The sequence below is a fragment of the Hibiscus syriacus genome, unplaced genomic scaffold (genome assembly GCF_006381635.1).
Source record: "Hibiscus syriacus cultivar Baekdansim isolate YM2019G1 unplaced genomic scaffold, ASM638163v2 tig00113004_pilon, whole genome shotgun sequence".
Taxonomy (NCBI): domain Eukaryota; kingdom Viridiplantae; phylum Streptophyta; class Magnoliopsida; order Malvales; family Malvaceae; genus Hibiscus; species Hibiscus syriacus.
Window position 1 is genome coordinate 5,624 of NW_024063436.1, and position 131,192 is coordinate 136,815.

The 131,192-nt window shown below is 35.3% G+C and overlaps 8 protein-coding genes and 4 pseudogenes across 12 annotated transcripts; 4 read left to right on the top strand and 8 right to left on the bottom strand.

Annotated features, from left to right (window-relative positions):
- Nucleotides 1–12,604: 12,604 nt before the first annotated feature.
- On the top strand, nt 12,605–15,588 carry LOC120185204 (F-box/kelch-repeat protein At1g26930-like). 2 transcript variants are annotated; one of them, XM_039189496.1, is made up of 2 exons: nt 12,605–12,962; nt 13,453–15,588. In XM_039189496.1, exon 2 carries the CDS (start codon nt 13,586–13,588, stop codon nt 15,353–15,355), a length of 1,770 nt encoding a protein of 589 aa, XP_039045427.1. In that variant the 5' UTR covers nt 12,605–12,962; nt 13,453–13,585; the 3' UTR covers nt 15,356–15,588. The 2 variants fall into 2 exon arrangements, with proteins under 2 accessions (XP_039045427.1, XP_039045426.1); XM_039189495.1 differs by having other exon boundaries at nt 13,517–15,588.
- An 8,633-nt stretch (nt 15,589–24,221) lies between these two features.
- Nucleotides 24,222–26,920, bottom strand: LOC120185202 (annotated as a pseudogene).
- Nucleotides 26,921–35,174: 8,254 nt separating this feature from the next.
- Nucleotides 35,175–36,691, bottom strand: LOC120185205 (annotated as a pseudogene).
- A 10,246-nt stretch (nt 36,692–46,937) lies between these two features.
- On the bottom strand, nt 46,938–53,649 carry LOC120185211 (probable ran guanine nucleotide release factor). Its single transcript, XM_039189503.1, has 4 exons — nt 53,554–53,649; nt 47,394–47,441; nt 47,237–47,313; nt 46,938–47,133 (listed from the first exon to the last, which is right to left on the bottom strand). The coding sequence occupies exons 1-4, from the start codon at nt 53,647–53,649 to the stop codon at nt 46,986–46,988; spliced, it is 369 nt and encodes a 122-aa protein (XP_039045434.1). The 3' UTR covers nt 46,938–46,985.
- A 3,281-nt stretch (nt 53,650–56,930) lies between these two features.
- Nucleotides 56,931–60,456, top strand: LOC120185207 (cullin-3A-like). Its single transcript, XM_039189498.1, has 2 exons — nt 56,931–57,212; nt 58,296–60,456. Exons 1-2 carry the CDS (start codon nt 57,052–57,054, stop codon nt 60,331–60,333), a joined length of 2,199 nt encoding a protein of 732 aa, XP_039045429.1. The 5' UTR covers nt 56,931–57,051; the 3' UTR covers nt 60,334–60,456.
- A 1,175-nt stretch (nt 60,457–61,631) lies between these two features.
- Nucleotides 61,632–63,961, top strand: LOC120185210 (origin of replication complex subunit 6-like). 3 transcript variants are annotated; one of them, XM_039189499.1, is made up of 10 exons: nt 61,632–61,820; nt 61,923–61,969; nt 62,056–62,163; nt 62,254–62,334; nt 62,578–62,689; nt 62,771–62,833; nt 62,927–63,014; nt 63,129–63,199; nt 63,601–63,694; nt 63,787–63,961. In XM_039189499.1, the coding sequence occupies exons 1-10, from the start codon at nt 61,701–61,703 to the stop codon at nt 63,864–63,866; spliced, it is 864 nt and encodes a 287-aa protein (XP_039045430.1). In that variant the 5' UTR covers nt 61,632–61,700; the 3' UTR covers nt 63,867–63,961. The 3 variants fall into 3 exon arrangements, with proteins under 3 accessions (XP_039045430.1, XP_039045433.1, XP_039045431.1); XM_039189502.1 differs by having other exon boundaries at nt 62,617–62,689; XM_039189500.1 differs by having other exon boundaries at nt 63,129–63,188; nt 63,599–63,694; nt 63,787–63,960.
- Nucleotides 63,962–64,416: 455 nt separating this feature from the next.
- On the bottom strand, nt 64,417–65,959 carry LOC120185209 (annotated as a pseudogene).
- A 293-nt stretch (nt 65,960–66,252) lies between these two features.
- LOC120185201 (probable methyltransferase PMT2) lies at nt 66,253–68,377 on the bottom strand. The gene is made up of 4 exons (XM_039189492.1): nt 68,059–68,377; nt 67,282–67,825; nt 66,951–67,028; nt 66,253–66,756 (listed from the first exon to the last, which is right to left on the bottom strand). Exons 2-4 carry the CDS (start codon nt 67,362–67,364, stop codon nt 66,558–66,560), a joined length of 360 nt encoding a protein of 119 aa, XP_039045423.1. The 5' UTR covers nt 67,365–67,825; nt 68,059–68,377; the 3' UTR covers nt 66,253–66,557.
- Nucleotides 68,378–77,190: 8,813 nt separating this feature from the next.
- On the top strand, nt 77,191–78,494 carry LOC120185206 (protein FEZ-like). Its single transcript, XM_039189497.1, has 3 exons — nt 77,191–77,371; nt 77,475–77,776; nt 77,862–78,494. Exons 1-3 carry the CDS (start codon nt 77,191–77,193, stop codon nt 78,492–78,494), a joined length of 1,116 nt encoding a protein of 371 aa, XP_039045428.1.
- A 3,178-nt stretch (nt 78,495–81,672) lies between these two features.
- On the bottom strand, nt 81,673–85,325 carry LOC120185212 (annotated as a pseudogene).
- A 14,673-nt stretch (nt 85,326–99,998) lies between these two features.
- LOC120185213 lies at nt 99,999–100,427 on the bottom strand. The gene has a single exon (XM_039189504.1). It carries the CDS (start codon nt 100,425–100,427, stop codon nt 99,999–100,001), a length of 429 nt encoding a protein of 142 aa, XP_039045435.1.
- A 4,862-nt stretch (nt 100,428–105,289) lies between these two features.
- LOC120185203 (single-stranded DNA-binding protein WHY1, chloroplastic-like) lies at nt 105,290–115,307 on the bottom strand. 2 transcript variants are annotated; one of them, XM_039189493.1, is made up of 7 exons: nt 115,008–115,307; nt 114,834–114,931; nt 114,630–114,722; nt 114,239–114,333; nt 106,367–106,440; nt 105,918–106,006; nt 105,290–105,562 (listed from the first exon to the last, which is right to left on the bottom strand). In XM_039189493.1, the coding sequence occupies exons 1-7, from the start codon at nt 115,258–115,260 to the stop codon at nt 105,443–105,445; spliced, it is 822 nt and encodes a 273-aa protein (XP_039045424.1). In that variant the 5' UTR covers nt 115,261–115,307; the 3' UTR covers nt 105,290–105,442. The 2 variants fall into 2 exon arrangements, with proteins under 2 accessions (XP_039045424.1, XP_039045425.1); XM_039189494.1 differs by having other exon boundaries at nt 114,834–114,928; nt 115,008–115,306.
- Between the last annotated feature and the right edge of the window lie 15,885 nt (nt 115,308–131,192).

Here is a 131,192-nt window from a genome sequence, read left to right on the forward strand (position 1 = left end):
GCGAAGCCAGGGTGTTTCACTGACATATGCAAGCTCAATGATGATATCTATTTGTTGCTGATCGGTCTTGGTGGGGCGTATTATTAGGGGTCGAAGACAATGGCTATTTCGATGGAGGGGTAAGTCTTATATTTTTCTTATATTTTAATTTGATTATTTTTTGTAAATTTATGTAAGTTACTAATATATGTCTTTTTTTGTAAAACAGCATATCGATGCGTGGTGTCACGTCTTATAATAATTAGGAAACTTAAGGAAAATAAAAGAAATACACGATATACAATTATGCCGACGTCTTTTAACGCCGTTCACTTGAAGAATCAACGAGATGATCATTTGCGTTGGGCAATGGACAAGCTAAACTTTATCCTGCATGGTGGGAGGTCGATAAGGTTAGTGTTTATTTTAGATTGAGTTTAAAGGTATTCATAAATAAGTGCGCAAATGAATGAATTGTTACTTATGATTGCAGGTGTTTATCCCTGTTTTGGAACGTAACCATTGGCTTCTCGTCGAGCTTCAGATCCCATCCCTTAAGGCAATAGTATATGACAGCATGATAAATTACATATCATTGGCTGATTTAAGAGATATTATTAAGGGATGGAGCTCTTATTTGGCTAAATTCTTGGATGCGATAAATTATTGGACTCGTTCTGGAAACAAGAAGCCAAAGAAGCTCAATATTACAGTTAGCAGAGACGAGACCGCACCACAACAAATGAAAGGACCCAGAGGGGATTGTGGTCCTCTCGTATGCTTGGCGTTGGACCGTTTGATCACAGGAAGTATAAGTATCTACCTCCCACCGATATAGATAGAGCTGCAGTAGGCTTGTGGTTTCGACATTATATGGCTAGATCGATATATACGAGACGCTGCCTACCTGCATCCGCGTTATAAAAATGTCCATAAACAATTGGTATGTTTATAGGCTTGTGGTTTGAAAATGTTTGGTTAAGTACCTAGAATCAATAATTTGTTGTTTGTAGGTTTTAGATGTGTAGAAAGTGTTGTTTGAGCAAATGTTTGGTTTATGCAGGTTAATCTCAGAAGTGAGCTGCGTGAAAATGATGTATGGCTGCAAAAGTTGATTCAATAGTAGAAGTGTTATTTTCTCTAATAATTATTGCTTATTTTTTGATTGTTTAATTGATTTGTAAAAGGTGATTTGTAAAAGTTGATTTGTTTAATTGATGTTAACATAATTCTTATTTGTGCTTGTTTAATTGATTGAAATGTAATGGTTGATTTTGTTGATTTCAATCTGCATTATGTTGAAGGCAAAAAGTACTATCGCAATGCGAAATGAAAATCGCAACGCGAAATAAAAATCGCAACGAGAGAATCGCAACGCGAAATTAAATTTGCGTTGCGATTTTCATTTCGCATTGCGATTCCCTCGTTGAGATTTTCATTTCGCATTGCGAAATTAGCGTTGCGATTTTCATTTCGCATTGCGATTCTCTCATTGCGATTTTTATTTCGCATTGCGATAGTAATTTCCGCGTTGCGATAGACATTAAGATGATTGCCTATTAAGTGATAACAACTGAACATATCATAGCAATTTTCAAACTCAAGTTACTAATACATGCCTAACTGAAAATGTTAAAAGTTCACACATAAAATCTACATAATACAACGTTTGCATTTAAAAATCACCTAAGTTAACAGTCCCAAAAGGTGAAGCCAGTTGTGATTGGGATTTTAAAGATGATTGCGATTTTGATTGCCTTTTTCTTGACACCATATGAGCTGTAGATTTTGATGATGATCCATATTTTGGTAGAGGAAAAGATGATTGTGATGGCACTGGTGATCCACATGTCAACCTTGTATGACCACTTTCCTTGCATCGACTACATGTCGATCTCTTCTTCTCTTCACCCTTAGACGGTATACGATCGTGACTTTTTGGTCGGCCAGGTAGCCTTCTGTCCATGGCTGGTGGCAAAACTGTTTGTAAGTCATCTGGTATGTCCCACTCAGAAGGATATGAAATAGGGTAGACAATCTCGGCATAAGTCTATCGATATACTTCTGTAGTGTAGCAATCCATAGCGTATGTGCTTGAATCATCTTGGTTTAGATGAAGAGCAATTTTTATAACATGGCCACACGGATAACCAGATGTTTGCCATTTCATACAACTACACGTCCTTGCATTTAGATCGACAAGCCCATTTAAGTTATTATCCAGTACTTCAAACAAAGTGTTTGAACATGGTTCAACTCTCCTTGACGTTGACTTCACAACACGTTTCGTTATCTTTTTTTTCAGTCCATGGTGTAACACGATGTTCCAATGTTCCTGTAAATTTAAATAAATAATACTTAGTAAAATATATGATAAGTTACGAATTCAAAGAAATAATACATGCATGGTTTCTTTTCTTATAGTACCACTGTTGAATAGAGGCTCGAAAAAACTCCATTAACATAGTAATGGGTAATTTTCGGGAATGACGACTTAAAGCGTTAATTGATTCTGCACTATTAGACGTCATGAAACCATATCTTGCTCCAAGTTGATGTACTCTTAACCATCTTTCAAACCCGACATCTTCTAGTGTTTGAGCACACTGAGGCAAAACACGTCTTAAACAGTTTATATGCTTATTGAAATCCACTTCCCGATAAGCCTTTACAGCCTTCCAGTATGTCCATTTATGCTTTTTTATACCAGCATACCTTGATTTTAGATTTCTATACAAATGAACACCACAAAGTCCATGAAAAGCATCTGGGAAACACCTTTTAACAGCGTTGTCAATTGAGTTTGCCCTATCGGATATGATTGTCAGATTGCTAATAGGACCTATGCAATCCCTAAGATGCCCCATAAACCATGTCCATGAATCAGAGGTTTCAGATTTGCCAATCCCGTAAGCTATTGGCAATATCCCATTGTTAGCATCCATAGCTACTGCTAATAAGTTTACTCCAAGGTATCGACCTTTCAAATGTGCTCCGTCAACTATAATAACTGGGCGCATGCAAGTAATAAACGAACGAATCTACAAAATAATATACACAAGAAATATAATCATTTAAATGTGAAATGCATGTAACTAACAGAAATGAGTCAACAGAATTATATTGATTTACTAACCGCAGCACCAATGGCGATAAACAGCAACTCAAAGCGTCCATCTTTATCTGTTTTGATATGAGTTACCGACCCAGGATTTTTCAGCTTTAAATTGTGACAATAAGCCGGCAGTTGGGCAAACGATGCTTCTAGCGACCCCCTCAACAATTCCAAGGCATAACATTTGGCTCTCCAAGCTGAGAATATGATATACTAATCTTGAACCGAGCATTCATGTCAGTCATAATTTCATGTCCCCGATATACCCTGCCATTCAAAAACATTAACTCAGCCAGAAAACCACCCAACACCTTTTTGTTTGCCTGTCTATGGTGAGGAAAAACTTGGGTTCTTGAACATGTATGTTTATCAATAAAAGTCCTAACTTGAAACATTGCGCAATCTTTTATCCTTTTTGCAATCATACACCACGTACAGTTTTTGTCAATCGTACACCTTGTTTCGAAACGATCTTTGCTTGATTTGTTAACTTTTAGTTGATAGCCATCTTCCACACATTTCGTATACAAAGCTATCTTCAAGTCTTCCTTTGTATCAAAACAATCATCTTTCTTGATACGAATAACTTTTGTGTAACAATTAACTGCTTTCTTTGCCAACTCTTCTTTCGGTAGCTGAAGTAATTCTGGCATATTCCAGTTATACTCCCATGGCATTTTCTTTTCTTCGGGGACTTTTTCTTCTTCTTTTTCTTCTTCAGGATTATATGAATTACAAAATGGATGTTCAACATGTTCATTCACAGTCGTAACTTCCTCCTCATTATCATCAACAACATCTTCCTCGGCAACGGGTGTTTCATCATCAAAATTCGGGTATTGACCAATATCAAAATCATTACACGCAGGGTCTGTTTCTTCTTCTGAAACATCATCAAAATCCGTGTATTGACCAATATCAAAGTCCGGGTATTGACCAAGATCAAATTTCGAATACTGACTAGTACTCACAATTTTTTCTCTTGGCTCATCATCGTCTAATTGGTCAATACGAAAACCGGAATTTGGTGCTGAAAGTTGATTTGGATTTGGATTAGAGAAAAGCTGTGGGTTTTGAGACCCACTTAGTTGATTACTACCCGCTACTGACCCAACAATACTACTTCTAGGTTCAACAACATACAATGTAACATCATCACTTGAAACATTAATGTAAGCAATGAATCATTCAACATCTTCATTGTCGGTTAACAAATAAACTTTACCATTTCTCTGATAAGATAGCCTAAATCCACTTAGGGGCTCTAAATTCAATTTCTTTGAAACACGTAACATTAGGAGTAACCAAAAAGAGGATTAACATGCATAAACTTTTAACAATTATTGAATTCTAGGTACTTAACCAAACATTTTCAAACCAAAAGGAGTATATATGTTAACAAAACTTGCATTATGTGTATTTTATGTGTGCACTTTTAACATTTTCAGTTAGGCATGTATTAGTAACTTGAGTTTGAACATTGCTATGATCTGTTCAGTTGTTATCTCTTATTAGACATTCATTTGACTATCGCAACGCGAAAATGGCTATCGCAACGCGAAAATGGCAATGCAAAATGAAAATCGCATTGCGATTTTCTCGTTGCAATTTTCATTTCGCATTGCGATTTTCATTTCGCATTGCGATTTTCTCGTTGCGATAGCCATTTTCGCGTTGCGATAGTCTGTTTTGCCTTCAACATAAAGCAGATTGAAAATCAACAAATCAACTATTACATTTCAACACAAATTATGTACACATCAATTAAACAAATCAACATTTACAAATCATCTTTTACAAATCAATTAAACAATCAAAAAATAATAATAATTCTTATTTCTTCATCAATTATTGAATCAATGAATCAACAACTTTGTGACCCCGTACATCCATTTCACGCAGCTCACTTAAGGATTAACCTGCAGAAACCAAACATTTGCTCAAACAAGACTTCCTACACATCTAAAACCTACAAACAGCAAATTATGAATTCTAGGTACTTAACCAAACATTTTCAAACCAAAAGGAGTATATGTTAACAAAACTTGCATTTGACTTACCAATTAACAATGGACACTTTCATAACGCGGATGCAGGTAGGCAGCGTCTCGAATATATTGCTCTAGCCATATAATGCCGAAACCACAAGCCTACTGCAGCTCTATCTCTATCGGTGGGAGGTAAAAACTCTGTGCTTCCCGTCGTCAAACGCGCCAAGCAAAGGCATACGAGAGGACCACAATCCCCTCTGGCTCCCGGCGATTGTTGTGGCGCGGTCTCATCTCTGACAACTGTGACATTGAACTTCTTTGGCTTCTTGTGTCCAGAATGACTCCAATACTTAATCCCATCCAAGAATTTAGCCAAATGAGAGCTCCATCCCTTGAAAATATCTCTCAAATCAGACAGTGATATGTAATTGATCATGCTGTCATACACTATTATCTTCAGGGATGGGAGCTGAAGTTGGACGAGAAGCCAGTGACGACGTTCCAAAACAGGGATAAACACCTGCGATCATAAGTAATAATTCATTATTTGCGCACTTATTTATGAACACCTTTAAAAAATTTAAAAAATAAACACTAACCTTATCGACCTCCCACCATGCAAGATAAAGTTTAGCTTGTCCATTGCCCAACAAAAATGATTCATCCCGTTGATTCTTCAAGTGAACTGTGTGAAAAGCCGTCGACATTATTGTATATAGCGAATTTTTTTTATTTTTCCTAAGCTTCCTTATTATTAGTAGACGTGACACCCACGCATCGATATGTTGTTTTACAAAAAAATACATATATTAGAGAATTACATTAATTTTTAAACAAATTAATCAAAATCATATATAAGACAAATATAAGACTTACCTCCCCATCCAAATAGCCACTGTCTTCAACCCCTAATAGCACACCCCACCAAGACCGATCAAGCAACAAAAACATTTCATCGTTGAGTTTGCTGATGTCAGTGTAACACCCTTGGCTCCGCTCATGTAGATAAAAATCAACTACGGTCTTAGCCCAAAGGGTATTATCCACAATTGTTTCCGGTAGTTGTCTCCTCTCCACTTCAGATACCGGAAGGGTACTAGCCGGTAACTCATACAAGAGCCAACTCTCATCCATCATGTCCGGAACCGGTGGGGGTTTCTCAATACTTCGATATATTACCCCATGTGAATCGGGCTCTGGAATGGTGGGAGGGACCTCTTCAACGATGACAGTGGCCTATTGAACGGTGGGGGGGGGAATCTTGAGGGAGAATATGGGCATCTTGAACGATTAGAGGGGACTCTTGAGGGATGACCGGTGAGTCGGGCTTCTTCTTGCGGAGTCTTCGCACCATTGGAGTGAACGTAGACGTAATAGCACGTCCACGCCGTCTGATGCGTGAACTCCGTCGTGCAAGAAAAACCCGACGTAAAGCATCCACCTTATCGAGCCACTAAAAAAATTAATACATAAATCAGTAAATAAACAGACATGATATTAAACAAAGACAAATATGTTTCAAACTAGCATTGTATTCACCCAAGTCATTATTCTATCATAGTTCACAAAATGCTCAGATAACATTCCAGAAGTAAGCACTTATATAAATATTTAAAAGGACAACATATATAAACATTCCAGAAGAAGAATAGTTTACTTTCGCAACACGAAACTTAAAATCGCAACGCGAAAATGACTATCGCAACGCGGAAATGGCTATCGCAATGCGAAATGAAAATCGCAACGACAAAATCGCAACGCGAAATGAAATCGCAACGACAAAATCGCAATGCGAAACACAAATCGCATTGCGATTTTCATTTCGCGTTGCGATTTTGTCGTTGCGATTTCATTTCGCATTGCGATTTTGTCGTTGCGATTTTCATTTCGCATTGCGATAGCCATTTCCGCGTTGCGATAGTCATTTTCGTGTTGCGAAAGTAAACTATTCTTCTTCTGCAAATTAAAACTTGAATGGATTGCATTACTTCAACCAAAAGACAAAAACAAAACCAAAAACACGAGTATGAAAAATCTTAAACTTACCTCGTTGCGTAGAGTATGAACCTCATTCTGCAACGATGCTACCATCTCACGTAGAGCGGCTACCTCACCGCGTAATGTAGACACCTCAACACGCCATGCACCATCGTCTTTGCGTAAAGTACCGACCTCCTCACGTAAGGCATTGACCTCATCACGTAACTTCCCTAACTCATCCCGTTGAGGTGGAGGTGGAGAACAGGGAGATAAACGTCGTGGCATCTTTGCCGGTCGCCTATCTTGCGGTAATGGTGGAGAAGAGGCTCGATGATGTGACATAATAGGTGATGGCTGTCGTTGTGGAGGTGTATAGCCGGGTCAATCAGATGATGGCTCTGGGTGAGGTGATAGCTCTGGGAGAGGTGATGGCTCCCGAAGTGGAGGCTGCTCATCAACCGTTCCATCAAAAAAACGCTTACTAGCTTGCCACCAATCAGTGGCAAGCTCAGCTTCCGTGGGTGTCAGCCTCTGTAGAGGAGTGTTGGCCTCCTAACAATGTAAAAGCTCAAACAAAGTTAAACGTGTACTAGTAATAACTTGTTTATAAACATATGGTAGTATTTATGTTAACTTACATTATTTATTGTCGTATACCGTAGTAAATCTTCCCATTGCAAGGTCCGTTTCCTCTTCCATGAAATAGCCCTGGGAATATCATTTGAAGTTTTTATTGCATATGTCTTCATGGCGGGAAAGGCCTCAAATATCCAAATCTACAAACAATATAATAACAAACATTAGTAATTGTTAAATAATTACTTATAATTTTGGAAACATCATATAAAATTCTTACCTTAAAGGCCCAAATAAAGCCTGTCAAAGTGTATTTGGAACCATCGCCATGCAAACTTTTTCGATCATCCAAGGCAGACGATAACTTATTCTATGTAGCTTTCCATAAATACGAGCCCCACGGAAACAGGTTCCACGTATTTAGGTCTTCTACCAATTTGATTAGATCATTTGGAATAGGTTGTCTGGCCTCTCTGCCTAAAAAGCCGGCATGCAAAAGAATTAGAAGGCATACTCGGACAACGTCGACGTCATCCATCCGAGTAAAACCGTCTTTATTATTCAACAATCTTGTCAGGTCTTCTACGTGTAGACTCGGCCTCTCCAGCTCAGGAAAAACCCGGGATAGCCATGATGGGCGGGTAATGTGTCTAGTGTACCGACCTACATCATCGTGTCCGAAGCGTAGACCGGTGATTAAGCAAAACTCCTCCCGCCCAAAACACGTATACGCCGGTGGAAAATCAAACCATATCTCTTCATCACGACGTTGTATAGTCTCTGGTAGATCGCTAGTCATGGTTTGAAGAAACAGGTGTGTCAACATCGTATCTCCACCGGGATGTTGTACTTTCAGCCATGGCCCGAAGCATGTATCCTCAAACATTTTTCTTTGTGCAGGTGAAAGCTTCGACACAATTGTTTTGGCCAGGCTGACTTTATTTCTCAAGGTCAATTGAGCCAAATAAAAGTTCTACAAAAACAATAAACATACTAAATTAGATATACCAAAAACTACACTGTGAAGATATACCAAAAACAATAATAAACAAAGAGTAGTAGTTTATTCTTCAAACTTAAATTTGCAACACTGTGAATTTCGTATTTGTCTTTGTTTTTGGTTGAAGTAATGCAATTCATTCAAGTTTCAATTTGCAGAAGAAGAATAGTTTCTGAAAATGAAAATCGCAACACGAAAATGACTATCGCAACGCGAATTTGACTATCGCAACGAGAGAATCGCAACGCGAAACTAAAATTGCGTTGCGATTTGCATTTCGCGTTGCGATTCTCGGTTGATTTAATAAGCAATCTAAGTGAAATGGTTAATCTATTATTGAAATTACCAGTAAACTTATCATCAATTTCAATATGAAAAACCTAATAATAATGCAAAAATTTCAAAAAGAAAATAATTAAAAAAACTAACCCTCGTTGGTTGATTTTCCATTTCTGATTGTGAGGGTGGCTCTGAGAGATGGAGATAGACGGATTTCACCGGAGATGGGGACGGATTTCGTCGGAGATGGGTGAGAGAGTGAGAGATGGAGATGGGACTGAGTTGTGATTTTAGGTTTTAGGTTATGAGTTGCGATTACGGGATATACTGTGGACGGTTCAGTGTTCCAATATATTAATATTCGTGTTTGGAATTTAAAAATAAAATATTTGGCCAGGATACTAATGGCGCTTTGAAAATCGCATTGCGATTATGTATTATCACGTTGCGAAAGTCAGTATCGCGTTGCGAAAGTAAGTATCTCGTTGCGATTTTGTATTATCGCATTGCGATAGTCAGTATAGCATTGCGATTTTCCCAATTCGCGTTGCGATTTACTTATTCGTATTGCGATTTTCCCAATTCGCGTTGCGATTTACTTATTCGCATTGCGAATTGGGAAAATCGCAACGACACTGTAGACCATCGCAAAGCGATTTTCAACTATCGCTTTGCGAAAATGCAACGCGAATTTGCGATAATGGAGATCGCGTTGCGAATTAGCGATCACATTGCGATTTTGTTGGTCATTTTGGCAAATCCGGAAAAAATTGGTTAAAATCGTATATTATATGGGATTTTTAGTCACTGAGATTATTTTCTCATAAAAAAAATTGAATCAACATATAATACAATGTAGTTTATTAATAAATATTTGATGCTTTAAATATATCACCCAACGGTATTCTAGAATGAAAAGTTTTTGGTGTTTTTCGTGATTTGCAATTGCTCGTCTAAACACCTTTCTCACCCTCCAATAATGCTTCACATGAGCACGCTCCTTTACACAAGTGATCAACACGTGGCGGAACCTTATAGGACGTAGAGGTTGCCTCAGTTAATGAAAGGAAGGCCGAGGGGATTATTATAAGCTTAGTGCACGCCAGAATCTTTTTAATTTTTATTTTTATTTTTTGTGGGTTTTTTGAGTCATAGTGGAGTTGCTTGCTTTAAGATTTTTTTATATTTCCTTTTAAAATGAACATATATTTTTTAATTATATTATTTATGTGTATTCTACGTAAAACATTTAAACATCATGTTTGCATGTGGCCATGTTTACTAGTGTTTTACTTTCTTATTATTGCTATCAAGTCCTCTTCTTTAAGTTATATGCAGATATCCACCTTTAAAGTATGGGGGTTTCATTTTCCCATACTATATAATAATGTTTTAATATTATACTAATATAATAATCGATTTATTAAAATTTTAGATAATATGAAAAATCTAAATATGGTAAAAATGGTACAAATAATGGAAATATCGATAGATTTAGGGAATGAAAAACCAAAAAAGAGTAATGAATATACTTGAAGGAGAGTAAGCCTATCTATTAGCTATAAAATTATTATGATGGAATTATGAATGTGTATAAGTCGAATGATTATTAAGAATCTTCTCTTCCTACATTTACATTTACATTTACATTTACATTAGTTAATTAATAATTTGAAGCAAAGCAAGTACGTGGAGAATTAAGGTGGAGAAGGATAAGTATGATTCTTAGTCACTATTATAGTGTTTTCTTTATTAAATAACGATTGTTCATAGCGAAGCCGCGCGGAATCAAAACTCCACTAACTAACGGAAGCCGACAACACAGAATTTATACTGGCTAAGCAAGTGCAGATACTCCTTCCCCGTTCCTATACTTCCTAATATTTTCATATTCTTTATCTATCTATCATCCACAATCCGCCCATTTTGACACATTCTCAAATTCATCCTTACACCAATATATAATTGGATATCTATCACTCATCTCATATCTGTCTGTACCTACTTGTACCCGTCTATAAACGTCAATTTGATATAGGAAAAATAACGGTCTTCAATTCTAAAAATATTTATACATTAACATTTGATTAAATTACAAGTCATGTCCTATAAAATCTTAAGATTTACATAATAGTCTCTAAAATTATATCTAAATTCATAATGACATAAAATTTATAAGGTGGATAGTTAGTAGGCGGACAAATACGGGGTGGACATATACGAGCAGGGACAAAACCCCCTCCCACCCAGCCAAAAGTTTGTTTTCTAACCTTTAATTTATATATAAAATTTAAATATTTTATGGGATCATTATGAAATTACCCTCAAATTTTAGAAAATTATATTTTGCCCCTCAAGTTGAAATCCTAACTTCGTCCTTAGATACAGGGCAGATAAAGTCCCAAACCATCAGCTACCCATTAACCACAACATATATGATTTTTTATATCTACACCCGTCCACTATTCACTAAACTTATACTCATCCCATCTTAATTAATTAAAAGGGATACGATGCAAAACCCACAAATCTATACTCGTTTACTGTTAAAGGCGTAGGGTCTTCAAGTTTTACATAAAAAAAGTATTATTTATCGAAGCAAAAAAACATGATAAATTCCATATAATTATATTAAAATCTATAAATCATACTAATTATTCGTCTTTTCTTTTTTCTCACAACATTTCTTCTTAAGTTTTCTATATTCTTTTATCATTACAATAATATAAATATATTGATCGTTGTTTTTTCAATACTTTTTCCTCTTCTCTCTTCATTCTTTGATTCTCCGAATTTTATCATAACTTTTATCGTACTTGTTGTTATATATGTAATTTATGGTTTTATTATGAAATAAATACATGAACTATATTGGGTTTTTTTTTTCTTTTGGTGTTTAATTATTATTATTTTTGTCAAAACATATGTTTAACATTTTATTTTATAATTATTTTCAAGTCATCCGTTAAAATAATTGTTATCTTCCATTAATGAGTCATTGAAGCTTTAATTGTTTTTCTTTTTTACTATATTATTCTTATAGCAAATTTACTTTTTGTTTTCTCATGGTTATATTTGAAATCTTCTCTGATGAATGTTTTTTAGTTAATTCATTGATCTATTTTTACCTTGGATTCTTCTAATTATTTTTTACATTGATAAATATTTACAATTATTAAAGATAGATTATGATTGAATTGTGATAAAACTAATTTATTAATGTGTTTTCACTATTATATCTATCTTATGTTAATGTTACTATCGTTTATTGTTCATCGTCAATAATATTTTTTATTTATGTCTTTAAATTATTTGATTGTGGCTTAATCTTTTTATTTATATGATTTTATTTTATATTTTAATAATCTTAAAGAAATAATCAATTAATGTGATTAATTATAAATTTTTATTATACTTTTATGTAATAAAATTAATTGTTATTTATACAAAAAATGTAAAAAGAAAGTAGGAAACAGAGGAGAGGGAGGGTTTTTATTCCATCACCTCATCATCGTAATCACACTAGTCAACAAGTGTCTCGGCCGGAGCTTACTAGTTAGCGGTTGTTCATTCCCCTATATGGGCCCCACCACCACCACATCGCCGGCGCCCCCGCCCCTCCAGTCCCCTCCTCGGCAGCCCCTTCCCATTCTATCTCTTATATAATTCGACTCCATAAACAAACAGAACGGGAAAATAAATACTTTTGTTAATTAAATAAAAGAAATGAAATGTTTATTTATTTTGTTTGGGGAGAGAGCAAGTTCTAAGAGAGATAAAGGGGAACTCTTATAGATTTTGCTCTCAAAGCCAAAGCCAAAGCTCCCTCGCTCTGATTTGCGGACAAAATCCAAAGGACTAATAAACAGCCTATAGAGAAACAGGAGGAGATAAAAGAGTCAAACGAAAAAACAGCAACAGCAAATCAAATGAACAAGTGAGGAAAGAAAAAGAAAAAGAGTGAGCTAGTGTAGTAATTGTTTGGCAAAAAGAGATTCATTTGAATTCTTTTTTCCTTGCTAATCTTCTCCTTATCCAATCAGTAAGTCCCTCACAACATTAGTATTATTATTCCTGCTTCGTTTTCTTTATCAGTCACTTCTTTGCTTTTGTTGTTTTCATTTTTATGTTTCTATTTTATTTACCGCTTGGTGTTTATCTCCTGATTAATGAGATGAAATTATAAACAGATCTGATTAGATTTTGTTTCTTCTCTTCATTTGAATCTGACTGTTATTATTATTATTTTGTTATTGTTTGTGTTCAATGAAATTCTGAGATCTGGTACCTATTTCTCTTAAGCTGTGTTTGATCGTGAATTCGGTTTTTTCCTGCTTTAACAAAATTTGCATACGTTAATTATTGTTTTTGACTATTTATTTTTTTGCATAACCTAACATAGGTCAGTTTTTAACCTGAATTTGGATGTTTTATTTATTGGATTAAGTTTATGTTTGATTTGTTTTATAATTTAGAAATTTACACTGAAGCTGTTCTTTCTGTTCTCTGTTTCTCCCTGTTTTCTGGAACAGATAAATTCGTTAATCTTGACTGCGTTTATTTCGGCGGGGGTGATGAAACTTTTGGTTGTTACAGTGATTTGAAAATTCCCATTGTTATTTTGGGGATTTTCCTGTCCCAAATCAGGAGGGGGACAAAAGAGTCATGTTGGAGGACCGGTGCTGCGAGTCCTGTTTAGTGTTTGCAAGCTCTTGTCAACAAGGAAGAAAGTGGGCTTACATGTACGATGGGAAGCGCCCACTGGAATTCACTGGTTCAGATGGTGATCGGGAAACCAAGTTGTGTAAGCTCTCTTCTGATGATTCTTCCAGTGACGATAGTTATAATCCCAACACTTCTTCCCCACAAGATTCAGGTGACCTTGTCTTGCCGGATTCGCCTGACCAATCGGATGATGGTAGTAAGAGATCCGATTCTTCCACAGATATGGATTCTTCACTTATCCACCACTGTCCTATTGGTCTAGGCAAACCGGATTTGGACAGCCAATCAGACAATGACAGCCTGTCAGATTTCGTGGTGGAGTCGCTGGAGGAGCAATCTGAGGATGATCACGACGATAATGATGATAATGGCTTCTCTTATTCTCTAGAGGAAGGTGGTCGTCACATACATGCTGGGGGATCTTCATCTGACTTGGATGCATTAGTTCAACCAATTGAGCAGGATAATGATGATAACGGCTTCTTTAATTCTCCAGAGGAGGATGGTCACAGTAGACATGCTGGGGGATCTTCATCTGACTTGGATGCATTAGTTCAACCAATTGGGCAGGATAATGATGATAACGGCTTCTTTAATTCTCCAGAGGAGGATGGTCACAGTAGACATGCTGGGGATTCTTCATCTGGCTCAGACGCATTAATCCAATCAATAGGGCGAGATAACTCCATCAGTTGTCTGATTAAGTGCTCGAGGTCTGATTATGGTTCCATTGCCATGTTGAATTGGAGTTTTCGATCCTTGATCAGGAGTGGAGAGATCTATAAGTTGAGGAGGCAGAACGGCGTTGTTGAGCATTGGGTTTACTTTTCTTGTCACCTCCTTCAATGGGAGGCATTTGATCCTATTAGACATAGGTGGATGCATTTGCCAAGGATGCCTCCCAATGAATGTTTTACCTTTTCAGATAAGGAATCATTGGCTGTGGGAACTGAGTTGCTTGTCTTCGGGAAGGAGGTAACTTCTCAGGTTATATATAGATATAGTATTTTAACAAATTCGTGGACTTCTGGGACCAGTATGAATGCTCCGAGGTGCTTGTTTGGATCAGCTAGTCTTGGAGAGATTGCTATTTTAGCTGGTGGTTGTGATTCTCAGGGTAAGATCCTGAGCTGTGCAGAAATGTACAATTCTGAGACTCAGAAATGGGAGACTTTGCCAAGCATGAATAAGCCAAGGAAGATGTGTAGTGGGGTATTTATGGATAAGAAATTTTATGTGATCGGAGGAATAGGTGGAGTTGGGAATGATCTTCGGGTTCTCACTTGTGGCGAGGAGTATGATTTAGAGACAAAAAAGTGGACTGAAATTCCTAACATGTCTCCTGGAAGGAATGGAGCTGCGGCTGAGATGGCTGCAGCAGCTGTGGCACCTCCTCTGGTTGCAGTAGTTAATAATGAACTGTATGCTGCTGATCATGCTGACATGGAGGTGAGGAAGTATGATAAGGAAGCTAACTCATGGTTGACTATTGGAAGATTGCCTGAAAGGGCAGTTTCAATGAACGGTTGGGGTCTTGCTTTCAGAGCAAGTGGAGATCGCCTTATAGTGATTGGTGGCCCTAGGGCTTTGGGTGAAGGTTTTATTGAGCTCAATTCTTGGGTTCCGAGTGAAGGCCCTCCACAATGGAACTTGCTTGCCAGAAAACAGTTGGGTAACTTTGTGTATAATTGTGCTGTGATGGGGTGCTGAGAGATGGATTTTGGTGGCATCTTGTGCAGTTGAACTCTGTTGCACTGCCACCAGGGTTTTCATGGTTGTTTTTTTTCCTTCAACACAGAACTCCAAATTATACTAGTGGTAATTTCCCCTTCTTTCATTTTTACATCTGTTCCCTTTGGGATGGGAGATGATGAGGAAGAGTTTCAGATAACTCAAGATTCAACAGAACGTTTTATTGATAGGATGTCTTGAGTTTTTATTTCCTTTGCCGCACCTCATTCAAATTTCTTCCATTAAATTGTCTCTTCCCCTGTTTTCAGCAAGAAGAGAACTTGCAAAGGCTGGCATCATGTAGCACAGGAATAGGTTTAACAATTTGAAGTTCCAACACATTGGTAGGTTTCCATTAGAGTTTGCTGAAGTTTTTTAAAGAACACAGAACTAGTCATATGAGTTTCTTCTCCCTTAATTTTCTTGGAATTGTCTTGTGGGAGGAAATAAGTTCTGGAGGTGGTTATCTTAGATGTTGGCTGAAGTACTGATTACATTGATCATTACAATGGATGAACTATATACTCCCAGAATTTTTCTTATTTACAATCTTTGGAATCCTTTATTGTTTTTAGTTTCTTTTATTCAGCTGGATGATGCCAGTTTCTCCACTTGATTGACTTGCCAATTCATACGTTATTCTATTTTCCCCATTTTTTCCCCTTTGTTAGTCTGAAATATTGGTGTCGATTACTGTTTTTACTTTTAATTATGTCAGAAGCATGTAATTTTTAAATTTAGCTATAGATATATATTTTTTCCCACTTTGATAATCTTGATAAATATAATTATATTCATAGAATTAGCACATACCGTAGTATGATTCCTAACCTAACAGAGAACTTGTTCTTCAAATCAACCGAGCAGTTCTGTTTATATATCTCATTTCTTTAGCAATAGAGATCACAGTAGAAGCTAGGCAGATGTTTCTCTGAGGAGGTGGGGGTTCAAAGGAACATTACTTTTAGAAGCTAGTCTTCCCGCAGACAGTAACGTAAATATATTGAATGCAGTATGTGTAGAAAGGACGGAATTGTGGAAACCAAGTCCTTTCTTTAGTAGAGACGCTCGTGGTATCTAACTCTTGGCTTTTGTGTGGTTGATACTAGGTCATTAATTGCTCTGAGTTTCATTCTTCATGTATGACTTTGTATACTGTGTTTAGATTTTTCTTCAAAACCAGGGAACTTAGCGTAGCTATTAAAAAATATGCAACTGAAGGGATTTCTCTTATAGGCATGGAAGGAGGTACTGCATTGATTTTGAATCCTTCTATTTAACAATGAATATGGTGAATCCGGCTCGGATGAGTATTGAGTAGTAAAGAAGAATATGGTGAGCCCATTTATTGTAAAAATGTGTGTGTCTCTATGCTTCAGCTTTTACTTTCTTCTCTCCTTATAGAATCTAAACTAGGCGTTCAGCATCTGAGAGAACTTTCTTTGATTTGATTTACTCAAATAAAGAGTAAATTGCTGCATCTGGTTTGCCTTGGAGTTTCAGTGTTGTTTTTAGTTTCCAGATTCCTGCAATGTTATGGCTCTTTATTGCTCTAGTGAGAGGATGAACTATATGCACATGGCCTGAATTTAAATTAGACTCGTAAGTCCCTAGGATTGTGACGGGAAATTTGAGCTAGAGCTAACCCTGGACCATGTGGGCTGAAATCTTTGATTGTCTCATCTTGATGAAACCATTGGCATCGAGGACTTAGGCCTACCATTATTTGTTTCTGGTAAACCAAGTAAATTTTGCTGTGAATAATATCGGTCGAAAAGAAAGGAAGTTGTGTACTACAGATCTGGTCTGATAAAATATCAATATGAATTTGATTCCAGACAAAATTCTCGTTTTATCGTGCGACAAATATTGCCGACATTTAGCTGCGTATTGTACAGTGTTTACAAAAGTTATTACCACCGCCCTATCTGTTGAAAAGTAAATAAATAAAATCTCCCAATATTCGTCAATGGTTTTACCAAGTCAACTTTAGGCCTTTATTTTCAGAAAGTGAGAGTAATTCAGATTCCCCTTCCCTTATCTTTTATCTTGCAAGAAGAACAACAAAATATAATAGGATAAACTACGAATTTAGTACCTAAACTATCAATCTTGATTTATTTTAGTACCTAAATTATCAATCTTGATTTGTTTTAGTACCTAAACTTTTAATTTTTTTGAAATCATATCTAACATTTAGTTTTCATTTTATTTTAGTATCTGGCGTTAATACGTTTACTACATAAACTATCAGTTTTGGTCCATTCTAGTACCTAAACTTTTAATTTTTTCAAAACTTAACGTTAAATTTTAAACGAGTGTACTAAAATGAAACAAAAACTAAAGTTTTTATCGGTGGGGTACTAAAATGAAACAAAAACTAAACTTTAGGAATGGTTTTGAAAGAACTGAAAGTTTAGGTATTAAAATAGATTAAAATTGATAGTTTAGGTATCAAACTTGTAATTTACCCAATAAAAAATCATTTATCGACCAATTTTAAAGTATTTGATTCTTTGTTAACAAAAGTATATAATATATTAGACAATATGGAGGCAAGGATGGAGTAGTTATTAGGGTTTGAACTTGTGCTTTCATGCTTCACCATCTCTTTTATTTTAGTATATGCGTTACTTCTAAAGGTGTAGAAACGATCTACAACTACTAGTGGTTTCTAAAATCAATAGAGAATCAAAATATACCTCATTTTTCATTTAACTTTTTAAAACTTTTATGTATTAATTTCTGATTTTACTAACCGATCATAATTTTTAAATCATAGATTATTCAAAAACTAACACCAATGTGACATTTCATTGTCACACCGTACTTTATCTCTAAGCTTTTGGCAATTTTGCCGTGTGCTTTGTTCCAAAGCTTCGAAAGAGACACAAATGGTTTCGTTTATCTTTAGTAATAACCATACATGAAAACAATCCATTTTTAATGTAACCTCAATGACGTGTTTAAATTATTTTTCTTGTTTGAATTGATATAATATAGAGAATGATTTTTAATATTTAACCTTTTTCAATATTTTAATAATTTTGGGTGTTTACAAGGTAATATTTGTTCAATTTTTTTTTAATATTGATAATTTGGACCCATAATCTTTAGAGAAAATGTCATATTTAACTATTGAGATCAATTAATAAATTATTGTTTCAGTTTTTTTTTAATATAAAGAGAAAGGTATATGTAAGGTATGGTATTATTTACGATAGAGTGAAAGCCAATCATTGTGGGTGGCACTAGCTCAAACATTGAAGGCAGAAGCTATAAGGAGAAGGGGAAAGATGGATCCATGGAGGACGGTGCTTCTAAATTCTGATTAGGTCGACTAACCACGTGAATGCCACCTTCAGGAGGCCCTTCTCATCATTGTGATTACATGCACATGGGTGTTTATATTATTGTTGTTATTCTTTGGTATTCGGGTTCGAGCACCAAGAATATTAGAGATATGAACATTCAATATTAAATGGTTGAGAGTTTATCTTTGAATAGATACCGATCAAATGATCTCCCCTAGATATGTCTTCGTTTTTTTCCGGTCAAACCAACGGATGTTTAAGAGTTTAAAATAATAACATGGATATTTGGCAAGATGCCTGCATTAAGACAGTGCAGCGTCCACTGCGGTGTGTGTTTTCATTAATTCTTAATAATTGTTTTCTAAGAACCCTAACTATTTATACCACGAGCACGCTGTCATGAAATTAGGGTTTCTTGCCAATTGTTTAAAAGAAAATAAAAATAGAAAAATTGTAGATGGAAATGAGGCAGTCTAATTACGGTTTCTGTCCTTGTCTCTTTTATGTTTAAGCTTTTCCACTTTTCTTTGTGAGGGTACTAGTGTTACATAATTTTCATTTTAAGCCTTTGATCGAACCCTTGGGGACCCCGAAACGTCAATCCAACGGCCTATGATGAAAGGAGACCAACTCATGCAGAGCCAATAGCAATCTTTCATCTCTGTCTTCTGTTATTATAATATTTTATTGGGTAAAGTACACAAATTATCTCATGACCATAGAATATTATTTTGTTAAGTCATTTGAATATTAAAAATTATGAAATGGTTATTTGACTATAGAATGTTATTTTATTAAGTCCATCTATTATTAAAAGTTACAAAATTGTCACCCAACTATTCATTAAGTTCCAAACTCATCCTTTTCCTTTAAAAATTTGATGGTTGTGTAAGTTAGACGTTAACATGATGATTGTCACAACCCTATTTTTTTTAAAAAAAATATAAATTAATTGCCTAATTTGGGGACTAAATTGTAAGTTTTAAAAAATTTATAGCCCGGTTTAGAAGATGTAGGAAGTTCATGGACTTAATCCTGAATTTTTCACATTTTTTTGGTCAGTTAAAAAAATAAAGTTGGTGGCAAGATTTCAAACCCCTGTCCCCAGGATGGCCGCCCATGCCCTAGTCGTTTAGGCTAAGGTACTGTTTCGGATATTTTTATTTAATATAAATGTTATTTGTTAAGTTTAGAAGAGCACCCAAAATCCCCAAATTTTCCAACCCCAATCTCTAGCCACTCCCTGCCGACCCTTCTTGATTCTCCGTCGTCTGATCGTCGGGGTTGTCACTGCCCGACCAGAGTGATCGGCGACCTCCAACGACCAGAACCCATCTAGCCCCTAACCGTCAGATGTCACCGTTTAACGTGAATTGTCGTTCGAATGCTCGTCGGGAAACCAAGCGTCCTCTGTTGTTTTTTTTTTGTAGTTTCGTCACCGTCCAACCATCGGTGAGTCTCACTGCCTGCACCAAGTGAACCAGCTTAAAGTTTCGCTTCTATTGGTACCGATGGCGTTGACTCTACCATCCCCGTCGAGAGGGGTAAGCGAGGAGATGTTTTGGAAGTTCGTGAAAACTATCATCCGGCGTTCTTCATTAGAAAAGGACATCGACAAGCGACTTATTAAGCTTTGTGCTTCAAATCAGGAAAAATTCACGTCGAACCGACGACCATAGCCGCCACATGCGTCGCTCCCTGCGCGTGGGCATCGTCTACCAATCAGGTGGCTATTGATCGGTTAAACCGGTCTGAACCGGTTGGGTCGGTCTGAGCCGAGCCAAGGCATTGACCGTTGACTAGCTATTAACCGTCGTTGGCCGACTGTTAATTTTTTTGGAAACACCTATTCTGATGTTTTTCAACGTCTTGAGTTTGTTTTTTAGGTCTATTTCGCAAATTCGAACTCGATAAGTTGTTTTTCACTGATTAACCTTCATATTTGATATGTTTTTCACAATTAAACTCTGTTTCTGATGTAATTTCTGTTGATCTGTATCCAATATATTATTGGACATTTGATTCAAGTTTGAGAGCGATCAAATAGAGTTTAAATGTTCGATCGATGTAGCTTGAGAATCGAGGTAATACTTTACTAGCCTATGCATGCTTTACGATACATGTTGGTTTTGATAAGTGCATGTAATTAGGGGGCATGTAAGTTGTATCATGTTTTTATATTCGAGTCTGAAACTTATTTTAGTATTGGATATTGCTTAATTCTATTTTTAATATATACATGATTTTTTGAACTTATATTTTATCTATAAATTATTTTACGATTTTAAATTGATTGACAAAAATTTTAAATTTTATAGGATTTTCAGTCTAGGTCGCTCCGGCGACCCTAATGTGACACCCCATATCGGATCGGATCACCTGTATCGGTCTGAGGGCGTTACAATGACTGAAATATAATAGTTGTTTGAGATTTTAGGATCAAATTTAATCATATTACAATCAACATGTTAACATTTAATTAAAAATATCGTCAATTTTTTAACATAAAAATATGACTTTGGAACCTAATAAATTGTCCACGATCATTTTGTAACATAAAAAAAATTGTTTACTTTGATTTTGACCGAAAGTCCAATGTCTTCCCCTCTATTTAAACCCTTTCCACCTTCCATCTCTTTACCCTGTTCTCTTCCACTTCTCCGACTTGTTCCCTCTCTTCATTTGGCTGAAATGGCTGAGCAGGTGCCCTCAAAGCGCCAAAGAGAAGAAACCCAAACCTCAAACGAAGAACAAGTCGATGAAACAAAACGCCACAAGTCGTACAATCACATACTTTCTTTGCTGGAAGCAGAAGAGGATGAACCGAGCTGCCAAGACGTGTCTTCTCTCATCACCAATTTACAACAACACCTCTCTTCGGAATCCGTTTCAGACGCTCCTTGCCAGCCGACAACAGAAGCCGACGGCCAAGAGAGCCCTACGGCGGTGATGACTAACAGCGACTCCATGGTCAGCATAGAAGACTACACGACGGCAACTTCTTCCTACGAGGATTACGAGGACGGTGATAAAGAGCATGTCATTAGGCATTTGCTTGAAGCTTCCGATGACGAGCTGGGGATTCCGAATAGAGATGAAGGTGTTGTCGGCGTTGAGTACGATGAAGGAATCAACAATGGTGGAAATGGCTTTGCATGGTGTGACGAGTTATGGGAGCTTGAAGATGAGACTGCTAATTACTACACTTTGTTGCAATCTCAACTGTTCATGTAGTATTGTGGCGTGAGAAAAATGTTAAGCTGTAACTAATGGTAGGGGTAAAAATTAGAGAAATGGGAAAAGCTGGGGAGTGTGGGGGAAAATATGAAAAATTATTTTGTTATGGTTAATTCATTTTGGAACCCTCCCTCTTCTTTGAAAATATCAGGGCTTTCCCTATGTTCCTTTGTTCATTGTAAAACTAATTTCTTAAAAAAGGGGGGAAGATTACTCATATTTTGTCCGGAGTTCCCTAATTGTTCCTAATTCAGAGGTCGAAATAAAAAAAGATTAGAACTTATAAACCGAAGGATAAGAACAAATTTGGTAACTAAAACTTTTTCTCTCTCTCTTATCTCACTCACTCTAAATTAAATCTTTTCAATATCCTCATTAAACTTAATAAATTAAATTTTTTTCTCACTTAGCCATTTCCTAACTAATAGAGTTATGACGTGATTTTTTTAATTAAATTATAAATTCAATCACTAAATTTTACTCTTTCTCTTATTTCACTAACTATACTTTTAATTATTTTCAATTTAATCAGTTAACTTTATGTATTAAATTTTTTGGTCACTCCTTTGTTAACAGTAAAAAAACCATGTCACAATGTTATTAGTGAGGAAACGAGTGAGTGACAAGAAAAACCTTATGTATTAAGTTAAGTGAGAAAATTAAAAAAAAAATTAAAGTACAATATATGAAATAAGAGAGAAACAAAGTTTAGTTACCACATTTGTATTTTACCCTAAAATTATTCTATTTTACATAAAATAATAATCCAAAAACGTTTAATAATAAAAATACACGTATATCTATCAAAGAACTTTGATCGTGGAACGTTGATATTGATTCCTTTAGTCATTGGATACTTTCATTTTTTTTACTTTATTTCGGGGTAACTTTTTGTTCGTAAATGGTCCACCATATCTTACACGCTAAGCTAGGACGTGGGAGCACGCTCCAAGATTATTTGTAAGTCTATTCACACCATATTTCCCCTCTTATTTTTTATTAAAGAACAGTAATATTTATTTTAAATATTATTAATTATTTGATAATAAATATTCAATTATCCTATTATAATTATTAATGTTCGAATATATAATTTTTAAAAATAACAACGATTCATTTAATTACTAAAATAGAATGATTTGTGCTCTTCTCCCCCTCCTTGACGTAAAAATTCGAAGATCAACACTAATTTACCTCTATATCTAGGGATGAATATTATATATATATATTTATATTGCTTTCATTTAGATATATGGATAATTTAGTCGAAAAAAAAGTAGTAATTAATTATTGGAGCGTGGGTTGGCGTGAAGTATGATGGGTAATGATAACAAAAATGGCCAAGGCTTATACATGTATGCTTGAAAAGTGAATGCCAATTGCCAAAGCAACTTTAGGGACAGGGTGGGACCGATGAGGGTAAATAAAAAAAACGAAAAGGAAGAAGCAACTGTTGATGGGGACCTACCTCTGGCATCAAATAATAATGCATGATGATGGATGCCGTATTGGCATGGGGTGCTCATACGCTCTATCCATATGCTCATCATTTATGGTAATACATGGCGCATCATGATGCTTAAAATCCCTATTTACAAGGATAAAATATTCATTATCAAATGATTAAGAATATTTAGTAAATATACTTAAGAATATTTAGTAAATATACTTCTTACATGTTTTACCAATAAGTGTACAAAAAAGCTAACAAAGTGCTCTAAAGAAAGAGAGTGTCTATTCAAATAATCTTAGGATCCTAAAAAAACAAAAGTTAATAAGGACTGCCCTCATTTCACTTCCTTTTCTACGTTCTTAATACCTACGAATTTAGGACATTGTATCCTTGATAAAAGCTCGTTTTGTTTGTATAACTTGAAAAGCAATTCTATTGGTTTTAGCTGGTAGAATGAGGCCATTAAAATGGCAATGCCGGTCTCCTTCAAAAGCTCTAACTAATGTCCACGAATGATATTGTCTTTCACATAACTTTGCCCCATTTGCATTCCACCACTTTTCTGCATTTTCTTCTGAGAAATGTTTCCGACTGTAGAGAAAGAAACGCACAAAATTATTGAAGGTAGATGAAAGCAACAAATGCCAAAAGCATACTTATTCAAGTGTTGTTACACTAGAGAGCATACCTAAAGCGAACATGCTTGAGAACTTTATTTCCGTTGGGCAGAGGTGACAAAGTTAAGTACAACCCTGCCTCATCTTGTATCATAATCTCTGCCCTTTTACTTTGCCCTTTGGTTCCATTGGATGTGGATACGTTGTTTGCATTGAAATTTACTTCACATGGTACACATCATGTTGGTTGCATTGGCGAACACGTGCTCGACTGTGGTATGTTTAGCAATAGGACCCGCATTATAGAGGAGGCCCTTCTGTCCAGGTGGAAGCATGTCGGTCACTTGCTCCAACTGCATATCAGTATCAGAGAAGAGTAAAGTTAGGGTGTGTGCTTGCACCACAAGAAAAAGAAATCCTCTGCTCATCTCAGAACTCAGCTCGATACTTGATAAATAAACAGTCTCTCTTCAAACAATTTAAATTGTAAGAGCATGAGCAAAGAACTCCAACCTTATCAGTGAGTGACATGATAATTTCCTCTGCTGATTTATATTTTCCAGCTTCAGTTTCTGCTCTTGCAGTCACTTCTTGTAATCGCCTTGATGTCTTTTCAAGCTCAGCTTCGAGTTGCCGTGATTTGCAAGTCAGAGCTTCAACCTGCAAGAAACTTATCATCTCATCCTTCTTATACATTTAGACAACTTAAACAGTAATCGGGAGATAAAAATGAAACAAGTCTCAATGAAAATCCACATCAGCCTTCATTGTTGTAACTGATGAATAAGATTTGAAAAGGTTACCTGTGCCCTTAAATTTATGATCTCTTGGTTGGCATTGTCATTCATTTGTTTTGAATCATCAATAGTTACAGTAGAAGATCGGTTGCTCGACTTTCCTGAAGCAGGAGATGTTGCTCGAGATGTCCTTCTAGAAATTGGTGGTAAACTTTTCCTAGAATCTCCGACTGGATAAATTGGCAGCCTTGGTGTATTAAATCCTCCAAGATGAAAATTTCCAGTTTGAGCTGGGAATATGGTCCGATTTTCGAAGTCTAATTTCAGTTCACTCCTAGAAAGCCGGCTTTCAGCCTGACTACTGGAGCCAAGACTAGACAGTCTGGAGAGTTGTGCATGTGACCTTAGAGCTAAAACTTCTTTATCTATACTCTCATCGAATTTACGAGGAATATTTCCATTTTGGGCCTTAGGAGGCAAGAAGCAGAAAAGGGTTCTCCAGATTTTTTCAATTTAGCAAAACAATCATCACAAACTCTATATGGTTTGTTCATAATTGGAGCCAGTGATGCCTTTAGAGATTTCCTCGTTGTGCATGATTTGCAGAAGATTAGTCCACAATTATAACAGTTGTGACGCTTTCTTATGAAACCAAATGGATTTCGACAACGGAGCACATCGATTGATCTGCACTCGGTACCCATTTATGAAGACTTAGAACTGCAGTAAAGTTGGAACCACAAACTACACTCTTAACTTGCTTATCTTTTAGAAAATCAACTCTTGTTGGTGTCTCTCTATCATCAGTGTTTCCATGTCCCAATTGCCCATTGGTGCCCTTTCCCCATGTATAAACCTCTTTTTTTGAAGTCACGACAGCAACATGATGCGATCCACAAGCAATCTCTTCAACAAATCTACCTGCAATTTTACCTCCAACCCGAGTTGGAACCTTGCCATCAACTGTACGACTTCCCAATTGACCATAAGCCGAACTTCCCATTGTATATACTTGTCCTGAGGTTGAAAGAGTAACTGTGAGATTTTGACCACAGGCAACCTGGCTGATATTGACATCAAATAGAGCATCCACACTTTGGGGGGAAAGTCTAGGTTCTCGATTGCCATGACCGAGTTCACCTTTATCTCCATCCCCCCATGTAAACAACTTTGTTGAAGAAGAGCTATCGGGACATCCATCATCAGATGATTCAGTCACTACAACTGCAGCAGTGTGCCAAGAACCACATGAAACCCTTGTTGTCCGTAATCTGCTCAAAGTTTCCACTTTCCGTAGAACGGTCGTGCTACTACGATCTCCATGGCCTAATGCACCAAAATATCCATCTCCAAATGTGAACAACTCACCTCCAGATGTCAACAGAGCTGTATGCCAAGGTCCACATGATACATAGGAGACATGCATACCATCCATGTCACTTACCCTTCTAGGTATCCAATGACTAACATCACTTCCATGCCCAAGCAAACCGGAACTGTGTGCTCCATCACCCCATGTATAGAGATCCCCCGATACCGTAACAGCGCAAGTGTGATACTCCCCGCATGCTGCAGATTGAAAATTCATGCCACGAAGAGTATCCATGAGTTTAGGTTGGGGAACATCTGCATCTGCACCGTGCCCGAGCCTGCCCCCTGATTCCTCCCCCCAACTAAAAATCTCACCCTGCTTTGTTACTATTACCGCATGGCTACTTCCACAAGCAATACCATGCACATCAAGAACCGTTGTTGATTCCATTGCCTTGGGCAGAAGAGCATCGATCTTTGTATTGAACGAACTCTCAACTTTATCCTCACCACCGCCCAGTATTCCCTCACCAACACCTTGTCCCCATATGAATATATCGACCAAGGCATCGACGTCTTCTTTACAAGAACCATGGCTCAATGAACTTACAGAACTTGATGAACTGACTCTTACTACATCAGCCCCAGAACTTCGATTATTTATGTTTTCTACACAACTGGCTGCTATTAACCCAAACTCAACTAAATCTGGTTTACTGGTGACCTTGATTGAAGCAGCATGTGTAACTATGTCAGCAAATGTCTTTCCTAATCTATTGCCCGGCTCAGAGGGTGCTTGAATTCCTTGTGCATCTCCTCGATCCTGTAATAATGCGAAACAAAGTACGAAAAATAAATCACTTAAAGGCTATCATATTTTTACATAAAACTAAAAATAGACAAGAAATACAACATACAAAATGTGGATTGGGGGGGCTCTTTTTGTTGTGTAATTCAGGACTATCTCCTGATACAGTAGTATCACTCCCTGCTTCGACCCTCCACTTGCGATTGATACCATGAGAAACTAATGCCTTAAGACCAAATAACCAAACTTCGGCTTCTTTTTTATCTTTACATATCTGTAAATGGCCAAGGATGGTAACAAATCAAACATAGAAGAAGCATTTAACACCTCTCAGTCCCATAACAACATTCACTCACCAAATCCAAGGACCTATCATTCAGTATTAATGAAAAAGATTGATACTCCTTTTCAGGCTGAGGATATCGTTGAAAAACCGCCTGCAAACCCAAACATAAAATGTTAAAAGAAATTAGAATGAAAGAATGATGATTAAGAAACAATACAATACTCACAGTGCGCTGTCCAGGAATGATCCTGGAAACATGACTAAGCCTAATATGTTTCTCCTTTCTCCGAGAGTACCATATCAATTTAGATTCATCCTGGAAAAAAGAACTCGTTTTACCACTCAAAATGTGGTTTTAGATTGATTTATTGCAAAAAGTTTGGACCAACAATCGAAAAAACATACATTGGAGAGCTTAAAAGGGCAGAACTTGGGCTTCCCTCGACGTCCATACTTGAGCAAGGACGTTCCTTTCTTTAACGTTGTAATGGCCTGCAAAATTTACCCCATTGAAACAGTGCCATTAATATTTTAAAAAAACGATTGAAAGATGAGAAGAAAAGGAAAGGAACCTGGTTGATATCCCTGTCGACGACACCATTTCTCTGTAAATCAGCCATTCGAGCCTTATTGTTTTCCACTTTTGCTCCATGAACATACCACCACTTCACAAAACTACCATCTATGTATCCTTTTTTACAAACCAAAAGATTTTCCAGCTTCCCTTTGTTTATACAAACGCAGAATTTGATGATTCTAGCTCCAGAAAGCAGATTAAATCCAACACGTTTGTTCCTCATTTCTTCATCTGAAAGGTAGCTTCAATAACCGCAATGCCAATGTGATTTCAGTTGCAATTCCAGAAAGAAGGAAACAAAAAAATTCCATTTTTTTTTCGAATTTCTTTTTTCTAAATAAAGAATGTAAAAAACACAAAGACCGGATTTTAGAACAGTTTTTTCTGTTTGCCTATGAAAAGTTTGGATTTTTGAGTGTCAGAAACTGAATGTATACTCGATACGGGAATTGTTTGTTTTATGGTTGATTCGTTTTCAAGGATTTTTCGTCGTTTGTTAGTTTCCGGCATTACGCGACTTTTGGTTCGTTATGTTACATAAACCATCGCCAGTATTGAGAGCTTTGTTATACCCTTTCTCAACTTAATATTTGATTTTGAAAAAGAAATGGTAAAATACTTTTACCCTGGACTCAATTTATCACTTTGGTCTCTATTATATTTTTGCATTATTTTTGTCATTAAAATTGTTCAATTGCATCATTTCATACCTTATCCCTATTAACCCTACACCCTAAATCTTAAATCATAGCTTAGAGTTCAGCGTTTTAAGTTAAAGACATAGTATAAAATGATGTAATTGAACAATTTTAAGGGCTAAATTGATGCGAAAAATACGATAGGGATGAAAGTAATAAATTGTGTCTACAAGGGCAAAAGTGGCCCTTAAGCCAATAAGAAAATACAGTGAATATCCATAATTTTCATGTTTTTTTTATTAATTTGAGACAAGTATAAGACAATATATGTTTAAATATAGATTTCAACATTTTAACATTGAACACTCATATCCTTAACATCTATGATGCTCAAACCCGGATCTTCAAGGAATAACAACGATTTCTTTACTACGAAGATTACTTGGTTCGTACAAGAACTTTCATGTTTATTTAAGAAAAATTGAAAAAAAAAATAACGATTTATAGCAAGTCTAAATTTTTTAATAAATTATTATACAATAATAATAAATAAAGTCGTCTACAACAACTCACAGCAAATATAAATGATGATCGAAATATAGTAACATTTTACTAAATCCATCATCATCTCGTACCAACTTTTAAAATTTAATTTAATGCAATATAGGAGGATTTACCTAAATTCGTCATTGGATATAAAAGATTTCATAACCAAGTATTTCAAATTTAAAATTGAACAAATTAAGAATGATTAGTGCTTAAATTATGCATTATTTTGTGATTGATTACTCCTTAATTAGTTATTTTAAATTGTTAATTTGGACCTTTTCGTTCATTTTCAATGCAATACAGTAGATTTCAGAAATGTTGTTAAAACTGATGGAATTGTGCAATTTTAGATTTTCTGGAGTAATGACTGATAAGTGGGCATGGCACGTCTGACGTGGCGTCTAGTCCACAATTTTTAGAAGGTACAGTCGCAGCTTAGTAGGAACATGAGACTCAGCCGCATTTTTCAAATTTAAATTAGGATTTATTTTTAATTTTTGGAATTATCTTTCATAATTTTCTTTTAGTTTGAATGTAATCTTTTAGGGCTTTTGTGGACTATAAATACCCATTGGGGTAAGCCTCAATTCATCATTGGGATTATTCAATCATTCTTTAATTCTCTTGTTTCTTTCTTTCTTTAGATTTATAAAAGTTTTTCTTTCGTTTTATTTTACTTTCAAGTTTACTTTATTTTCTTTTAAAATGTTAAGTAATATATTTCTATTATGCTTAGCTAAATTTTCCATAGCCAAGGGATAAAGCGATGACTCAATTCCATTTGTGAGAAATGAAAAACATCTCATACCTTTTCGGGTTAAAATCTCAATTTTTTGGAAACTAGATTGGTGGATCGTCTTTCTTAAAATCAAAACGCTTTGACTTCAAAAATAGATTTTGGCTTAGATAACATTATGGTTTACCGTTGGGATTATAGAATCAATTTATTCGAATTCTCTTGAACACACTTTGCAAATGGTACGATAAGGGAAATCAAGATCGAGTTCAACTTTCATAGAGAAAGCATAGTTCGAGTCGGGTTTTTCCAAGCGCTTTTAAATTGTTTTGAGTTAACAACGATAGTCGAAGTTAATCCTAGCAATGATTGTGATTCCTAAAATATATTTGGGAAAATCAATCACCAAAGAGGAAAATGATCTAAAAGGATTGAACATTACGGACTCAAACTAACATTTAACCGAAGGAAAAATCCTATTCAATGATCGATTGGAATTTGAGGCACACGAAAGCCTGGGGCTAATTTCATCATATTGGTTTTTAATTTTACTTTCTTCAATTCTTCATCTTCCTTTGAATCTTTATTTACTTATTCAATTTCTCAACAAACCTCCCCTTTACTTTACTTGCATTTTTTCGCCTAGATCAAAGATAAAAAAACAATCGTTTCAGCATATTTCTTAGTCCATGTAGATCGACTCTTACTCTCTCTATACTATTATATTTATTTAATTGATATTAAAGCTAAATTTTATTTAACATTAAAACGTGACAAGTTGTTAAGGACGAAAATATATCAAAGAGTTGAAATTTGATATACTCTATAGATTCCGATGACCTAATTAAAATAAAATAAAATTTAATAATTAAAATTAAAATGATTAATGATTAATGAATTTAAAGACATTGGGTGTAATTTACCTTCTTGTAATTTATATATGGAGTAGTAAAAGAGTAATAAAAAACTTGCCTTAGTGTGTTGACATTAACCGGCATTTGTCGATTCTTTAAGTGAGTGTAATCATACTTTTTCCATCCTCAATAGAAGAAAAAAAAACTCACTTTAGAAATTTTTACCTTAAATATCATCAAAGTAACCTCACTAAGTTGAATTAAAATTTATGAGACTCGATCAACAGGTTTGTTTAAGTAGTAAGTAGTTTGATACCGTTTAAGCAATGTTTCGAGTTTGAGTTCTTGTGTATGTAGAAAATCTTTGATGGGAGACTCGCCTACTAAAATAAGTTGTGTGATGCGAGTTGGTCCGAATTAATCAAGACGAAACCTTGTAACCGGAACGTCAACTAAATTTTTTTATGGAACTGGTATTCATATTTGAATATGAATTGTCTAATTAATAGATTTGGTATTGAATAATTATTAATAGTTAAGATAATATTTGAAAATATATAAATATCATTTAATATACCCAAAACAATACGTTAAATAAGTGCTTGTAGATAGAAATTAATTAGCCATGTGTGAGTTTACTTTGATGGTCCTACCACATCCAAACATTTATGGTACCTGATCACATAATTACAGAACAATGACAAACAAATGGCTGTGTAGTTAGGTTATGAATTGTGGCCGTCCTTCTTTGCGACTCCAATTATTGAGTTGTATGATGAGAATATCATGCATGTATAATATTTTAACCATTAAAAATATAATGAATTATTATACTAATATTTTATATAAATTAATTAGTTAATAAATTAAATATTAATAAGTATATTAAAAGTTCAAATAATTTGAATAAATTATTCATCAATTTATCTGATTTAAAATTAAAATAAAACTAAAGAGCAAGTGTGGCGTTGGATAAGTGTGAAACTCATTAGTGGCTAGGGTTATAAATGAGTTGAGTCGAGTTTGAGTAATGTTGAATTTGATTCGAAAAGTTTAAATTTAAGTTTAACTCGATTCGAAAGCTCACGAGTTTAAAATTGTTAAGCTCGACTCAAACTCTAAACCAAAAATTAAAGCAATACATAGATAACTCAACCTTTCAACATTGAATGCCCACACTTCTGACATTTATGGTGCTTGAACCTGAATTCTCAAAAAACAACAACAATTCCTTTATCAATGAGACTATTTCGCCATTAAATTAAGGCTTAAATATACAAAAGGTGCCCAATGTATGCACGTTTTTCCAGTTTAGTGTCTAACATTTTTTTCGTTCTAGTTTGGTGTCTAAAGTTTCATTCTGTTACTCAAAATGGGTCACGCCGTGACGGACCGTTAGTTTTCTCCGTTAAATGACACGTGTTACAATCTGGTAATTTTAAAACTTTATTTAAAATTAAAAAATTATATATTTTTTGAGAAAGAAAGCACAAAATTTTTGAAATAACCCCAAAACTTTGAAAATCTTCATTTCAAGCCCTAACCCGTCCAACCGCCCCTCTTCCAAGCTCATCCGCTCGTCGACGGTGGCTTACCAAACCGGTTAGGTTTTGGTTGGACAGGACCGGCGAGCTAAGTTTTGGTGGCAGTGAGGCGAAAAGGCGGCAGTTTCAGCAACAAATAACAAAAATCGAACAGTGATGAGGGCTTTTTTGTTGGACTTTCAAACGCCACTCCACCATGAACGGAGGCATCTGGAGGCGAGTGGATGACTGGGCTATGACCGATTTGAGACGGCACTTCTACTGGGCTAGGTAGTGATGACTCTCGACGAGCGGTGGGCGAGGTTGGAGGTGGGCGACCGAATGGTTTTCTTGTGATTAAGCTCGACGGTGACCGATTTCGGGTGATCTGAGGGTCAGGTTGAGGTCGTCGGTTACTGTTGAGTTTGGTGGGAGCGGCGATGTACACCACCACAGGTCGGAGAAGGGTGGTTCGGTGACGGGGTTAAAGGTTAATGGGTTGAAATGAAGGTTTTCAAAGTTTTGGGGTTTTTTTTCAAAATTTTGTGTTTTCTTTTTTAAAAAATATATAATTTTATTTTTTTTATTTTAAATAATTTTTTTAAAATTACCAAATTGTGACACGTGTTATTTAACAGAGAAAACTAACGGTTCATCACGGCGTGGCCTATTTTGAGTAACGAAATGAAACGATAGGCACAAAACTGAAACGAAAAAAACAATAGGCACTAAACTAAAAAAAAAGACATACGTTGGGCACCGTATGTATATTTAAGCCTTAAATTAATAAAGTATTATTTAAAAAAAACAATAAAATACTACAAGCTACGTGAAAGTAAAACTTAACTGTTCTTACACAGTACGAACTACGAAGAAGGTACCTGACTACATAATTAAATCAATCACGACTGCCTTACACTGACCTATATGCAACTCAGTTCTTAATTATCAATTAATGCTGCAAAACAAAGCAATATCAGAGCTCTGTATAAATAAATATACAAGGACCAAGATGTTTATTATTTGACCATGTATTGATATCCTAAGAAGTAACCATCAGGTCGTGCGAGTCCTCCAAGAAGAAACCCTACTTGGTTATATAGTTAGAGGAGACACTCTTTTTGAGAATGAGAATCTTCATAGATATGATGCCCAGAAAAAAGGTTTCCCAATTTAGGGAACCTAAAGGAGATAACCATTGTTATAGCTTGCAGCAATTCTAACAACACGAAGAAGAAGACCCAGTTGTTGGGATTTTCCTGTTATGTAGTGTTGCAGTTAAAAGTTTTTCCATCGAAAAATAGAGTTGACCCATACAGCGCAGAATGATGGACAGTTCAAAGATGACTCAATAGATAAATATACAGTGATTCTGATTAGTGCTTAGAATTGATTCTTTTAAATTGTTAATTTCTTTATTTTATGAACTTATCACTGTTCAATTGAGTTATTTTGTTTATTTTATTTTGCAGTGGACAACCTACTGGAATTTACAGTAAAAGTATGAATTCTGCATATATTTTTTTTTATTTTTTTGTTATGGTTAGAGACATTGACACGACGGGAACTGAAGTGATAATATCCGAAAAGCATTGGAAGATTATGAAAACACAATCATTGAACATGATTCTAGAGAGAGAATTTAGGATTTTCAGTTTGTTTAATTAATTTCAAAACATTTGTATTGAAATTATCTTTTAGGATTATTTAGAATTTTTATTTTTTTTCCAATTATCTTAGTTATTTTTAAGATTGCACAAGCCTATAAATATCCTTCATGAGTAAGGCATGAGAGAATCTATCATCTTCTTACTTTTTTTGCATTTTCTATTTTAATTAAAGTCTCCATTTTTACTTTTTTTCTCCAATTCATTTTATTTTACAAACAAATGCTAAGTGTGATAAATAATATCATGCTTAGCTAATTTCCTTTAAGCCGAGAGCTAGTGCAAATCAATTCCATGCATGAGAATTAAACATCGTTTAAATTCCTTCGGGATACATTTTCGTCTTTCCGATTAGATAGTTTGACAATCGACCTTACTATAATTTTAAATGTTTTTTCAAATCAAAAAGAGCTCATTGGTCTGAATATTGTTTAATATACAGTTGGGAGGAATGATCGACATGTGACAATTTGACTTCCTGTGAACACTCTTAGCGACAGTCCGCTAAGGAAAGACGAGATCAAATACGGTTCTTGACGAGATAATTTTTGAGTCGGGCTTTTCCAGATTTAATATGATTGTTTTAACGGCTATAGATGTGGTTAATGCACTCAAAAATCATATTTCGAAGATAGACTTGGGAAGATCAATTACATGAGAGAATGGCAAGTTACAACGGGTTGGGCCTGGTAGACTGTAACCGACATGAATCCCGGATCAAAAATCTATTTCGATGATCGTGGGAATTGAATATCAAGCTAGCTCGAGGCGATTTGTTCAACAAGTGATTTCCAATTTTTATTTTCGTCCATTCTTCAATTTAGTGCTTTTCTTTAATCAATTTTTCTTAGATTGCTTCCTCATTTACTTCATCTCAATCACGCTTACCCCATATTTTTATTTTATTGTTACATCTTACTGGATTAAAATCAACATAAATCGCATCAGAGATTCCAAAATTCCATGTGGATCGATCCTCATTACTATATTGCTTTCAATTCATTTATCTTATTTAATTCTAAATAGGTTTATTATTTTTTACGAGTAAAATGACGCTAGTCAGATACTGGTTGAGCTGAGTGTGTGAGTGGTGGGGACATTAATAATAAACCAGCAAATTACTTCCTTATATGAAGAAGAGGAGGAATGATCCTGTTGTTAGTTAGTGATTGCTTACTGCTTTTACTCACCACTCCACCTGAGAAAAATCTCTCATTCACGTGTGCCCTTCTCTTTATGCAAACCACAAAGCTGTTAAACTGCGATTAATGCACTCAAAACCTCACCATTTTAGTAAGTATTAATCAAAGAGAGAGAGGTATTGATTATGATGAACTAATGAAGAGTTTGTTAAACCTAACCTAATGAAATCTAGTCTCGTTTTCCCTTGAGCCTAAAGATTAACAATGTTAGGTGATGTTGAAAATGTAATTTATTCTCACACCAAAATCGAATAATACATTGTTCATAGCATTCAAAGTCGAGCCTGTGTTGCAAATTGCACATATATGTACTGCTAAAAAAATACTAGAATAAAGCATTATCAAGCCATACACTTTGTGATTTGCTCTAATGCCAAGGCCGAACACTAGCTAGTTGAATCATGCCTGTTTTCCCCGCCGTGGTGTTGATGTGATCCGCTGGCCGGAGACTCGGAAACGTTGGTACCCGGAATCGGTCTATAAGCATTTAGTGAGGCGAGCATGCCTAAATGAGTGTCGGTAACTGAACCAAATTGTTGACCGGGTAGGAGAGCCATTGGAGTAGCGAAATTCATGAAATGTACCCCACTAGACATAGTACCCCTATACATATTAGTATTAGTAGATGACGGAAATGTCCACATGGAATCACCGGCGCTGCTCCCGCCGATGACTTGGTTTCCGGGGTTAGTCACCATCCAAAATGTTGTCGGCATCGGATTATGACTTGCCGGGATTGAACTGGAATTAGATTGTATCAAGTAGTTCCCCATCTGATTTTGTGGCGATTCTTGCTGCTCCGACCTCCTCCTTTTCGGTATACTAGCATCTGCTGTCTCGGCAACGTTGACGCTGGCTTCCCGAATCTCCTGCTTAGCTTGCAAGAAAGCGTTCAAACTAGTGTTACTACTACCAGGAAAGTTCAATGAATCTTCAGACGATAAAGCAACACCCGGAAATATGACTCTCCTTTGTTGCTGAGACGAGTCGTCAAGGACATTCTTTTGATCCCATTCACTTCTCATCCTCAACTGTTGTGTTGTAAAATTTGGATTGAAATACGTGTTCCTCAAGTGGGAAGCTGACATGCTAGAGCCTGAGCTTCTCAGAGAAATATTAAGGGACGTAAAATTAGCAGGGATAGTACCTGTCCCCGTGGCAGCAATAACCGCAGGCTCGGCCTGTTGAAGCAACCACTCGATGGTTTCGCCATCGGACTTGTGACCGAGCTCTCTCGTTAACTGGAAAACCCTAGCGGCACACGTGCGGGCATACGGATGCGGCGGCCTCGGCCTTCGACCTTGGTGTGCCTGTCTTTGGTTGAAGTCCTCTTAGGGGGAGGTTTTTTGGGCGGTTCCGGGGTGGTTTTGGAGCTGGTCTGGGCGTGACCGGGTTGTTGTTGTTGTTGTTGTTGTTCCTTGGTTTCTAGGAGCTGAAGAGGGAAGTTTGACCTGCGGATCCCATTTTCATCCATGATCATGTGTGTGAAAGTGGGATTATACTTTGTTTTTTGCTCTCCTGGTACATGATCTGTAGGTCATGACCCTCAAATCAGTCACTTTGGTGGCCTAGTGGGTCATTTTTCTTTCAAATATGATGTTTGTGAATTTCCTTTAGATGGAAGATGATTGCAGCTGAGTTGTTTTTCTTATCTCTGCAACGACCAAAGAGAGAGATGGAGACGGAGAGGATAAGAGAAGAGAGCAAGCTTTAAGCAACAAATGCAATGAGTGAGAATTATAAGGGTGGGCTATGAAGGAAAAGTCAATGATTTTCTTCTATTTATTTTTTTGGGGTTGGGAAATATTTTATTTCTTTGGGGACCTGTTTGTAATTTTATACAATATCCACCTATTTATGTATGTATGTATTTTGTTTTCATCATGATAACAATAAATAAATAAATAAACCCTAAACATACATAAGTGTATAAATAGATATCCTTTTATTGTGGTTGAACAGAGCCTTGATTCAGACGCCACGTGCGGCGCTCTTTATCATTCATTCTATAAAGACAGTGGTGGCCTGAGCCTCAGGCCAGGCCCCATCCCCTTAACTCACAGTCGCTCTCTTTCCATTATTAAATTTTAAAGATTTTTATATAATCTAATCAAGTGGTTCCCATCCATCCAATTCCAGTCATCATTGCCTTCTACATTTGATCCTTTTTTCATTTAAAAAAAATTGGGTTTTCAAAGCTAATTTCCATTAATTATGTGGACGAAAATGATTAATATTATACTGTGTTGCATGTGAAAAGAAATGGTTTGTGGAGTTAAAAATCCAAGCATGGACGGTATCAGATTTGTCTTCATCTCTCAATGAATTGAATCACAAAGCTCATCAAATCATTGGTTAAATTGCAGCGAATAAAGTTGATTTTCTGAGTTAAAAAAGAAAGTTGATTTCTGAGTCAATACCCAATACTTTTCAGGTCTCCATCTTTGAACATGTGAGCCATACAGTCCGCAAGAGATATGTGTGGTCCTCATATACCCAAAATTTACCTTCCCCCCCCCCCCAATTTGAGTAGGAGTAGGAGAAGAAGCATTTCATAAGATTGATGGTCTAAATCTTCGGACCGAGTGGGATGTCCATGATGAATATGTTGCTGAATAAGGTGAAAGAATACAACCCTTTTCTTCCTATTATGATTTTATTATGAGAAACATGCACCCACCATCCATCCATCCATCAAGCATGAGAGGAGAAGAAAGGATAGCACGTCTAACCCATGTGGGCAAGAGGCCAAAGTGTAGCTTAAAAGGGAACAAAAAACAAAGCACATTGCCAAAAACATAGACGCTTTCAACAACCAACATACCTAACTCTTAGTCTTATCATAACAATCCATTTTCCCCAAGTACTCTCTAATCACCCCTCCTTAAACCTTTTATTTCATTCTTTTACACATTGTCATTTCACCATGCCAATCATTCCTGATATCATGTCAAGCTTGTCCTAACCAACTACTCTTATTAAAATAGTATGTGCACATCCCATACAAATCTTTCTTTTTTCTATTAGATATTACGTACGATAATAGATAGAATCAGAATAAAATTTAAATCATAAAATGCTATCAAACTTTCATTTAAGGAAGTAATTTGGAACTTAGAAAGCATGTCTCTCCAACTAATAATAATGGGATTTGGACCACCACAGCCAGGTACTATTTTATAGTATATGGTAGTTGCATGGACAAAGAAATTATAGTAAAACAAAATAATTACCCACGTCTGTTTAGTCTTGCATACATATATATGCAGGACATATGTGTGTGTTTGTATTTAATACTTATTGAACAATTCTATGGTTAAAATTTAAATTGGAAGCAAATGGTCCCAGAGGTAGCATGTAAATGGAAGCAGGTGTGATTGAAATGGAGGATATCACGTGCCTTGCCATCTTGATGCTGATGGCTTACCCTCCATTTTTGTTTTAATTATTCAACCAAAATTTGTCGGAATGTTCTTCCCTACTTTTTCTCTATTCTCTCTCATTTTACTAGTTATTTTATGATAACCTAGTCCCTTTTCTAATTCTTTAATTAAACACGTATCAACTTACCTTAATGGTCAAAGAGATTATTCGTGTTCTTAGAATTTATGAATTCAAACACCAACAATTCAATGGGGTGATTGAGAGTTCATCCACGAATAGTTGAAAGTATATTGTTATTATCGATGGTTGTGGTCAACTCTCTCAATCTCACTTCTTTCTTTCTTATCATTTTTCTCTTTTTTCTTTCTTTTTAATTTGTTGTTTCTTTTCTTTTATGCTCACTCGTTCTCTTACTCTTTGTAAAAAGCGAATTTTGATTCTGTCTCATATAAGTTTTTATCTTGTTTTCACACAAAGTTCTTTCTCCTGTTGATGGATATTTAATTGTTTTTTCAACATATTTATTTTCATTAAATTTAATGAAATGCAAATGAGACGATTCATTATCTTGTTAAAATAGACTTATCTCAAACATTTTGATTTAATTGATGAATTATCTTCAAAATATTTTAATTACTATTAATTGCTTTGATAATATGAATACTTTCTTATAACTTATAAATGTAAACTTAGATGTTAAAAAATTAATGTCACGAATAAATTTATTTTAATAGTTAAATGAATCATTATTGTTCTTAGAGATAACAGATTTGAGCACATAGAGTGAATGAACGTGAATACTATTTTATAATGACTCTAACTTAATAAAAAAACATCATCAAAATAAGAAAAGAAAAATAGAAGGAATGACAGGTTGGGTTTCACCAAAACCAAAAGTTTAGATAATAACAAAAAAAAAAAAAGAAAGGAGATATTGGGAAAATCCAATGAAAAAGAGAATCCTATCCATGGCTAAGCCGAGTTGAGTTGAGCTGGGTGGGTCGTTTTCTTCTTAGACTTTTCTTCTCTGTTTTTATACTTTTTCCACTTGATTTCTTCTTTCTCACGCACAATTATTGTTATTATTATTATTATTATTATTTTTATTAATATGTGGCAATTATAAGACGATATATGTTCAAAGATAATTCTCAACCTTTAAATAATGAAATCTCATATTTATGGCATCTATGGTGTTATAACCTGAATTCTCAAAGAATAATAATAATTCATTTATCACGAAAATGATTAAATCTTAAATTAAAACATAATAAAAGAATCAAAATTATAATTTGATCTGTATATAAGTAAGTTGTTATGATTTGACCTTTATTCCCCCTGCCTGTTGACCATGACATTTATCCAAATCATCACCACAACATTTCAATCAATTTACTAAAAAGGGAAAACTACACTTGTAGTCTCATACATTTTTAGAATACATTTTGGCCACCCAACTTTTATAATTTATATTAATCATTGAAATTTTATTTTGTTTAACTATATTATTTTATCAAGAGAAAATGGCACTTGGGATTCCATGGCAGCTAACTACGCTGACTGAAATAAAGACAAATAAAAGTTTAATGACTTTACTATAGGTTTTTAAAAGTTAAGTGACAAAAATGTAAGTATCATAAAAGTTCAAGAACTATTAATATAGTTTACACTTTTAAAAATCACATGGAAAAAGAAAAACTTAGGTAAAATTCTTTATAATTAATAGGGTAAACAACAATGGGAATCATTGAACTTTTTAGGATATTTTCATATAGTCATTAAACTTTTAATACTTGCATTACAATTACTAAACTATTAATTCGCTTTCACTATTATCATTGTCGTTAGCGGTTGTTGGTAAATACTAAAGGTTCGAAGGATCCGTTTAATTATAAGATTATCATAATTTGATTTCAAATTGATTTGATAGCTAATGGTGGCAGATAAAAAAAACTTTAGCTTTTCAATTTTATTAGACTGTCACCTTCTTTCGTTGTTGCTTTTGACGTCGTTTGGTTTTTTTTTTAATTCAAAAGATCAGCAAACTACTCCTATTCTTTTTTCTTTATTTCCTTTAGCTCAAACTCATAAAAAACCATTTCAATCTCATTGAATCTCTAGTAAATCATAATCAAAACTAAAAGTTAAAACTTTCATATATGTCATTATTAACCAACCACCAGAGTAGCTTTATAACCAAAATATGTTAATCTTGTAACATCCCAAAATACGGGTTAGTGATTAACTTATAAAACTTCAGAGTTTGGTGATCGAAGTAGGATATTTGAATAGTTTAATGATTTGTTCAGAAATATTTCCTGAAAGTTATTAGTAATTATCAAAAGAATTAAAGGGCAAAATGGTCATTTAGCATGAAAGATATTTCCCCCCAATAATATGAATAAATCACATGGAGGTGGGGGAAAGAGTTATCTGAAAACTCTTTCTTCTTCATTTCTTCTTCTCCCAACTGTGGAAGCTAGGCAAAGGTAAGTGTTTTCTGAGTTGTTGATTATTTGTTAAATTAAAGGTTAGGTTTTGATCATTAGATGATAATTAAGCTTAAGGAAAACTTAAGTTGTCTTATAATCAAAAGATGAAGAAGTTATAAGAGATTAAAGAAAACGAGTTTTTATATGAAATCATGGAAAAGAGTTGATAAGTTGAATTTGAAGTTAAATTTGACTTGTTATCATGATAATTAAGGAATATGAAGTGTTAGAATTGTATTTAGAACATATTGAAACTTGAGTATGATTCTTGAATTACATATGAGGGATAGAATTTTTACGTTATAGATGATTTTCATGGATATAAGTTGGCTTAAGTAATGGTAGTTGAGTTTAATGATATGATAGGGGTTTAAAATAGAAGAATTGAGTGAAGAATTGATGATTTTCGGGCTTAAAGTATAATTTCTGGGCAGAGGGAACCGATACCTATGAAGGGGATTCCCCTTCTTGAACGAAAAATTTCCAGTATGTTCAGGGGGTATTGATTCCCCTGGGGGGGAATCGATTCCCCCTAAAAGAAAAATGAATTTTGGTTCAATAATCTGGCTTAAGTTGTTAACATCAAGGTTAAGGTTTAGGCTTCTGATAGTTGTTTTGAAATGTTATATTTATGTAGATATTGAGCTTAAACAAGTTCTGGAATAATCAAAGGATTAAAATTGATTCAAATCAAACAAGGCTAAGGTGAGTGCAATTTTAATTATACTTATATTATTGAACGAACATTGGCTTGCGATGAGTCAGTAATGGAGTTACTATGGTAAGAAGTGACTCCTAAAATGTTATTTGATTGGTGATTCCTATATGTGCATGAATACATGAAATAAGTATAGGTTATTATATATGTTACATAATATGCATATGTGATATATGCTATGAGACATGACCAATGTGAAATGAGATAAGCTATATGATTATATGAAATGATATATGAATATGCAATACGTGATACATGTGATATGATATGAAATGACATATGAATATTTAATATGTGATACATGGTTACACATACATGTGGTATGTGATAGAAGAGAAAGAACAAGTGATGAGAAATGTATTCATAATAAATGCCCATAGTATATGATACGAGAGTTATAGGTATAGTTGGCATGCCAAGAGTCGAGGGTTACATATGTCTTATAAGACATATGATAGGTCCTACGGGACACAGATTACATCATTCGGGATGACAGGTCCTTCGGGACACAGATGACATCCTTTAGGATGATAGGTCATTCGGTCTCCATCATGTGGCTTGGCTTCGTCGTACTTTGCGACCCATCAGTGTAGTTTAGCGTAATTAATAAACAAAAGTGGTTTAAATATGGGTCGCAAAGTACAACGAAGCCAAGCCACATGATGGAGACCGAACAAGAAAAGGCAGTTAAGTTGAGGTTTAGCCCTTAAGAGGAATTGCACATCCTATTTAGTAGATCAATTGTCTCTTTTTTTTACCCTCTAATTTTAAGGCTTTATCCTGTTTAATGTGGATCAATTTAGGTCGCACATCTGATTTCGGTGTGTGAGTATTCGAACTAGAATTTTGTGCATACACTAGGACTCAAATATGATATCTTATTTAAACGATATCAAGCTGCTTACCTGTAACACCCTTAACTCATATCTGACCCGAATACAAGTCTGAGGTGTCACATTGACTTTTCAAAACCTTGACTCTTATAGAAAATCCCGGGAATTTTTAAAACTTTCATTAAAACGAAATACTTTAATTTACATAAGACCATAAAATACAAAATAGATCAGAGTATTCGTAATTAACACTTATTACATACCAACACTCTATACATAACCAAGTACATACTTTGTCAATTACTTCTGATCTGATCTCTTAGTAGTATTGCTGTCCATGCTACTTCTATTTCCACTTTTCCTGATTCTTGGTACCTACGTGTAAATCACTTACACGCTAAGTCATAGACTTAGTGAGGCAATAAATGAATATGCAACAATAAACTTATGAATGTTCATACTTACAATTGGATCATGACATTTCAATATGCATGTATCTATCGCACGATAACATATAATGCACATACGAAATTTACCTTCTTGTATCACTTTCACTGTAAATCGGTATTTCAATTGCATTGACCATGTATATTATTGAGATTAGAGGTATGTGAGTGCATTGAGGTTGTGCACTAATGCTGTCACCACAGCTCGTATCTATTCCCTCATGGGGCACCGAACCTTAGTTCAGTATTCGTCCCGTAGGACTCCTACATCCCGAAGGACTACGTCCCGAAGGACTACATCCCGAAGGACTACGTCCCGAAGGACTATTATACCCTCGACTCTTGGCATGCCAATTACACCTATAATTCTCATATCGTATACTATGTGCATTATTCTTGTTTTTCATATGTTCATGTACTCATGTCATTTCTCTTGTGATCATGTAGCTCATGTCATTTCTCTTGTGATCATGTAGCTCATGTCACTTCATATCATGTTATCATATCACATGTCATATCACATATCATATCACATGAACGTATATATGTCTTATGCATGTATCACAACAATTATCATGTATGCATGTTCACAACTATTATATTATAAAAATCAACATAGGGATTAGACTTATCATAAGTCTTATTCCATTATAATATACATATAGTATGCACTTACCTTAGCTTTGCTTTGATTCGATTCTAATCCTTTGATCGTTCCGGAATAAGCTTACTTTTAGTATCTACATAATCGCACATGGATCTATATCAGTATTATAACTAATATACTCTAATGATTCACTCTTTAGACTAAGAGAAAAGTCAATTTCATCTTTTAATGAAGGTATGCATCGATGCACTACTGATGCATCGGTGCATAAAAGGTATTCGATGTAGTATTATTGCTGGGATGCATCAATGCACTCCTTATGCATCAAAAATGCACCGATTGCATTCGATGTTTCACTATTAATGGGATGCATCGATGCACTACTTATGCATCGATGCACAAATTGCATTCGATGTCTTTATTTTAAAAGAGTGCATCGATGCACTACCAATGCATCGGTGCACATTCAAACAATTTCTGGGTTTGAACCTTGATGCATCGATGTACTTTGAATGTGCATCGATGCACTCTGCCCATAACCTCTTTTTGAACCCGAAAATCCATTCATTTTGGATTAAATCCTTCATGTTTAATCCCCTTTTTCATTCTTAACTCTAGTACACATCCTTAAACCAATTTATACTCATTTATTTCATCTTAAACCTTAAAATCCTATCCTTCATATGTAATTCAAGAATTACATTAATAAATCAACATGTTTGAATTCCGTTTTTAACACTTCGTATATCTTAACTAGATTGATGACAAGTCAAATATAACTTTCAATTCTAGTTATGAACTCTATTCCAAGATTTTATTTAAGAACTTCAAATCTTAAATCTCTCCTAACTCAATCATCCTTTGATGTTAAGATAACTTAAGCTTTCCTTAAGCTTAGTTATCATCTAATAATCAAAACCCAATATTAAATTTAACAAGAAACTCAATAATCAGAAATCTTACCTTTTCTTTGGTTCACACGTACAAGGAAGAAAGAAGAAGAAGATAACTCTGGAAGGCTTTGGTTCTCTTCTTTTCATTCCACTTGTACTCATATATATCCTTATCCATTCTTTAATTAATTTTTCTTGCAAATAACTCTTTTGCCCTTCTATTCCTTCTTCCTTTCAATTCAATCCTACACAATCATTTACATATAAATCTTTATACTATTCATTCATTCTATTTTAATCACCAAAATCTGAAACTTTCCAATTTAGTCACTAACTCGGTATTGAGGATGTTACATTACCACTTGAACCAACCCGATAGTAAATCAATTTTGTCTTCCATTTTCCATGTTGGCAACTTATTTACCAATTATGATCTCAAGTGTCCATTCAGATAAGAATCATATCATGTATAGTTGTCAAAGTTTAAATATTAGTGACAACAATACTCAAATTTTGAATATAAATTGTAAAACAAATAGGAAAGAAAAAGTCGAAATTAGAGTGATAATAATTTTTTTTCCATATTTAAATCAAAATCGAAACAATAAAAAGAGAGTAAAAAACACAAATGACCCCTCGACTATAGGGTATTGCTTTATTAAGTTCATCGCCTATTAAAAGTTACAAAATAGTTACTCGACTATTCATTATGTTTAAACTCGTCATTTTCCGTTAAAAATGGACGATATTACGAGTCGAACGTTAATTTGTTGACTATGATATGATAAAATTTGATTCTAAAATCTCAAACAACTATCATATCTCAGTCATCATGTTAACATCTGACTTAAACAATCATCAAATTTTTAACGAAAAATGACGAGTCTGAAACATAATGAATAGTTGGGTGACCACTTTGTAACTTTTAATAGTTGAGGGAGTCAACAAAACAACCATCTATAATAAAAAGATAATTTTATAACTTTTAATAAAAAAAATTAATAAAATAATATCTTTTAGTATGATACAATTTATATTTTTTACCCTTAAAAAATCCGATATGTCTGCATGTGTAGATCTCAAACCGATACCATCCGTATAAATTATTTAGAAAACTGTGTTTTTTTTCTACTGTGTGTTACTATATCAATAGGGGGACCCACATTCCAGCTCACGTAGTGAAATGTCATTCTCCAGTCCCTCTGACAAAGTTAGTGGGTGGGCTGACAACGCCACATCACTCTCGACACTCGGGGATCTTCTTAAACTTAATGGATGACGTCATCCACATCAAAGACACACCACGTGGCACCTTCTTCCCTCCAAAATCTTAGGGCTGATGTCAACTAACAAATACTATAGAACATTATAAAAATAAACAATAAGTTGGGTCACATCGTGCATGACTATTCGGCCACTGTTGCTTTTGGGATTTCCGTTATGGTACGGGTGAATGTAATTGCGGGCTACCTAGTTTAGCTTTAGGCCGCACATTCTTGTTAAGCAAAATCTTAAAAAGCCAAATCTCTAATTTTTTAATTTTTTTATTAAATTAAAGTGATTATAAATTAATATATTTTTTTAAATATATCTAATTATTTAATAATGGACACTCAATTATTATATTGCAGTTGTTGATACTTGAACAATAATCTTTTAAGAATAATAACAATTTTTTTAAACAACATTAATGAATCATGATTATATTTAGAGCCCTAAGATAATAATCTATAGTGTATATAGTGATATATCATATCATACAATTATATATGTATACATATTAATAACACATGAATGGACCCACTTAACCTCCAAATTTCAAACTAGGCGACTGTCACGTGACTGACTCAAAAGTTTCGAAACTCACCTATATTCATCAAGGTACTATTAATTATTATCTTTTCCTTGGGGAGCTTTATTCATGTACATTCCAAATAAAAATGTCTTCAAGACGGAGGTTATGCATTCAAAATTGAAATAAAGGCCATCCATTATTACTACGGAGGTTATGCTTTTTATTTGTTAATGTGATACTCTCCTTTTAATTTTTAATACGTTATTCGCTTACATCTGCGGTCGTGTTGATGCTCTCATAAAAACCTTAACGTAGATATATGCGAATAACATATTAAAAATTAAAAGGAGAGTGTCACATAAACAAATAAAAAGCATATCATCAGAACATAGAAAATCATAATGTAAAGACATATATTCTTATTTAAAATTAAAAAAATAAAATAAAAGTAAAGATGGATGGTTATATTATAGCCCTCACTCTATATTTTAAGATATCTGCTATAGTACTTTCATATATATTTAATTCTCTCTCTGTTTTATCAAGTAAAAATAAAAATTATTCATGTCGGGACAGGTTTCTACCCTAAGATTTGAGGCAAAATCGAACAGGGACGGGACAGGTGGAAGCCTTTCATTTGCAAATCAAAATCGGGCCAACCACAAAACCGACTCGCTGTACCCATCCCTAAACGAAATACTTCATTTGAGCTCTTTCAAAATCACTATTGAATGGAAAACCAGCGCACAAAGATCAACACAAATCAATACATGACAAACATGAATAAAGGTTCTAAAAAGATATCACAAAAAGGTACATGGACTAAAACATCGATACCAAAGAATAGCCAAGGCATATAAATATCAAATATTGTTTCAGGAGAAAAAGAAAAGGGACCTATTTACTTGCCGTTGAGTGGCCTTTAGCACATCTCAAACCGTAGGGCCGAAAAGGCCCCAGTCACTTACTTTGAAGTTTGTAACGACTAGCTTAAAGACTTGGACCGTCGGCATGAATCCAGATTGTGCAGCAGGAGTAGGTAATCCTGCACCAACTGCACTAGTGCTTTCGCTCAAAGGACTGCAACCATAATAAGAAATAACAACGGTGTTATACAAAATGATACCCCTTTATTTTCTTATTGAGAAAGAAAGAACGGGTGCAGTGAATCTTTGACACTTACTTTATCAAGATAGGTTCATATGCAGTGATAAGAACATCTGTTCCTACTTCCTTGAGACGTATGTTTGCAAGATAGACCTGCATGGATATTCATTAAGAAATAAGTTATCAATTTAAAAGAACTGAACAAAAACTGAAAACACAAGAAAAGTTGTTACCTTGACAATATTCTGCGCTTCTCTTCCTTGCCGTCCCTTAGAAACAGCCTATGCATAAATAAGAAAATTAACCAAAAAGAAGAGGGGTAGGCTACAATGAAGCATTTGTATGGAACAATTTTCAATATGCTGTTAGACCATTTATGTAAAAAACCATGCTCAGTCCAACTAATAAATGGATTAACAGCACGACTATACACCTTCAGACATTTATTTTTCTACATATAAGCACATCCAAATGTTAATCATTGCTTCCTTAGAGAGAAGGAAGAAACTGAGAGACACGGGAACTAGTATCATATCTAACTTGCGGTTTCCTAACAACACGTCAAGCACAAAGCTAAGCCTAAGCTTCCAAGTTCCATGACCACATCCCAGAAAATTGCGAGAGGAAAATTTAAGAAAGAATTAACCAAGAAACATATTACAGCCTGATAACAATAAAGCAAAACTTTTTGTTATGCATATAAGAGAAATCAAGTCTGATATAGGGGCAGACCAGTCAGACTGAAAAGCTCATGATATAGAAGATAATATTGCAGAAGACGGCTATCGGATAGAGTAAAATCGCAACTAATAATTTGAGAAAATAAAAATGAAGATAAAAAAGACACAAAATTTACGTGAAAAACCCCTAAATAATATAGGGTAAAAACCACGGGCAACGGTAGAAGAATTTTACTATGAGAAAAATAGGAATTACAACCTCTCTCGATCTACCAAGGAGAAAACAATGATAATTCTCTTTTGATAAAAAGGAGAAAACAACTCTCAAGAAACTCTCTAAATTCTCTCCAGTATTGGAAGAAAGCTAGAATGCTTTGGGATGGTTTTGAAGCCAAATGAGATAGGGTATTTATAGCTAAATCTTAAGGACTTAATCTTGTAAATACACTAAAGTTTAATGACTAAAGTTTGTAATTTCACCATATAAAAAATCAACAAAATTGGCTTTTAATAATTTTTTTTTTCAAAGCCACCGGCTGCTTAGCAGCCCATGTAGTTTGATTTTTCAACAATCTCCCACTTGAAGATTTGATTGGAACAATCATATCTTCACACCATTCTTTCTACCTTGTACCATCATGTTGCTTACGTCTCTGACAGGCCACAAGAGGATCGACACCAGGTAAATTTATTAGCGTTGATTGCCTTTTTCATGAAATCCTCTATGTTGTCTTTGGTATGAATTTTCTGCATATCTACTGTTCATTCTTCTACCTTTTCACGAATGAAATGGTACTGAACTCGTATGTTCTTTGTCCTTGAATGAAATGTTGGATTCCTTGCTAGATGCAAGGCGCTTTGACTGTCATAAAACAGAGAGACATACTCTTGATTGTGCCCAAGCTCCTCCAATAGCATATTCAACCAAATTGCTTCTTTACTGGCTTGTGTAGCTGCTACATATTCTGCTTTTGTTGTGGATGTAGCCACAATTGACTGTAATTTTGAAACCCAGCTTACAGCTCCACCAGCAACTTTGAACACATATCATGTAGTAGATTTGCTTTAATCCAAATCCCCTGCATAGTCAGAATCTACATACCCATTAATTAGTAAGTTTGATCTTCCGTAATATAATGCAACATTTGAGGTCCCTTTGATGTATCTCCTGATCCTCTTTACTGTATTTCAATGCTCTTTGCCTGGATTCGCCATGTACCGACTAACCACTCTCACTGCTTGTGCAATGTCTGGTCTTGTGCATATCATAACGAACATCAAACTTCTCACTGCTGATGCATACGGTACTCGAGACATCTCCATCCTCTCTTCTTCACTTCTAGGACTCATACTGGAGGATAATTTGAAGTTAATAGGAAGAGGGGTAGAAATTGTCTTACAATCTTGCATGCTGAATCGTGACAAGATCTTCTTCAAGTAATTCTTTTGTGAAAGCTAAATCTTCCTATTACTTATGTCTCGGTGAATTTGCATCCCTAGAATCTTGCTTGATGATCCCAAGTCCTTCATTTCAAATTCCCTAGCCAGTTGTGCCTTCAATTCTTCAATATGATCTTTGTTGGGTCCTGCAACCAGCATGTTATCCACATACAACAACAATATAACAAAATCGTTATCACCAGACCTCTTGAAATAAGCACAAGGGTCTGCATTAAGTCTGTTGTATCCAAGGCACATAATGAAGGAATCAAATCTCTTATACCAACACCTCGGCGCCTGCTTTAGACCATACAGAGATTTGTTCAACCTGCAAACCAAGTTCTTATTTTCTTTTTCTTCAAAACCTTCAGGCTGGAGCATGTAAATATCTTCTTCAAGATTTCCATGAAGAAAAGCTGTTTTAACAACTGGGTGCTCTAGATGTAAGTTCAATGTTGCACACATTGCCAAAACTACTCGAACTGTTGTTAGTCAAACCACAGGAGAAAATATTTTTATTGAAATCAATACCTTCTTTTTGAGCATATCATTTGACCACCAATCTTGCACGATACCTCTCAACTTGATCGTCACCATTTCGCTTGATTTTGAAGACCCATTTGTTACCAATTGGCTTCATTCCTTGTGGTAGTGGCACAAGGTCCCATGTATTATTTTTATGAAGGGCTTCAATTTCTTATTGAATCGCCATCATCCACAGTGAAGCATCTGAGTTGTTTATTGCCTCCTGGTATGTTGATGGCTCACCGTCATCTATTAAAAGGCAGTATGCAATATTACATTCTATAACATAATCTGAGTGCCAATTGGGACGTCTTCTCACACGATCTGATTGACGAGTTGTTGGAGCTTCAGAACTCTCTGGTTCTTGTTCATCATGTGCTGGTTCTACTTCAGAAGAATCTCCTTGTTCAAACTCTTTTTCTACATGTATCTGAGTAATATCTGACTTTTCAGCGCTATCATCGTCTTATTTTCTTTGTATTTTATCTTCTACAAAGATAACATCTCTACTGATGATCACTTTGCGGCCAGTGGGATCCCACAAGCGATACCCCTTTACTCCATCAGCATACCCTAAGAATTTGCATTTCCTGGATTTTGGATCAAACTTTGAAATTTCTTGGGAGTTGTACATCACGTACACTATACTTCCAAATACATGGAGGTTTGAATAATCAGCTGGTTTTCCAGTCCACATCTCCCATTGGTGTCTTCAGCTCTATTGCAGTTGATGGAGCTCGATTCACCAAATAACAGGCGGTATTAACTACTTCTGCCCAGAATGATTTTTCTAGGCCTGCATCCCTCAACATTGCTCTTGTTCTTTCTAACATGGTTCTGTTCATCCGCTCTGCCACTCCATTTTGTTGAGGAGTGTTTGCCACTGTGAAATGTCTTTTGATGCCTTATTTTCTACAAAAGTCATCAAATTCTTCACTTGTGTATTCCCCTCCATTATCTGTTCTGAAACACTTGATCTTATTTCCATAATCAAGTTCCACCCGCGCTTTGAAGTTTTTGAAAGTTGAAAACACGTCTGACTTCTTCTTAATAGGGTGCACCCAACATCTCCTGGAGTAGTCATCAATAAATGAGACAAAGAACTTTGCTCCGCCTAAGGATGTAACTGGTGCTTGTCATACGTCAGAGTGAACCAATTCTAGAACACTTTTGCCTATAGAATTTGATGTGTTGAATTTCAACCGGTGCTGCTTACTTGTTATGCAATGCTCACACAAAGTAAGTGATACATTCGTTAAGCCTGGAAGTAGCTTTTGCTCCACAAGGACTTTCATTCCGTGTTCTGACATGTGTCCAAGTTTATGATGCCATAGCATTGCAGAATCTGAACTACATGAGGCAACAGAGGCTTCTGCTTCTAACAAAGTCTCCCCCCTTCAGCATGTATAAGTTTGCTGCTATCTTTTTGCCTTTCAGCACCATAAGCGCTCTACGGAACACCTTCATGATTCCTTTCCGTGTTTCAATCTTGCTTGCATTATTATCCAACAATCCGTAGGATAATAAATTTTTCTTCAGGTCTTTCACGTGCCGCACATCTCGAACAACTTTTAATTGTTCCGTCATACATCTTCAATTTGATGGTTCCCACGCCAACGATCTCCAAGGCATGATCATTGCAACTATAGACAGATCCTCCTGAGACAGGTTCATAATGATGGAACCATTCTCTTCTTGAGGTCATGTGATATGTTGCTCCCGAATCAATGAGCCATATATCTACATATCTCTTTCTACCTTCCACGGTGGTTGACGCTTCACAACATAGAGCATCTCCATCATCTGAAGTGTTTGCGGTATTGCCTTGTGGATTGGAGTTTTTATTCAGACTCCAACAATCATTCTTCAAGTGACCCTTCTTTCCACATTTGTAGCACTTTAAATTCTTCTTGCTTCTCGACTTTGATCTACCATGTTTGTGACTGCTGCTTTGGCCACATTCTGTTGATCTCCCTCTCATCGTTGTCATCGTTGTCAACGCTTCTGCTTGTTGCAGATTTACTTGTCTGTCTTCCTTGTTCTTGCGCCGATTTTCTTCTTGTAGAACAGCAGCTGCAACGTCATCGAAGACTAGACTGGTGACATTACTGTTTGTCAAGTTAATGATGAGTTGATCATACGAATCCGGTAGACTTTGAAGTAGAAGTTCAGCACGTTCTTGTTCTCCTATTTTACAGCTTAAGGATGTAAGCTGAGAAAATAAAGTGTTTAGTGTATTTAAGTGCTCCGTCACTGAATTAGATTCTGGCATACGGAGAGTGTACAATTTTCTCTTAAGGAAAATTTTATTGTGCAGCGATGTGGCCTCGTACAGTTTGGTGAGATGATCTCGTATCTCCTTAGTTGTCTTCTTCTCCTCGATGCTTGACAATACTTCAATTGCTAATGCTAGATGAAAGTTTGCCATAGCATTCCCGTCCATTTCGATCCATTTGTTGTCATCTGTGAAATTCACCGGCCTTTCACTGATAGCTGCTAGACAACCGTCTTTCCTCAGGATGGCCTTCATCTTCAATTTCCACAATGAGAAATTTCTCCCATTGAACTTTTCAATATCAAATTTCGTTGCCATAGTTTCTATTTCGGATAGCTCTCACTATTTCACTATCTTGAATAGTTCTCTAGAACCATCAAAGAATGGGTAATACTTTCTTACTTTCTTATGTTGGAGGATCCACCTTTTAGTGGCAACCACAAAGACAATAAGCAGATATTACACACTCATATCTGGCTCTGATACCAATTGTTGCGGAAGACGGCTATCGGATAGAATAAAATCGCAACTAATAATTTGAGAAAATAAAAACGAAGATAAAAGAGACACAAAATTTACGTGAAAAACCCCTAAATAATATAGGGTAAAAACCACGGGCAACGGTAGAATAATTTCACTATGAGAAAAATAGGAATTACAACCTCTCTCGATCTACCAATGAGAAAACAATGATAATTCTCTCTTGATAAAAATGAGAAAAAACTCTCAAGAAACTCTCTAAATTCTCTCTAGTATTGGAAGAAAGCTAGAATGCTTTGGGATGGTTTTGAAGCCAAATGAGATAGGGTATTTATAGCTAAATCTTAAGGACTTAATCTTGTAAATACACTAAAGTTTAATGACTAAAGTTTGTAATTTGACCATATAAAAAATCAACAAAATTGGCTTTTAATAAATTTTTCTTTCAAAGCCACCGGCTGCTTAGCAGCCCATGTGGTTTGATTTTTCAACAGATAAGGACAAGGGCAACTGAGCACTCCGTCCAAAATGTCAGATTCCCCACTTCAAATTTACTCAATCCAAGAAATATTTAACCACCAGTTCTTCGACCTATATTATCTTATCTTACGATCTCAGTTCAGATAGCATTTCATTTCATTTACATAATAGACAATAATCAGCACATGCTAAAAAGAAAACATAATGTTACCAAGTATCAGATATGCTTTTACTTAAAATTGCCTAACTTGAAGAAATCAGCCTAGATTTTAGCTTCTACCCCAGGACAAGCATTCACGTACTTAAAATTGTCTTTCACCAGAAAATACATAAATTGGCATTTTGAATAAGTCATACTAGATGAAATAACAGCACACACAATATAGAATCTGACATCATCTTGCAGAATTTGAAGGTTATTGTACTTGGGATGTAAAATGAGATAATAGAATGCTAAGTGTAAGAAACATCAAGACCAGAACTCTAGGCAAATGCCTTCTAAATGACTCACACTATTTGGCTAACTGCAGTCGTAACAATTGCTGGGATGTTTTTGTAACACAATCCAGGAGCCTCAAGCACTGTTGACTGCTCAAGTAACTGAAACATATAGTAAAGAGGAAATGTTAGGTCTACAGATGTATCAAGTCTCAAACAGTTGCCAAGCAAGAAAATCAAGTAATGTGCGAAAACAATTTTCTGGATGCCTTTAACATCAACTGGTCCTAAATAAATATGAAAACGTACCACGCCAATGCATATAGAACAGTTTCATAGTTATTAAAGAACGAATAAATCTAGTTGTTCCTATTTTAGTAACATCAACAATGGTATAGCCATATAGGCAAAACCAATCATTTTCTTGTGTTGAGTACACTCCATAATCTAAAGAATATAGGAAACTAAAACAAATTGAAAAAGAAACGGTAATTAAAAGTATAATACAGGAAAAACAGACGAGAAAATTCCCAATAATAAGAAGTTTGAGTTGGGATAAGAGACGAAGAGGAAGAGGGATCGGCTATTTTTGCTGTGGAGAATTTTTGTAGGAGGCGCGGGATTTTTGTATGGTGCTTTTATGAAGGAGTGTTCGAGGAGAGCGTTTGAATTACGCCATCTCTGCTTGGGATTTGAGCCAATAATAAGGGTAAAAGAGAGAGTTTAATTCAAACAACGAGCCGGAAGTACAAAAGACGTGGTACTTTGAAATAAACTCGTTAAGCATGCAAGCTCATGATAGGATATTCAAATAACATAAACAAAAGAATTTGATTTGATTAATCATCTGCAATGTTTAATTGTTTTCAGGCAGGTTACACTTCAAATATTTTAATTTTAGTTTTACCATCACCGAATTTAACTTTCTTTCCTATTTTATTCATTATACTTTTAATTTTTTCAATTTACTCATTAAAATTTGTCATTGCTTATGTTTTGGTTACTCTGCCGTTAAATAATTAACGACGTAACGACATGGTAGAAGACAAAAAAACAACGTCGTTTTTTATAACACCTAATTTTCATCCGATCTATTTTTTTCAAGGTACAAACATTTTTATTGAAGCTGATTTTGAAGTCTAGGACATCAATCGATTTGCAACAAATTTTCAAGCAATATTAACGTTTTCAGGGCATGATGTCTTCTTGAGATAGAACCAGCTTTCAGTTAGATTTCTAACACATTTTGAAACGCCTCAATTGGATATCATGAACTCAAGATATGCTTATTTGAACGAAGACAACATGTAAAAAAATTAAATACGAATTTAATACAATAATTTTAATTTATTACGATTTTTTAATTATTTTAGTGATTATTTGTAATCAAATTTATTTTTATAAATTGTATTATTTATTTAAGGAAACTTAGAATCTTTTTATTATGTTAATATTTGTTTAGTTAGTGTATTTAGCACAAATGACAAAATTTTAGAACTATTTTGCTTTTAGGTTTTTTTAGGTGTAGACACTCTTATTTTATAATTTTTTTAAAAGGAGAAAAGGGCCGTCCATTGTATTCGAATAACAAGAGCAACAAAAGTGAGTTTTTTTAAGTTAAATTATTTATTATTATTATTTATTTATGTTTTTATTGTTTCAGTCGACATCTATTTTTTTAATTTATCTGACGAGAGAAAACCGATAAACAAAGAAAAGATCCTTGAATATATTTTCTTAAATCTAACATTTTTAGGTTTCTTAGTGAAAACGGACAATTTTTTTTTACTTTTGTGTTTATTTTAAAATTTTTGTAGTATTACTTTTTATCTTTATAATTGAGACCTGTCGTTTTTTCAATCTCACTTTTTATCTTTATAATTGAGACCCTTAATTTCTTAAATATCACCTTTTACCTTTATAATTGAAGCCTCTAATTTTATCAATATCACATTTTACTTTTATCAATAAGCCCCCTAATTTAAGCAAATTTTTAAGATTTATTAATAAAAATTAAATTAATTATTTAAAATAATAGAATATATTTTTATTCTAGTGCATAATGTTTAATTTCGTTAAAGATCCCAAAATATATGAAATAACTTAGTATATGTATATTGTTAATAAATTTTAATATATTTTTTATAGGTAAAATATTTATTCAAAAATTATAATTATATAAATAAAGATGATTATTTTAATATGACGCGTCGTGAGGACTTCATCGATTTCATCATCATCTCTTCTCGAACAGTATCCAAAACCCAACTGAAGAGAGCGAAGTATTCTTTATCTTTCCCTCAATCTTTCTCGATATATATATTTTTCACCTTTGCATCGTAAACAAATACTAAGGGTCCATTTGTTTTACATAAAACAAATTTCAGAAAATGAATTCCGTAAAATGAATTACATTTCATGGAAAACATTTTGCAGAAATCATTTTACGATGTTTGTAAGATGTGTAAATCATTTTCCACTGGTTGGTAATTTTTTAAAAATTATTTATTATAAACATCAAATACAATGAATAGTATTATGTATTTAAAAAGTAATAATATTATTTTTGAAATATTATATATATAATTTTACAAAATAAAAATATTAAAAATAATATATTTTATTAAAATAAATTTATTATAAATTGTATTTATTTATTTATTAAAATGATAATAATATATTATTAATTATATTAATTATTTATTAACGTAATAATATTATTAAAATATTAAATTTAAATTATTAAAATAAGAATATTATATTATATTATATTTTAAAGAGTATTTATTAAATATTTAACCATTCAATAATATTATTTTTATGAAATTAATAAATAATTTATTATATATTAATAAAATAAAGTATAATATTATATATTATAATAATATAATTATAACAATAAAGTATAATATTATATTATTAAAAGTATCAATAAATATAATTTAATAATTAATATTTTTATTAAAATGATATTAAAATAATAGATTAATATTATATATATAAAATAATAATATTTTGAGTGTTTATGTTTTGAAGTAAAAAATTATTAAAATGATATACGAAAAATCAAATAGTTAGTTGTTTTTCAAAAAATACAAAAAAAATTCAATTAACGAAAAAAATGAATTACATTTACCATCTGTTTTTCGCCAACCAATCACCAAAAAATAAAGAATATATTTTTCAAAAAACTAATTACATAGAAACATACCCTAAATAATTTCCAATTGTAACTATAATTATCTGTTTTCGTTGTTAGGAAAGCATATTAGTTTCATTTGTTTTAGAGCATACTGTTCAAATATGTATCTTTACACAGATTATATTTATGTCAATTATCATTGAAAATAATCTCTTCATTTTCAAACACTAATATGCTAACCTCAGGATACCGTCCGGACGCGAAATTTATCACTCAATAGCTTCTTCTTCTTTTTTCTTTCTTTCCGACGTTTTGTAGATCCTTTTTTTATTGGCCATCTGTTTTTATTGGGGGTTAAATCGGTTTATTTCGGACTGGTTTTCGTTCGGATCAGGTTTGGATTTGAAGTGAAAAAGGAAGGTTGGAAGGAAATGAGTAATCAAAAGAAAAGGAATTTCCAGATAGAAGCGTTCAAGCACCGGGTCGTGGTGGATCCGAAATATGCTGAAAAGACCTGGAAAATTCTCGAACACGCAATCCATGAGATTTACAATCATAATGCTAGCGGCCTCAGTTTTGAAGAGCTTTACAGGTTTCTGTTTCTTTTTGTTTAATTTATGTGATTTAATGTTTCTATTTCGTCAGTTATGATTTGGTGCAGAAGTATAGATGCAATTTTGCTTTTAAGTCGAAAAACATTTCATAGACTTTTTGAAACTGTGAAGAGTTTCTCTTCTGATAGATTATGTTGTATATTGATTTAGGTTACGAAGCTGTTGAAATACATTTTAGAGCTGCCCAAGAAGGTAATCGGCGTCTAGGGATTTAATTAAACTGTTCTAGGTGTTGTTTTAGTTGCTGCCATTTTGGGAACAATTGGATTGCCCATTCTTGGCTGATATTGTCTCTGAAACTCCACCCCGAAAAAAATGATAAGAAAAGAACATGGAGTTTTGAGTAGTGAAAGCAGGATTTTTTTTCAATAGGGATTTAATTAGGTGGGAGAAGCTGAAGAAAAATTCTTTTATGGCTTTTGGTGAAAGCATGAACTGTTTTTTTTAATTATAAATTCACTATTGATATGGAATTTTGAGTAGTAACTGGCTTTCATTGTGGATTTATGCTTCTTCTTTGTTCCCTTGTCTTTGCTAGCAAGCAACTATTGATATGGAGTTTTGAGTAGCAACGCACTCTTCTTTTTTTGTTTTTGTTTTTGTAATCCCCCCCTTTGTTTGCAAGCAAATGACTATTGATATGGAGTTTCAATTGGCGAGTAGCAACTAACTTTCTTTTGTATTATACTTCAAGTGGAAAGTAGCAAATGATTAATACTCTTTGTTTGTTTCCCTTGCATTTGATAGCAAATAAATGATATTTGAACGTTTTGATCGTTTGTTGTTTGCTTTAGAACAATTACATTCAACTTTTAACATGCGTCATGCTAAAATGTTTCGCCAAGCTGTAATTCAACTCTAGTTGAGGGTCAGTTCGGATATTTGCACCTTAATTGCCCGTAGTTATTCACAGAGGAATTTTGCATCTGTGCTAAACTAATGTTATGTGCTAAACAGAAGAGTGAGATCTCTCTTTGGAACCTATTTAAGTGACTTTCACATAAGCTGATTGAATTTTGGATCTTTTCTTTATGATGTTGGCTTTTTTAATATGAATTCAGGAATGCGTACAACATGGTTTTGCACAAATTTGGTGAGAAGCTTTACTCTGGACTTGTTACAACTATGACTGCACACCTCAAAGAAATATCGAAATCTATAGAGGCTGCTCAAGGTGATTTGTTTCTTGAAGAGCTGAACCGGAAATGGAATGACCACAACAAGGCACTGCAAATGATTCGAGACATATTGATGTACATGGACCGGACTTATATTCCAAATTCTCGTAAAACCCCTGTTCATGAGCTGGGACTCAACTTGTGGAGGGATAATATCATACATTCCGGCAAAATACAGTCAAGGCTTCTGAGCATGCTTCTTTCACTAGTGCACAGAGAACGAACTGGTGAAGTTATAGACCGGGGTTTGATGAGGAATATAATCAAGATGCTTATGGATTTGGGTTCATCTGTTTACCAGGAGGATTTTGAGAAGCCATTTCTTGAGGTTTCTGCAGAGTTTTATAAGGTTGAATCTCATAAATTTATTGAGTACTGTGATTGTGGGGATTATCTAAAAAAGTCAGAGATACGTCTAAATGAAGAAATTGAGAGAGTTGCCCACTATTTGGATGTCAAGAGTGAAGCCAAGATAACTAATGTGGTGGAGAAGGAGATGATTGCTAACCACATGACAAGACTGGTCCACATGGAGAACTCTGGCTTGGTAAATATGCTTCTTGATGACAAGTACGAAGATTTGGGTAGAATGTACAATTTATTTAAACGAGTTCCTAACGGTCTCTCAATGATACGAGATGTGATGACTTCTCACCTCAGAGAAACTGGTAAACAACTGGTTACTGATGCAGAAAGTTCGAAAGATCCTGTGGAATTTGTCCAGTGGCTCTTGGATGAAAGGGACAAATATGATAAAATCATTTGTCAAGCATTTAGCAATGTCAAGACATTCCAGAATGCCCTGAACTCCTCTTTTGAGTATTTCATTAATTTGAATTCTCGTTCTCCTGAGTTCATTTCCTTGTTTGTGGATGACAAGCTGCGCAAAGGATTGAAAGGAGTCGGTGAGGAGGACGTGGAGATCATTCTTGACAAAGTTATGATGCTGTTCCGCTACCTGCAGGAGAAGGATGTGTTTGAAAAGTACTACAGACAGCACTTAGCTAAGCGGCTTTTGTCAGGAAAAACTGTATCTGATGATGCAGAGAGAAGTCTGATAGTCAAGCTTAAGACAGAATGTGGATATCAGTTTACTTCAAAATTAGAAGGCATGTTTACAGACATGAAAACCTCCCAGGACACAATGCAAGGGTTTTATGCCAGCCATCCTGAGCCAGCAGAAGGCCCTACCCTAGTTGTTCAGGTTCTAACGACAGGGTATTGGCCCACTCAGCCTACTCTTACTTGCAACCTGCCCAGTGAAATGGCGGCACTGTGTGAGAAGTTTCGGTCATATTATCTCGGAACCCATACTGGTCGGAGGTTGTCTTGGCAAACTAACATGGGGACAGCAGATATAAAAGCCACTTTTGGGAAGGGTCAAAAGCATGAGTTGAATGTTTCAACGTACCAAATGTGTGCATTGATGCTTTTCAACAATGCTGATAGGCTTAGCTACAAGGAGATCGAACAAGCCACTGAGATCCCTGCTTCAGACTTGAAAAGGTGCTTGCAATCGATGGCTTGCGTGAAGGGAAAGAATGTTCTTAGGAAAGAACCTATGAGTAAAGATATTAGTACGGATGATGCATTTTTCGTCAATGATAAGTTCACAAGCAAATTCTACAAAGTGAAGATAGGAACTGTGGTTGCACAAAAGGAATCAGAACCCGAAAAGCTCGAGACGCGACAAAGAGTGGAGGAGGACAGGAAGCCACAGATCGAAGCTGCAATTGTTAGGATTATGAAATCAAGGAGGGCGCTGGATCATAACAATGTCATCGCTGAGGTTACAAAGCAGTTGCAGTCACGGTTTCTAGCGAATCCAACGGAGATCAAGAAACGAATTGAGTCTCTTATCGAGCGGGAATTCTTGGAAAGGGACGGCAACGATAGGAAATTGTTTCGGTATTTAGCCTAAAGATAAGGCTTCAATAGATATGAAATTGTACCCCAGTTGGCAAAGTTGAAATTTGTTTTACATACTGAGCAAGTTCCATTTGTTTGAACTTTGAATGGATATACATCTGTTATTTTTTTTGCTTTTTCCAATTTTATTGCACTGTTGTTTAACCCCTAAGGACAGCCCCATATCCTTAGTAGTGGTGAGCGTTCAATCGAGTCGAGTAAAAAAGTTGAGTTATTCGAGTTGACGAATTCTATTTTATAACTCGGATTTGATTTGATATTTTTTTTCTTCAAGTCGAATCGGTTTTATAAAATTCGTGCCGAGTCAAATTTTCGAGTTTCTATTTAAATTTAATTATAAATATTTATAATATTATAAAATTATTTAATTCTAATATAAATGGTATTTTATAATCATATACAACATATATACATTTTTTTTGTATTTTTTCATATGTGATTTACATATACCATATAAAGTCGAGAGACTCAACTCAAACTTCGACTTAAACTTGAAAATAAATATACAAATTACTAAAAATTTTGAGTTATTCGAGTTGTATTTTATAACTCGATTTGAATTTGATTTTTTTGAGTCTAGTCGATTTATAAAATTACAATTCGAACTCAATTCAAGTTGAGTTGAAAAAAAATCGATTTTTCGAGTCGAGTCGAGTTTTACTCACCCTAATCATTATTACAACCAGCCAACCTTCTATGAGTAAACAAATACTAGAGAAAGAAAACCTTCACTCTTGCCTCCCTTTCTACATAATTAAAGAATCCTAGAGAGAGCTTTAAAATCCAAAAAGTGAAAAGAAAAAAAGAAGAGAAAAAACGCAATTAAAATAAAGTATATTAGGTCATTGAATTATGTTCGAATGATTATCATGGTTACAAATTTCTTGAAAGTTGCAAAATGATTAATAAATTTATTGAATTACTATGAAATAATTATTAAATTATTTTAATATAAATCTTAAAATTTTATTGAATTGTTAAATATATTTATTAAATTTACCAAAATTTTATATTTACTATAACATCCCAATGTTTTCTTTGTAATAGTTTGATAAATAAAATGATATTTTTATAAATTTTGAAAGTTAAACAGTTAAAACAGTCATTTAAGTATAGTCCAGAGACCTTTAATTTACTTTACCCATTAAAATTATATATTGGCGCTGACTGCCCGGCGCGCTCAAATTTTGAAAAAAAAGGCCGCCTGAATTTAACTTCTCCCGCCAACTTTCTACGCCACTTATATTTCTTCCTGCATTCTGTCATTTTTCATAAAAATTTACCAAAGACTTAGTTCTTTGTTTTCTCATAGAATCATAAAAGAATCAAAGAAAATCCAGCAACGGTTTCGGGGCCATTATGGATCTGTCAGATATAGCGAGAAAGCTTGATCTCTCACAACACAAGATGCTAGTCCGAAAAGCGGCGGAACTCCGCCGCCTCTGCGATGTCCAGTTTGATTCCTCCATTATCGGTGTCGTAAGAGCTTCATCCTCTAATCATTTATTACTTTAATCTCACTGAAGTTCAAATCTGAAGTGGTAATCCTTTATTGTCCCCCCCCCTTTTGGTTCTTCGTAGGGAGAGGTTTGTAAAGCTGTAATTTGCTTAGAAATTGCTGCTACGAGGTAAGATGCATTAATTTTTTTTAAATGTATTCTAATTTTCCGGATTAGGGTTTTTTCTCAATGTGTTGTTGTTCTGAAATTTTTAGGTTTGGGGAGGTTCTCTTTGATCGGCAGAAAGCTGTCAAGTTAAGTGGAATGTCAGAAAAAGCTTACAATAGATCTTTCAATTCCTTGCAGAACGGTCTAAATATCAAGTTGGTTTCTCCTACTTTTCCCTTGCATTGTAAAATTGATTATTATTGTACTCAGATTTTGACTAATTTGGGGGAAATTTGGTGACTCAGAACAACACTGGATATTAGAGAATTGGGGATTCAATTTGGATGTGTTAGGCTTATTCCTTTTGTGAAGAAGGGTTTATCTCTGTAAGATCCTTTTCCATTTCATAGATTCTTTGATCTTTAGTTTATAATATTACGTTTCCTGATTACTCATGTGCTTGAAATAATGACTGAATGAGTAAATCACAAAATTAGATGTTCTATGATGTACTCATAATTGCTAGGTTTACAAATTCATGACATTTTTCGTTTGATCATCAGATGAATTCTTATGTTCTTTTACCACTCTTTGACTTGTTTGAGTGACTTAATTAATGTTTATGTCAGCTATAAGGACCGGTTTATGGCATCACTGCCTTCTTCAAGGCAGGCAAGTGCAGACTTCACCAGACCAGTGTTCACTGCTGTGGCATTTTACTTATGTGCAAAAAAACATAAGGTAATGCACATTTAATCATTCTATAAAATGCTTTTATTCCTCTATTCTACTTGTTTTTGACATAAACTCCTTACTTTCCAGCTGAAGATTGACAAGGATAGGTTGATTGAGGTTTGCGGAACCTCTGAATCCGAGTTTTCTTGTGTAAGTAACATGGTTTTTCCCTACATATTACCTATCTATTGTTAATTTGTAAATTTTAGTGCCCTGAGCATTTATTTGGAACTTTCAATACAGGTTTCTACCTCCATGAAAGATCTGTGCCATGATGTTTTTGGAATCTCAAATGAGAAAAAAGATCCCAAGGGAGTGAAAGGAAACAGAGGTAATCGTTCATTTTGACTTGCCTTGTGTATTTGACGTTACCAGTTACAAAACAATTTTAATACCATATGTTGATTTTCAACACAGGGAATAACCTGCTTTGATCTGTCCGCAGAACTGCTAGATGTGTTGCCTGAGAAAAGAAAATTCGATGATGGTGGTTATTTATCTGATGACGAACCAGAGGTAATACTGTGGCATCTATAAAATTAGTTTATTGAGTGTTGGATGAAAGTTGGATTCATTGTTTTCATACATAGATATGCAGCCTAGTGATTTGATTGTGTAAAGATTACCTGACTGTTTAATTGGTTGTGTTGAACAAGTGGTGTGTTATTGTTTCATAATCAATTATGGGGGTTCTGTTGATGCATTCAGGAGATTAAACTCTCCAATATCTAAGCGTTGCGTGGATTGTTCATCTGTGGTCTAGCAAGTCTGATGTTTAACTAAAAAAAACTAGTAGAGATTTGTGATATTGTTCACGAAAACAATAATCAATTATGGGGGTGCTGTTTTTCTATGCATATTCACTTATTTTCTTGTACATCAAGTACTGTAGAACTAACATGAGCAGCCTCTTGCAGATTTCAAGTTACAAGAGGAAAAAGAAAGCGGAGAAAGTTGCTTATGAAGAGTGGAAATCAACTGTTCTATCATCTAACAAGAAGAGCACAAAAGGTAATGAGAAAAAAAGTCCCCATACAAACTCAAAGAAACCCAGCATAACTGATCCTTTTATGCATGCATGTCTTTGTGTGTGTTATCTTCAGCACCTTGCAAGCGGACCACTCAAACCAGTCTAAACTTTCTCAAGGAGGTCTTTGAGACTAAGGAGTTAAAGGCGGTATAGGAGGCATATACGTTGGTCTTGTCTGAGCTCATCCGGTTGATGTTCATAATAGAAATGAAATCTAGAAATGGGTTTAAGTGCCACACCTTACAAATTAGCCGATGCCAATTTTGTATGACATTGAGATATTAATGTTAGACAACGTTTTTAATTCAAGTTTTATGGAAGAAGAAAATAATGTTGGCCTAGCTTATCCTTCATTTAGGAATCATATTTAGTTTGATTTTAAATATAATATAATTATTGAATATTGAAATTTTAAAATAAGTAATTATAATAATTGATATGGGCAGCACAATTTTAAAATCTACTTTGCTTGATTTTGGGTGCTCTAAAATCTCCATTATATATATGGATACATGTATATTACTATATATATTCCAAAAGTGTTCATTCGGCCACTGTCGGTCCATAATGTGAAGCAAAAACGAGGGACCATTGTGTCGTTTTCGTCTTTTTCATTAAATAACCAACCAACATTCCTATTTAAAAAAAATCATACGATATTTTAATCTAATCCACAAACACGTCTATTTCCGAATGGTCCAAGTGAAAACTACAACTTTTATCCCTATATTGTGCAAATAGACATGTAACCAGACATCATTTACATTCCCACAAATCCCAGAAGTCTAACGGAATTGTGTGACCACAAAATAGGTTGCTTTCATCATAATGGTGTTCCATAGTCGTATTCTTTGATCTGTTGCATTTATGTTATGGATCTACCATTGCCCTTCCAATTTATTTCTCCTTGTTATGCACATGGCTGTTATTTCTCCGCTGGTCCCCAGGGGCACAGTGGTGGAGAACGTGAAGGAGGAAGGGGAAGGGGAAGGGGAAGGGGAAGGGAGCGAGTGGTGAGTATCGGCGTAGGTTCAAAAGCAGCAACGAGTTTAGTGTCGGGTGGAAGTGTGGTGAGGGGGATGTACGAGTCCGAGACACGCCTCATTATTGGGTCTAAACTTGGCATTGTGATTGGTTTTATGGGCATCACCAGCTGTGTTTACCGCTTTGGAGGTGTTACACCCCAATAGAACGCTAGAACGCGGCCTCTGGACGTTGATTTTGGTGGGAAACGTTTTAACGGGACTGGATAAACTTGTAGTGGACGGCCTTGGTTCATCGTAGTCAGCCGCACTTGCAGTGACCACACTCCACTCTATACTGCCCTCGCTCGGCGCGTAACAATGATCGGGTTTCCCCGTTACGCTTTCGATCTCGAACAAATCCGAACTCTCATCACTCCCTGTATCGATTTCTTCTACTCTGGGAATTGCACGATCCCATGATAGCATTTTACGACTCCTCTCCGCATTCAAAGACTTGTTTCGTCTCCCAGTCCCGAGCACCGGAGAGCCGAATACCTCCAACGATTTCCTTCCGATTTCATCCACATCTCCTTGTTTAATAGGCCCAACACCCACCGTTGAATCCACGGTGGGGAATGTGAAAAGGTCTTCCTTTGTAGCGGCTGTTGTTTTATTTTGCTTGCCCTGAACTAGAACCTCTCCGTTGGGTCTTTTGAAACTTATTTCACCCACTTCCATATCGATGGAGTTTCTATCGAAACAGTAGCATTTACAGATGGCAAGAGAAGTAAAGAAACTCTTTGCATTTACGGGCTTACTGGGTTTCGGCCGAGGTTTTTGGATATCGAGTAATGGGTTTTGGCTGTTCCAGCTTGATTCTGAACGTATACTTGGAGCTGGAGCTGGAGCTGTTGGCTGTGCAGATGGCTTCATCGGCTCATGATTGACCACTTGATGTTTCGTGCATTCCAACTTGTTTGAATCTTTTTTGGTTGGTATTGGACCATCTATTGCTCCATTGAAGTATTTTTCAGCTCCGAATACTCCGATTTCTCCATCTTCGCCATTGTTTTTCAACAAGGCTGATGTAAATGTAACCATAGCCATGAAGTTGTCGAAATTCAGCTGACAGAAGGCAAAACCTGGGAGTAGGGGAAGTAATGATGAACCATACAAAACAAAGTACAAGTTCCCTCTTAAGACAACCCAAAACACTAAAACCACAAGATTTTTGTGAAACCCAGAGGCTGAATCTGAGGAATAAATTAACTAAAAGGAAGAGGAGAGTTTCTAGGGTTCTTCCAGGCTGTTGGCTTAACAACATTATGTAGGCTTAGAATATATGCAGAGATATGTTTAATTACGTAGGACCACATGCTTGCTAGTGGCTTCACCAAAACTTATTATCATCATTTTACCACATATTTGGAGCTCTGCTGTGTTGAGAACTTTGCCTTTTCTTCTTTTGCAATTAATTACTTGTTAGATCAAATTTGATAAAATTTAGAGTTTGGGTTGAAAGGAGTTTTCTTAAATAGATAACCAACTAAAGAAGAAAAGAACTTGACAACTCATTGACAGACAAGGAATCGTGCATTAACTTCTCGAGCTAACATTTTGTAAATATGACCAAAACGAAAAATATGATGGAACTTTGGATGCATATACGCTTTTAAAGCTGTCTATTCATAATTTAATACAAATGAACCCACAGTGATCGATATCGATCCATAGTTTGTTACCGAAATTGCCTCCCTAAAACCGTGCAGCAAAAATTTTCAGGCAGGAAATTAATCAGATTCATGTGTAACAGAGAGCACAGGTTTCAAAATCTGCTGTATTCGGCCGACTGTGCAGCTGTTGAGTTTCCACCTACAACTCAATATTGCTTAACAGCAACCAATATCATCTCAGGAACCAAAGGGCCATCTTCATGATCAACCATCTGGGTGTCCCACCTCATTCCTGCTGTTATCTTCTTCACTTCAATAAGAACATCTACCTTGTCCAGGAATATAACCACACCTTCTGGCTGCATAATTCGGTCCATCTTCAATAGAATGTCCTCCAGGTTGCATTTGCGAACATCAGATCGAATATATGAACTTCTAATGATAAGACATGGGATGTCAATTGCTCTAACAATAGCGTGCTCTTTACAGGTATTTTGAACTCACTCGAACCTCAATACTAGGTAAAAAAAAGTAAAAGGAATCCACATATATTAAAATGCTCAAAAGTAATGGAAAGCATATTGACTAGGGATACTTACTTGTCCTGGTACAACCTGAAAAGACCATTGGCATGAATGAGATCATATGTCCTCGGGTATGTCGAGAAAGCCTCACACCTGAACCAGAGAGGGCAACAAACCAAGTTCAAGTTATGCCACCATATCAAGTGAACCAGAGTGGTTTTAGGTACAAAAATCCTGGTCTAGTTTCTAATATAGCTTAAATTTCCGTAGCCTAATCGCTCTCGCGTTTCAAAATAGATTAATGGAACGTAACTTCTTTTTACCTCTTTCTGATTACCTGAACTTTTTTAACACTAAAAGACGGTACGAACAAAATTATTTATTCCCAAAGTTCAGTAAGCCTTACCAGTCATGGTAGATGCCAATTAATCCACACTCGTATATGACACCGAGGGTATCTTTCTCTGCTATGGTGGGCATGACATTCATAACCCACAATTTGGAAGAATCAAGGGCAGCAGTCCAAAATATTACGATACCGCCCAGAATCTATAAGCCTATTGATTTTCCTATAAGCATCAACATGCTTCGTCCACTTCTACTTGTCCTCTTGGTATGCCTCAACAGAAACTCCAGGAACAGTTCCACTAGAAATTCTAGGAGGGTGACAGGGTTCGAAAGATTTGGGCTTTTCGGATTCATCAACATTACCGACTTCACCGAAATGGTGGGTTTCGAAGTTCAAGTTCCAGACGATGTTGCAATCTGCACTATGTTTGGTCATTTCTAGAGCTATACTATCTCCTTTACCGAAACCACTTCTTTGCCAAGCTCCCAATATGCAGAAGAAACAACACAATCCGAACACAATGAATATTTGAATCCAACTCCTAGTTCTAGCGTCAGCTGAACTCGGTTTCAGAGCCATTTTCTTTATTTAAAATATTAACCTGCATTTAATTCCCAGATTTTAGATCAAAGTAAAGCAAGAAATCCAAATCCTTGATTTCTAAATATCAAAGACAACGATCAGTGGATTTAACGTTGGCTTTACACAACTAGCTAAGAGCTCATTTGAGTACATTCATTCTTTCTCAAGACAAAAGAAAATCTTTGAATCAGAAATAAAAAAGAAGAAGAAAATAACATCATGATGATTCAAAAGAAATGTCAGATAGCTTACCAATAGCATCAATGGTTCAAGAACTCAAATATGGAAAAACAGAATTGAATATTTTAGTAATGATGTCCGAAGTAGAGGGGATTCTTATAGCGCTGAAAGGAAGGAGACGTGTGAATAAAACACAGAAAATAGAGAAAACCCTAAACTCTCTCCACTATAGTTGGAGAAAAAGAATCACAGATGAAGAAGAAAGACCATCAATATCAGCAGAAAACCAAAATCAAGCACAAAGACGTTGTGCCCTGTACGTGGCTTTATTAATGTGGACTGGACTGCGATAAAAAGCTATCAAGAAATTCGAAAACGCAAGTCTTTCTCCATCTTTTTCTGTCGGTTTTGCACTTCGGTCGATAGATGGGTTTTTAAAATTCAATGCTCCCAAGAGATATTTTACTACTACATTTTTTTTCTGAATAAAAATTAGGTACTGTTATTTCTTAATTTTTAAATTGGTGTTCCTAAATAATTTATTATTACTTTAAATCTTAAAAAAATAGCTTAGGTATGATATAAAATTAAAACCACATCTAAATACAATCTTGAATTTAATAATTTAAATATAAACTATAAACATATTTATATAATAATACCGAATCAACAAAAATACTTGTACATAGTAGATGGATTAAGCTTAACTTGAATTTTTGAATGATGAATAACATTACTTGTGATTTAAACCTTTTTAAATAATGAATAGAATTTGGATCTATAATTATTCCTCCTAGGGATAAGCCAACAAATAGGGGAAGGGGATCCTAGGCAGCAAGACCCCTTTAAACATCATAGCAAAAACACAAAAACATCAAGACCACGCGTTTTTGTATACACACGAGGTGTGCAATGCGCCAATGCGCCAATGCGCATTGGGAGAAGGAGTGGCAGACAGGCGGTGGACAACCCACATCGATGGCCGGAGGATGGTTGATAAAGGCGGTTATTGATGATGATCAGATTAAATCGGTGAGCAGCTCTGTGACCGTACGATGGTAAGTAACTAGAAGATGAGAAAATATCGTGGCAGCAGCAGGTCTATTTCGACAGAGTTCTTCTGACAAGTTATTATAGCACCATGGAACTGCTTTGGTTTTGAGCTTTAACAACTTAAACGTTTCGGACAAATAGTTCAAGGGAAATGGGTTCCCCAACTCTTTTAAGCAACTTTTCCCTTTTGGCTTTGTCCGTTATCGAGAATTGGCCCCCATTACTTTTGAAAGAGTTATAGTGCGGAGGGTGTTGCTTACATGATTACATGATGTTATTGGTCGGCTATGGCCATCTTTATTTATATAGTTTGCAGCCTTTTCTTTTTCTTGCATGTTTTAGACTTCAGATCAGACCAGGGAGCTCATCAGCTTGGATCTAGGTTAAGGAGCATAAGTGTATTTATTTTCTGAATTCATTCCAATACACTGGATTTAGAAAGGAGTTCAAGTGATAATAAATTTAGTTAATATATTATTACGCACTCAAAACTTGATTTTTTTTAATACAAAGGTAGGTGTCATTAACTTCTTATTTGTTCACGATCATCATCTTTCATGAGCATTCTGATTTTATCTGGAACATTTGCATAGAGGCTGATATTCTCTGCGCTCATCCATGCCATGTTTGCTAAGTCATCCACAACCTTGTTATTTTCCCCTGGCACATACTGACACCTCAACTGCCAATCTCGTTGGAGCACAGCGTGAACGTGCGGCACCCATAGGGAACAGCTCCCAGCATCGAACTTACCTTGAAGGACATCTATCGCCTCCTTACTATCAGTTTCGACTACGATCCATCGAATTGCCAAGGTGGTTACGAGCAATGCCTCCACAAATTGTTAATCCCTTCGAGGCCTTTCTCGAGCCATCAGTAGATTTAATGTTTATTTTATTGTAACTACTATTGTGAATCAAATTTAAATGGCGTAAAATTCAATTGTTGTTTAGAATTCTATTTAAATTCAATGGATTTTCATAAATTATTTTATTAAGCTAAAATGATCATAAACTAGTATCTATTCAAATTTCAATCATTTGACAATAACGCTTAGTCATCGTTGCTAAAGTCAGTGATACTCGAATAGAAACTTATAAGAATAACAATAATTCTTTAATCAATTAAATAATTTAATTCGTGCTAACACTATGAAAATTAGAGTTTGAGTTAAAGTAAAATCAAATTATTTAAGCTAATCCTGTTTACATTATTTACGTACTTGAATTTCTGTATCATCCAATGACAAGGAAGATCAAACTTGCTTATATGTGATTTGCTGATGATGTTTGTTCGCAAACTCGAGTTGCTGGAGTTGGACTAGTAGAAGAAAGAAATTCAAATTCTTTTGGGCCCAATTCGAGCTAATGTCTCGTTTAAACCATACCGGTAATCTTATCCTCAACTTCGGGAGAGCTCACACCAGTTTCTCTGCTGTGTTGCTGGAAATCGTATTGAATTGGAGTGGCCACTGGCAAATGCTCAAGCGATGAGAGGTTCAATGGGAGTGGAAAACAGTTTCATTAACTTCACTTGCCTGTGGATTAAGGTGTTTTTTATTTTTATTTTTAAATGGAGATTCTGAAAAGATACTGTCTCTGTTCTGCGAATTCTTTGTAGCCATTGTTTGTTTGATTATCAAGTTTTCCAGGCAGTTGTATTTTGAAAGGATTGTTGGAGACAGCAGCCATAGCCTATACCTTATCTAGGAATTAATATAGAGGAACTTAGTTTGGACGAGAAGGCTGAAATACTGTTTGTGGATCTAAGGTATGTATCATGAGTAGCCTGAACGTTATAAGTTTCTGCCATGTTGTAGGTATATTGTATGAGTTGATTTAGTTACGCTTATATTATTGTTTTTGAACAGTGCACAGATGAAATTGCATTGTAGGGGCTTTTCTTAAGATTTAAAAGTGTTATAGCTTCTTTCCATTTGAAATTGCATCGCCACGTTCTTTTAGCCTTGTAGGTTATATGAGCATTTGCATGAAAGCCTGCTAATCAGCCTTTCTGAACTTTCTCGATGGTAACATTGAAAAACTTATGTTGATGCTAAGTAGAGGTTTAATAAAAATCTAAAGCCAAGCTTGACTGTAATGCTCTGCTCTGAGTGTTGTATCCAGATTTTCAATCTAATATTTTGGTATACTCGTACAGATTTGAAAGAACCTTTCAGTCTATAGAAAGGATGGCTCTTGTATGTGCTTTGCTGCCATGTCCTTGTTTCGTGGTGAGGAATCTCAAAGGGAGGTTAGAAATAATTTCACACTAATAGTTATTAGCAAAGGATAATCAAGTGAATTCCACTTGTGTTTGTTTGATTTTAACTTTTTTGAGAATGAGCTTGCATCTAAGGAATTTACTGTCTTGTTGGAGCTAACATCACAGCAGACAGTAAGAAAGGGGTGTAAGTTACCCAAGTGCATATGTGGTCATTTAAATGTAGATACGGAATAGTATTTGTAGCATGTAACCTATTTAGACCGAAACAAGGCTTGATTGTGTTGCGGAAGACAGCTATCGGATAGAACAAAATCGCAATTGATAATTTGAGAAAATAAAAATGAAGATAAAAGAGACACAAAATTTACGTGGAAAACCCCTAAAAATTTAGGGTAAAAACCACGGTCAACGGTAGAAGAATTTCACTATGAGAAAATAGGAATTACAACATCTCTCGATCTACCAAGGAGAAAACAATGATAATTCTCTCTAGATAAAAAGGAGAAAACAACTCTCAAGAAACTCTCTAAAATCTCTCTAGTATTGGAAGAAAGCTAAAATGCTTTGGGATGATCTTGAAGCTAAATGAGCTAGGGTATTTATAGTTGAAACTTAAAGACTAATCTTATAAATACCCTAAAATCTAGGGACTAAAGTTTGTGATTTTATCACTTTTGTTTTCAACAAAAACTGCTGTAATAATTTTGTTTGACAATTGCACCATAATTTTTCAACAATTTGGCAGCAAACTTTGAATCAAATTCAGCCGCCCCATGCCGCCCCATTTAATGCTTTGACTTTTCAACAATCTCCCACTTGAAGATTTGATTTGAACAATCATATCTTCACACCATTCTTTCTACCTTGTACCTTCATGTTGCTTACGTTTTTGACAGGCCACAGGAGGATCGACACCACATAAATTTATCAGCGTTGATCGCTTTCGTCATGAAATCTGCTACGTTGTCTTTGGTATGGATCTTCTGCATATCTACTGTCCCTTCTTCCACCTTTTCACGAATGAAGTGGTACTGAACTCGTATGTGCTTTGTCCTTGAATGAAATGATGGTTTCCTTGTTAGATGCAAGGCGCTTTGACTGTCACAAAACAGAGAGACATACTCTTGATTGTGCCCAAGCTCCTCCAATAGCATCTTCAACCAAATTGCTTCTTTACTGGCTTGTGTAGCTGTACATATTCTGCTTCTGTTGTGGATGTAGCCACAACTGACTGCAATTTTGAAACCCAGCTTACAGCTCCACCAGCAACTTTGAACACATATCCTGTAGTAGATTTTCTTTTATCCAAATCCCCTATATAGTCAGAATCAACATACCCATTGATAAGTAAGTTTGATCCTCTGTAACATAATGCAACATTTGAGGTCCCTTTGATGTATCTCAGGATCCTCTTTACTGTATTCCAATGCTCTTTGCCTGGATTCGCCATGTACCGACTAACCACTCTCACTGCTTGTGCAATGTCTGGTCTTGTGCATATCATAGCGAACATTAAGCTTCCCACTGCTGATGCATACGGTACTCGAGACATCTCCATCCTCTCTTCTTCACTGCTAGGATTCATACTAGAGGATAATTTGAAGTTAATAGGAAGAGGGGTAGAAATTGGCTTACAATCTTGCATGCTAAATCGTGACAAGATTTTCTTTAAGTAATTCTTTTGTGAAAGCCAAATCTACCTATTACTTCTGTCTCGGTGAATTTTTATCCCTAGAATCTTGTTTGCTGATCCCAAGTCCTTCATTTCAAATTCCCTAGTCAGTTGTGCCTTCAATTCTTCAATATGATCTTTGTTGGGTCCTGCAACCAACATGTCATCCACATACAACAACAATATAACAAAATCGTTATCACCAGACCTCTTGAAATAAGCACAAGGGTCTGCATTAAGTGTGTTGTATCCAAGGAACATAATGAAGGAATCAAATCTCTTATACCAACACCTCGGTGCCTGCTTTAGACCCTACAGAGATTTGTTCAACCTACAAACCAAGTTCTTCTTTTCTTCTTTTTCAAAACCTTCAGGCTGGAGCATATAAATCTCTTCTTCAAGATTTCCATGAAGAAAAATTGTTTTAATATCTAACTGCTCTAGATGTAAGTTTAATGTAGCACACATTGCCAAGACTACTCTAACTGTTGTTAGTCGAACCATAGGAGAAAAAATTTCATTGAAATCAATACCTTCTTTTTGAGCATATCTTTTGACCACCAGTTTTGTACGATACCTCTCCACTTGATTGTCACCATTTCGCTTGATTTTGAAGACTCATTTGTTACCAATTGGCTTCCTTCCTTGTGGTAGTGGCACAAGGTCACATGTGTTATTTTTATGAAGGGCTTCAATTTCTTCTTGTATCGCCATCATCCACAGTGAAGCATCTGAGTTGTTTATTGCCTCCTGGTATGTTGATGGCTCACCGTCCTCTGTTAAAAGGCAATATGCAATATTACCTTCTATAGCATAATCTGAGTGCCAATTGGGACGTCTCTCACACGATCTGATTAACGAGTTGTTGGAGCTTCAGAACTCTCTGGTTCTTGTTCATCATGTGATGGTTCTGCTTCAGAAGAATCTCCTTGTTCAAACTCTTTTTCCACATGTATCTGAGTAGTCTCTGACTTTTCAGCGCTTTCATCGTCTTCTTTTTGTTGAAAGTATTAAAATGGTTTTCAAGTTTGGTAACCAACTTTGAAAAAATGGTTTTCAAAGTTTGGTAAATGTTTCTTTGAAAAATAGTTTTTCAAAGTTTTGTAGATGTTTGTTGAAAAATGATAATGGGATAATCACAATTAATCCCTAGGTTTTAGGGTATTTACAAGATTAAGTCCTTAAGTTTCAACTATAAATACCCTAGCTCATTTAGCTTCAAAGCCATACCAAAAATCATTTCTTTCTCCCAATACTAGAGAGTTTTCTTGTGAGTAGTGAGTGTTTTGTAAACACCTGTAAATTTTCTCTCTTAGTAAAAGATCTGCAGCAGTCCGGAGACGTAAGCATAATTGGCTGAACTTCGTTATCAATTTCGGGTATTATTTTTCCGCTTTTATTTCGCATTCTCACTAATCTGATTATAGGGAAATTACTTGTACTCGGTTTATTTTCTTAACACTAAGACTGTAGCCCCCTTCGTATTGCACTAACAATTTTGAAGGGTGACTGTCCAAGGTGAACTTTAGGGCTTCATTCATATATGTTACCCTATGCAGAAGACTACATAATTTGCCCAAATGTATTTAAGCACACGTTAGTAAAATGTCTTATGATTTTAGAAACCATGATTTGTCCTTTTGTTTATACAGGGAAAGATGCGAAGTCACGTGCTCACCTGCTTCCCACTTGCATGTTTTGGATTCTTTCGTGCACCAGTCATCTACTTCCTTTCGAATCAATCATTTTATAAATTTATTTAAACATTTCAAATTTAAATGATAAAATAATAACCATAAATTTAATTAACTATTTTAACTTAATTTATCGAATACTCGTCATTTCTTGGGTGATTGTAATTAAGGGGTTAATTTTCCACGTAGAAAGAGGCAAAGAAGCTTGGGTTGGAAGAGTCCCAATGTAAAGGAACAGACAAGAAAGTTCCAACCGAGGCCTAGATTTGGGGAGTTTCACTGAGTTTTGGAGTCCCAAATTTGCATTTGATTCACTGAACTCAACCCATTTCCCCACCATTAAATTTATGATGGTGCACGAATCAAGTGGTTTTTGTAGAATTGTTATTATTTCTCAAGGATTTGAGTTCGAGCATTATAAATGTCAGGAGTATAATGCGTGCGCGTCTAATGTTAAATGATTAATAGTTATTTTTGAACAAATACTGTCTTGAATTTACAAAAAAAATCATAATACTAAAACTAACCACGTGGAATCCAATTACTAGACCATTTTTTATTATCAACTACGAGAAAACAAAATCACACTTCAGTTGAGTTTCCTCTTAATTGCAATGGTAGAAGGCAAGAAGATTGATGAATTCTATAGCATTTGGTTTCCCACAGCTCACTAAAACAGAGGAAATTTTTGAGTAATTAAATTTGACTTTCACCCCCGGTTTCATTTAAACTTCCTTCGGCTTGTCTCTAATTAACGTAAACCCAGCTTGTAAGTTGTGCAATGTATCACTGTCCACGTTAAAAAAATAAATATCATTAATATTAACATAAAAATTAATACAATAATAATATTATAATGATAATTAGTTTTATTATAATTCAAACTCAACTGTTTAGAGTGATCAAAAACACCCATCATAAAAAAATAAATATCATTAACGTTAACATAAAAATTAATACAATAATAATAATATAATGATAATTAGTTTTATTATAATTCAAACTCAACTGTTTAGAGTGATCAAAAACACCTATCATAAAAAAATAAATATCATTAATATTAACATAAAAATTAATACAATAATAATGATAATTAGTTTTATTATAATTCAAACTCAACTGTTTAGAGTGATCAAAAACACCATCAATATGAGTGAGTAAATTTAAAGATCCAAATCAAGGTTTAACTAACAAGATATCCAAATAAACACAATCTGAAGCAAGATCAATTTGTGATTAATAATATACTTGAAATATTAAAATTAATAATTAATAAGATTGATTTAAGTGATAAACAACTTGATATCATTTTAAAAAACTTCAAGTTCGAGTCATTATATATAAGTATCAATTGAGAAATTCATTCATAATGTGCAATTCATATATATGGGTTCCGAAAAGTCAAAGGATTTGTTTTTTAGGCGTTTGAAATAAAGGGTATGCAATGCATAGAAGATGGTGAAGTTGGCACTGATATTATAAAGCTGACAAAGTCAGTGGAATAGAAGCTCAGGGAATGGAATAGAAACTGAATTTTCGGATTCGGAGAAACCCTAGATCCCATTACATTATTACACCATTCTTTAATATGCATTCCATGCTATTCTATATAATTTCGTGTGTATTGGGAGCAGCGGCAGATGTACTGATTCATAAGAGTCACTGTACACTTATTATTCTGAAAAAAATATTTAATTTAATTTAATTTATTAATAGGAATAGGGAAAAGTAAGAAAATTTACACATTTAATTTTTTTTAGAATTGAGTATTAAAATTTTGAACCTTTATTTTTTAATTTCTAGATCCGCCACTTATAGGGAATTGGTTCAGCTCCATGTTTCTATATACTTATTCAAACCAAAGACCATTGAATTTTGTATGGGAGTTGGTTTGGGTCCATGTTTCTATAATAAATTTTTATTTTTATTTTATTTGAAGTGATATTGTTATTTGATTTAATATATACCATTAATTTAAATTAATTTTAATTTATTATGGAATAGTTATTCTATCTTTAAGGCCAAATTAAGGTTTAAATTTCTTTACAATGTTTAATTTAAGGTTTAATCTTTATATCTTAATTCAATAAAATTTCATCATTTATACATATAATCAATATCGTTAAATATTATTCTAATTAAAATATGACTAGGTTTTTTCTTGTTAATTATTTCTTCTAATTCATTTTGCTAGAATATCTAGGTTGGAATGGATATTTTCAGCATTTTAACCAAATAATTAATAGTATTAATTATGTGTAATCATGTGTATTCATTAATATAAAAATGTTAAATTAGAGGGACAAAAACTGAAAACTGTTAAATTAACATGGTTTCCATTCTATGTTTTGGTGAGGCAACGCGAAACATAGAGCAGAAAAGGCGGCTGATAGTTCGGGGGAAGACCCTTCCCCAGGGAGCATATATTGGCTTCAAATTAAGTGAAAACTTAACTCTCAACTTGCGGTCTTTGAGTTCATTTCTCCTTGTTCAAAGCTTCCTTGTTCCTTATTTTTTTCTTTCTGTTTAGGCATAGTTTCCTAGTGAACTTTCCCATCCATGGATGAAAGAAATGAAAGTGATAAAATGGAGGAAATAGTGCTTCCAGGGTTCAGGTTTCATCCAACTGATGAAGAGCTTGTAGGGTTTTATCTTAAAAGAAAGGTTCAACACCAATCTCTCTCAATGGAGCTTATTAAGCAACTAGACATTTACAAATATGATCCATGGGATCTTCCAAGTAAGTTAACACCGTATATGAGAATATATAGCGGTGTTTAAAGCTCTGATGTAGTAGGGAGCTGGAAGCTAACGTTGTTTATTTGTATTTCTTTTTCATGAAGAACTGGCGACCACCGGCGAGAAAGAGTGGTATTTCTACTGTCCTAGGGATAGAAAATACAGAAACAGTGCAAGGCCGAACCGAGTAACCGGAGCTGGGTTTTGGAAAGCCACTGGAACCGACCGCCCCATATATTCCTCAGAAGGCAGCAAATGCATTGGGTTGAAGAAATCTCTTGTTTTCTATAAAGGCAGAGCAGCCAAAGGGGTGAAAACTGATTGGATGATGCACGAGTTTAGGTTGCCTTCGCACGCTGACCCAGTTCCTCCCAAGAGATTATTGGACAAAACCATTCCTGCCAATGTAATTAATACCTGCAAAACCCTTCCTCTCTCTTTTTCTTTTGTATTGTTTTGTTCACTTTCTTTATTGATCATTTTACTTGCAGGATTCATGGGCGATATGCAGGATATTCAAGAAGACCAACACCACAGCTCATAGAGCTTTTTCTAATTCCTGGGTTTCTCCGACACCTGAAACATCGTCGGTATCTGATATGCCTAACGTACCCTTGTCAGGAAAAACCAGTTTAAACCTTAATATTGACCTATTACAGACATCTAATGGTGTGTTTCCCACTTTGGACTTTGTCCCCATCACTCAAATGTCAAATGGAGACCTCACCAGCGTTATTACATCTCTTGACCATACTCCAATAGCTTCCAAACCTGCTGTTGATGTTACTTCGATGCTGCTAAACATGTCATCTTCCATGCTCGAAGATCATTACTGTAAGGCCTCAGGTGGTTTACATTTTGGCCTGGGATACTCGAGAACGACGGCTTTGCCACACGAGATGCAAGGGAACAACATGATGAGTCACCAAAGCTCCTTAGTTAAAAGCTTGAATGTCAGCCATGGCGATAATCACCACTGGGACCATCGATCCATTGAGATTCCGTTTAGTTTGCCTTTGCCTATGAACAGTATGGGGGATGTTTGGAAGCCAAGCTTAGGTTGGGATTCTTCATGTCCTACTGAGATGTCAACAACTTTTTGCTCCACCAAGTGTTATACTTGACATACTGTGTGGAAAACAATCATTTCCCAGTGTAGAAATTAGGCAGCAAGTTGTTGTTAGGGTTAATCAAAGGAACAAATATTATGTTCTAAAACGTGGAATGCTTTTCTAGACATGATATTTTCATTTGTTTATATTTTAAGAAAGGAAACTTTGGCAGTTATAGTTAAAGGTCTTAATCAATCAAATACAACAGATATATTAATGTGTGCATGCAACACTCCCAATTTAAACATTAGTATAATCAAGTATATTTACACTTTTAGAATACCGAAATATTTATACATAAGATTATTATTTGATAATATCGATTACGAATTATTTAATATATTTAAATGTATTTATGCTAAGCGATCACAAGAGGTTGGAGGTTGCACCAGATGAACTCTCGGTATTATTCCATGTGTTCCAGTAATAAGAAGTTTCCTGAGAGGACGGTTTATTTCTGTTTCTGGATTGATACGATCACAGTCGTCTAGCTGCAGTGAAACTCAAAACATAATGCAGTGAAGGATAACACAATCAGCTATCCAGGAAAGATTAAATCATTACCATGCACAAAGGTTAAATCATTGACCTTCCAGTCAAAATGGTAGCTTAACCACAAGGTCTCAAATCGTCCCCGCTCACCTTCCATTGTCGACATAAAGGGATATGCAATGTTTAGACGAGACAGGTGATTGAATTTGTGCAAACTCAGCCATTCCAGAAGATGATGGATGGTTCGTTTCTAAAACCAAAATGAGAAATATAACACTGATGAGTAAGGGGGGAACGCAATAGCCTCCAAATATGGCTCTCAGGTTTCGATTTTTCGACATTACGATCTCATTCAAGGTGCTACAACATCCTCTGATTTCAACACATATGATCTCATTTTTGCCCTGTTTTATCGTTTTAGATGCCAAATTAGATAGATAGAAGAGATTTTGTATTCTCTTTTCCATTCATCTGTTTCTTATCTGAAGAAGATGGATAGTAATGTACTGGAAAGATGATGCCATTGTTGGAGCAGTAGATGATAGTAATGCAGATGTAAAACCTAAAGTACATGGATAAAAAGAGATCGAAACCATGGACCTTGTTTGGAAGACATGGTTTCATTAATTATTAAACAACACTGAATTACATAAAGAAATGGGTTGAAAAGTTTACGTGGTTATTGAAAAGCTTGCCTGCACATGAAATAAAGCCTCCCAACAGTATTTGATGCCTGCCACGCAAAGCAGTGTCAAGTATCTCCCAGAGTTCCCCCAAACACTTCAGTGAGGGGTTCTTAAGATATCCCCAGTGAAGTGATGAGGGAAACTCCAGGGAACACCTGGCATTCCCTTTCTCATGCTCTGCACAACAGTTTCTTGGTATACTTATGCACAGAGGGTTAAGTGTAAAAATAGGCAAGGTTCAGTAAGCTTAGGTACTGAGACATGGTTCAGAACAGCTTCCTAGCCTCATGTGGAAACATGGGTTAATTAACCTCAACTATTCTGCAAGACACCTTCGATTTGTCTGCCTTGATTCATGTGAGGCAAAAGATGATGAGATAATTCCCATGGGAAAAAATTAACCTAGACGCAATAACAGGCTAGATGAATCCTAAGGGAAAGATTTTGTGGTCCAGAGTTGAATCAAATTTTGATCATATACTTTTATTCTCCACCAAGCATTTTCTTCATCCCACATAGAAGAAGCTGTTAACTGAAATCTAGTTTTCACAATGAACCTGTTTAATTAATGTCTTGTTTGAACATAGCTTTGGATTACTAATGGCAGATGTTGTTAAGGGCAGTGCAAAAGAAACTTGCTGGACTGTGACAAAGATGCAAGTATGGAAAGGAGTGGGGAGAGCTGAGTCCACTTAGCTCAAGAATATTCTCTATCTTATCATCTCTAATCCCCCCAACGCCATAATCCTGACTACATTCAGTTTCGAGAACTTCACATGCTGATTTTGTTTCATATCTAATGCCGGTCGAATATGGTGAAGGGTCACAAATACTTTGGCACACGCACATAGAGAGCCTCCACTTATAATTTATAAATACGTAGGTTTGTTTTCTATTGCCTAATCATCTAACTGCTAAGAAGAAATAGAGTCAGGTGTCCTCTGGAGTTCCCTTGACCACTTCACTGGGGTCTGCTCTTCTTGATGACCCTACTGAAGTGTTTGGGGGAACTCTGGGTGGCACCTGACATTGATTAGGCAATGCTCCCTCTGCCTTTGCATATTCGTCCAACTCGCAAAAGCTTCTTTAACTTCCATACCCTTTGTATGATCCGGGACGTGGATCAATCGCCATTTTTTTGAGTTCCATTGTATTGTTATACAGATAGACTGCAATCTCAGTTTCAGCCATTATTCCATAATGATGGCAGCCAGGAGGACGCTTTATTTTTGTTTCTTCATCGATATTATATGATCACAGTCATCTAGCTGCAGTGATGCTCATCAACAATAATGCAGTGAAGGATAACCCTTCAATCAGGAATAAGAAGCTCACTATATATCTCCTATCGTTTCTTGCTAAATTGAAACAAGGAAAAGAGAAGCTCACTGATTCAAATGCAGAAGATTCTCTGCTCTGGAAAATGGGAGATCGTGTCAGAAAACACAATTATTTGTGGTAACTTTTCCACTTAACTGTTCAAATTCTCATTGCGTTACTTTCGTACTGTAACTCTTTAATGTAAGGTTAGAACAAGGTCTTGTTCCTGGTCATAGTAGAGATAATATTCATGACTCGTGATGAAATTCAAATATATTATGCTCCGATTTTATGCCCTTTGATGATTTGGAAGAGAATGGGGGTTCAAGGTGCCTCAACATCCTCTGATGTCAAGACATTTACTAACACACCGAGACAAGATTCGAGTTACCGTCATGCAGTACAGTAAACCTTTCAGAATATACATACAGTAACCGAGCATACATCAAGATCTATGAGAGCCAGCTTTGCAAATGGTACAAAAGGGTGAAAAGGGGATCCAAAGAATTATACATACAAACACATAAGAACCAAAACAAACCAAATAACCAACTGCAACATCTAAAATTATTTATCCATCTACACAGCGGTACTTCTATGACAAAGGAAACTTAAAGATACACCAAGCAACAGAAGATTAGATGATTAATTTCTGATTCAACCCGTCACCAGAATTTTAAAACTCATACCACAACTTCTATTAAGTTGCATCCGAGTTCGAACCCATGTGAACTTCAATGAAACAATTCCTTGTGTAAAAATTACCTCCTCCGCTCAGCTCTGACATCCTTATCTGAAAGAAAAAATTACGTATAGTCATCACGCGGAAGCAGCATACAGGGAATCAGGCAGGGAGAGAACCTTGCTTCAATTGAATATGGGAAACGAAAAAGACTATCCAAGTTGGATATCATCCTCAAAGTGAAATTTGCATGCTAATTACTACATAAAGCAACCACATAAGAGCAAGTTTAACTACACATGCAGACATGAATTCATGTAGAGCAATGGGAGTCAATTTCCATATCCTACTTAAAGAATGGGGAAAAACTAAGAAGCATGTTCATAGATAATACTGATACAGCAAACCAAAAACAAGCACAAGGCCATAAAACATCCAAAGTCAAATTGTCGATACCATTAGCAAATTTAGAGGATGAATGAGATTTGTCACTGAAGATAGAACCTTTACCAGCGACTCGAACCCGTGTTTGAGAGTGAGAGGACAGTGAACTTGTATTAATATTGGTTGAAGATGGAAGAGAATGTCGTCTGTTTAACCCATCTTTCTCAACAGCCTCATGGGTAAACCTTGGGGAGCCTTGAACCCTAAGTCTAGCTTTCACAGATTCAGTTGGTGCCATATAACTGGGAACTTTTAGATTGTTATTAAACCCATTTTCCTGGTTATCAATTTTTGTGTGGAAAGAAGCTCCTTTGGTTTGCTTTTGAGCTCTCATCACTGACCTGCTCATCTTTAGAGCTTAACTCCTCTGTTACTGGCGTCTGCTCAATTTTACCATTGTTTTCGGCAGGTGGAAAATCAACTGCAGGAAAGATGTTAGGATCATCAAGAGAAGCATCTTCCAAGGATAATTTCAGATCTGCCTCAAGATTTGACAGTTTTGATAGTGTTGCGGAACATCCCTCATCTTCTCTGCATATTTCTGTTCTGGAACATCATGGCCATTAGAACTAGAAGGTTTATTCAGGGTCTTTGTTTTATCATTAACAACATCAGACTAATCAGAAACCTCCTTTGAAGATTCAGAAAGCTTTCTTAAATTGCGCTTAACCCTCTCAAGCTCATTTTGTGGATGTTGCCGAACTGAATCAACTGCTGAGTTGTCAGAAACTCTCCTCAGACCTCTTTTGTTTTTCTCATACTCCAATGTAGAATGACTAGATCCATTGACAATTTTTTCATTGGCCAGTTTTTGAACACTACGTTTATTCTTTCCACTCCTAATTGGTTTTGATGCGGATTTCCAAAAATGTGACTTTGTCCATCGTTGAAGCTACTGCCAGGAGGATGAGTTAGGTTCCTCCAGACTATACTGAAGTCTTAGAGGTAATATGGCAAGTGATGAGGCCAGAAGCTGAAAGTGATGGAAATGCATAGTCAAATACAATTTGAAGGCTAAAAAAATCATAGCAGAATTGGAATAAGTCGAGACACCATGATTTTTTTTAAAATCATTTCATGAAGATCAGCAGAAAGAAAGTGCCACATAAGGGGACCCAAAATAACTGAAGGCATCTTCTAGGATTTAAGTCCTCTGAGAAGAATATATTAAGTAAGCATTATCAGGAACAAAGAGTAGTAAAAAAGGCAGATAGATAAACAAGCTGGACCCATAATAACAGGCATGAATGTCTGTGGTCATTTTGATGCAAAAAGAAAGGATCCATAAACACCTGATAAATTTGCATTTGTGATTCACGGCAGGTGAGATACAGGATTCAGGCATGGAGGCTCTCAAGATAAAGAGGGGGCATAGAGCTATTTAGACATGATTGGCAAGTTCAAATAGGAAAGATGCCTCTATTGTACTGATATTATAAACATTAAGCACCACGGAGGAAAAAAATTCTAAAGAAAACAAAGAGCAATAAATACACAACACAAAATTATAACTTTAACGTAAAAGAATCATTCATAGGATCAAGATGCGCAAGTGGAGGACTGAAGCACAAGAAACAGGAGCAATAATAATTTCAATTATATGCATCAAACAACTAGTATAGCAACAAAAGCAAGAACATTAGGAGCATGAGAAATGTTCTCTAAAGGCTAAACATCATGAACTTTCTATCAGCACAGATCTCATTTACATGGCAAGCAAATCCAATAGTTTTACGAGAAAGTAAGCCATTAACTAGTATGGCAACAAAAGCAGGAACTTTAGGAGCATGAAAAATGTTCTCTAAAGGCTAAACATCATGAACTTTCTATCAGTACATATCTCATTTACATGGCAAGAAGAATCCAATAGTTTTACGAGGAAGTAAGCCATACCCTTTGAACAAACACATTATTTGATAAATTTTCACCTTAGAGATGCACTCCCTTTGACATAGTCCAAGCTTTTAGAACACTGCTTAAATAATTTTTTTTATAAGAAGAGGATGCCTCGTTAAAAACCCCCTTCATGATAAAAAGAGCACCAGAAGGTACTCCTTAATCAGCAGAATGAGGAAAAGAGTGCCTCATAATTCATTAATAACATAAAAGATACATAAAGTTTCAAAACAACCAAAATAACCCCCTACAATGAGCAACCCGAAAACAGAATAAAAACTTCCCAAACAATAACAACCTAATTAGCCAATGCCAGCCTTAGCTAAGCCATCTGCTTCAATATTTGTTGTCCTAGCTACCCATCGAATTACACCCTCTAAATCTTTTAATCTCTCTGCAATGTCCTTGACAATTGAAACATACACATCATGACATCTATGAATATTCTTCACCCATTCCACTGTTAACTTACTATCACTTTCAATAATCAAACGACTTTTTAAACTCCCTTGAATAGAATCAAGGAAAGTTAAGCCCTTCTTAATTGCCTTGAGCTCTATCAAAGAAGGCGGACCCGGGCCAGAAGCCTCATAGAAAGAACCTATCATCGAACCAACCTCGTATCTTAAGATTCCACCTATTCCACTTTTCTTCCAGTCACCACTGATTACTGCACCAACATTCATTTTGAGGAAGCCCTTGGGAGGAGGGGACCAAGGCAACTGAGTGACAATCAGAGTTCTATAAGACAAACATGAATCCCCAAGGGATGATCACTGATGAGAGAGTCCTTAGGAATAGAAACCTCATTGAACTTAGCTAATAACTAAGAAGCAAGCCTAAATCTTGCCGTGAAAAATAAATCGACCTGGTCTAACAATCCTCCTTCAAACACAATGGCATTCCTGAATTTCCATATTGTCCATAGAACGACTCCCGGAATAAAGGGCCAGATATAGGAATTAGACACCAATCCTTCCCAAGCTAAAAGAAAACTTTGTGCATTTTCAGGAAAAACCGAAGTGATTCTCCAAAACTTCAGGAACTATTCCATAAAGTCCACGCGACAGAGCAAGATAAGAATAAATGAGAGGAATATTCCTCCTCCGACTTACTAAATGTGCATAAAACATCCACAATTCCTGAAACCCCTCTCTTAAATAATTCTGTCTTTATTGCCAATTTCTGAAGCATAACCTACCACATAAAAGAATCCACTCTTGGAGAATCCCCTCCAAAGGATGTTCTTCCAAAATGGAACAGCCTCTGAACCAGAAGAGCACGACTTAACACACGAGTTGACTGAGTAGACACCTACCCCATTACTTCTCCATATCAGTCCAACTTTCGATATTTTCGATAGACTAAATTTAGAGATGATAGACAACAAAATTTGTCCATTGTTCTAATTCCCCGTCACTCAAGTTTCTCCTCAACTGTACATGCCAAAACCAACCTGTTGATCGAAACTCACCAAACTCTTTTAACTTGTCATTCTGATTTGTAGAAAGGGAAAACAATCTAGGGAAAACAACTTTGAGAGGTGAATCCAACGCCCAATTGTCCTGCCAGAACCGAATATTCTCACCATTGTCCAATGGGACTTTAAACAGGTTGTGAAACTTGGTACCAAATAAGTCTTATTTGAAATGATTGTTCACCACCGATTTCCAAGGCTAAGAAGCGTGAGTTGGAATTGATAAGTGCTTAATTTATTTAATATTACTTTTAAATTACTCTTTAATCATTGATTTTTGTGGCTTATTTGTTCATTTTAATTCATTTTCTGTACAGGACGTAAGATTATGGAAATTGCACAAAAAAGACACAATTCTGAAGATTTTTTATTTTCGGATTAAACTCAAATTTAGGATAATATTTTAAACATTATATTTTATCTTTGTATTTTAGTTTAAAGAGGTTTTTAGTATTTTAATTAAGTTTTAGGATATTATTTTTATATTTTATCTTTATCTTTGTATTTTAGTTTAAATAGGTTTTAGTATTTTAATTAGGATTTAGAATATTATATTGTTTTTTAGGTATTTTAGTTTAAATAGTTTTAAGTGTTTTAATTAGGATTTAAGATGTTTTAGCTTGTTTTTAGGATTTTGAGGGCTATAAATACCCTGTTGAACTATGTTTCGATATAACAATTTAAGGCAAAATGGTTTTTGGACTTGAATTGAATTTACAAAATGTTTTTGGACTTAATTGAATTTATTCAAAGTTTTTAAAAGGTTTTAAAAATAATTCAAAATCAATTGAAATTCGGATTTGAGCCAAAAATATTTTAAGGGGTTTCAAGATTGCCCAGGGGGTATAGATTCCCCCCCCCAGGGGTACAGATACCCCCCCAGGGGGTACAGATACCCCCCTGCAGGTTTTTGCCTCCAAGAAAAACAGAATGTCCAGGGGGTACCGATTCCCCCCTGTTCAACAGCCTAATGGTCATAATATTTGAATATTATGAAGGGGTATCGATTCCCTATGAAGGGGTACCGATTCCCTCTATTCTGGGCAACCTTTTTGAGTATAAAAATCATCCCCAAACGGCTCCAAAACATCCCCAACGGCTATATACGACTTCAAACTCATTCCAAGCTATAAATACAAGCTGAGGACACTTGAAGAAGAAAGAGAACAACTATCCAAGCAATCAAACACAAGAGAAGAGTTTTTCATTCTTATTTCATCTTTCTCTTGTATATATTTTGTTCTTGTGAGCTCAATCTTGTAAACACCTACCTTAGAGAGGTTTTCTTGTTTACTTATTTTATCCTTTTGTAAAGGGGAAAGGTTCTAGCTTATCCCGTGTAAAAGCTAGGGAAACCGTTCTAGTTTAGCCCGGAAAAACTAGGGAGTTTGTAAGGTTACTCTTTATCCTCAAAAGAAAGAACAAATTAGTGAATTTGTTAGAAAATCCTTGGTGAGGAGCTAAGGTAGTGGACGTAGACTTTGTTTGAGAAAGTCGAACCACTATAAATCGCTGTGCAATTCTCTATCTTTCAATCTCCTTACTCCCTAAACACAAAACCGTTCCGACCCCTCTTTGCAAAACGTTCCGATTGTCGTTTTGAGCTTCCGAAAATCCCAACAATTGGCATCAGAGCCTAACTCATTAAGAAGGTTTAACCACCTTGAGACGATCCTCGAAGAAGCTCTACCAATTCCCGACACGACCGAGAAGATGGCTTCCACCTCCGGTGCTTATTATCTTGAAGAATATCCTATTATGGATTCACAACCGGTCAACAAGCCACCTTTCTTCAATGGAGCAAATTATGCACATTGGAAGAATAAGATGATGTACTTCATTGAATCATACAATCTAGGAGCTTGGTACTCAATCATGGATGGTTACTCCTTTCTACCCGGCAAGTACAACGATTGGAGTAGAGAAGAGCAGAAAAATTTTCAGCTTAATTCTAAGGCTATACATATTCTATTTTGTGCTTTAGGCCTAAATGAATATGGAAGAGTCTCATCTTGTTCCAGTGCCAAAGAAATTTGGGATAAGCTCCAAGTCACTCATGAAGGAACCGACGAAGTGAGGGAATTAAAGAAAAATCTTCTCAACCATAGCTACGAGAACTTCAAGATGAAACCCGATGAAGACATCAAAGCTATGACGGATAGATTTTCTATGATTGTCAACGGTCTCAAGGGATATGGAGAAGTAATCCCAAATGAGAAGCTTGTGAGGAAGATGATTTACTCTCTTCCAAAGGAGTGGCAATCAAAGAAGACGGCCATTATCGAAGCAAGAAACCTAAAGTCTCTCACTCTCGACGAGCTAATTGGTTCCCTTCTCACTCATGAGATGATGGTGAAGGAAGATGAAGAAAGGGAAGAGAAGAAAAACAAGAAGAAGAAGAAGAAGAATGAGGACGTAGGCATCAATGAAAGCTATCAAGATTCAAGTGATGAGGTTGATGAAGACGATGATGAAGATGAAGTAGTCAACCTATGCCTCATGGCCACTCATGAAGAAGTTGAGGTATCTTCTAACTCAAATGAATTTAATTTATTTACTTTTGATAAGTTACAAGATGCTTATAATAGGTTGTATTTGGGATTTGAGACCATGAATTCCAAATATACGAAATTAATTTCAAAACTCAAAATTAAAGATAATTTGATTTTGAAAGCAAAAGTTGATTTTGAAAATCAAAATCAAATTTTGAAAAATGATTTAGAGCTTTCAAAAATAAAAATAAATTATTTAGAAAAGAAAAATTTTGAGTTAGAAGTTAAGCTTGAAGGCTTAACAAAAGAAAAAGAATTAATTTCTAAAAATAACCTATTATGTGTAAAAATGGCAAAATGCTCACATTGCCATTTTCATGGTCATTTGGAACATACTTGTCCTTTGAAGAAAAGAAAACATTTTAAAATTAGACAAGTATGGGTTCCGAAAGGAACAAGGGGCATTGAAACTAACGTCCAAGGATCCAAAGCAATTTGGATACCAAAATCGAAATGAATGTCTCTTGTAGGTGTGTGTGAGCAATGGTGATGAAGATGATGATATTCAAGATGCTCTAGCCACACATGAAAAAGGAATGGGTAACCTCTAAGCTTAATGCTTTTAATTTTGGTTGTTTGGTTGCTCATTTAATTTTAAGCATGCATGAGTTTTGATTTTAAGTAATTATGTATTATTTTTAATCTCATGTATGTTAAAAAGAAATTATGATGAACATTTTAATGTCTTAATAATTTTTCAAAATTTTTAGTTCATCATAATAAAATTTTGGTCAAAATTGGTTGTAATGCAATTGATATCTCTCTAACAATTGATATCAATTTTTCAAATACTTTGATTTTACAAATTTTAAAAATTTTTGACCTAAATTTGAATGTTTATGCATGTGGTTTAAATGAAAATGATATCTCTTTAACAATTGATATCAAAATTTTCAAATGCATAACATTTTTGGAAAACTTTATGCATATGCACTTAATTTTAACAATTGGTATTAATATCAAATTTCAACAATTGGTATTGCATAAAGTATTTTTAGACTTGGATATATTGAATTTCATGTGCCTCTAACATGTTTGTTATTATTTGTAGAAATTCAATATTTTGTTTAAGTGTCATGAACTTAAAAGCTTAATTTTATTTGGAATGCATTTATTCAGGGGGAGTTTTGATTTTTCAAATGATTTTTAAAATGTCAAATTTACTACTTACTCTCCAAAGTTATTTTGAACTTCAAAGATTGAATTATTTTTGATATAACAAAAAGGGGGAGAGGTTATGGTTTGAAAAATTCAATTTCTTAATGAAAAAGGAGAAAAGGGGGAGCTTAACATTTTCATATGTTTTCCAACAACTAGTATCTTTTTCATTAAACATTTTACTAAGGGGGAGTTTTGTCAAAAACAATTTTTTCAAATGTTTTGTTATATCAAAAAGGGGGAGATTGTTGAACTATGTTTCGATATAACAATTTAAGGCAAAATGGTTTTTGGACTTAAATTGAATTTACAAAATGTTTTTGGACTCAATTGAATTTATTCAAAGTTTTTAAAAGGTTTTAAAAATAATTCAAAATCAATTAAAATTCGGATTTGAGCCAAAAATATTTTAAGGGGTTTCAAGATTGCCCAGGGGGTATAGATTCCCCCCCCCAGGGGTACAGATACCCCGGGTACAGATACCCCCTGCAGGTTTTTGCCTCCAAGAAAAACAGAATGTCCAGGGGGTATCGATTCCCCCCCTGTTCAACAGCCCAACGGTCATAATATTTGAATATTATGAAGGGGTATCGATTCCCTATGAAGGGGTACCGATTCCCTCTATTCTGGGCAACCTTTTTGAGTATAAAAATCATCCCCAAACGGCTCCAAAACATCCCCAACGGCCATATACGACTTCAAACTCATTCCAAGCTATAAATACAAGCTGAGGACACTTGAAGAAGAAAGAGAACAACTATCCAAGCAATCAAACACAAGAGAAGAATTTTTCATTCTTATTTAATCTTTCTATTGTATATATTTTGTTCTTGTGAGCTCAATCTTGTAAACACCTACCTTAGAGAGGTTTTCTTGTTTACTTATTTTATCCTTTTGTAAAGGGGAAAGGTTCTAGCTTATCCCGTGTAAAAGCTAGGGAAAGGTTCTAGTTTAGCCCGGAAAAACTAGGGAGTTTGTAAGGTTACTCTTTATCCTCAAAAGAAAGAACAAATTAGTGAATTTGTTGGAAAATCCTTGGTGAGGAGCTAAGGTAGTGGACGTAGACTTTGTTTGAGAAAGTCGAACCACTATAAATCGCTGTGCAATTCTCTATCTTTCAATCTCCTTACTCCCTAAACACAAAACCGTTCCGACCCCTCTTTGCAAAACGTTCCGGTTGTCGTTTTGAGCTTCCGAAAATCCCAACATACCCTCTAAGGGTGAGCCTAGAAACATATCTATCTCATTTGAGAATAAAATCTTCTTTTTCTCTCTAGCTTTCTCTCTATTTTTCGCATACTTTTCTATTATGCTAAGTATGATTTTGGTTATGCTTAGCTAATTTTCTTTTAAGCCGAAGACTAAAGCGAATGCTCAATTCCAAACGTGAGAATTGTAAGGTACTTAAATCGCTTCGGATTTTCTCTCTATTTTCTGAAGCTTACTTTTCAAATCAAAACTATTTCGACATTGGTCCGGATATTGTTATGGTTAATGTTTGAAGAAGGATTTGCTTATTGAATCATATTCAACTTCCCAAGAACACACTTAGCAAAATTGTTTGCTAAGAGGAAACTGAGATCGGAATCAATTGTTGTTGAAACGACACAATCCGAGTTGGCAGCGAAGAATTGTTCTTGTAAGCTTACGTGAATCTTGAAGTAAAAATTTGTTTCGATGATCCGAGGAATTTGAGGCGAAGCTGAAGTTTGAGGCTGTTTTCACAATAAGTTTCTCTTTATCTTAATCTCTTTAATTTGTTTATTGAATTATTTTTTCTTTTATTTAATTCTTATTTTTTATTTTAACCATAACTTTTAAAAAAATCCCCCTTTTATATTTATTACTATTAATATTTATTATATTATTTTTATTATTTTTATTATTTTTATTTTAATATATTTTTTCAACTTTATCTGGAATTCTATCTTTTTCTAAAATCAAGAAAGAGTTTTATTAAATCAGAAACACCAAAGTCCCTGTGGATCGACCCTGCTTCTCTATACTACATTTTCATTTTTATTTATTAAGAAGCCATGAATTATTTTGATAGTAAAATGACGGTTATCAAATTGGCGTCGTTGTCGGGGACTAACAGAAAGTACTGATTTATTTTTCTAGTTTTTGATTTATGACCAGAAGTAACCCAGGTGAATTAGTAGATCTAGATCCAGAGATCGAAGCACGAGCACGAAGAATCCACGCACAAACGCTTTGAGAAAAGAGAAAAAGACAAGAAGAACAAGAGCAAAGTTCAGAAGCAGAATCAATTCCAGAGACAGACTCTGAAGCAGACGCATACAACATCCCGATGGAAGAAGAAGAAAAATGATCCGAGTGGCGGGACTCCATTTCAATTAAAGACATGACTCATTAATCTTCTTCCCACTTTTCACGGCTTTCCCACTGAAGCTCCATACAAACATTTGTTGGAATTCCACATGATTTGCACTAGCATGAAACCACAGGGAGTTATCGAGGATTAAATTAAATTGAGAGCTTTCCCTTTCTCTTTATCTGACTTGGCTAAAGATTGGTTATTTTATTTACCTCCAAATTCAGTTAATTCATGGGCTGACATGAATCAAATTTTTCTTGACAGGTTCTTTCCAGCGGCTAAAGCAAGCGTGTTGCGAATGAGCATTCTTTCCATTCAGCAAAAGAGCAAAGAAAGTCTTTATGACTATTGGGAGTATTTAAAAAGCTTTGCGGACGTTGTCCGCAACACAGATTAAGTGAGCAAATGTTACTTCAATACTTTTATGAAGGTCTTTTACCAATGGAGATGAAAATGGTGGATGTCGCAAGTGGAGGAGCCTTAGTTAACATGATCCCAACAACAGCAAGGGAATTGATTTCAACCATGGCAGCAAACTCTCAACAGTTTTCGAGTGAACCCAGCCGACGGGTTCACGAGATAAGTACATTTTCCCTTGAAAATAAGTTAGATAAATTAACTGAAGTAGTTAATTCACTTGTTGCAGGAAAATTTGGAGCAACAAGAGCATGTGGGATATGCACAAAGCTAGACCATCCGACAGATTGCTGCCACTTATGCAAGAAAGAGGCAATACAGAAATCAATGCAGTAGGGAACTTTCCAGGTCCTCCACAAAGACAATACAACCCATACAATAATACTTACAATCCAGGATGGCGAGACCACCCAAACTTCAGCTATGCGACAAATAAGATACTAACTTATCAATAAAGGCCTCATCCTCAACAACAAACGCAAAACTCATCATTGGAGGAACTCATAGGAAAGTTAGTAATTTCACAAGAAAAGTTCATTGCATCCCAAGAAAAATTCCAAAATCGAACCGAAACACATCTTCAAGAGTTAGATAATCAAGTAAGTCGACTAGCTCAAACTATGGGAAAATTGGAATCATAAGGAAAACTACCTTCTCAAACGGAGTTAAATCCGAGAGAGAATGTTAGTGCCATCACACTCAGAAGTGGAAAAGTTATCTCACCCGAAGTTCCAGCAGAAAAAGACGCACATCAGGAAGACGCACATCAGGAAGAACAAGAGGAAACACCACATCTAGAAATACAAGGTGCGTCTGACTCACATCCTTCTCTTTCTTCTAATGAAATCACGCCACCACCCTTCCCATCAAGGTTGATGAAGCATGATAAAAGAGCTGAAGAAAGGGAGATCTTAGAGGTTTTCCAAAAAGTTCAAGTCAACATACCTCTTCTTGAAGTAATTCGACAAGTACCAAGGTATGCTCGATTTTTAAAAGAACTTTGCATTACAAAGAGGAAATTAATGGGACACGAAAAGGTAAATTTTGAAGAATATGTTTATGCAATTTTTCAACGAAAACTCCCACCAAAGATGAAGGATCAAGGTATGTTCGCTATGCCTTGCAAAATAGGTAATTTCAAAATTAAACGTGCAATGTGTGACTTAGGAGCTTCAATTAATGTTATGTCATTTTCTATATATAAAATGATTACTAACGAGCCTTTGAAGAAAACAGGAATAACCATACAGTTGGCTGATCGATCTGTGATCTATCTAGTGGGAGTAATGAAAAACGTCTTGGTAAAGGTCGATGTATTATTCTTTCTTATAGATTTCTATGTCATTGGCATGGAACATGATAGGTCGGATTCTTATTCCGAGGTACTCTCAGGCCGACCCTTCCTAAGAACAACACATACAATGATTGATGTTAGAAGTGGTATACTAACAATGGAATTTGATGGTGAGATCGTTGAATTTGATATTTACAAAGCAATGAAATGCCCTGATCATGTTGAAAGAATTAATTTTGTTGATATTATAGATCATTTAATTGATGAATATATTGAATCTAATTTTTCTTATGATGTTTTTAAGGATCCTGAACTTTTCCACGAAGATAAAGAAAGGGAGTTTGAAAATATTAATTCAATCAATTCTGATTTATCTTTATATTATTCTAAAACTAAAATTTTACCTTCTGTTTTGCAGGCACCTGAGGTAGAATTGAAGCAATTACCGGAGCATTTGAAATATATCTTTTTGGGTGAAAATGAAACTTTACCAATGATCATCTCAAGTAAATTATCCAAAGGAGAAGAGGAAGCTTTGGTAGCGATATTGCGCTCTCACAAAGAAGCCATAGGATGAACCATTGCCGACATTAAAGGATTAAGTCCCTCGACTTGCATGCATAAGATCAAAGTCGAAGAAGGAGCAAAGCCATCACGTGAAGGACAACGTCGATTAAATCCACTGATGATGGAAGTAGTAAAGAAAGAAATTTAGAAACTCCTTGACGCTGACGTAATCTATCCAATTTCGGATAGTAATTGGGTAAGTCTGATTCATATGGTTCCCAAGAAAACGGGAGTCACAGTGGTCGAAAATTAAGAAGGGGAGTTAGTGCCAACAAGAGTTCAAAATAGATAGCGAGTTTGTATTGATTACAGGAAGTTGAACTCTCTTACTCGAAAAGATCATTTTCCTCTTCCTTTTATAAATCAAATGATTGAAAGATTAGCTGGGAAAACTCATTATTGTTGTCTTGATGGTTTTTTAGGTTTTTTCCAAATCCCAGTGGCACCAGAGGATCAAGAAAAAATGACTTTTACTTGTCCTTTCGGTACATTTGCATATAGACGAATTCCCTTTGGTCTTTGTAACGCACCAGCCACCTTCCAAAGATGCATACTAAGTATATTTTCCAACTATGTGGAGAAGAGCATCGAAGTCTTTATGGATAACTTCACGGTTTATGGTAACTCTTTTAATTAATGTCTTGATAATTTAACTAATGTGCTTAAAAGATGCTTAGAATATAACCTTGTTTTGAATTATGAAAAATGTTATTTTATGGCTGATAAAGGGTTAATTTTAGGCCATATTGTTTCCTTAAAAGGGATTGCGGTTGATAAAGCTAAAACAGATGTTATACGCTCACTTCCTTATCCCACAACTGTGAGGGAAATTCGTTCTTTCCTTGGCCATGCAGGATTTTACCGCAGGTTTATTAAAGACTTTTCGAAGATAACACAACCTTTATGCAATCTACTTCAAAAGGATCAAGACTTTGACTTTAATTCAAAATGCAAAGAGTCTTTCGATTCATTAAAGGAAAAACTTATTTCAGCTCTAATTGTTCAGCCGCTAGATTGGAATCATCCCTTTGAACTTATGTGTGATGCATCGGACACTAGCGTTGGAGTCATTCTCGACCAAAAAATAGGGAAAGAGCCACATGTCATAGTCTACGTGTCCCGAACTTTGGACTCGGCACAGAAAAATTATTCGACAACGGAAAAAGAACTTTTTGCTATAATTTTTGCTTTAGAAAAATTTAGATCCTATTTGTTTGGTACTAAAATTACTGTTTTTTCTGATCATGCAACTATAAGGTATTTGATGAGCAAAAATGAAGCAAAACCAAGGCTTATCCGGTGGATCCTGTTTTTACAGGAATTTAACTTGGAAATTAAAGACAAAAAGGGATGTGAAAATCTGGTAGCAGATCACTTGAGTCGAATTCCCCTTTCCACATCCGAACCACCACTTAGAGAAGAATTTCCTAAAGAAAAACTGATGGTGGCGCAAAGCATAACTCCATGGTTTGCAGACATGGTTAAATATTTGGCCACAAGTAAGTTACTATTAGATTTGACAAGAGCTGAAATCAATCGAATTAAGCGAGAATCCCGATACTATATTTGGGACGATCTTTATCTATGGAAGCACTGCTCGGATCAGGTAATTCGACGATGTATTGCCGAAAGTGAGGTAAACTCAATTTTACAATTTTGTCATTCTTACTCTTGCGGTGGTCATTTTGGACCAAAACGTACAACTCATAAAATTCTTGAATGTGGTTTCTATTGGCCTAGCATCTTTCAGGATTCTTATCTATTTTGGAAAACTAGTGAAAGATGTCAACGTACAGGTAATTTAAGCCGTAGGAATGAAATGCCACTTAATTCTATACAAGTTTGTGAAATTTTTGATGTTTGGGGAATCGACTATATGAGTCCTTTTACTTCGTCATTTGGAAATACTTATATTATTTTAGTTGTGGATTATGTTTCTAAATGGGTGGAAGTTAAAGTCACTCGGAATAATGATACTAAAACTATAGTTAATTTTTTGAAAAATATTTTTTCCAGGTTTGGCACACCACGGGCTATAATAAGCGACAGATGAACACATTTCATCAACCGAGTAATCGATTCACTAATGAAGAAATTTGGAATAACTCAAAGAATTGCTACCGCTTACCATCCACAAAGAAATGGACAGGCAGAAGTATCAAATCGAGAAATTAAAACAATTCTTGAGAAAATTGTTAAACCGAACCAAAAGGATTGGAGTTTAAAATTAATTGATGCACTTTGGGCATATCGAACTGCTTATAATGGTCTCATTGGGATGTCACTATACTGGCTTGTTTTCGATAAACCATGCCATTTACCGGTCGAGTTAGAACATCGGGCTTATTGTGCCGTTAAACAATGTAACATGGACATTGATGCAATTGGTGAAGCTCGGAAATTACACATTCAAGAACTTGAGGAAATCCGAAGAAATGCCTATGATAATGCTCGGATATTTAAAGAAAAAACAAAAGAATTTCACGATAGTAGAATTTCTTTTAAAACTTTTTTTGTCGGTCAAAAGATTTTATTATTTAACTTCAAATTTAAACTTTTTGCAGGAAAACTCAAATCAAAATGGCTCAGACCATTTACAGTTACTCAAGTATTTCTTCACGGTGCTGTTGAAATTGTAGATAACTCAGGAGCACGATTTAAAGTTAATGGTCAAAGATTGAAGTCATATTATGAAAATGCTCCAGTTGATCTAATTGAAGAAATCAATTTAGAGGAACCCACGCTTTGAAAAATCAGGTCGTCGAACTAACGACGTTAAACAAAAGCGCTTGATGGGGGACAACCCATTTCGTTATATTTTTGTTTTTATTTTTTTTATTTTTGTTTTATTTTTTAGCGAACTTTATTTCATCCTATTTATTTTATTTTGATTAATTTTATTTTTTCTGAAAAGATCTGAATTCCGATCGAATATTTAACGAAAAAACAATGCAGAAAAATTGATTTGGTTCGAACTGTGCAGAAAAATTCGAACAGAACAGTGCAGAAAAAACTGATTTGGGTCGAACAGTGCAGAAAAATACACAGCAAATTCAAACAATGCAGTGCAGAAAAAAAAAACAGATTTGGTTTGAATTGTGCAGAAAAGTTCGAATAGAACAGTGCATCATCGGACAGTCTACTCTACAACAGCTCGTCTCGACGTGGCCGTGATCGCCACTAGATTGGAGAGTATTCTTTTTTTTTCCTCTCTTTGTTTTTTAAATTTGATATACGTTTTGAGACAAAACGGAATAAGTGAGGGGGGAAGGATAAGCATGTGTCAATTTTTTCTTGACTTGTTTAATCGTTTGAAATTGAGTTATTCTGATGTTGATATATTGTAATCGTTGGTTGCTAGTCTTGAATTTCGCTTTATACTCTTGCTTCCTTTCGGATTATGACCATGTTTTTTATCGAAATTAATTTGCATGATTGGTGATTGATATAGCTAGTGAATTTTTTGTTGAGTATTGATATTTCATGCTTTTGTCAATAGAGATGAACTTGACTCAATGCATATAAACTTTTCTTGTGAGATTTGAGCCTAACGAGCATACATTTTCTTTCTTGCTCATTGTTTGACTTGTGTGAGCCGAACTAATTAGGATATTCTAGAACTTGTAATCACAATACATATCGAGACTACATGTTGAACGTAATGTTTTAATGTGATAGGGGCACCTAGGATAAACCCACTTTTCCCAAAAAACCTACCCATTTATATATCTACTAGTGAACCATATTTGAGTCTATTTCCCTTTCTTTGTTTTTACACCTCATAATTAAACCCGAAGCCTTTTTTTTTCTCTTTTCACACCCTTACCGAGACTTGAGATCTTGTATCATTGTTGTTCCAGAAAAAAATTCAATCTTTATAAAAAAACAAGTTGTTCACTGTATCGAACAAAAAAAAAGACCCTTTGTTCGAAAAAAAGGAAAGAAAAAAATCGATTGCTTCAATTGTCTTTCATCTATTCTTTTTTCTTGTTTTGTTCTTTATTGCGCTTCATGTTAATTCGTGGATTGTTCTTAATTATTTTGATCTCTTGTTTCGGTATTTTAAATCTTTCTTTTCGGCCTTTCCTTACCCTAACCTAAGCCCCGTTACACCTTATTTAAAGACCCCTTTATTATTGCATTATGTTCATTTTTCGTGGTGGAGACTTGGTTGGATTCCAAGCCTATGGTAATATTTTGGTTAGTTTCAGTTTGAGCGGTTCCATTTACCCCAAACACTTTGAGCGGATATGTGTGAATCTTTGTGAGGTATTGAGTCATGTTTCATTGAAGTTGGCAATTAATTGAGATATCTTGCCTACTTTAAATTTTCTTGGTTATGTCTTTTCTTGATTGTAACTTGAATTCGACAAATGTCATGGACTTAATTCGATTGGAAGTTTGAGGAATAAATTGAAATTGAAGATGACAACTTATGATTTTGATATGCTAATTGAAGAATGCTTGAGGACAAGTATTGAATAAGTGAGGGGGAATTTGATAAGTGCTTAATTTAGTTAATATTTTACTTTTAAATTACTCTTTAATCATTGATTTTTGTGGCTTATTTGTTCATTTTAATTCATTTTCTATACAGGACGTAAGATTATGGAAATTGCACAAAAAGGACATAATTCTGCAGATTTTTTATTTTCGGAATCAAAGCTGGCTCGAATTTGGATTTGGATTAAACTCAAATTTAGGATAATATTTTAAACATTATATTTTATCTTTGTATTTTAGTTTAAATAGGTTTTTAGTATTTTAATTAAGTTTTAAGATATTATTTTTATATTTTATCTTTATCTTTGTATTTTAGTTTAAATAGGTTTTAGTATTTTAATTAAGATTTATTTTATATTATATTATTTTTAGGTATTTTAGTTTAAATAGTTTTAAGTGTTTTAATTAGGATTTAATATGTTTTAGCTTGTTTTTAGGATTTTGAAGGCTATAAATACCCTCTAAGGGTGAGCCTAGAAGCATCTCTCTCATTTGAGAATAAAATCTTCTTTTTATCTCTAGCTTTCTCTCTATTTTTCGCATACTTTTCTATTATGCTAAGTATGATTTTGGTTATGCTTAGCTAATTTTCTTTCAAGCCGAAGACTAAAGCGAAGACTTAATTCCAAACGTGAGAATTGCAAGGTACTTAAATCGCTTCGGATTTTCTCCCTGTTTTCTGAAGCTTACTTTTCAAATCAAAACTATTTCGACATTGGTTCGGATATTGTTATGGTTAATGTTTGAAGAAGGATTTTCTTATTGAATCATATTCAACTTCCCGAGAACACACTTAGCAAAATTGTTTGCTAAGAGGAAACTGAGATCGGAATCGGTTGTTGTTGAAACGACACAATCCGAGTTGGAAGCGAATAATTGTTCTTGTAAGCTTACGTGAATCTTGAAGTAAAATTTGTTTCGATGATCCGAGGAATTTGAGGTTGTTTTCACAATAAGTTTCTCTTTATCTTAATCTCTTTAATTTGTTTATTTAATTATTTTTCTTTTATTTAATTCTTAATTTTTATTTTAACCACAACTTTAAAAAAAATTCCCTTTTATATTTATTACTATTAATATTTATTATTATATTATTTTTTTATTTATTTATTTTTAATATATCTTTTCAACTTCATCTGGAATTCTATCTTTTTTCTAAAATCAAGAAAGAGTTTTATTAAATCAGAAACACCACAGTCCCTGTGGATCGACCCTGCTTCTCTATACTACATTTTCATTTTTATTTATTAAGAAGCCAGTAATTATTTTGATAGCAAAACGACGGTTATCAGGAATCTTGCTGTTAAACAATAACAATGTCGAGTCAAGATTGTACTTGCTGCAAATCATCTTCCTCCAAACGGACTTCTTATCATTAGCAAACCTCAAAGACCATTTTCCTAAGAGAGCTCTATTAAAAACATTTAGGTCCAACACACCCACTCCACCCTCATTTTTGGATTTACACACTGTGGACCAAATAACCCAATGAATCTTATTGTTCTCTATTCATCATCCCCATGAAAAAAATTTCATAATGGAATTAAGTTTATTTATTAATCGAAGAAGGAATCTTAAATAGGGACAAGTAATAAGTTGGAAGCGAGCATAATACCGTCTTTAACAAGACCAATCTCCTTGCCAAAGAAAGTGTTGTTGCCTTTCAACCGACAAGCTTCTTGTAAAATTTCTAGATAATCGAATCCCATAGGGATGAAGAATTTCTGTTTGCACCAAGAGGCAACCCAAGGTAATCAGAAGGAAGACTTCCAACTGAGTAACCAATAGCTCTCACCCACTCCTTTACCTCATTTTCGCTAGTGTTTATACCAAATAATCTACTTTTATTGAGGTTCAGTTGAAGACCAGTCATGACTTCAAAAACTCTTAAAACCCTCTTAACATTTAATATCTGCATCTTCGAGGCATCATAGAAAATGATAAGATCATATGTAAATTGCAGATGAGACAAGTTAAAAGAACCCTTATTTCTACCTATCACCAAACCATATAACAAACCCGAAGAAAGCGACTTAAGAAGCAATAAATTGAGAAGTTCTCCAATTAAGTTAAACAACAGAAGGGATAGAGAGCAGCATTGTGTAAGACCCTTTGCCATTGGAAATTCCTCAGAAGGAACCCCATTAACCAAAATTGATATCGAGGCGATTGTAACTCATTTTCTTATCCAACTACACCATTTGGTTCCGAAACCCATCTTCTTTGTCACTTTGAACAAAATTGGCCAATCCACCGTGTCATAGGCCTTTTTGAAATCCACCTTGAACACACAACCCTTTAGTCTTTTTTTCCTCCAAAACTCAATTCCCTCATTAGCAATAAAAGAGCAATCCAGGATTTGTCGACCAGGAATGAAAGAAAATTGTGAAGAACTGATGATATCATTAATGCAACATCTCAATCTCCTCGAAAGAATCTTATACATCCCTCATACTAAGCTGATAGGTCTGTAATCTTCTAAGCCACCAATGTTGGAACCCTCGGGATGAGAGTTATGAAAGTATGATTAATTCCATGTTCCCATTCTTTTCCAGGTAAAAGTTGTGGAAGAATTTTAGAATATATTCTTCTAGGAAGGACCAAAACCTTTTGAAAACCCCCATATTTAATTCATCAGGCCCGAGAGCTTTACTGCTATCACACGAATTCAAAGCCCTCAAATTTTTTTCTCTGAAAACTTATTTTCTAAAAATAGTCGTTGCTCCAAGGAAATTCTAGAAAAATTCAGCTTTAAATCTTCCACTTCCAAGGTTGAACGAAAATTATAAACTTCGAAAAAGTAGTCCCAAAAACTTGCCTTGATGAGATTCGGATCTTTGATGATCTCACCTTTAATGTTAAAAGCAAACAAGGAATTTGTCCTCTTCCTAATGGAAGCACATGTATAGAAAATCATGAATTGCGGTCACCGTCTTTCACCCATTTCGCCCTAGAATTCCGGTACCAAATATGCTCCTCGATTTTATAAAGCCTTCATAATTCAACCCTCAAAGAAATTAAATATGTTGCATTTTTGCTTCCCCTCGAATCTTGCCGTTGCTAAAAATCCTCCTCTAACTCATGAATTTTGCTTTCTAAGTCCAGAATCAAGGCACCTGTAAACTTATATCTTTTTCCAGCCCAATTTTTAATAGCAATTTTCGTACTTTTTAGAATGCTCAAAATTCCAACTCTTTTCTGATTTTTCTTGCAATCTTTAATAGATTAATCGACCAGCTCCTCAAAACCATCCTCATTCATCAAATAGTTGTAAAGTTTAAAAGGTTTCTTGCCCCAATTTACTCCACCATTCTCAAGGATAATTGCATTATGATCAAAGACAGACTTAGGAAGTAAAGATTGAGTGATTTCAGGAAATGCTGTCAAGAAATTAACATCTACAAAGAACCTGTCCAGTCTAACAAAAGTAGGAAATTCCCGATTATTACACCATGTAAACCTTCCTCCAGATAAAGGTAGATCAATTAGGCCAGCTTGTTAGATAAAATGTCTAAAAATCTCCATAGAGTTTCTGTTTTGAGCTCTACATTTCTTTTCTTCTTCTGATAAGTAGACATTGAAATCCCCTCCCACATATAAAGGTAAATTGTAACAATTAAGAAACATACATAGTTCCTAAAAAAAACTAGCTTTCTCATCCTCCACTGAAGGCCCATAAACATTATTGAATCCACACCTAAATTGATTAGTTTGAAATTTCCCAAAAATAACAATGTATCTTCTGCTGATATGTTGATCTTCCACTTAGAAAATGTTGTCATTCCAGCAGCTTAAAATACCTCCTGAAGAGCCTACAGCTGGCGATTCAATAAACCCTTGAATGTTGTTCAACCCACTTCTTCTAAAGAATGACCTTGGTAACTTCTCAACTTTGGTTTTTTGCAGAAATATAAATGATGGATTGTTCTTAGAAACCATTTTTTGAACAACACGTTGTCAACATAATAAATAATCAAGAACCTAATCTCCCCCAAAAATTAAACACCTCACTTAGCTGAACTCATGCATTTCTCCAAATTTATAATTTTTTCCCGAAATGCTTTCTTCCCCCCTTAAAGGATACTCCTAATAGCTTACTTATTTCCCAAGTAGCCAAAGCTTCCTCCAACAGTACCGAAAATGCAGATGTGGATACTGTAGAAGTGTTAACTTGATCTAAGGCATCCCTTATCAAAAATCTTTTAACTCTTCTGCTGATTTTTTTTTGGAGCCGGAACTGTCACCTTCCGAAAACCACCCTTCGTCCTCACTATCAAGACTTCAGTTCTCTATTTGTTTCTTAAAAAAATTCCATGCAACCTTCCCTACTCATCTCTATCTCCGGGTTTACAGGTTGAACCGGATATAATACTAATGCCCTTTCCCTCTGTCTGCCTATATCCCCCTCTATTTCAGAAATTAAATTTTTCTCATTTCTAAACTAGAATTTTCTCTCCCTAAACCTTTTATAAACCCTTTTATAGCTGCCTATCCTTTTCCTCTCAATCAGGGAACTCTTCATGGATAATCTTCTTGTTGAACAGTATTATGATCTTCCCCTTGAAACAATCTTAGTAAAATCTGCAGCAGACCCAACTAACTTTAAATTTGCTTTTGGAGCCACTAATCCCACCCCTGCTTGAAAACAACTATTAGATTTCCCACAGTTAACTTTATCCTCTTTATTGCAAGACAAAACTAAATTTTGTTTCTGACCCATTTGCCCAAACCCATTTAACTTGATTCCTGAACCAGAAGGAATAATCTTTAGGATTGGAGAATCAGGCTCACTATTATCCTCTGATTGTGCCTGCGACCCAATAACAAATTCTTTTGAATTCCTAATGCCCAGACCCGCATACTCCCCAACTTTGTTTCTCCCAAAACTAAAAAAACCTGACACCCCGCTATTAATGCATTTCTCATCCCTGCTTGACATTGGAAACTGTTGACCCCGACCAACTCCAAAAAATCTAGAAGAAACACTTTGATTAATCCACGTGTCGAATATTTTGCGTGCATCTTCTTCTGACCGATCTGAACCTTCCTCGTCAGCTATCTTTCGACTGACAGCTACCTCCTCCGACAGCACTTCTCCAATGTCTCTTTGATCGGAAACATTCGCTGGCGTTTTGCTTAGAAAAAAGTTGAAGTAATAGACGCTGAACCCAACTTAATTCTTACTTTGAAAGACATTCCGTACGACCCTATAGTGACCACCTCCGGAACATTGAACGGGCTCGCTACCCTGATCAGAAATCTCACCGTCGAGAGGTCTTCCCTATTTTTTATAGAATCCTGAATGCCTTCCACCGTCCCCCACCTCCCAACTAATCGTTCCAAAAAAAAATCATGCCAACATAAAAGAGGTACACCGTATAATTCTACCAGGCAGTAAGCCATTGGTACCCCAACTTCATTCAGCAAAGGTGCCAACCGATCGAACCAAAAGTATAACTTCTCACTCTTCTTCGTCCATGCCTCCATCATCTCATCAGTCGATTTGAAGGTGAGTACACAAGAATTCCAAACGTACCCCCACCTAGCAATTTGAACTTCGTAGCCTTCATTAGCCAAAGCTTTCTTAACCAACTCCAGCTCGAAAGAGTGTTTGACAATTCCCGTTAGTGAACTTTTAACCCATCTTGAGCTTTCGGACGGGATATGCATCTCCCAAATATTCTTCTTTCCTTTCACCCTGTTTAGACTGTCGTTCCTAATCTCCCTGAATTCGTAAACACTCCTCTACCTTCTGTTCGTCAACAAAGCATCCTTATATGATATCTCATCTCTTAAACTCCTGTTAAAATCATCTTTCTCATTTAGCTTTGAAGTTACTTCTATATTATGCCTTGAAACATTAGTCAGTGAACGTTTTGTCCCCACTATCCTTGATCGAGCTTCCTGATATCTTGCAACTCCAACTGATACTTTCCTCCCATCTATCCACGACCCGTTGACGTTTTGTATTGCCTTCCTCAAACCTGCCTCATTGCCAAACTACACAAAAGCGAATGTGGAGGATTTGTATTTTTTGTTTTATTAGGAATGAAAACTCTCACTACAGGACCCTGGAAGAGAAACAATTCACTTAACGCTCGTCTTGAAACTCTCTTACTTAGATTATCGACGAAAGATCTCCAATATTCGTCGGAGGACGACTTATCTTTCAACTTTTCTCTCTCTACGTCTCTTTCTCTCTCACTCATCTTTTCTATCTAGGTTGAACTTTCTATTCTTTTTTATTCATTGTAATACCTAATCTAAATCTTGACTTGTTTATTTCAGGGTATGAAAGACGTTGCAGATATTTTATCCGGAAGTAAGAAGGATTCAAGAAGAGATGGTATTGATAATTTAGATGAAGAGCCGAGAAGCCCGCAGAGGTTTGATTCATAATTTTTTGAAACCTTTACCGTATGCTCGAATAAATAAGGGAAAGGAGAAGTGAGCATCTTCCCCTTGTTCGAATAACATTTTTATTATTTAAGCAAGGGAAAGTAAAAGGAGTTCAATATCCCTTGGTTTCCCTTGAAACGCACTATTTCTTTTTTACCTCAATTTGGAGGAAAGCTAGGAAAAGAAAAAAGAAAATTTAAGATGTAAAATATATATTTTAATCATTTTAATATAATTATTTTATAAAACGGATATAATTGGGAAAACTTACAAATTTCAATTATCCAACAAAATACAAATATATCTTAAATACATGAAAATATTATATTACACTTTTTTAAAAATCAACACATAAATACTAAAATTATTGAAAATTTATTTTTATAAAAATAAAATCTTAATATATTAATATATTATATTTTCGAATTATTTACAATTTTTTTTGACTCGAGTATCAAATAGTTCGTTTCGACTTGTTAAAAACTTAATCGAGCTTGAATCAAGTCAATTATTGTCTAGTATTTATCAGGTTTTGACCGAATTAAACTTGAGTAGTTCACAACCTATTTACAACCCTATTTGCGACGCAACAAAATTTGAGAAATAAATTAACAATCATTCGAAACAAACTTGAATCGCTATCAAGAGTCTAAAGCACAATCCAACAACAATTTTATAACATTCTGGAAAAACACTAGGTAAACTAGAAAGGTCGTCCTCTGACAAAATTTTGAACTATCTGCTCCATTCGTAGTCTCCTCCATATCTAGGATTGGCATTATTCACACGGCTTGCCTCATCCGGTTTTGTTGAATTCGCAAAGGCATGCCATCCTAAAAGATACGGCAAAATAAACTGCAGAGGAAAGAAAAGGGTTGTTCAAAGCAAGTTAGAAAACAATCATGATACTAATGGACTCGTGTTCAATGGTCTTTCACTTGTAAAAGAAATATTAAGGGGAAAGCAAAGTTTGGGGTGTGGGATGCCATTTCCAAACACTTATTCAAACATGTCATCCCTTTGGAATTTATGTATGCTGCTATGCAAGTAGTATTTGTTGAACAAAATTTGCCCGAGATAAATAAGATTTGATCCAAGATGGCATTGATCCTCTGCCATACATCTTATGACTTAAAAGCATGTCATGATACATCTTAACACCACAGATAAAAAGTCTATAAAGGTGAAAATAGAGAGAGATGCATCATACGCTGAATGCTGATTTCAGGACAGTGAACTCTGCTAGGGTGATAGGAATATAAATGCTTTCGTCCATGTTTACAAGTTTGTTTTGAACACCTTCAACAAAAGCCATTAGAAATGTTAGGCCTCAATCTGTCACAGATTGATTATAATCACAAAGAGCATGATATGAAAAAAGAGAAAAAAAAGGTGGTGTTGTTCACAATATAAGTTGATCTTTCCCATTCCATTAGTTCTGATTAGAAGATATATCAAAGTTGGTTTCATTTAACAACAGCAGCATGGGAGCAAATTCCTCTAGCACATTTTTGACATTTGACAATGAGAAAACTCTATACCAAACAATGAAACATATCCTAAGGCTAGAGTGACATCAAACTTACAACTGAAAAGGATCTAAGTGATGTATTAATGAACTTTAATTTCTGGAAAGGATTCAAGGGAAATGAGCATTACCAAGGTTGAAAAAATGACCAGACCCATCAGGAAGTGGCTCCACCTTCAAGACCTTCCTAACCTTCCCTTCATCACTGAAAAATAATACAATGCCATTATAATACATCTTAACTACGAGCAAACGTGCCTTTTCTGCAACATTTACACATGAAAGCCCACTACAAAATATATTTCACTATAAAAATAATTTAAACTAAACTTGCCATAAAAGATCAGCGCCTTTAGCAGCTAGTGGAGAGTCAAATGATGATTTACCTCTAATTTCACTTATTGAACCCCGAAAAAGATATTTTGGATATTTTTTTAAGCAAAAAAAAATGGTAAGTGAAAAGTCAGTTCAAGGTTCTCTCCCTACTGGAGCCCCTTGGTCTGCTTTTGTCGATAATCTTTTTTGATAAAAGTTGGAGGTCTCATTAAAAACTCCCCTCGTATTCGTCCACATACTAAGAAGTATGTTAACGAACATTGGAAGGAAGAAAAAAATACCTCATAGTTTATTGAATAGAACATCAAATACATATGAAAACACGGAATACCCTCATACGGAGATATACACCATTACAAAAAAAGAATCACCTAAAACTATCACATCCTCAACCACAAAACCCCAGAGACAATCATCCTATTTCTAAGTTACACCTCCAGCAACAGGAAAAAAAACAACGCAAAAGGACATAATAGAAAAGAAAACCAACACCTGTAACCATTAAAACTAAATCAACCGCCTCTGAATAGAACTCCACTAAGTGGAGCATCAATTAATCTGAGTAAAAGAGTTAGTAGGAGTGCTTTGTGGGAATGTTTCAAGCTCCATGGCAAGGTTGTTAAGGTGTTTATTCCCATGGTCAACAAGAGACCGAAGTACATGGATTCAACGTTTGCATTTGTTCACTTCGAGAGTCGGGAGGATCTTTTGCAAGCAGTAGCAAAGGTAGATAATGCGATGATTGATGGGAGGAGATTTTCGGTGAGGTGGCGAAGTATCAGAAATCAACAAGTAGGAAGAATCAGATTGGTTCAGACGATGAAGGGGATACGAAGTGGGTGGCGATTCAAATAGAGCTTTGGAGGAAAAGGCATGGTGTTCAATAAGTTTAATGATGGGAGCTCTTATTGTGATAAACTGATGGGAAACAAGAGATTACCAGTAGGGGCATTTAACAGGTTGACGAGTGGAGTAGTCTCTAAGGATCCCTACTATGTTTTCATCTCGGTGGAGGAAAGGTGCAGGTTAAAGAGGTTGTTGACTAGCATTCATAAACAATCGTATGATGTGGAACTAATTCAAAGAGCTCTGCACAATGAAGGTATACATGCAAAAGTGGTGAGATGGGGTACGCCAGGAACTCATGTCTAGTTACTTTTCAGTCGGAAGAAGAAAAAATGAAAGCTCTGAAAGGAAAAGCTTTGGAGTTAAATTTTTGTTTCAACTGGTTGAGGCCAGTTTCATCGGAAGGGGGTGTTCCTTTGGCATTTTGCGAAGTGTCTTTAATTGGAGTACCTTTGAATTGTTGGAGTGAAGTCTTCTTCTCCAACCTGGCTTCACGGTGGGGAGAGTTAGTGGAGATCAAGAAGGAAACACTGTTGAAGTTGGATTGCAGAGTAGAGCAGATGGTTATTAGGGCGGCTAGTCCGTTTGATTTCCCGGAATCGATTTCCATCAACACTAATGGTAGGTTGTATGTGATAAATATTAAAGTAGAGTTGTCGGTTGATGGATATTCTGAGGTATTGAATGGAGACAGTGAAGGAGAATTTTTTTGATGAATGGGAGGATAGATCACCGGAGAACCAGTGCGACGTTGAGGGGATCTTGAGGGTAGGGAGGGGGAAGTCCAAGAGGCAGGACAGATGTCCAAGGAGAGAGTGGAGACTTCGGATCAAGAACTTTTGACAGGTGGCATGGAGGTTTTCGCTCATGGAGTTAATGAGGCAACTAATTCGAGGCAATTTAAATCGGCGGGAACTGATATAAAGACGCAGGAGAACTGTGTAGTCCCTATGCATCAGAGTTTGTTGGGAATAGATGATGAGAATTATGGGCGGATTAGAGGAATTAATTTTTGGGCCAGACAGACCCAATTCTACTAGGGAAAATACAGTCAATGAGCGGGCTGATCCAGGAACCAGCAAAGGCGGATCTATCCAACTTGGATTTCGTAGGATTCAGGTCCTTGGATTTTCTAAGCAGTAATGGAAACCGAATAAGGGGCTCAGTTGATTCTCGAAATAATAATAATAAATGGGGCGAGGAATCAATTTCCATGTCAAGGTCCTCTTTCCAGAGAATGGGTCCTCAAAATCGTGGTCGCACTATAGAAAGGTGTGTCAATCAGTAGAACCGGGAGCAAATTTTTCAATAGAGTTTATAGTAGGAGCAGGGGAAGAGGAAATTCGAGAGAGGAAAAAAGGATCAATCGAAGACTTCAAGCCATTGTTTGGACAAGGAGGAAGAAGTCCGGGCAAGCTGGGAAGTTAGCAATTTGATGGGTGTAACCTTTCGAGGAGGCAAGAAAGCTTTTATGAAAAAGGTGAATTCTTTGATAGAGGAGAGGAGGAAGGGGGTGGAATCTGATTTCATGTGGTTATTAGGTAATTTTCTTTCTTCTTCCTATGTCAAGTTTAAGTATTTTATTGTAGAATGTGAGGGGTTTGGGGAGAAGAGAAAAGTCTAGGGTTGTGAGAAATATTGTTATAGGGAAGAAATCAGTGTTGATGTTTATCCAAGAATCAAAGGTGGAGAATGTTAATCTTTCCTTACTAAGGAGATTAGGAGGGAATATATTGAGTGGGTATGTGGCATATCCCGCGGTTGAGTCAGCAGGGGAATTGATAAGTCTATAGGATGAAAGCAAAATGGAGGTGAAGGACGAATGTGTTCAGGAGAGGTTTATTGCAGTTAAAGGTAATTTAAGAGAATTGTCTGTTAAATGTTGGTTTATTAATGTGTATGGGCCATCAGTGGATTCGGAGAAAGAATCTTTCTTTGAGGCGTTGTTGTCCTTTGTGTTGCAATTGGATGGTCTCATTTGTTTGGGAGGTAACTCCAATGCATATCTGTCACAAGAAGAGAAAATGAGGAGAGGTCAGAACAGATTCTCGATGAGAATCTTTAATGAGTTTGAGCATAAGGCTAGTTCGAATGATCTCCCTTTGTCGGGTGGTAACTTCACTTGGTGTAACAACAGGGAAATTTTCTACTTTCATTAGATTGGACAATTTTTTGGTAGATTCGAATTTCTTGTCAGTGTTTCCAGTGCTAAATCAGAGTTTGCTCCTGAGATCTTTATCAAACCATAATGCAATTAGTCTGGAAAGTAAAGTTTTGAATTGGGGGCCGAAACCATTTAGATTGTTCAATTATTTGCTAGAGGAGGAATGTTTCAAAGAAAGAATGGTAGAGAAATTTCAGAAAGTAAGGATGGGCGGATTTCCAGTATACTTAAATGTTCTAAAGAGACAATCGAGAAGTTGTCTAAAGCCAGTGTTAGCAAAATGCAAGGATCCATCTCGGAATTAGAAAAATATATACATGATGCATAACTCGACATGCAACAAGGGTCTTCTTCTGTCTCTATGGAGTCTTTGGGTATGGCTAGAATGAAGCTTTGGGATCTATACAAAAAAGAAGAGATGGTTTGGCTGCAAAAATCAAGTGTGAAATGGTGTTTTGAGGTCGATCGTAACACTAGATTTTTCAATTAGTGTGCTGGAAATAGAGGAAGGTGAATGCTATTAATGCGTTGAAAGTGAGTGGTCAGTTAACGACGAATCTTGAAGTTATTAAATCAAATGTAGTAATTTTTTTCAAAGAAGCTTATAATAGGAATCCTACAATTGAGGTAGAGGCATTGGATTTCAATTTCTCCAAGATTTCAAATGAGCAGAATTTGTTTTTGGAAAGATCATTCTCGGAGGAAGAAGTTTGGGATGCAATATCGTTCTTGGATAGTAAGTAATAAGGCTCCGGGGCCAGATGGATTGACAATGAGATTTTTCAAAAAGTTTTGGTCAAACTTAAAAGAGGTCATCTTGAGCTTTCTCAGTGACTTCTATGTGAGAAAAAGATGGGACAAAGGGGTAAATCACTCGTTCATTACCCTTATCCCAAAAAAGATGAGTTCGAAAAGTATTGAGGACTTTAGACCGATTAGCCTAGTGGGAGGGCATTATAAGATTTAGTCAAAGGTGTTATCTAGGAGATTACGGCAATGTATGGATGCAGTTGTTGACTCTTCCCAATTTGCTTTCATTTCGGGAAAGCATATTATGTATTGTTCGTTTATTGCGAACGAGAGGATTGATTGTTGGAGAATGAAAGGCCTTGAAGGAATAGCGTTTAAGGTTGACTTCAAAATAGCATACGACTCAATTTATTGGAATTTATTACTGAAAATCATGGATTGCATGGGGTTTGGACAGAGGTGGAGATCTTGGATGAAAATGTGCTACTGCTTCAATCTCGGTCTTAGTGAATGGTTTTCCTTCGGATGAGTTTTGGATCACGAGGGGTCTTCGACAGGGATGCTTTCTCCTCTCCTTTTTAATTTGGTCGGTGACTTATTGAGTTTGATGTTGTCAAAAGCTGCGAGATTAAGCTTGTTTAGAGGATTTGAGATTGGAAGTCAGGGTAATTCCTTTGAGCTCTCTCACCTCCAATTTGCAAAAGACTTATTAATTTTTTGTAATGCTTCGATCGAGGAACTGAAGAATGTGAGAAGGGTACTTCTAATCTTTGAGATGATATCTGGATTGCAAATTAATTTATCCAAAATTAGGTTATTCGGAATCAACGTGAATGAAGGGGTCATTAGTGAGTGGGCTGCTAGGGTGCATAGTGGGCTCATTCCCAACAGATCATTTGGGGTTACCTCTTGGGACGAAGAAAAATTCAGTATCATTATGGGATCCGATTTTTTTAAAGTTCTACAAGAAATTAGTTGGGTGGAATGCAGCTTCACTGTCTATTACTGGTAGAGTTGTGTTGACAAAATCTGTTCATTGCTCCTTGCCGATATATTTCATGTCAATTTTTAGAATGCTGAGCTGTGTACTGAAGAGGCTTAATTCGATTATGGAAAATTTTCTTGGGGGGGATTCGGTTGCAAAAAGCAAAATTCATTGGGTAAATTGGTCTACCGTTTGCAAGCCTAAGACATTGGGAGGTCTTAGGGTTCCAAATTTATAGCTTATGCACAGAGCGTTATTGGGAAAATGGACGTGGAAATTTGCTGACGAGAAAAACTCTTAGTGAAAAATGATTATTTGTTGCAATAACAAAATTGATCCGAATTAAATGGGGATGGAAAATTTGGCCTCTTACAAAGCATATTGGATACAAAAAGGTGGTGTTAAAAATTGCTATTCGATGATGATTTTGGGGTTTATTTGCAGAGTGACTTTATAATGAAGGTGGGCAATGGAGACAAAATTATGTTCTGGCATGATGCTTAGATGGATAGAGTTCCATTGAAAGAACGGTTTCCTAACTATTCACTCTATCGAATAACAAGGAGGGGAAGATTGTCGATTTCAAGAAATCAAACTCGTCAAGCTGTTTTTGGGACATTTCTATGAGAAGAAATCTTGTCGATTGGGAGATGCTACAATGGAATGAACTTATTTTACTGTTGTATAATTTCAATCTTTCGCTGTTGATTGATGATAGTCTTGTATGTAGGGATGGGCATGGAACCCGAACCCGACGAAGTTCCAACCCGACCCGATCAGGTCGGGGATTTTTTAAAAAAATCGGGTTCAGGTCAAGTTTTTTTAAAGGTGGTGTTCGGGTCGGATTCGGGTTTAGGGTGAAAAAATATCCGACCCGACCGGAAAAAAATTAATTTTACCTTATATATTTAGTAATAATTACAATAATATACCTCTATATATTATTTTTTTTCAATTAAATCACTATTTTTATTGTATAAAAATAATATTTTTTTATTATTTCGGGTCGGGTTCGAATTTTATTTCAAAAAGTCGGGTCAGGTTCGGGCCGGGTGGAGGGTATATGTTATGTGGGTCAGGTCGGATTTCGGGTGGAGGAGTCATTGTTCTCGGGTCGGGTGGACCAAAAATCCGACCCATGCCCATCCCTACTTGAATGGTTAGGAGAAGGTGATGATCGTTTTTCAGTTAAATCTTGCCTTAGAATCCTTCTTGATAACTCGGATGATAGTTTTTTGTGGGAAAGACGTGTGGTTTGGCGTGGCTCCTCCTCGAGTCGAATCTTTTGTCTGGCAGGTGGTGCAGAAGAAGGTAGAAATCAAAGTGGAATTAATTAAATGTGGGGTGCAAGGGATTGAAGACCCATCTTGTCCGCTTTGCGGGTTGGTTCATGAAACTGTTTCTCATCTATTTGTTTCGTATAAAGTGTCATGGGGATTATGGGTAAGCTTTTTGCGTCTTTAGGAGGTTTCTTTTGCAACTCTGGAGTGTCCTGCAACATTGATTTCAGTTTGGTTTGACCTTGTGCATCAATTAAGCGTATGGGGTTCATCCCAGGAGCTGTTTTGTGGTTGATTTGGAAAATGAGGAATGAGATTGTTTTTAACAAGGGGAAACTGGACTTTGCCATGTTATCTTTTCTCACGAGGTATAGAGTGGCAGCATGGTTTACTTCAAAATTTCCAAAATGGATGGTTTCTTTCGATAGCCTAGTGGGGGATCTTGCATTAGCTGATCGTTTTTCGAGTTCTGAAAGGATCCCTTCAAAGTTAGTGAGCTGGTCTTCGCCTATGGACAGATTATGGTTGAAGGTGGCATCGGTGGGTTGCTCAGAGACGAGAAAGATGTGGTTTTGGGATCGTTCTCAGAAAGAGTTGGTTATGGCCCTCCTATTATGGCAGAATTGTTGGCAATGAAGAGAGAGTTGATTCTTTTTTTGTAGTCGGGGATGTCGGCGAATCGAAGGCTTATTTTGGAATCCAATAGTGTTGTGGCAATAAAGAATCATGCTGCCACCACCCCGTTGTTTATGTCCATAGTTAAAGATATCGCCTCGATTGTGGTTAACAAAGGTGTCATTGTTTGACATGTGTTGAGAGCAGTTAACTAGGAAGCGAATGAATTTGCTAAGTTGGGGATAGGCTAAGTGGATGGAATTTGTTTGTTGCATTGAGTTTATTGTAATGGGGTTTGTTGGCATTTTTGGTAATTGTGTTATGTTTGCATTTGGTCTAATGTTTTTAGGATATAGTTTTTGAACAGGGTATGGTCACTGTTGTATCTATGTAGTGATTCATTGTGGTCTATGTAGTGTAATGTAGCTCATTGTTGAGATGGTTGTCTATGGGTATTGGTGGTATTGTATTCTTCTTGTACTTGGTATTTATGCAATAAAATTTTAAGGCACTCTTTTCCTCCTTCCAATGTCCGTTGAGACACTCTTGTTGTTTGACGGTTATGAAGGGGTTTTTTAATGAGATCTTCATATTTATCAAAAAAAAAACTAAACTTGCCATCAATAAGTACAGGAAGTAACTCAATCTTTAAAAGCATAATATTAACAGTTACTTCCACGATTAATAGAAATACTGAATCAGAAGCATTTCTAGGCTTTAACTTACTTAAGGCAATAATGGTCCACAGACAAACATGGTATCTTTCATATAAAAACATTCCTCCCCCTATAGAAGAAAACTTTTCTTATAGGAAAAAATCTATGGCTTGTCTTATGGAATCATTGATCCTCAATAAGCATCTACTTTTGATGTAGCACATGAACATATGAGAAACCGCAAAACCAATATGGGACCGGGGATACAAAATATTTCAGCAGTTGCGAGGAATAGTTCAATTACCAACCTTAGCATTCGATATAGAAAGGAGTTTTGCAGATAGGGGGTGAGGGAAGGGGGAGGATAGTACCTTTTCCCTTTAAAAGGATCATGGAAAAATTCACAAGATTCCTTTGTGCCGAGGCTAATCAGAGTTCCAATTTCTGTGACTGATAACGAGAACACCTGGAAAAGCAAATCATCAATGGTTGCATATCATGTCTCTAGTATGCATTTGTCCTTTACCACAAATATTTGACATTTGATTTATGGTATACATCTGAATGTGGAGACCAAAATCATGAATTTCCAGACATTCAAATCAATAAAGAGTTATAAACAACATTTGGGGGGAAAAAACCTTTGCTCCGTCCTAGTATTTGAACCATGCATTTCTTCGAAGATTGGAAACACCATTACCCAAAATGTCCAAGTTATTTATCAAAAACATTAAACTGAAAGCTAATTTAGCGAAAGATCACCTGCTTCCTGCCCCAATCATATTGTCTAACACCAGCTGCAGGTGCAAACTGTAGCAGTACAAATCCTTCCCTGGATATTTTAAATGCCCCTGACTGTACAAAACAAAGGAACACCATCAAAACATCCACCATTTCCAACTATAACTACAGTTTCAAAAATTTTAAAAATAACCTAAAAAAGATAAAACTTTGAATGAAACATACATCTAAAGGAACAAACTCAGGGGCCTTGGGTTCCACAGTAAGAGCAGCTTTCCCTTTGTAAATCGAATGACCTACGTAATACCTAGGCGGGGATCCTGCTGCGAAATAAAACACTTTAAATATTTGGGGAAAAGCCACTAAAAAAACGCTTTAAACACATTGTTTTCTTAAAACCTGAGGATGGAGGCGGTGAAGTAGACGAAGAGTTATTAAACCTCTGTTTCTGGTCGAAATATTCAGACTGGCCGCATTTGAGAGAAAACTTGGAGGGTTTGGAGGTCAAAGAGAGGGTATTAAATTTAAAGGCATAATTTTGAAGGGATTTGAGAGAAGAGAAAGAAGGAAAAAGCTTGGGGTTGGAGATTGTATTGAATTTTGAAGTTTGGGCAGAGACCGGAGGAGAAGATAAGAATTGAAGTTGCAACATTCTTTACTTTTTTTGGATTTCTTTTTTCATTTTCTCTCTTCCCATCTATGTTAAGATTCCTGAAGCTTATAGATTGATCTTCAGCATATCTCACAAAAAAGCTGGTAAAGCACCAAAGAAGTCCTGCACGAAGTGGAATATTATATTTTGGTCCTTTTACTAAAAAAAACAACATTGTTCGTGTTTAGTAAATTGATCGATCTATCTAAATTTCGATTATTTTCGTACAGGAATAAAATTTGATTTGATATAAAATTTATTTTTTTATTTTAAGTTTTTCTAGTTATTGTTTGATTAGTGTTTTAAATCGATAATATTTGTTTGTCTATTCTTTTATCTTATGGATTTATTGTTGATGATTTGATTATATTATGCTTATTTTCGTGCAAGATCTTATTTTCCAAAATTAGCAGTAAAAATGGAGCATTCTGTATTTTTTTATTATTTGGTCAGGGTTGGAGACATGAGCGACTCTGGGCATGACACAGTCTGACGCGACATTTTCTAAAAGGTCCAGTCAGCAGCAGTTTTCTAAAAGATCTAGCCAGCACCTTCTGGAATGTGGACGAACAGAGATATCTTAGGAGATTTATTTTTAATTTTAAAATTGGAATTTAATTTTTCTTTTAATTTCTATGTTTATCTCTATGATTTTAGAGGCTATAAATACCCTCTTGGGACAAGCCTAAAAATACAATTCAGATTTCACTCTTATTATTGTTTCTAGTTTTATAAAGTTCGTTCTTTTCTTTTCAAGTTTTCATTTTTATTTTATTTTAAGTTTTATTTTTAAGTTTTTAAGTTTTATTTGTTATGTTTAACTAAATTTCTTATAAGCTAAAATGCTAAGCGATGACTCAATTCAATATGTGAAAATTGAAAATCTCTTAACATCTTCAGGATGTCACTCTCAGTTTTCTGAAAGACTTTGGTAGGTAATTGACCTATCATTTTAAAATCAAAACACTTTCTTTTCAAAAAGTCGACGTTGGTGAGGATGTTGTTTTGATTTAAACTTGGGAGGAAAGATATGTAAATAGCAAATCCGACTTCCTGTGAACACACTTAGCGGCAGTCTGCAAAGGGAAATTGAGATCGGGTTCGATTCTTAAAGTGACAACATAATCCGAGTCGGACTTTTCCTAAACTAAAACTGTTTTTTGCACTAACGATGATTGTCATGGTTGGTTCAATTAAAAGTTGGATTTCCAAAGATTGACTTTTGGAAAATCGGTTACCAAAATGAAAAGCAAGTTACATGGATAATGCTTTGTAGACTATAACCGACGTGAATTTCGAAGTGAAAATCCAATTTTGATAATCATAAACGAATTGAATCAAAGCGAGGCCTGAGGCTTCTTTTTACTATAATTATTTTTCAAATCTTTGTTTACATTCTTAATTTCCGTTTTAAATTATTTTTCCTTATTCAATCGTTTTCATCAAAACCCCCTTTTTATTTACTACTTATCGCTTGGTTTAAGCAATTCAAACAGAAATTTAGGAATTTTCTAAGTCCTTGAGGATAGACCCTTATTCTCTTTACTGCATATTTCTTATATTCTATTGGGAAGAAGGAATTTATTTTGACATCAAAATGATAGTTGTCAAATTGGCGTCGTTGTCGGGGAATTCGCCAAAGTTACTATTATTTTTTGTTTGCTATTGATTAATGACCAAGACAAACTCGGGCGAATTAGTGGAGTACGACCCAGAAATCGAAGCCAGAGCTCGGAGACTTCAGGCACAGACACTTCAAGAAAAAAAGAGACAATAATTAGATCTAGAATCAAATTCAGAATCAAGCTCAAGTGAATCCGCTAATACAAAACTAAATACGATGGTCGATCCCACTATCAGAGAGTTACTCGCGACTCCTACTGAACAAGAGCCTTTGTGCATTGATTTTCCCCAAGGCGAAACTCCATACCAGTTAAAAACTTACCTTATTTATCTCCTCCCTACCTTTCTCAGATTACCAAACGAGAATCCACATAAAAGTCTCACGAAATTCCACATGGTTTGCTCCAGCATGAAACCACAAGGAGTAACTGAGGACCAAATCAAACTTATAGTTTTTCTTTTTTCCTTAGCCAATTCGGCTAAAGAATTGTTGTTTTATTTACCTCTAAATTCTATTACCACATGGGCTCAAATGACTCGACTTTTTCTTGATATGTTTTTTCCTGCTGCAAAAGCAAGTGAGTTACGAAGAAGAATACTTGGAATCAAGCAACATAAGAGAGAGTCACTCTATGACTACTGGGAGAGATTTGAAAAGTATGTGCTAATTACCCACAACATAGGTTAACTGAGCAAACACTCCATCAATACTTTTATGAAGGATTAACTCCCCTGGAAATGAAGATGATCGATGTTGTCAGCGGATGAGCTTTAGTGAACATGACCCCTACTGAGGCTATGGATTTAATTTCCACGATGGTCGTAAATTCTCAACAGTTTTGCCCAACTAATTAACCTCCTCAAAGGGATCATGAGATAAGTTCATCATCCTTAGAAAGTAAGATAGATAAATTAACTGAAGTATTCAACTATCTCGTTGCAAGAAAAATAGGACCCAACAGATTATGTGGAATATGTGCATTATCTGATCATCCACAAACGACTGTCCACTGATTCAAGATGACACATCGGCTCAAGTTAATGCAGTAGGGAACTTTCAAGGACCTCCCCAAAGGGCTTATAATCCCTATAGCAATACTTACAACCCAGGATGGAGGGATCATCCAAATATTAGTTACGCTCAAAACTCAAGGCTAAATCAAGCTTATCAATCAAGGTCACCTTCACCACCCCAACATCCGCAAAAGTCATCATTAGAATCAACCATCGAGAGGTTGGCTCTTTTTTAGGAAAAATTCCAAATTCATATTGAAGCCCACTTCCAAGAGATAGACAAGTAGATAAGCCAACTGCTAAAACTATGGGATGCTTGGAATCACACTGTAAACTTCCATCTCAAACCGAGGTGAACCGAAGGAAGAATATGTTGAAAACATTTTGATGTTTCGATATAACAAACAAAGAGTAAATTAATATTAAGATTTTATATTCGATTTCAAAAATAATATTCAATTAAAATAATCGAATATCGAAAATATTACTCCAAGTTTTCAAATGTCAATTTTACTCCTTAGTTAAGTGTAAAATTGTGTTTCAATCTTAAAATATTTTTGAAATAATTTTTACAAAGTATTTAAAACCTTAATCGAGCCAAAAATTAATTTTAAATAGGGGTGTACTGGTACACTCTTAGGATGTACCGATACCTCTAAATTTCGAATGTAACAAGGGTACTGATACACATCCTAATGTACTGATACCCCTCATGTTAAATTTGGCTCCAAGAAACATTGAATGCAATTAGTGTGCCGATACCCCTGGGAGGTACCGATATACTTGATCAAATAACAGTCGAATAATTTGAATTTTACATTGGGTGTACCGATACCCTTTGAAGGTGTACCAATACCCCTACGCTCCCAACAGATTTTTTAAATGGTATTCACACTATAACGGCTCTATTGACTTCACCAATGATCCCCAACGTTCAGAATCAATCCAAGGTGTATTTAAACAAGTTCTGAAGCCATTGATGAAGAACAAGAAACAATAATTAAGAAAGAATCAAAGAGAAAGCCTTAAACATCAAGTTTGAGCAATTCAAACTTATTTTCCATTCAATATTCATTTTGCTTTCAAGAACACCATTTGTGCTCAATTGTGTTTATTCTTGAGTGTCCTTTCTTTGTTCTAGAATTGTGCAAACATCTTGCCTTGTGAGGTTTTTCTGTAAGTTTGCGAAATTTGTAAGTTTCTCTTTGGGAGAGAGTGTTCTCAAGAATTTGGGGTATAATTCTTGAGGGATTTGTAAGGTTACTCATTGTCCTCAAAAGAAAGACAAATTAGTGAATTTGTAGGAAATCCTTAGTGTGGATAGCTAAGGTAGTGGACATAGACTTTGGTTAAGAAAGTCGAACCACTCTAAATCTCTGTACAAATATTTTCAATTTTATGTAAAAGCTTCCACCGATGTTTTAATTTCCAATTCACCCCTTTTGGTCAATTTATCTGATCGATTAACTCAATAATTGGTATCAGAGCTACACTCAATTGAAGGTTTTACCACCTCTTGAGTCAATTCAGGAAGAGTTATATCAATATTCAAGTCATCAATGGCCTCCACATCAAACTTTGACTTCATTCTTGATTCTCAGCCCGTCAACAAGCTTCTTTTCTTCAATGGAGCTAACTATACTTATTGGAAGAATAGGATGAGATACTTCATTCAAGCTAGTGACATGGGAGCATGGAAAATCGTATTGAAATGATACTCTAAACCATCCACACATCCAAAATTATGGAGTGAAGAAGAGACAAGAATGTTCCAGCTCAACTAAAAGGCTATCCATATTCTTTTATGTGCACTTGGACCAGATGAATACGGAAGAATTTCATCTTGTACAACCGCCAAGGAGATATGAGATAAACTACAACTCACTCATGAAGACACAAACGAGGTAAAAGAATCTAAAATCAGTCTTCTTACTCATAGCTATGAAAATTTCAGGATGAAACCGGATGAAGACATAAAAGCTATAACGGATAGATTTTCTGTGATTATCAATGGCCTCAAGGCATATGGAGAAATCATTCCAAACGAGAAGCTAGTGAGGAAGATAATTTATTCTCTTCCAAAAGTTTGGCAATCAAAGAAGACAACGATTATCGAAGCTAAAGATTTAAAGTCTTTAACTCTCGATGAACTCATCGTTTCTCTCCTCACGCATGAAATGATGATTCAAGATGAGGTAGACCTTGAGAAGAAGGATGAGATAAAGAATGAGACGGAGAAAAAGAAGAACGTTGGAGTTGCTCTCAAATCCACAAAAGATGAGAGTGATTCTGATGATGATGATAATGATGAAGAGATAACATTATTTGCCAAACGGTTCAGAAAATTAATGAAGCCCAACAAAGGAAGAAAATTCAAAAGAAATGAAGGCTTCAAAAATGAACCAAAGGAGAAAGACCTGATCATTTGCTATGAATGTAAGAATCACGGGCATGTTAAATACGATTGCCAACAATTAAAGAAGAATGGTCAATCAAAGAAAAAGCACAAGGCACACATGGCTACTTGGAGTAATGATGATGAATCATCAAATGAAGAGGAACAAGAAGTAGTGAACCTGTGCTTGATGGCCACCGGGGAAGATTCTCGGTAACCTCTAACTCATTTGATTTAGAAGATTATTCTTATGATGAATTATTAGAGGAATATATTGGGTTGGCTTCGGATTATGATAAATTATTTTTGAAATACAAGAAAGATATTTCAAAATTGAAAAACGAAAATAATTTCATATCCTAGACCAACAATGATCTTGAAAGTAAAATTAATGAATTGCAAATCAAAATCAAAGATTTTGAAAAGAAAAATTATGATTTGCATAATTTACTTTTAAGAGTCAACGATAATCATAAAAAAGAAATTGATGATCTTAAAACTTCTTTTAATAAAGTTGGACCAAAACATTTTGAAAAAGGAGAAAAATCAAAATCCAACTATATTAGAAAGAATTTTAAAAACTATAATCATAAAGGTCCCTAAAGAACCTCTAATGGAAAAATCATTAGAAGTATATGGGTTCCTAAAGGACTCAATACTACTAAGGATAAGGATATCCTAAATAAATTGATACACAATTGGACTAGGATTTTAGGTACTAATGAATATGGACCCAAAATAATTTGGGTACCCAAAATTAGAAATTAATCTATGTTTGTAGGAAAATGAGCATTGCTACAAGGCACGGAATAAAAGTTCAAACTCATGGTTCCTTGATAGTGGATGCTTAATGTCGTCACCGGTTTTCGTCCGGGCACGAAATATTTATTTGGCGGAAAATTTGATGTGAATAAATGGTTTTTGAAAATAATTTGGGAGTCGCCATCGGCTTTTTTGGGTCAGGTAGGTCGAATACCTAAAAATTTTTTTTTTAAAAGAGTTTTAAGAAAACATCAATTAAAAAATTGAACTGATCTGCGTTTATAACCAAAAATTCGTTCTTTTTAATAATAAAAAAGGGGATTCGTGGTCGGTTACGTTTAGGGAAGGATTAGCACCCCTACAACGCCCAAAATTGGTACTTTTTAATTATAAATTGTCTCTATTATTAAAAATTAAAAAAATTCAAAATATATTTAATTTAAATTTATATTATTTCAAAATTAAAAAAATATTTAAAAATATCGGAAAAGAACTTCTAGGTGCCTTAAGACAGCTCTTTTCTTCAATATTAAAAAATAAATAAATGACAAACATTTTTTATGACAAAAAATTTATTTTAATATAATAAGATATTTATTTATTCAAAAATATCAGAAAATGGCTTCTAGGTATCTTAAGACAGCTCTCTTCTTTGATATTAATAAAAAATATATTAATATTTTAATATTTTAAATAAAACTAAATTATAATTTTTATAATATTTAATTATTTAAAATACCAGAATAGGACATCCAGTTATATTAAGACTACCCTTTTCTTTGATATCGAAAATAAATAAACATTATTTAAAATATATATATATATATTTATATGACTAAGATAATAATAAATAATAATTAAAGCAATAATTAAGATATAAAAGTAATAATAAATGATATTGTAATTAAATAATGATCAAAATAAAAGAATTCAAAATTATAAAACTAAATATAAAGTATTAAAAATAAAGATAATAATTCGAAATATTATGAAAGATAATGGTTAATAGTGTAATTTAACCTAATTAATTAATACGGGATTAAAATAAAAAATACTAAACTATAAGGGACTAAATTTGATATTTACCTAAATATATTATTTAATACTGGTAAGGACTAAAACATAATAAAAGAAAATTCAAAAACTGAATTAAAATGTTCAGAAATTAATTTCAGTGACTAAATCGTAAGGATTACAAACTATAGTGACTGCGGAAATGGTTTACCCATGATGGAAATTACACGCACACCCCTCCCCTCAAAACGACGTCGTTCGGGGGAGGGTTTATAAACCCTAAACGCCTGGCCCGAAGGGCCAAGCTTTCCCATTTCGTTCTTTTCTTTCTTTCTCTGAGAGAGAAGAATCTCTCTGCTCTCTCTAAACTCTCTCCCCGGAGAGAGAGCTGAGCATCGGCCGGCAACCCTGATCCGCCGCATGTTCCGCCACCGGCCACCGTCTCCGGTGGCCGGAAATTCCCAAATTTACCTAAAGTATAGATCTAAACGCCCTAAGACCGATTCCGGTCTTTGTTTTCCCTAAAAGACTCCTAATCGGAGTAAATCTACAAAAATACCTTCGGTATTTTCTGTTCTCCGGCGATGTTTAGTGCTTCCGACGATGGTCAAGGCTCCAAGGGTAAGTTTCTTTCTTCTTTCTTTGTTTTCTGTTTTGGTTTTATGCTGGTTGTGGGTTCGTCTCTGTTCGGTTCTTTTCTCTCTATTTTTTCTTTTCCTGTTTTCTGTCCTCGTTTCTCTCGTGTTCTCCGTTGCTCTCTGTCCATGTCTCTCTTGCAGGTGTGGTGGCTTTTATAGCCACCACCGAGGCTCTCGTCGGACCGGACAATAGAGGGTCGAGTTTGGTGAGTCACCATAGCTATGGTGGTGACTCACCATAGAGCTCGACGTGGGCGGCTGTTATCGTTGCAGCAGAGCTTCTGGAGTCTTCTGTTGGAGTCATCGTGGCACTGTAGCGTCGGCAAGGCGGCTGAAACTCATTGGAACTTTGGAGCGGCGGCGGCGTCTGGAAGATAGGGTTTAGACAACCCTAGCTGAATGTTACAAACCCTAAAGGGTTTGGGTTCTGCTGGGCCAATTGTAATCGGGCCCCAGTTTTGGGCCTTGTAATATTTTTATTATTATTTTTTATTTAATAATAATAATAATAATACTAATATTAATAAAAATTAAAATAATAAAACAAAAATAATAATAATAAAAAAATTAATGTTTACAGCTGCCCCTCTTTGCTCATTCTTGTGTTAACAAGAATAGAGCAAAGACGAAAAAACAATAATTTTTTCATTTGGCTTCTTTTGAGTAGGATGGAAATGTTGAAAACATTCCGCCCAGAGGTCTTATGAATGACCCCGAGGGTTTGAAAACATAAAAAAAAAACTCCTGAAGGCTTTTTGGAAACATCATGCACTGAAGGACTTACAGATGACCCGAAGGTTTTAAAAACATCAAAAAGCTCCCGAAGGCTTTTTGGAAGCATCATGCACTGAAGGACTTACAGATGACCCGAAGGCTTTGAAAACATCAAAAAGATCCCGAAGGCTTTTTGGAAACATCATGCACTGAAGGACTTACAGATGACCCGAAGGCTTTGAAAACATCAAAAAGCTCCCGAAGGCTTTTTGGAAACATCATGCACTGAAGGACTTACAGATGACCCTAAGGCTTTGAAAACATCAAAAAGATCCCGAAGGCTTTTTGGAAGCATCATGCACTGAAGGACTTACAGATGACCCTAAGGCTTTGAAAACATCAAAAAGCTCCTGAAGGCTTTTTGGAAACATCATGCACTGAAGGACTTACAGATGACCCTAAGGCTTTGAAAACATCAAAAAGATCCCGAAGGCTTTTTGGAAGCATCATGCACTGAAGGACTTACAGATGACCCGAAGCTTCTGAAAACATCAAAAAGCTCCCGAAGGCTTTTTGGAAACATCATGCACTGAAGGGCTTACAGATGACCCGAAGGCTTTGAAAACATCAAAAAGCTCCCGAAGGCTTTTTGGAAACATCATGCACTGAAGGGCTTACAGATGACCCGAAGGCTTTGAAAACATCAAAAAGCTCACGAAGGATTTTTGGAAACATCATGCACTGAAGGGCTTACAGATGACCCGAAGGCTTTGAAAACATCAAAAAGCTCCCGAAGGCTTTTTGGAAACATCATGCACTGAAGGGCTTACAGATGACCCGAAGGCTTTGAAAACATCAAAAAGCTCCCGAAGGCTTTTTGGAAACATCATGCACTGTAGGACTTACAGATGTGAGAAATAGTTTACTAAGTAAAAAACTAAGAAAATCGTTTTCTTACTTTTCAACAATTTCATTTTAGAAAAGATAAAATGAGAAACTATAAAAATCGTTTTCTCATTATGTTTCAAAATAACATATTGATTAGGTAACATGCACTAATCTCAAGATAATTTTCATTCTTGTGGATTGCATCTATCACTTCTTCAGACGTTTGTATGATTCCTGTATTTGCGGTTTTGAATACCTTCTTCTTGTAAGGTATTTCTTACCATGAATCTTCTTGTTCTTCTGAAGATATGTAAAACTTCATGTTTGAATGCACTCAGATGTATCAATGTAATGCATTGTCTATTGTGTAAATGATATTCTTATGAATGCATGAATGTTGATGCAATCTTCATTTGACTTCAAAGTGGTGAACTTGGTCTTCCTCTAGTTCATCATTTATTGCCAGGGTTACCCCTGGATATCAATGTAGCAACTTATACTATCAAGCTTGCATTTCTGCAGACTCATCTGATCAACTTGTATCTTTACTGTCTTATTTGCTTCATGAAGGTCTCAGAAGAAATGTTTCATTTGTGGAACTCTTGCTATAGTCAGAGCTATGACTTTGATGCCCCATCTTGTCTTGGATAAAACCAACTTTCTTTGCTTGGACTTGTGTAGAAATCCCATAAAGCTTTCATCTTTGAAAAGAGAATCAATCATCTGACTCAGCAGGGATTAATTAGGAGAGTAGAGTCTGTTTTAATTTAACTCTTGAAACATCACAAGGAAGATTTATTCCAATTCCTTTCATGTCTCCACATATAATCAGATCTCGAATAAGGCAACTTGGACCAATATCATGTCGAGATGCTTAACAACAACCTGTAGTTCAACCTTAGTTGACCCCATTAGTTTCTTGTTTAAAATTTCAACTTTCCTTGGAAAGAAATCTTCATTATATCTCACTTCTAATCTTGGGGTTAAAGAAGATAAACTTCATCTTGGATCAATAAATGGAAACCATATGATTGCAACATTGGTTCAGCACCATAATCACTGGTTCGTAAAATATTTAACAATACATTCATCTTTTCATGTGGTTTCTGCTCGGATTATTGGTCAAGGAAGCATTTGACAACACATTCATCCTTTCCGGTGGTTTCTGCTCAGATGTTCTCAATCATTGAAGCTCTTTGCCTAGTGTTCAAAGCTTTTGAATGATGTCACAAGACCATTTGAGAACAAAAACTCAGTGGGGATTCAAGTGTAATGTTGGTATGACCAAAAAGTTGGTCAAATTCACAAGATATGCTGGTGTCGAATTGAATAGGAGACACTAACTGATCTTGATATCATCTCGGGCAAAGACAAATGTGATACTGATCACATTTTCTTCTATAATGATCTTTGTAGGAAGTAGAAACACATCAACTGTAGGATCAATGTACAGAAAGATATCCGTGGAATTTTTGCAGCTGGGGATGAAATACAATGATAAACCAAAATAGATGAAAACTCAGTTCATCTTGGCCTGCAACGATGATCCCAATAACAACGGGAATAACAGTAATATAAGTGAGAGTTGATCTCCCTTTTCAATGTCATCAAGGAAGCAAACTGATGTGAAAAACAGCTTCATAATCTCAATAGTATGGTTGAAACTATTTGCTAGGAATCTCAAAGAAATATTTTCAATTATTACCGACACACAGAAGGCCAAATTCAATGCTGAGATCTTAAGGAACTGAACCCTGGATCAAGTAGTCTACCTGGGGATCATCTTTATTCATGCAACCGTAATGTAGTTTATCAAAGAACACACTGTCATGTGACATACGGTTAAGAAGATTAGGTATTTGAAAACATACTTGCTGAGTAAACATTTATTCAACATCATGATCACAATGTAATTGCCTGATGAACGAAGCAATTATGTATAGTCAACTTGACTGTCACTGTTTCACCATTTTCTTTCTTCATATCTTCTGTCTCATTGGAAATATTGTTCAAGTCAATGATCTTTACACAGGATATTGTGGGCCTTCAGCATGCCCCAACATTGGCTAATACAAGTGTTCAAAATGCATCAACAGTTCTGATTATGATTGAAATGGATTTTCAGCATGCCCCAGCATTTTGCTGATAAATATTCAGAATATTTCAACATTTCTGATTCTGTTTGAAAAGGGTTTTCAGTATGCCCCAATATTTGCTTCTTGTTAATCTGAGTCTTCAAAATACCCCACATGGATCTGTCTGAAGTGAGCTTTAAAATGCCCCAATATTTATTGATACAGATGTTAAAAGTGTGCTCAACATTACTTCTTGTTGAGATGAGCCTCCAAGAATGCCCAAATATTCATATTGCTGTGAGCCTTCAAAATGCCCCAATATTCTATTTCTGGTTGAAATGGGCCCTCAAGATGTCCCTCTAGATTTATCTGATCACTCTCAATCTCTGTTTGATGGAATGTCATGATCCCCACGAGGTCCAATTTTGACAATGAATTGTTGTAGGTACTTGTAGCTTTATTCGTGCCCCAAATATATTTATCTTGAATACTCTCATTCTGGTGTCACTAAACAGTAGTGTTATCAAGTAACTGAAATTCTCTTCATGTTATCACAAACTTAAGAAGTATTCAATCATTCTAACAGAAACGTCTGAGATATGTGTCTTCTGAATGAGGTGACCATTTTCTGTATCTGGAGGGATTTAGTCAGACAGTGAAGTAAAAATAGCTTGGTAATCCGTTCCAGGCTGACATAGTGGCTTATCATCTTTCAGCGAAGGCCATATCTGAAATATACTTTTCTGTGGGAGATAAACCAATTTATGCAAACAATAATCTGATGCAATGGCAGACTACATATACAATGGTACAAGCTCATCAAAAATCCGCACCCATGCAACATGTTGATTCTGATAACAACTCATCTGATTATGAAGTGATCTTTCATGATGATTTCACATATATTGATAGTTCTTCTTATATCGAGGAAATTATGAATTCTGATTCTGATGAGGAGAGTAAACTGTTATACTTGACAAAAATGGGATTCTCAGAGGCTGAAGCTTCAATAACCATGGAGAGATGTGGTTCAGATTCATCAATTGCAGAATTGACAGATTTTCTATGTGCTGCTCAAATGACTAAGGCTGCTGATGCACTTCTTATGGTAGAAGATAGGAAGCCATTATGCAATGATCCCAATTACAAGCAAAAGCGAAACTTGGGCTATGATTTGTGGAAAAGGAAGAAGCAGATGAAGCTTGAAAAGAAGCTTATTAATGAAGACGATCATGCAATTCATCTTTTAATTCCAATGATTGGTCCTGGGTTTTATATCAAACCAAATCAGATAACTCAAAGAACACTTTCAGAAGATGCTATGATCACATTCATCTTTCAAATTCAATGATTGGTTTTACCAAACCAGATCAGATAACTCAAAGAACACTTCCAGAAGATGCTATGATCACATTCATCTCAAATTCAATGATTGGTTTTACCAAACCAGATCAGATAACTCAAAGAACACTTCCAGAAGATGCTATGAACACATTCATCTCAAATTCAATGATTGGTTTTACCAAACCAGATCATATAACTCAAGAACACTTCCAGAAGATGCTATGATATATGCATTTATTCCAGTTAAGGTTTGGACTGGATATCACAGTACTTATTAGATGTAATCCATAATTTGTAGATTCGAAACATTTTCATGCTACTACACTGACAAGGGCATATTTATAATTCTGCCAATTAAGAACATATTTTCTCTTTATTCAGCTTCTTCCATGTGCTGATGTTTTTCCATTGACAAAGAAATGATGGCCTTCCTGGGATCCAAGAACAAAGTTGAACTATTTATAAACATGTACATGAAGTGCCAAATTGATAGAAAGGATCTGTAAGGCTCTTGAAGCTTATGACAATGAATCACATTCGAATGTCCAGAAGTATGTTTTTGATGAGTATTAAAAATGGAATCTAGTATGGGTTGGAAAGAATAAAGTTGCTCCACTTGAACCTGATGAGGTGGAAATGCTTCTAGGTTTCCTTAAAAACCATATACAAGGATCTGTATAGAGACATGTTTCCCAGTAATATCAATGTCTTGTTTCTTTTGCTGGAATCATGCTGCAAAGATCGCCTTCTATTGTCTTAGTATATCTTTGAAAACAGATGTGCAAGAACTGAATGGTGATCGGTTGGAGCAATTGATGATTATTTGTCTATTCGACCTTGTTGTCGGTGGCATCCAGCGTAACAACCTTACTTATATAAAAGGCCTATAAGGGTAGATTCTGTTCCAATGTCTTGTTCTGTGCCCTAAGTCCTCAAATTCAAATTCAGCAATCTTCTGAAGGACATAAGGGATATCATCTTGACAAAGAAGATGATTGTCATAGAAAAAGTAGCAATGATGTATCAAGACTTGAGCCAACACCAGAGTGCAGGTAGTGACTTGTTCATGGCTTTATGATGTAATCTTCTAGAGAACATGAATTGATGGTTGGAGAAAATAATCTGTCCGGTGATGCTTATTGCCCTCAGCATGAGATAAACGATAATCTTTCTTGATGAGCTGCTAATAATGTCATATGGGAGTGTCACAAGTTCAATTCTTCAGTCTTTCTGACTTCTCAGACCACTTGCTTCAAAATGTGAAGTGCTTCATTATTCGGCCTCGTTCATTCTTTTCTACAACAGAGGTAGAATAGCAACAATTGCTTCAAGGGCCTTCCTCATTTGAGACTGTCCTGTTTGAAAATGTTTTTTTCCTCCTTTGTTTATTGAAGAATGAAGACTTTACAAAGTATTGCCCTTTTTAGGTTCACAATAGAATCAGATCATAAACAAGAGTTAATAAATATCAAATAAATCAACTACCTTTTAATCATTCAAAAATCATAGTCCTATGGCAAGTGTCAAAATTATTGACTGATTTGAGGTGTGGGTGGATTTTGGTAAAGTAGGTTCTTTCAAGTTGGTTCAGTATGTCGTTTTGGCTTACACTAACTTGAAAAAATGGTTGTTATGCCCATTTTGTAGAGATGCTTCTTGTTTCCCTACTCTCAGGAACGTCTTTGGGATGTGCGGTGCTTTATTAAGAGCTTAAGATCGTCTCTTATGTCATTGTTGGCACCATTCATTATTCGAGCCGCCTTTTTTAGGTTTTCAACTCGAATCCTCCTTTGGTTTCAAGATGTTATTAAAAATTTACATCTTGAACCCCCCCTTTATCATTTTTCATATCATGCATTAAAGATTTAAAAAAACAATTTTTGCAAATAAAAATCAATCTTGGAAGGCAGAATGAATTCTAAGATATCATCTTTTACTTAGAAATCTATGTATGATTAGAATGGACTTTTCAGGCACGTAACGTAGGCCATGGCTTATGGTTACGAAAGAAAGGGATAAAAAGGCACAAATAAGTGTTTAAGGGTAATCAAACCAAGGATCAATTCATTCTAATGCCATCAATCTTGCCTTGCTTAACTTGGATCTGCTTGTTGGGGATTTTTCCATCAATTGGATCCCTCAAGACTGCCAAATTTTGGATTCATTTCCAATTTCTCATATCTTCAGCATTTCTTGCTCTTCTTGTTTGTACTTGATCAACCTTGTAACTTGAGGCTCAATAAATCACCCATCTTGATTCATTTTCCTTTTTCTCTTTTTTTCCCCTTTTTTTTCTTCTTTTTTGCTGGTGAGTATAATACTTCAATTGCTTTGAGCACCTCCTTTTCCTTTGCATTTGGAGGTTTTCCATTATTCTTATTGGATTGATCTTCAAGCACTCTGTATTTGACATACTTTGTAATTCAAAACTTTCTTGACTTCATGGAAAACTTGTCTTCGTAATAAACTGTATTGACAATCTTCATTCTTGTGAACAAATATCCTTCCCTTGCCCCCTAATGTGGAGGGTGATCCTTGGTTAGGGTTGAATCAGAAGAAAAATTATTCAGGCTCAAGTGGGGACAACAATGAATATTTCTATATATATAAAAGGATAAATGAAACAATGCCGTTCGTTATCTCATACACAGAAACCTTTGTAAAAAGAGTATCCACAGGGGATGATATTCAAGATTAACTTTATTTACATGAAAATGTAATTAATGCATGATATATTTATTTCAATCAATCACTTTCCCCTTCTTCTTTGAGTATGCTCTATCACTCGAAATTATCATCAATGAGTTGGTCCATGATGCCATCATCTCGTCTCTTCTTGCAGTAATATTCACGAATAGTTGAAAGTTTGGTTCTTTTAAGTCTTTTGGTTTATGATGGTTTTGGAAGGACAATGTGTGACTTTTGAAGTCATATATATGGTGGAATGTAGTATCATCAATCACTCTACCCGAAAGGTAAACATCTGGAGTAGTGTCTCAAAAATAGGTGGAGACATTTCTTCGGAATCTTTGTAGTGTCAAGATTTATTTTGAGTAATTGGCATTGGATGGATATTGAAGATATAATTTTACCACTTGCCAATAAATCTATAACTCTTGAAAATTAAAAGAATTTTAATCTACTTGATACTCAATAATTTCAAGATTAAAATTTGATTCCTTGCTCATAACCTTAATAAGCAACACATTTATTTATTGCGCAAAAAGCTGAGAATGGAACAAAAAAGTTCAAACAAGATGCTGAAAATAGAAAGGTACTACAGTGGTAGATAACACTTCCACTTGTTCATGCATCATCACTCCTTTAATGTCAGTTGTGTAAAGAATCAATCATTGTCTTCATTTACCTCCCATTTCTTGATCATTTCTTGTGTCAGACTCTTTTGTCAACAAGCATCTCTTTTCTTCAACAGTGGCCTACAATTGCCTGTAGAATGCCCTTTTA

What these genes read in the sequence shown, in the direction of transcription:
- LOC120185204 (XM_039189496.1), top strand. Translation starts at nt 13,586, where the DNA reads ATGTTGGAGGACCGGTGCTGCGAGTCCTGTTTAGTGTTTGCAAGCTCT.
- LOC120185211 (XM_039189503.1), bottom strand. Translation starts at nt 53,649, where the DNA reads ATGTTTCAGTTACTTGAGCAGTCAACAGTGCTTGAGGCTCCTGGATTG. An exon ending in CGACTGCAGTTAGCCAAATA is followed by an intron (nt 47,442 to 53,553) that starts GTGTGAGTCATT and finishes ATTTATGCATAG; the next exon opens with GCTGTTTCTAAGGGACGGCA. An exon ending in AAGCGCAGAATATTGTCAAG is followed by an intron (nt 47,314 to 47,393) that starts GTAACAACTTTT and finishes ATATCCATGCAG; the next exon opens with GTCTATCTTGCAAACATACG.
- LOC120185207 (XM_039189498.1), top strand. Translation starts at nt 57,052, where the DNA reads ATGAGTAATCAAAAGAAAAGGAATTTCCAGATAGAAGCGTTCAAGCAC. An exon ending in AGTTTTGAAGAGCTTTACAG is followed by an intron (nt 57,213 to 58,295) that starts GTTTCTGTTTCT and finishes ATATGAATTCAG; the next exon opens with GAATGCGTACAACATGGTTT.
- LOC120185210 (XM_039189499.1), top strand. Translation starts at nt 61,701, where the DNA reads ATGGATCTGTCAGATATAGCGAGAAAGCTTGATCTCTCACAACACAAG. An exon ending in ATTCCTCCATTATCGGTGTC is followed by an intron (nt 61,821 to 61,922) that starts GTAAGAGCTTCA and finishes GGTTCTTCGTAG; the next exon opens with GGAGAGGTTTGTAAAGCTGT. An exon ending in TATCTGATGACGAACCAGAG is followed by an intron (nt 63,200 to 63,600) that starts GTAATACTGTGG and finishes AGCCTCTTGCAG; the next exon opens with ATTTCAAGTTACAAGAGGAA.
- LOC120185201 (XM_039189492.1), bottom strand. Translation starts at nt 67,364, where the DNA reads ATGAATGTCATGCCCACCATAGCAGAGAAAGATACCCTCGGTGTCATA. An exon ending in ATTGGCATCTACCATGACTG is followed by an intron (nt 67,029 to 67,281) that starts GTAAGGCTTACT and finishes TCTCTGGTTCAG; the next exon opens with GTGTGAGGCTTTCTCGACAT. An exon ending in TTCAGGTTGTACCAGGACAA is followed by an intron (nt 66,757 to 66,950) that starts GTAAGTATCCCT and finishes TGATGTTCGCAA; the next exon opens with ATGCAACCTGGAGGACATTC.
- LOC120185206 (XM_039189497.1), top strand. Translation starts at nt 77,191, where the DNA reads ATGGATGAAAGAAATGAAAGTGATAAAATGGAGGAAATAGTGCTTCCA. An exon ending in TGATCCATGGGATCTTCCAA is followed by an intron (nt 77,372 to 77,474) that starts GTAAGTTAACAC and finishes TTTTTCATGAAG; the next exon opens with AACTGGCGACCACCGGCGAG. An exon ending in ACAAAACCATTCCTGCCAAT is followed by an intron (nt 77,777 to 77,861) that starts GTAATTAATACC and finishes TTTTACTTGCAG; the next exon opens with GATTCATGGGCGATATGCAG.
- LOC120185213 (XM_039189504.1), bottom strand. Translation starts at nt 100,427, where the DNA reads ATGGCAAAGGGTCTTACACAATGCTGCTCTCTATCCCTTCTGTTGTTT.
- LOC120185203 (XM_039189493.1), bottom strand. Translation starts at nt 115,260, where the DNA reads ATGTTGCAACTTCAATTCTTATCTTCTCCTCCGGTCTCTGCCCAAACT. An exon ending in TTCACCGCCTCCATCCTCAG is followed by an intron (nt 114,932 to 115,007) that starts GTTTTAAGAAAA and finishes TTTATTTCGCAG; the next exon opens with CAGGATCCCCGCCTAGGTAT. An exon ending in TCCTGAAATCAGCATTCAGC is followed by an intron (nt 105,563 to 105,917) that starts GTATGATGCATC and finishes TTTCCTCTGCAG; the next exon opens with TTTATTTTGCCGTATCTTTT.